Below are 144179 nucleotides of genomic sequence, written 5' to 3'. Positions count from 1 at the left end.
AGGCTTGAGCTCACCATTCCAGTTTGGAATCACAATTTCATTTCTATATCACAATTCCTTTCTAAGCTCACAATTCCTGATTCGAATCAGAATTCCTCTACTATGCCACAATTAGAGACTGAGGGCAGAATTCCAGTTTGGAACCACAATTTCATTTGATGTCACAATTCCAGTCTGAGCTCACAATTCCAGCTTGGAATCAAAATTGCAGATCAAGGTTTGAGGTCCCAATTCCAGTCTGCTGTCACAATTCCAGTTTGGAATTACAATTGCAGATCAACGCTTGAGCTCACAATTCCAGTTTGGAATCACAAGTTCATTTCTATATCACAATTCCATTCTAAGCTCACAATTCCTGATTGGAATCAGAATTCCTCTACTATGCCACAATTAGAGACTGAGGGCAGAATTCCAGTTTGGAATCACAATTCCATTTGATGTCACAATTCCAGTCTGAGCTCACAATTCCAGCTTGGAATCAAAATTGCAGATCAAGGCTTGAGGTCCCAATTCCAGTCTGCGGTGACAATTCCGGTTTGGAATCACAATTGCAGGGCAAGGCTAGAGGTCACAATTCCACTATGGAATCACAATTGCAGTTCAAAGCTCAGGGTCACAATTCTAATCTGAGGTCACAATTCCAGTTTGGAATTACAATTGCAGATCAACGCTTGAGCTCACAATTCCAGTTTGGAATCACAGTTTCATTTCTATATCACAATTCCTTTCTAAGCTCACAATTCCTGATTGGAATCACAATTCCTCTACTATGTCACAATTAGAGACTGAGGGCAGAATTGCAGTTTGGAATCACAATTCCATTTGATGTCACAGTTCCAGTCTGAGCTCACAATTCCAGTTTGGAATCAAAATTGCACATCAAGGCTTGAGGTTCCAATTACCGTCTGCCGTCACAATTCTGAATTGGAATCACAATTGCAGCGCAAGTCTTGATATCACATTTCAACTATGGAATGAGAAATGTAATTCAAAGCTCAGGGTCACAATTCCAGTCTGAGGACACAATTCCGGTTTGCAATTACAATAGCAGATCAAGGCTTGAGCTCACAATTCCAGTTTGGAATCACAATTTCATTTCTATATCACAATTCCTTACTGAGCTCACAATACATGTTTGGAATCACAATTCCACTTCTATGTCCCCATTCCAATCTGTGGTCACAATTCCGGTTTGGAATTACAATTCCATGTTATGTCATAATTTCAGTCTGAGCTCACAATTCCAGTTTGGAATCACAATTACATCTCAAGGCTTGAGGTAAAAATTCCAGTCTGAGATCACAATCCGGGTTTGGAATCACAATTGCCGTGCAAGGCTTGAGGTCACAATTCCATTATGGAATCACAATTGCAGTTCAAAGCTCAGGGTCACAATTCCAGTCTGAGGTCACAATTCCAGTTTGGATTTACAATTGCAGATCACATCTTGAGCTCACAATTCCATTTTGGAATCACAAGTTCATTTCTATATCACAATTCCTTGCTGAGCTCACTATACATGTTTGGAATCACAATTCCACTTCTATGTCCCCATTCCAATCTGAGATCACAATTCTGGTTTGGAATCACAATTGCAGTGCAAGGCTAGATATCAAAATTTCGATATGGAATCACAATTGCCGTTCAAAGCTCAGGGTCACAATTCCAGTCTGAGGTCACAATTCTAGTATGGAATTACAATTGCAGATCAAGGCTTGAGCTCACAATTCCAGTTTGGAATCACAATTTCATTTCCATATCACAATTCCTTTCTAAGCTCACAATTCCTGATTGGAATCACAATTCCTCTACTATGTCACAATTAGAGACTGAGGGCAGAATTGCAGTTTGGAATCACAATTCCATTTGATGTCACAATTCCAGTGTGAGCTCACAATTCCAGTTTTGAATCAAAATTGCACATCAAGGCTTGAGATTCCAATTACAGTCTGCGGTCACAATTCCCAACTGGAATCACAATTGCAGTGCAAGGATAGATGTCACATTTCCAGTATGGAATCAGAAATGCAGTTCAAAGCTCAGGGTCACAATTCCAGTCTGAGCTCACAATTCCAGTTTGGAATCACAATTACAGATCAAGGCTTGAGGTCCCAATCAGAGTTTGCGGTCACAATTCCGGTTTGGAATCACAATTGCAGTGCAAGGCTTGAGGTCACAATTCCAGTTTGGAATCACAATTTCATTTCTATATCACAATTCCTTTCTAAACTCACAGTTCCTGATTGGAATCACAATTCCTCTACTATGTCACAATTAGAGACTGAGGGCAGAATTGCAGTTTGGAATCACAATTCTATTTGATGTCACAATTCGAGTCTGAGCTCACAATTCCAGTTTGGAATCAAAATGGCAGATCAAGGCTTGAGGTCCCAATTCCAGTCTGCGGTCACAATTCCGGTTTGGAATCACAATTGCAGTGCAAGGCTAGAGGTCACGATTCCACTATGCAATCACAATTGCCATTCAAAGCTCAGGGTCACAATTCCAGTCTGAGGTCACAATTCCAGTTTGGAATCAAAATTGCAGATCAAGGTTTGAGGTCCCAATTCCAGTCTGTGGTCACAATTCCTGTTTGGAATCACAAATGCAGTGCAAGTTTAGAGGTCACAATTCCACTATGGAATCACAATTGCATTTCAAAGCTCATGGTCACAATTCCAGTCTGAGGTCATAATTCCGGTTTGGAATCACAATTTCATTGGAAGGCTTGAGCTCACCATTCCAGTTTGGAATTACAATTTCATTTCTATATCACAATTCCTTTCTAAGCTCACAATTCCTGATTGGAATCAGAATTCCTCTACTATGCCACAATTAGAGACTGAGGGCAGAATTCCAGTTTGGAACCACAATTTCATTTGATGTCACAATTCCAGTCTGAGCTCACAATTCCAGCTTGGAATCAAAATTGCAGATCAAGGCTTGAGGTCCCAATTCCAGTCTGCTGTCACAATTCCAGTTTGGAATTACAATTGCAGATCAACGCTTGAGCTCACAATTCCAGTTTGGAATCACAAGTTCATTTCTATATCACAATTCCATTCTAAGCTCACAATTCCTGATTGGAATCAGAATTCCTCTACTATGCCACAATTAGAGACTGAGGGCAGAATTCCAGTTTGGAATCACAATTCCATTTGATGTCACAATTCCAGTGTGAGCTCACAATTCCAGCTTGGAATCAAAATTGTACATCAAGGCTTGAGGTCCCAATTCCAGTCTGCGGTGACAATTCCGGTTTGGAATCACAATTGCAGTGCAAGGCTAGAGGTCACAATTCCACTATGGAATCACAATTGCAGTTCAAAGCTCAGGGTCACAATTCCAGTCGGAGGTCACAATTCCTGTCTGCAATTAGAATATCAGATCAAGGCTTGAGCTCACAATTCCAGTTTGGAATCACAATTCCATTTGATGTCACAATTTCAGTCTGAGCTCACAATTCCAGTTTGGAATCAAAATTGCAGATCAAGGCTTGAGGTCCCAATTCCAGTCTGCGGTCACAATTCCGGTTTGGAATCACAATTGCAGTGCACGGCTAGATGTCACAATTCCACTATGGAATCACAATAACTTTTCAAACATCAGGGTCACAATTCCAGTCCAAGGTCAGAATTCCACTTTAGAATTAACATTGCATATAACGGCTTGAGCTGACAATTCCTGTTTGGAATCACTAGTTCATTTCTACATGACAATTCCTTTCTAAGCTTACAATTCCTGATTGGAATCACAATTCCACTACTATGTCACAATTAGAGACTGAGGGCAGAATTCCAGTTTGGAATCAAAATTGCAGATCATGGCTTGGAGGTCCCAATTCCAGTCTGCGGTCACAATTCTGGATTGGAATGAGAATTGCAGTGCAAGGCTAGAGGACACAATTCCACTATGGAATCACAATTGCATTTCAAAGCTCAGGGTCACAATTCCAATCTGAGTTCACAATTCCAGTTTGGAATCAAAATTGCAGATCAAGGCTTGAGGTTCCAATTACCGCCTGTGGTCACAATTCCAGTTTGGAATCACAATTGCAGTGCAAGGCTTGAGGTCACAATTCCACTATGGAATCAGAATTGCCGTTCAAAGCTCAGGGTCACAATTCCAGTCTGAGGTCACAATTCCGGCTTGCAATTACAATAGCAGATCAAGGCTTGAGCTCACAATTCCAGTTTGGAATCACAATTTCATTTCTATATCACAATTCCTTTCTAAGCTCACAATTCCTGATTCGAATCAGAATTCCTCTACTATGCCACAATTAGAGACTGAGGGCAGAATTCCAGTTTGGAACCACAATTTCATTTGATGTCACAATTCCAGTCTGAGCTCACAATTCCAGCTTGGAATCAAAATTGCAGATCAAGGTTTGAGGTCCCAATTCCAGTCTGCTGTCACAATTCCAGTTTGGAATTACAATTGCAGATCAACGCTTGAGCTCACAATTCCAGTTTGGAATCACAAGTTCATTTCTATATCACAATTCCATTCTAAGCTCACAATTCCTGATTGGAATCAGAATTCCTCTACTATGCCACAATTAGAGACTGAGGGCAGAATTGCAGTTTGGAATCACAATTCCATTTGATGTCACAATTCCAGTCTGAGCTCACAATTCCAGCTTGGAATCAAAATTGCAGATCAAGGCTTGAGGTCCCAATTCCAGTCTGCGGTGACAATTCCGGTTTGGAATCACAATTGCAGGGCAAGGCTAGAGGTCACAATTCCACTATGGAATCACAATTGCAGTTCAAAGCTCAGGGTCACAATTCTAATCTGAGGTCACAATTCCAGTTTGGAATTACAATTGCAGATCAACGCTTGAGCTCACAATTCCAGTTTGGAATCACAGTTTCATTTCTATATCACAATTCCTTTCTAAGCTCACAATTCCTGATTGGAATCACAATTCCTCTACTATGTCACAATTAGAGACTGAGGGCAGAATTGCAGTTTGGAATCACAATTCCATTTGATGTCACAGTTCCAGTCTGAGCTCACAATTCCAGTTTGGAATCAAAATTGCACATCAAGGCTTGAGGTTCCAATTACCGTCTGCCGTCACAATTCTGAATTGGAATCACAATTGCAGCGCAAGTCTTGATATCACATTTCAACTATGGAATGAGAAATGTAATTCAAAGCTCAGGGTCACAATTCCAGTCTGAGGACACAATTCCGGTTTGCAATTACAATAGCAGATCAAGGCTTGAGCTCACAATTCCAGTTTGGAATCACAATTTCATTTCTATATCACAATTCCTTACTGAGCTCACAATACATGTTTGGAATCACAATTCCACTTCTATGTCCCCATTCCAATCTGTGGTCACAATTCCGGTTTGGAATTACAATTCCATGTTATGTCATAATTTCAGTCTGAGCTCACAATTCCAGTTTGGAATCACAATTACATCTCAAGGCTTGAGGTAAAAATTCCAGTCTGAGATCACAATCCGGGTTTGGAATCACAATTGCCGTGCAAGGCTTGAGGTCACAATTCCATTATGGAATCACAATTGCAGTTCAAAGCTCAGGGTCACAATTCCAGTCTGAGGTCACAATTCCAGTTTGGATTTACAATTGCAGATCACATCTTGAGCTCACAATTCCATTTTGGAATCACAAGTTCATTTCTATATCACAATTCCTTGCTGAGCTCACTATACATGTTTGGAATCACAATTCCACTTCTATGTCCCCATTCCAATCTGAGATCACAATTCTGGTTTGGAATCACAATTGCAGTGCAAGGCTAGATATCAAAATTTCGATATGGAATCACAATTGCAGTTCAAAGCTCAGGGTCACAATTCCAGTCTGAGGTCACAATTCTAGTATGGAATTACAATTGCAGATCAAGGCTTGAGCTCACAATTCCAGTTTGGAATCACAATTTCATTTCCATATCACAATTCCTTTCTAAGCTCACAATTCCTGATTGGAATCACAATTCCTCTACTATGTCACAATTAGAGACTGAGGGCAGAATTGCAGTTTGGAATCACAATTCCATTTGATGTCACAATTCCAGTGTGAGCTCACAATTCCAGTTTTGAATCAAAATTGCACATCAAGGCTTGAGATTCCAATTACAGTCTGCGGTCACAATTCCCAACTGGAATCACAATTGCAGTGCAAGGATAGATGTCACATTTCCAGTATGGAATCAGAAATGCAGTTCAAAGCTCAGGGTCACAATTCCAGTCTGAGCTCACAATTCCAGTTTGGAATCACAATTACAGATCAAGGCTTGAGGTCCCAATCAGAGTTTGCGGTCACAATTCCGGTTTGGAATCACAATTGCAGTGCAAGGCTTGAGGTCACAATTCCAGTTTGGAATCACAATTTCATTTCTATATCACAATTCCTTTCTAAACTCACAGTTCCTGATTGGAATCACAATTCCTCTACTATGTCACAATTAGAGACTGAGGGCAGAATTGCAGTTTGGAATCACAATTCTATTTGATGTCACAATTCCAGTCTGAGCTCACAATTCCAGTTTGGAATCAAAATGGCAGATCAAGGCTTGAGGTCCCAATTCCAGTCTGCGGTCACAATTCCGGTTTGGAATCACAATTGCAGTGCAAGGCTAGAGGTCACGATTCCACTATGCAATCACAATTGCCATTCAAAGCTCAGGGTCACAATTCCAGTCTGAGGTCACAATTCCAGTTTGGAATCAAAATTGCAGATCAAGGTTTGAGGTCCCAATTCCAGTCTGTGGTCACAATTCCTGTTTGGAATCACAAATGCAGTGCAAGTTTAGAGGTCACAATTCCACTATGGAATCACAATTGCATTTCAAAGCTCATGGTCACAATTCCAGTCTGAGGTCATAATTCCGGTTTGGAATCACAATTTCATTGGAAGGCTTGAGCTCACCATTCCAGTTTGGAATTACAATTTCATTTCTATATCACAATTCCTTTCTAAGCTCACAATTCCTGATTGGAATCAGAATTCCTCTACTATGCCACAATTAGAGACTGAGGGCAGAATTCCAGTTTGGAACCACAATTTCATTTGATGTCACAATTCCAGTCTGAGCTCACAATTCCAGCTTGGAATCAAAATTGCAGATCAAGGCTTGAGGTCCCAATTCCAGTCTGCTGTCACAATTCCAGTTTGGAATTACAATTGCAGATCAACGCTTGAGCTCACAATTCCAGTTTGGAATCACAAGTTCATTTCTATATCACAATTCCATTCTAAGCTCACAATTCCTGATTGGAATCAGAATTCCTCTACTATGCCACAATTAGAGACTGAGGGCAGAATTCCAGTTTGGAATCACAATTCCATTTGATGTCACAATTCCAGTGTGAGCTCACAATTCCAGCTTGGAATCAAAATTGTACATCAAGGCTTGAGGTCCCAATTCCAGTCTGCGGTGACAATTCCGGTTTGGAATCACAATTGCAGTGCAAGGCTAGAGGTCACAATTCCACTATGGAATCACAATTGCAGTTCAAAGCTCAGGGTCACAATTCCAGTCGGAGGTCACAATTCCTGTCTGCAATTAGAATATCAGATCAAGGCTTGAGCTCACAATTCCAGTTTGGAATCACAATTCCATTTGATGTCACAATTTCAGTCTGAGCTCACAATTCCAGTTTGGAATCAAAATTGCAGATCAAGGCTTGAGGTCCCAATTCCAGTCTGCGGTCACAATTCCGGTTTGGAATCACAATTGCAGTGCACGGCTAGATGTCACAATTCCACTATGGAATCACAATAACTTTTCAAACATCAGGGTCACAATTCCAGTCCAAGGTCAGAATTCCACTTTAGAATTAACATTGCATATAACGGCTTGAGCTGACAATTCCTGTTTGGAATCACTAGTTCATTTCTACATGACAATTCCTTTCTAAGCTTACAATTCCTGATTGGAATCACAATTCCACTACTATGTCACAATTAGAGACTGAGGGCAGAATTCCAGTTTGGAATCAAAATTGCAGATCATGGCTTGGAGGTCCCAATTCCAGTCTGCGGTCACAATTCTGGATTGGAATGAGAATTGCAGTGCAAGGCTAGAGGACACAATTCCACTATGGAATCACAATTGCATTTCAAAGCTCAGGGTCACAATTCCAATCTGAGTTCACAATTCCAGTTTGGAATCAAAATTGCAGATCAAGGCTTGAGGTTCCAATTACCGCCTGTGGTCACAATTCCAGTTTGGAATCACAATTGCAGTGCAAGGCTTGAGGTCACAATTCCACTATGGAATCAGAATTGCCGTTCAAAGCTCAGGGTCACAATTCCAGTCTGAGGTCACAATTCCGGTTTGCAATTACAATAGCAGATCAAGGCTTGAGCTCACAATTCCAGTTTGGAATCACAATTTCATTTCTATATCACAATTCCTTACTGAGCTCACAATACATGTTTGGAATCACAATTCCACTTCTATGGCCCCATTCCAATCTGTGGTCACAATTCCGGTTTGGAATCACAATTACATCTCAAGGCTTGAGGTCAATATTCCAGTCTGAGATCACAATCCCGGTTTGGAATCACAATTGCCGTGCAAGGCTAGAGGTCACAATTCCATTATGGAATCACAATTGCAGTTCAAAGCTCAGGGTCACAATTCCAGTCTGCTGTCACAATTCCAGTTTGGAATTACAATTGCAGATCAACGCTTGAGCTCACAATTCCAGTTTGGAATCACAGTTTCATTTCTATATCACAATTCCTTTCTAAGCTCACAATTCCTGATTGGAATCACAATTCCTCTACTATGTCACAATTAGAGACTGAGGGCAGAATTGCAGTTTGGAATCACAATTCCATTTGATGTCACAGTTCCAGTCTGAGCTCACAATTCCAGTTTGGAATCAAAATTGCACATCAAGGCTTGAGGTTCCAATTACCGTCTGCAGTCACAATTCCGAATAGGAATCACAATTGCAGCGCAAGTCTTGATATCACATTTCAACTATGGAATGAGAAATGTAATTCAAAGCTCAGGGTCACAATTCCAGTCTGAGGACACAATTCCGGTTTGCAATTACAATAGCAGATCAAGGCTTGAGCTCACAATTCCAGTTTGGAATCACAATTTCATTTCTATATCACAATTCCTTACTGAGCTCACAATACATGTTTGGAATCACAATTCCACTTCTATGTCCCCATTCCAATCTGTGGTCACAATTCCGGTTTGGAATCACAATTCCATGTTATGTCATAATTTCAGTCTGAGCTCACAATTCCAGTTTGGAATCACAATTACATCTCAAGGCTTGAGGTGAAAATTCCAGTCTGAGATCACAATCCCGGTTTGGAATCACAATTGCCGTGCAAGGCTTGAGGTCACAATTCCATTATGGAATCACAATTGCAGTTCAAAGCTCAGGGTCACAATTCCAGTCTGAGGTCACAATTCCAGTTTGGATTTACAATTGCAGATCACATCTTGAGCTCACAATTCCATTTTGGAATCACAAGTTCATTTCTATATCACAATTCCTTGCTGAGCTCACTATACATGTTTGGAATCACAATTCCACTTCTATGTCCCCATTCCAATCTGAGATCACAATTCTGGTTTGGAATCACAATTGCAGTGCAAGGCTAGATATCAAAATTTCGATATGGAATCACAATTGCCGTTCAAAGCTCAGGGTCACAATTCCAGTCTGAGGTCACAATTCTAGTATGGAATTACAATTGCAGATCAAGGCTTGAGCTCACAATTCCAGTTTGGAATCACAATTTCATTTCCATATCACAATTCCTTTCTAAGCTCACAATTCCTGATTGGAATCACAATTCCTCTACTATGTCACAATTAGAGACTGAGGGCAGAATTGCAGTTTGGAATCACAATTCCATTTGATGTCACAATTCCAGTGTGAGCTCACAATTCCAGTTTTGAATCAAAATTGCACATCAAGGCTTGAGATTCCAATTACAGTCTGCGGTCACAATTCCCAACTGGAATCACAATTGCAGTGCAAGGATAGATGTCACATTTCCAGTATGGAATCAGAAATGCAGTTCAAAGCTCAGGGTCACAATTCCAGTCTGAGCTCACAATTCCAGTTTGGAATCACAATTACAGATCAAGGCTTGAGGTCCCAATCAGAGTTTGCGGTCACAATTCCGGTTTGGAATCACAATTGCAGTGCAAGGCTTGAGGTCACAATTCCAGTTTGGAATCACAATTTCATTTCTATATCACAATTCCTTTCTAAACTCACAGTTCCTGATTGGAATCACAATTCCTCTACTATGTCACAATTAGAGACTGAGGGCAGAATTGCAGTTTGGAATCACAATTCTATTTGATGTCACAATTCCAGTCTGAGCTCACAATTCCAGTTTGGAATCAAAATGGCAGATCAAGGCTTGAGGTCCCAATTCCAGTCTGCGGTCACAATTCCGGTTTGGAATCACAATTGCAGTGCAAGGCTAGAGGTCACGATTCCACTATGCAATCACAATTGCCATTCAAAGCTCAGGGTCACAATTCCAGTCTGAGGTCACAATTCCAGTTTGGAATCAAAATTGCAGATCAAGGTTTGAGGTCCCAATTCCAGTCTGTGGTCACAATTCCTGTTTGGAATCACAAATGCAGTGCAAGTTTAGAGGTCACAATTCCACTATGGAATCACAATTGCATTTCAAAGCTCATGGTCACAATTCCAGTCTGAGGTCATAATTCCGGTTTGGAATCACAATTTCATTGGAAGGCTTGAGCTCACCATTCCAGTTTGGAATTACAATTTCATTTCTATATCACAATTCCTTTCTAAGCTCACAATTCCTGATTGGAATCAGAATTCCTCTACTATGCCACAATTAGAGACTGAGGGCAGAATTCCAGTTTGGAACCACAATTTCATTTGATGTCACAATTCCAGTCTGAGCTCACAATTCCAGCTTGGAATCAAAATTGCAGATCAAGGCTTGAGGTCCCAATTCCAGTCTGCTGTCACAATTCCAGTTTGGAATTACAATTGCAGATCAACGCTTGAGCTCACAATTCCAGTTTGGAATCACAAGTTCATTTCTATATCACAATTCCATTCTAAGCTCACAATTCCTGATTGGAATCAGAATTCCTCTACTATGCCACAATTAGAGACTGAGGGCAGAATTCCAGTTTGGAATCACAATTCCATTTGATGTCACAATTCCAGTGTGAGCTCACAATTCCAGCTTGGAATCAAAATTGTACATCAAGGCTTGAGGTCCCAATTCCAGTCTGCGGTGACAATTCCGGTTTGGAATCACAATTGCAGTGCAAGGCTAGAGGTCACAATTCCACTATGGAATCACAATTGCAGTTCAAAGCTCAGGGTCACAATTCCAGTCGGAGGTCACAATTCCTGTCTGCAATTAGAATATCAGATCAAGGCTTGAGCTCACAATTCCAGTTTGGAATCACAATTCCATTTGATGTCACAATTTCAGTCTGAGCTCACAATTCCAGTTTGGAATCAAAATTGCAGATCAAGGCTTGAGGTCCCAATTCCAGTCTGCGGTCACAATTCCGGTTTGGAATCACAATTGCAGTGCACGGCTAGATGTCACAATTCCACTATGGAATCACAATAACTTTTCAAACATCAGGGTCACAATTCCAGTCCAAGGTCAGAATTCCACTTTAGAATTAACATTGCATATAACGGCTTGAGCTGACAATTCCTGTTTGGAATCACTAGTTCATTTCTACATGACAATTCCTTTCTAAGCTTACAATTCCTGATTGGAATCACAATTCCACTACTATGTCACAATTAGAGACTGAGGGCAGAATTCCAGTTTGGAATCAAAATTGCAGATCATGGCTTGGAGGTCCCAATTCCAGTCTGCGGTCACAATTCTGGATTGGAATGAGAATTGCAGTGCAAGGCTAGAGGACACAATTCCACTATGGAATCACAATTGCATTTCAAAGCTCAGGGTCACAATTCCAATCTGAGTTCACAATTCCAGTTTGGAATCAAAATTGCAGATCAAGGCTTGAGGTTCCAATTACCGCCTGTGGTCACAATTCCAGTTTGGAATCACAATTGCAGTGCAAGGCTTGAGGTCACAATTCCACTATGGAATCAGAATTGCCGTTCAAAGCTCAGGGTCACAATTCCAGTCTGAGGTCACAATTCCGGTTTGCAATTACAATAGCAGATCAAGGCTTGAGCTCACAATTCCAGTTTGGAATCACAATTTCATTTCTATATCACAATTCCTTACTGAGCTCACAATACATGTTTGGAATCACAATTCCACTTCTATGGCCCCATTCCAATCTGTGGTCACAATTCCGGTTTGGAATCACAATTACATCTCAAGGCTTGAGGTCAATATTCCAGTCTGAGATCACAATCCCGGTTTGGAATCACAATTGCCGTGCAAGGCTAGAGGTCACAATTCCATTATGGAATCACAATTGCAGTTCAAAGCTCAGGGTCACAATTCCAGTCTGCTGTCACAATTCCAGTTTGGAATTACAATTGCAGATCAACGCTTGAGCTCACAATTCCAGTTTGGAATCACAGTTTCATTTCTATATCACAATTCCTTTCTAAGCTCACAATTCCTGATTGGAATCACAATTCCTCTACTATGTCACAATTAGAGACTGAGGGCAGAATTGCAGTTTGGAATCACAATTCCATTTGATGTCACAGTTCCAGTCTGAGCTCACAATTCCAGTTTGGAATCAAAATTGCACATCAAGGCTTGAGGTTCCAATTACCGTCTGCAGTCACAATTCCGAATAGGAATCACAATTGCAGCGCAAGTCTTGATATCACATTTCAACTATGGAATGAGAAATGTAATTCAAAGCTCAGGGTCACAATTCCAGTCTGAGGACACAATTCCGGTTTGCAATTACAATAGCAGATCAAGGCTTGAGCTCACAATTCCAGTTTGGAATCACAATTTCATTTCTATATCACAATTCCTTACTGAGCTCACAATACATGTTTGGAATCACAATTCCACTTCTATGTCCCCATTCCAATCTGTGGTCACAATTCCGGTTTGGAATCACAATTCCATGTTATGTCATAATTTCAGTCTGAGCTCACAATTCCAGTTTGGAATCACAATTACATCTCAAGGCTTGAGGTGAAAATTCCAGTCTGAGATCACAATCCCGGTTTGGAATCACAATTGCCGTGCAAGGCTTGAGGTCACAATTCCATTATGGAATCACAATTGCAGTTCAAAGCTCAGGGTCACAATTCCAGTCTGAGGTCACAATTCCAGTTTGGATTTACAATTGCAGATCACATCTTGAGCTCACAATTCCATTTTGGAATCACAAGTTCATTTCTATATCACAATTCCTTGCTGAGCTCACTATACATGTTTGGAATCACAATTCCACTTCTATGTCCCCATTCCAATCTGAGATCACAATTCTGGTTTGGAATCACAATTGCAGTGCAAGGCTAGATATCAAAATTTCGATATGGAATCACAATTGCAGTTCAAAGCTCAGGGTCACAATTCCAGTGTGAGGTCACAATTCTAGTATGGAATTACAATTGCAGATCAAGGCTTGAGCTCACAATTCCAGTTTGGAATCACAATTTCATTTCCATATCACAATTCTTTTCTAAGCTCACAATTCCTGATTGGAATCACAATTCCGCTGCTATGTCACAATTAGAGACTGAGGGCAGAATTCCAGTTTGGAATCACAATTCCATTTGATGTCACAATTCCAGTCTGAGCTCACAATTCCAGTTTGGAATCACAATTACAGATCAAGGCTTGAGGTCCCAATCAGAGTTTGCGGTCACAATTCCGGTTTGGAATCACAATTGCAGTGCAAGGCTTGAGGTCACAATTCCAGTTTGGAATCACAATTTCATTCCTATATCACAATTCCTTTCTAAACTCACAGTTCCTGATTGGAATCACAATTCCTCTACTATGTCACAATTAGAGACTGAGGGCAGAATTCCAGTTTGGAATCACAATTCTATTTGATGTCACAATTCCAGTCTGAGCTCACAATTCCCGTTTGGAATCAAAATTGCAGATCAAGGCTTGAGGTCCCAATTCCAGTCTGCGGTGACAATTCCGGTTTGGAATCACAATTGCAGTGCAAGGCTAGAGGTCACAATTCCACTATGGAATCAAAATTGCAGTTCAAAGCTCAGGGTCACAATTCCAGTCTGAGGTCACAATTCCAGTTTGGAATTACAATTGCAGATCAAATCTTGAGCTCACTATTCCAGTTTGGAATCACAAGTTCATTTCTATAACACAATTCCTTGCTGAGCTCACTATACATGTTTGGAATCACAATTCCACTTCTATGTCCCCATTCCAATCTGCGGTCACAATTCCGGTTTGGAATCACAATTGCAGCGCATGGCTAGAGGTTACAATTGCATTATGGAATCAAAATTGCAGTTCAAAGCTCAACGTCAGAATTCCAGTCTGAGGCCACAATTCCAGTTTGGAATTACAATTGCAGATCAAGGCTTGAGCTCACAATACCTGTTTGGAATCACAATTGCCGATCAATGATTGATGTCAAAATTCCAGTCTGTTCTCAGAATTTCAGTTTGGAATCAAAATTCCATTTGATATCACAATTCCAGTCTGAGCTCACAATTCCAGTTTGGAATCAAAATTGCAGATCAAGGCTTGAGCTCACCATTCCAGTTTGGAATCACAAGTTCATTTCTATATATGAATTTTTTTCTAAGCTCAAAATACCTGTTTGGAATCACAATTGCCGATCAATGATTGATGTCAAAATTCCAGTCTGTTCTCAGAATTTCAGTTTGGAATCAAAATTCCATTTGATATCACAATTCCAGTCTGAGCTCACAATTCCAGTTTGGAATCAAAATTGCAGATCAAGGCTTGAGCTCACCATTTCAGTCTGCGTTCACAATTCCAGTTTGGAATCACAATTGCAGTTCAAAGCTCAGGGTCACAATTCCAGTCTGAGTTCACAATTCCAGTTTGGAATCAAAATTGCAGATCAAGGCTTGAGGTTCCAATAACCGTCTGTGGTCACAATTCCCGATTGGAATTACAATTGCAGCGCAAGTCTTGATATCACATTTCAACTATGGAATGAGAAATGTAATTCAAAGCTCAGGGTCACAATTCCAATCTGAGCTCCCAATTCCAGTTTGGAATCAAAATGGCAGATCAAGGCTTGAGGTCCCAATTCAATTCTGCGTTCAAAATTCCAGTTTGGAATCACAATTGCAGTGCAAGGCTTGAGGTCACAATTCCACTATGGAATCAGAATTGCCGTTCAAAGCTCAGGGTCACAATTCCAGTCTGAGGTCACAATTCCGGTTTGCAATTACAATAGCAGATCAAGGCTTGAGCTCACAATTCCAGTTTGGAATCACAATTTCATTTCTATATCACAATTCCTTACTGAGCTCACAATACATGTTTGGAATCACAATTCCACTTCTATGTCCCCATTCCAATCTGTGGTCACAATTCCGGTTTGGAATTACAATTCCATGTTATGTCATAATTTCAGTCTGAGCTCACAATTCCAGTTTGGAATCACAATTACATCTCAAGGCTTGAGGTAAAAATTCCAGTCTGAGATCACAATCCCGGTTTGGAATCACAATTGCCGTGCAAGGCTTGAGGTCACAATTCCATTATGGAATCACAATTGCAGTTCAAAGCTCAGGGTCACAATTCCAGTCTGAGGTCACAATTCCAGTTTGGATTTACAATTGCAGATCACATCTTGAGCTCACAATTCCATTTTGGAATCACAAGTTCATTTCTATATCAGAATTCCTTGCTGAGCTCACAATACATGTTTGGAATCACAATTCCACTTCTATGTCCCCATTCCAATCTGAGATCACAATTCTGGTTTGGAATCACAATTGCAGAGCAAGGCTAGAGATCAAAATTTCGATATGGAATCACAATTGCCGTTCAAAGCTCAGGGTCACAATTCCAGTGTGAGGTCACAATTCCAGATTGGAAATACAATTGCAGATCAACGCTTGAGCTCACAATTCCAGTTTGGAATCACAATTTCATTTCTATATCACAATTCCTTTCTAAGCACACAATTCCTGATTGGAATCACAATTCCGCTGCTATGTCACAATTAGAGACTGAGGGCAGAATTCCAGTTTGGAATCACAATTCCATTTGATGTCACAATTCCAGTCTGAGCTCACAATTCCCGTTTGGAATCAAAATTGCAGATCAAGGCTTGAGGTCCCAATTCCAGTCTGCGGTCACAATTCTGGTTTGGAATCACAATTGCAGTGCAAGGCTTGCGGTCACAATTCCGATTTGGAATCACAATTTCATTTCTGTATCACAATTCCTTTCTAATCTCACAATTCCTGATTGGAATCACAATTTCACTACTATGTCACAATTAGAGACTGAGGGCAGAATTCCAGTTTGGAATCAAAATTGCAGATCAAGGCTTGGAGGTCCCAATTCCAGTCTGCGGTCACAATTCCGGATTGGAATGAGAATTGCAGTGCAAGGCTAGAGGTCACAATTCCACTATGGAATCACAATTGCAGTTCAAAGCTCAGGGTCACAATTCCAATCTGAGGTCACAATTCCAGTTTGGAATTACAATTGCAGATCAAATCTTGAGCTCACAATTCCAGTTTGGAATCACAGTTTCATTTCTATATCACAATTCCTTTCTAAGCTCACAATTCCTGATTGGAATCACAATTCCTCTACTATGTCACAATTAGAGACTGAGGGCAGAATTGCAGTTTGGAATCACAATTCCATTTGATGTCACAATTCCAGTGTGAGCTCACAATTCCAGTTTGGAATCAAAATGGCAGATCAAGGCTTGAGATTCCAATTACAGTCTGCGGTCACAATTCCCAACTGGAGTCACAATTGCAGTGCAAGAATAGATGTCACATTTCCAGTATGGAATCAGAAATGCAGTTCAAAGCTCAGGGTCACAATTCCAGTCTGAGCTCACAATTCCAGTTTGGAATCACAATTACATCTCAAGGCTTGAGGTAAAAATTCCAGTCTGAGATCACAATCCCGGTTTGGAATCACAATTGCCGTGCAAGGCTTGAGGTCACAATTCCATTATGGAATCACAATTGCAGTTCAAAGCTCAGGGTCACAATTCCAGTCTGAGGTCACAATTCCAGTTTGGATTTACAATTGCAGATCACATCTTGAGCTCACAATTCCATTTTGGAATCACAAGTTCATTTCTATATCACAATTCCTTGCTGAGCTCACAATACATGTTTGGAATCACAATTCCACTTCTATGTCCCCATTCCAATCTGAGATCACAATTCTGGTTTGGAATCACAATTGCAGAGCAAGGCTAGAGATCAAAATTTCGATATGGAATCACAATTGCCGTTCAAAGCTCAGGGTCACAATTCCAGTGTGAGGTCACAATTCCAGATTGGAAATACAATTGCAGATCAACGCTTGAGCTCACAATTCCAGTTTGGAATCACAATTTCATTTCTATATCACAATTCCTTTCTAAGCACACAATTCCTGATTGGAATCACAATTCCGCTGCTATGTCACAATTAGAGACTGAGGGCAGAATTCCAGTTTGGAATCACAATTCCATTTGATGTCACAATTCCAGTCTGAGCTCACAATTCCCGTTTGGAATCAAAATTGCAGATCAAGGCTTGAGGTCCCAATTCCAGTCTGCGGTCACAATTCCGGTTTGGAATCACAATTGCAGCGCATGGCTAGAGGTTACAATTGCATTATGGAATCAAAATTGCAGTTCAAAGCTCAACGTCAGAATTCCAGTCTGAGGCCACAATTCCAGTTTGGAATTACAATTGCAGATCAAGGCTTGAGCTCACAATACCTGTTTGGAATCACAATTGCCGATCAATGATTGATGTCAAAATTCCAGTCTGTTCTCAGAATTTCAGTTTGGAATCAAAATTCCATTTGATATCACAATTCCAGTCTGAGCTCACAATTCCAGTTTGGAATCAAAATTGCAGATCAAGGCTTGAGCTCACCATTCCAGTTTGGAATCACAAGTTCATTTCTATATATGAATTTTTTTCTAAGCTCAAAATACCTGTTTGGAATCACAATTGCCGATCAATGATTGATGTCAAAATTCCAGTCTGTTCTCAGAATTTCAGTTTGGAATCAAAATTCCATTTGATATCACAATTCCAGTCTGAGCTCACAATTCCAGTTTGGAATCAAAATTGCAGATCAAGGCTTGAGCTCACCATTTCAGTCTGCGTTCACAATTCCAGTTTGGAATCACAATTGCAGTTCAAAGCTCAGGGTCACAATTCCAGTCTGAGTTCACAATTCCAGTTTGGAATCAAAATTGCAGATCAAGGCTTGAGGTTCCAATAACCGTCTGTGGTCACAATTCCCGATTGGAATTACAATTGCAGCGCAAGTCTTGATATCACATTTCAACTATGGAATGAGAAATGTAATTCAAAGCTCAGGGTCACAATTCCAATCTGAGCTCCCAATTCCAGTTTGGAATCAAAATGGCAGATCAAGGCTTGAGGTCCCAATTCAATTCTGCGTTCAAAATTCCAGTTTGGAATCACAATTGCAGTGCAAGGCTTGAGGTCACAATTCCACTATGGAATCAGAATTGCCGTTCAAAGCTCAGGGTCACAATTCCAGTCTGAGGTCACAATTCCGGTTTGCAATTACAATAGCAGATCAAGGCTTGAGCTCACAATTCCAGTTTGGAATCACAATTTCATTTCTATATCACAATTCCTTACTGAGCTCACAATACATGTTTGGAATCACAATTCCACTTCTATGTCCCCATTCCAATCTGTGGTCACAATTCCGGTTTGGAATTACAATTCCATGTTATGTCATAATTTCAGTCTGAGCTCACAATTCCAGTTTGGAATCACAATTACATCTCAAGGCTTGAGGTAAAAATTCCAGTCTGAGATCACAATCCCGGTTTGGAATCACAATTGCCGTGCAAGGCTTGAGGTCACAATTCCATTATGGAATCACAATTGCAGTTCAAAGCTCAGGGTCACAATTCCAGTCTGAGGTCACAATTCCAGTTTGGATTTACAATTGCAGATCACATCTTGAGCTCACAATTCCATTTTGGAATCACAAGTTCATTTCTATATCAGAATTCCTTGCTGAGCTCACAATACATGTTTGGAATCACAATTCCACTTCTATGTCCCCATTCCAATCTGAGATCACAATTCTGGTTTGGAATCACAATTGCAGAGCAAGGCTAGAGATCAAAATTTCGATATGGAATCACAATTGCCGTTCAAAGCTCAGGGTCACAATTCCAGTGTGAGGTCACAATTCCAGATTGGAATTACAATTGCAGATCAACGCTTGAGCTCACAATTCCAGTTTGGAATCACAATTTCATTTCTATATCACAATTCCTTTCTAAGCACACAATTCCTGATTGGAATCACAATTCCGCTGCTATGTCACAATTAGAGACTGAGGGCAGAATTGCAGTTTGGAATCACAATTCCATTTGATGTCACAATTCCAGTCTGAGCTCACAATTCCCGTTTGGAATCAAAATTGCAGATCAAGGCTTGAGGTCCCAATTCCAGTCTGCGGTCACAATTCTGGTTTGGAATCACAATTGCAGTGCAAGGCTTGCGGTCACAATTCCGATTTGGAATCACAATTTCATTTCTGTATCACAATTCCTTTCTAATCTCACAATTCCTGATTGGAATCACAATTTCACTACTATGTCACAATTAGAGACTGAGGGCAGAATTCCAGTTTGGAATCAAAATTGCAGATCAAGGCTTGGAGGTCCCAATTCCAGTCTGCGGTCACAATTCCGGATTGGAATGAGAATTGCAGTGCAAGGCTAGAGGTCACAATTCCACTATGGAATCACAATTGCAGTTCAAAGCTCAGGGTCACAATTCCAATCTGAGGTCACAATTCCAGTTTGGAATTACAATTGCAGATCAAATCTTGAGCTCACAATTCCAGTTTGGAATCACAGTTTCATTTCTATATCACAATTCCTTTCTAAGCTCACAATTCCTGATTGGAATCACAATTCCTCTACTATGTCACAATTAGAGACTGAGGGCAGAATTGCAGTTTGGAATCACAATTCCATTTGATGTCACAATTCCAGTGTGAGCTCACAATTCCAGTTTGGAATCAAAATGGCAGATCAAGGCTTGAGATTCCAATTACAGTCTGCGGTCACAATTCCCAACTGGAGTCACAATTGCAGTGCAAGAATAGATGTCACATTTCCAGTATGGAATCAGAAATGCAGTTCAAAGCTCAGGGTCACAATTCCAGTCTGAGCTCACAATTCCAGTTTGGAATCACAATTACATCTCAAGGCTTGAGGTAAAAATTCCAGTCTGAGATCACAATCCCGGTTTGGAATCACAATTGCCGTGCAAGGCTTGAGGTCACAATTCCATTATGGAATCACAATTGCAGTTCAAAGCTCAGGGTCACAATTCCAGTCTGAGGTCACAATTCCAGTTTGGATTTACAATTGCAGATCACATCTTGAGCTCACAATTCCATTTTGGAATCACAAGTTCATTTCTATATCAGAATTCCTTGCTGAGCTCACAATACATGTTTGGAATCACAATTCCACTTCTATGTCCCCATTCCAATCTGAGATCACAATTCTGGTTTGGAATCACAATTGCAGAGCAAGGCTAGAGATCAAAATTTCGATATGGAATCACAATTGCCGTTCAAAGCTCAGGGTCACAATTCCAGTGTGAGGTCACAATTCCAGATTGGAAATACAATTGCAGATCAACGCTTGAGCTCACAATTCCAGTTTGGAATCACAATTTCATTTCTATATCACAATTCCTTTCTAAGCACACAATTCCTGATTGGAATCACAATTCCGCTGCTATGTCACAATTAGAGACTGAGGGCAGAATTCCAGTTTGGAATCACAATTCCATTTGATGTCACAATTCCAGTCTGAGCTCACAATTCCCGTTTGGAATCAAAATTGCAGATCAAGGCTTGAGGTCCCAATTCCAGTCTGCGGTCACAATTCTGGTTTGGAATCACAATTGCAGTGCAAGGCTTGCGGTCACAATTCCGATTTGGAATCACAATTTCATTTCTGTATCACAATTCCTTTCTAAGCTCACAATTCCTGATTGGAATCACAATTTCACTACTATGTCACAATTAGAGACTGAGGGCAGAATTCCAGTTTGGAATCAAAATTGCAGATCAAGGCTTGGAGGTCCCAATTCCAGTCTGCGGTCACAATTCCGGATTGGAATGGGAATTGCAGTGCAAGGCTAGAGGTCACAATTCCACTATGGAATCACAATTGCAGTTCAAAGCTCAGGGTCACAATTCCAGTCTGAGGTCACAATTCCAGTTTGGAATTACAATTGCAGATCAACGCTTGAGCTCACAATTCCAGTTTGGAATCACAGTTTCATTTCTATATCACAATTCCTTTCTAAGCTCACAATTCCTGATTGGAATCACAATTCCTCTACTATGTCACAATTAGAGACTGAGGGCAGAATTGCAGTTTGGAATCACAATTCCATTTGATGTCACAATTCCAGTGTGAGCTCACAATTCCAGTTTTGAATCAAAATTGCACATCAAGGCTTGAGATTCCAATTACAGTCTGCGGTCACAATTCCCAACTGGAGTCACAATTGCAGTGCAAGAATAGATGTCACATTTCCAGTATGGAATCAGAAATGCAGTTCAAAGCTCAGGGTCACAATTCCAGTCTGAGCTCACAATTCCAGTTTGGAATCACAATTACAGATCAAGGCTTGAGGTCCCAATCAGAGTTTGCGGTCACAATTCCGGTTTGGAATCACAATTGCAGTGCAAGGCTTGAGGTCACAATTCCAGTTTGGAATCACAATTTCATTTCTATATCACAATTCCTTTCTAAGCACACAATTCCTGATTGGAATCACAATTCCGCTGCTATGTCACAATTAGAGACTGAGGGCAGAATTCCAGTTTGGAATCACAATTCCATTTGATGTCACAATTCCAGTCTGAGCTCACAATTCCCGTTTGGAATCAAAATTGCAGATCAAGGCTTGAGGTCCCAATTCCAGTCTGCGGTCACAATTCTGGTTTGGAATCACAATTGCAGTGCAAGGCTTGCGGTCACAATTCCGATTTGGAATCACAATTTCATTTCTGTATCACAATTCCTTTCTAAGCTCACAATTCCTGATTGGAATCACAATTTCACAACTATGTCACAATTAGAGACTGAGGGCAGAATTCCAGTTTGGAATCAAAATTGCAGATCAAGGCTTGGAGGTCCCAATTCCAGTCTGCGGTCACAATTCCGGATTGGAATGGGAATTGCAGTGCAAGGCTAGAGGTCACAATTCCACTATGGAATCACAATTGCAGTTCAAAGCTCAGGGTCACAATTCCAGTCTGAGGTCACAATTCCAGTTTGGAATTACAATTGCAGATCAACGCTTGAGCTCACAATTCCAGTTTGGAATCACAGTTTCATTTCTATATCACAATTCCTTTCTAAGCTCACAATTCCTGATTGGAATCACAATTCCTCTACTATGTCACAATTAGAGACTGAGGGCAGAATTGCAGTTTGGAATCACAATTCCATTTGATGTCACAATTCCAGTGTGAGCTCACAATTCCAGTTTTGAATCAAAATTGCACATCAAGGCTTGAGATTCCAATTACAGTCTGCGGTCACAATTCCCAACTGGAGTCACAATTGCAGTGCAAGAATAGATGTCACATTTCCAGTATGGAATCAGAAATGCAGTTCAAAGCTCAGGGTCACAATTCCAGTCTGAGCTCACAATTCCAGTTTGGAATCACAATTACAGATCAAGGCTTGAGGTCCCAATCAGAGTTTGCGGTCACAATTCCGGTTTGGAATCACAATTGCAGTGCAAGGCTTGAGGTCACAATTCCAGTTTGGAATCACAATTTCATTTCTATATCACAATTCCTTTCTAAACTCACAGTTCCTGATTGGAATCACAATTCCTCTACTATGTCACAATTAGAGACTGAGGGCAGAATTCCAGTTTGGAATCACAATTCTATTTGATGTCACAATTCGAGTCTGAGCTCACAATTCCAGTTTGGAATCAAAATTGCAGATCAAGGCTTGAGGTCCCAATTCCAGTCTGCGGTCACAATTCCGGTTTGGAATCACAAGTGCATTGCACGGCTAGAGGTCACAATTCCACTATGCAATCACAATTGCCATTCAAAGCTCAGGGTCACAATTCCAGTCTGAGGTCACAATTCCAGTTTGGAATCAAAATTGCAGATCAAGGTTTGAGGTCCCAATTCCAGTCTGTGGTCACAACTCCTGTTTGGAATCACAAATGCAGTGCAAGTTTAGAGGTCACAATTCCACTATGGAATCACAATTGCATTTCAAAGCTCATGGTTACAATTCCAGTCTGAGGTCATAATTCCGGTTTGGAATCACAATTTCATTGGAAGGCTTGAGCTCACCATTCCAGTTTGGAATCACAATTTCATTTCTATATCACAATTCCTTTCTAAGCTCACAATTCCTGATTCGAATCAGAATTCCTCTACTATGCCACAATTAGAGACTGAGGGCAGAATTCCAGTTTGGAACCACAATTTCATTTGATGTCACAATTCCAGTCTGAGCTCACAATTCCAGCTTGGAATCAAAATTGCAGATCAAGGTTTGAGGTCCCAATTCCAGTCTGCTGTCACAATTCCAGTTTGGAATTACAATTGCAGATCAACGCTTGAGCTCACAATTCCAGTTTGGAATCACAAGTTCATTTCTATATCACAATTCCATTCTAAGCTCACAATTCCTGATTGGAATCAGAATTCCTCTACTATGCCACAATTAGAGACTGAGGGCAGAATTGCAGTTTGGAATCACAATTCCATTTGATGTCACAATTCCAGTCTGAGCTCACAATTCCAGCTTGGAATCAAAATTGCAGATCAAGGCTTGAGGTCCCAATTCCAGTCTGCGGTGACAATTCCGGTTTGGAATCACAATTGCAGGGCAAGGCTAGAGGTCACAATTCCACTATGGAATCACAATTGCAGTTCAAAGCTCAGGGTCACAATTCTAATCTGAGGTCACAATTCCAGTTTGGAATTACAATTGCAGATCAACGCTTGAGCTCACAATTCCAGTTTGGAATCACAGTTTCATTTCTATATCACAATTCCTTTCTAAGCTCACAATTCCTGATTGGAATCACAATTCCTCTACTATGTCACAATTAGAGACTGAGGGCAGAATTGCAGTTTGGAATCACAATTCCATTTGATGTCACAGTTCCAGTCTGAGCTCACAATTCCAGTTTGGAATCAAAATTGCACATCAAGGCTTGAGGTTCCAATTACCGTCTGCCGTCACAATTCTGAATTGGAATCACAATTGCAGCGCAAGTCTTGATATCACATTTCAACTATGGAATGAGAAATGTAATTCAAAGCTCAGGGTCACAATTCCAGTCTGAGGACACAATTCCGGTTTGCAATTACAATAGCAGATCAAGGCTTGAGCTCACAATTCCAGTTTGGAATCACAATTTCATTTCTATATCACAATTCCTTACTGAGCTCACAATACATGTTTGGAATCACAATTCCACTTCTATGTCCCCATTCCAATCTGTGGTCACAATTCCGGTTTGGAATTACAATTCCATGTTATGTCATAATTTCAGTCTGAGCTCACAATTCCAGTTTGGAATCACAATTACATCTCAAGGCTTGAGGTAAAAATTCCAGTCTGAGATCACAATCCGGGTTTGGAATCACAATTGCCGTGCAAGGCTTGAGGTCACAATTCCATTATGGAATCACAATTGCAGTTCAAAGCTCAGGGTCACAATTCCAGTCTGAGGTCACAATTCCAGTTTGGATTTACAATTGCAGATCACATCTTGAGCTCACAATTCCATTTTGGAATCACAAGTTCATTTCTATATCACAATTCCTTGCTGAGCTCACTATACATGTTTGGAATCACAATTCCACTTCTATGTCCCCATTCCAATCTGAGATCACAATTCTGGTTTGGAATCACAATTGCAGTGCAAGGCTAGATATCAAAATTTCGATATGGAATCACAATTGCCGTTCAAAGCTCAGGGTCACAATTCCAGTCTGAGGTCACAATTCTAGTATGGAATTACAATTGCAGATCAAGGCTTGAGCTCACAATTCCAGTTTGGAATCACAATTTCATTTCCATATCACAATTCCTTTCTAAGCTCACAATTCCTGATTGGAATCACAATTCCTCTACTATGTCACAATTAGAGACTGAGGGCAGAATTGCAGTTTGGAATCACAATTCCATTTGATGTCACAATTCCAGTGTGAGCTCACAATTCCAGTTTTGAATCAAAATTGCACATCAAGGCTTGAGATTCCAATTACAGTCTGCGGTCACAATTCCCAACTGGAATCACAATTGCAGTGCAAGGATAGATGTCACATTTCCAGTATGGAATCAGAAATGCAGTTCAAAGCTCAGGGTCACAATTCCAGTCTGAGCTCACAATTCCAGTTTGGAATCACAATTACAGATCAAGGCTTGAGGTCCCAATCAGAGTTTGCGGTCACAATTCCGGTTTGGAATCACAATTGCAGTGCAAGGCTTGAGGTCACAATTCCAGTTTGGAATCACAATTTCATTTCTATATCACAATTCCTTTCTAAACTCACAGTTCCTGATTGGAATCACAATTCCTCTACTATGTCACAATTAGAGACTGAGGGCAGAATTGCAGTTTGGAATCACAATTCTATTTGATGTCACAATTCCAGTCTGAGCTCACAATTCCAGTTTGGAATCAAAATGGCAGATCAAGGCTTGAGGTCCCAATTCCAGTCTGCGGTCACAATTCCGGTTTGGAATCACAATTGCAGTGCAAGGCTAGAGGTCACGATTCCACTATGCAATCACAATTGCCATTCAAAGCTCAGGGTCACAATTCCAGTCTGAGGTCACAATTCCAGTTTGGAATCAAAATTGCAGATCAAGGTTTGAGGTCCCAATTCCAGTCTGTGGTCACAATTCCTGTTTGGAATCACAAATGCAGTGCAAGTTTAGAGGTCACAATTCCACTATGGAATCACAATTGCATTTCAAAGCTCATGGTCACAATTCCAGTCTGAGGTCATAATTCCGGTTTGGAATCACAATTTCATTGGAAGGCTTGAGCTCACCATTCCAGTTTGGAATTACAATTTCATTTCTATATCACAATTCCTTTCTAAGCTCACAATTCCTGATTGGAATCAGAATTCCTCTACTATGCCACAATTAGAGACTGAGGGCAGAATTCCAGTTTGGAACCACAATTTCATTTGATGTCACAATTCCAGTCTGAGCTCACAATTCCAGCTTGGAATCAAAATTGCAGATCAAGGCTTGAGGTCCCAATTCCAGTCTGCTGTCACAATTCCAGTTTGGAATTACAATTGCAGATCAACGCTTGAGCTCACAATTCCAGTTTGGAATCACAAGTTCATTTCTATATCACAATTCCATTCTAAGCTCACAATTCCTGATTGGAATCAGAATTCCTCTACTATGCCACAATTAGAGACTGAGGGCAGAATTCCAGTTTGGAATCACAATTCCATTTGATGTCACAATTCCAGTGTGAGCTCACAATTCCAGCTTGGAATCAAAATTGTACATCAAGGCTTGAGGTCCCAATTCCAGTCTGCGGTGACAATTCCGGTTTGGAATCACAATTGCAGTGCAAGGCTAGAGGTCACAATTCCACTATGGAATCACAATTGCAGTTCAAAGCTCAGGGTCACAATTCCAGTCGGAGGTCACAATTCCTGTCTGCAATTAGAATATCAGATCAAGGCTTGAGCTCACAATTCCAGTTTGGAATCACAATTCCATTTGATGTCACAATTTCAGTCTGAGCTCACAATTCCAGTTTGGAATCAAAATTGCAGATCAAGGCTTGAGGTCCCAATTCCAGTCTGCGGTCACAATTCCGGTTTGGAATCACAATTGCAGTGCACGGCTAGATGTCACAATTCCACTATGGAATCACAATAACTTTTCAAACATCAGGGTCACAATTCCAGTCCAAGGTCAGAATTCCACTTTAGAATTAACATTGCATATAACGGCTTGAGCTGACAATTCCTGTTTGGAATCACTAGTTCATTTCTACATGACAATTCCTTTCTAAGCTTACAATTCCTGATTGGAATCACAATTCCACTACTATGTCACAATTAGAGACTGAGGGCAGAATTCCAGTTTGGAATCAAAATTGCAGATCATGGCTTGGAGGTCCCAATTCCAGTCTGCGGTCACAATTCTGGATTGGAATGAGAATTGCAGTGCAAGGCTAGAGGACACAATTCCACTATGGAATCACAATTGCATTTCAAAGCTCAGGGTCACAATTCCAATCTGAGTTCACAATTCCAGTTTGGAATCAAAATTGCAGATCAAGGCTTGAGGTTCCAATTACCGCCTGTGGTCACAATTCCAGTTTGGAATCACAATTGCAGTGCAAGGCTTGAGGTCACAATTCCACTATGGAATCAGAATTGCCGTTCAAAGCTCAGGGTCACAATTCCAGTCTGAGGTCACAATTCCGGTTTGCAATTACAATAGCAGATCAAGGCTTGAGCTCACAATTCCAGTTTGGAATCACAATTTCATTTCTATATCACAATTCCTTACTGAGCTCACAATACATGTTTGGAATCACAATTCCACTTCTATGTCCCCATTCCAATCTGTGGTCACAATTCCGGTTTGGAATCACAATTACATCTCAAGGCTTGAGGTCAATATTCCAGTCTGAGATCACAATCCCGGTTTGGAATCACAATTGCCGTGCAAGGCTAGAGGTCACAATTCCATTATGGAATCACAATTGCAGTTCAAAGCTCAGGGTCACAATTCCAGTCTGCTGTCACAATTCCAGTTTGGAATTACAATTGCAGATCAACGCTTGAGCTCACAATTCCAGTTTGGAATCACAGTTTCATTTCTATATCACAATTCCTTTCTAAGCTCACAATTCCTGATTGGAATCACAATTCCTCTACTATGTCACAATTAGAGACTGAGGGCAGAATTGCAGTTTGGAATCACAATTCCATTTGATGTCACAGTTCCAGTCTGAGCTCACAATTCCAGTTTGGAATCAAAATTGCACATCAAGGCTTGAGGTTCCAATTACCGTCTGCAGTCACAATTCCGAATAGGAATCACAATTGCAGCGCAAGTCTTGATATCACATTTCAACTATGGAATGAGAAATGTAATTCAAAGCTCAGGGTCACAATTCCAGTCTGAGGACACAATTCCGGTTTGCAATTACAATAGCAGATCAAGGCTTGAGCTCACAATTCCAGTTTGGAATCACAATTTCATTTCTATATCACAATTCCTTACTGAGCTCACAATACATGTTTGGAATCACAATTCCACTTCTATGTCCCCATTCCAATCTGTGGTCACAATTCCGGTTTGGAATCACAATTCCATGTTATGTCATAATTTCAGTCTGAGCTCACAATTCCAGTTTGGAATCACAATTACATCTCAAGGCTTGAGGTGAAAATTCCAGTCTGAGATCACAATCCCGGTTTGGAATCACAATTGCCGTGCAAGGCTTGAGGTCACAATTCCATTATGGAATCACAATTGCAGTTCAAAGCTCAGGGTCACAATTCCAGTCTGAGGTCACAATTCCAGTTTGGATTTACAATTGCAGATCACATCTTGAGCTCACAATTCCATTTTGGAATCACAAGTTCATTTCTATATCACAATTCCTTGCTGAGCTCACTATACATGTTTGGAATCACAATTCCACTTCTATGTCCCCATTCCAATCTGAGATCACAATTCTGGTTTGGAATCACAATTGCAGTGCAAGGCTAGATATCAAAATTTCGATATGGAATCACAATTGCAGTTCAAAGCTCAGGGTCACAATTCCAGTGTGAGGTCACAATTCTAGTATGGAATTACAATTGCAGATCAAGGCTTGAGCTCACAATTCCAGTTTGGAATCACAATTTCATTTCCATATCACAATTCATTTCTAAGCTCACAATTCCTGATTGGAATCACAATTCCGCTGCTATGTCACAATTAGAGACTGAGGGCAGAATTCCAGTTTGGAATCACAATTCCATTTGATGTCACAATTCCAGTCTGAGCTCACAATTCCAGTTTGGAATCACAATTACAGATCAAGGCTTGAGGTCCCAATCAGAGTTTGCGGTCACAATTCCGGTTTGGAATCACAATTGCAGTGCAAGGCTTGAGGTCACAATTCCAGTTTGGAATCACAATTTCATTCCTATATCACAATTCCTTTCTAAACTCACAGTTCCTGATTGGAATCACAATTCCTCTACTATGTCACAATTAGAGACTGAGGGCAGAATTGCAGTTTGGAATCACAATCCTATTTGATGTCACAATTCCAGTCTGAGCTCACAATTCCAGTTTGGAATCAAAATTGCAGATCAAGGCTTGAGGTCCCAATTCCAGTCTGCGGTGACAATTCCGGTTTGGAATCACAATTGCAGTGCAAGGCTAGAGGTCACAATTCCACTATGGAATCAAAATTGCAGTTCAAAGCTCAGGGTCACAATTCCAGTCTGAGGTCACAATTCCAGTTTGGAATTACAATTGCAGATCAAATCTTGAGCTCACTATTCCAGTTTGGAATCACAAGTTCATTTCTATAACACAATTCCTTGCTGAGCTCACTATACATGTTTGGAATCACAATTCCACTTCTATGTCCCCATTCCAATCTGCGGTCACAATTCCGGTTTGGAATCACAATTGCAGCGCATGGCTAGAGGTTACAATTGCATTATGGAATCAAAATTGCAGTTCAAAGCTCAACGTCAGAATTCCAGTCTGAGGCCACAATTCCAGTTTGGAATTACAATTGCAGATCAAGGCTTGAGCTCACAATACCTGTTTGGAATCACAATTGCCGATCAATGATTGATGTCAAAATTCCAGTCTGTTCTCAGAATTTCAGTTTGGAATCAAAATTCCATTTGATATCACAATTCCAGTCTGAGCTCACAATTCCAGTTTGGAATCAAAATTGCAGATCAAGGCTTGAGCTCACCATTCCAGTTTGGAATCACAAGTTCATTTCTATATATGAATTTTTTTCTAAGCTCAAAATACCTGTTTGGAATCACAATTGCCGATCAATGATTGATGTCAAAATTCCAGTCTGTTCTCAGAATTTCAGTTTGGAATCAAAATTCCATTTGATATCACAATTCCAGTCTGAGCTCACAATTCCAGTTTGGAATCAAAATTGCAGATCAAGGCTTGAGCTCACCATTTCAGTCTGCGTTCACAATTCCAGTTTGGAATCACAATTGCAGTTCAAAGCTCAGGGTCACAATTCCAGTCTGAGTTCACAATTCCAGTTTGGAATCAAAATTGCAGATCAAGGCTTGAGGTTCCAATAACCGTCTGTGGTCACAATTCCCGATTGGAATTACAATTGCAGCGCAAGTCTTGATATCACATTTCAACTATGGAATGAGAAATGTAATTCAAAGCTCAGGGTCACAATTCCAATCTGAGCTCCCAATTCCAGTTTGGAATCAAAATGGCAGATCAAGGCTTGAGGTCCCAATTCAATTCTGCGTTCAAAATTCCAGTTTGGAATCACAATTGCAGTGCAAGGCTTGAGGTCACAATTCCACTATGGAATCAGAATTGCCGTTCAAAGCTCAGGGTCACAATTCCAGTCTGAGGTCACAATTCCGGTTTGCAATTACAATAGCAGATCAAGGCTTGAGCTCACAATTCCAGTTTGGAATCACAATTTCATTTCTATATCACAATTCCTTACTGAGCTCACAATACATGTTTGGAATCACAATTCCACTTCTATGTCCCCATTCCAATCTGTGGTCACAATTCCGGTTTGGAATTACAATTCCATGTTATGTCATAATTTCAGTCTGAGCTCACAATTCCAGTTTGGAATCACAATTACATCTCAAGGCTTGAGGTAAAAATTCCAGTCTGAGATCACAATCCGGGTTTGGAATCACAATTGCCGTGCAAGGCTTGAGGTCACAATTCCATTATGGAATCACAATTGCAGTTCAAAGCTCAGGGTCACAATTCCAGTCTGAGGTCACAATTCCAGTTTGGATTTACAATTGCAGATCACATCTTGAGCTCACAATTCCATTTTGGAATCACAAGTTCATTTCTATATCAGAATTCCTTGCTGAGCTCACAATACATGTTTGGAATCACAATTCCACTTCTATGTCCCCATTCCAATCTGAGATCACAATTCTGGTTTGGAATCACAATTGCAGAGCAAGGCTAGAGATCAAAATTTCGATATGGAATCACAATTGCCGTTCAAAGCTCAGGGTCACAATTCCAGTGTGAGGTCACAATTCCAGATTGGAATTACAATTGCAGATCAACGCTTGAGCTCACAATTCCAGTTTGGAATCACAATTTCATTTCTATATCACAATTCCTTTCTAAGCACACAATTCCTGATTGGAATCACAATTCCGCTGCTATGTCACAATTAGAGACTGAGGGCAGAATTGCAGTTTGGAATCACAATTCCATTTGATGTCACAATTCCAGTCTGAGCTCACAATTCCCGTTTGGAATCAAAATTGCAGATCAAGGCTTGAGGTCCCAATTACAGTCTGCGGTCACAATTCTGGTTTGGAATCACAATTGCAGTGCAAGGCTTGCGGTCACAATTCCGATTTGGAATCACAATTTCATTTCTGTATCACAATTCCTTTCTAAGCTCACAATTCCTGATTGGAATCACAATTTCACTACTATGTCACAATTAGAGACTGAGGGCAGAATTCCAGTTTGGAATCAAAATTGCAGATCAAGGCTTGGAGGTCCCAATTCCAGTCTGCGGTCACAATTCCGGATTGGAATGAGAATTGCAGTGCAAGGCTAGAGGTCACAATTCCACTATGGAATCACAATTGCAGTTCAAAGCTCAGGGTCACAATTCCAATCTGAGGTCACAATTCCAGTTTGGAATTACAATTGCAGATCAAATCTTGAGCTCACAATTCCAGTTTGGAATCACAAGTTCATTTCTATAACACAATTCCTTGCTGAGCTCACAATACATGTTTGGAATCACAATTCCACTTCTATGTCCCCATTCCAATCTGCGGTCACAATTCCGGTTTGGAATCACAATTGCAGCGCATGGCTAGAGGTCACAATTGCATTATGGAATCAAAATTGCAGTTCAAAGCTAAGGGTCACAATTCCAGTCTGAGGCCACAATTCCAGTTTGGAATTACAATTGCAGATCAAGGCTTGAGCTCACAATACCTGTTTGGAATCACAATTGCCGATCAATGATTGATGTCAAAATTCCAGTCTGTTCTCAGAATTTCAGTTTGGAATCAAAATTCCATTTGATATCACAATTCCAGTCTGAGCTCACAATTCCAGTTTGGAATCAAAATTGCAGATCAAGGCTTGAGCTCACCATTCCAGTTTGGAATCACAAGTTCATTTCTATATATGAATTTTTTTCTAAGCTCACAATACCTGTTTGGAATCACAATTGCCGATCAATGATTGATGTCAAAATTCCAGTCTGTTCTCAGAATTTCAGTTTGGAATCAAAATTCCATTTGATGTCACAATTCCAGTCTGAGCTCACAATTCCAGTTTGGAATCAAAATTGCAGATCAAGGCTTGAGCTCACCATTTCAGTCTGCGTTCACAATTCCAGTTTGGAATCACAATTGCAGTGAAAGGCTAGAGGTATCAATTCCACTATGGAATCACAATTGCATTTCAAAACTCACAGTCACAATTCCAGTCTGAGGTCACAATTCCACTATGGAATCACAATTGCAGTTCAAAGCTCAGGGTCACAATTCCAGTCTGAGTTCACAATTCCAGTTTGGAATCAAAATTGCAGATCAAGGCTTGAGGTTCCAATTACCGTCTGTGGTCACAATTCCCGATTGGAATCACAATTGCAGCGCAAGTCTTGATATCACATTTCAACTATGGAATGAGAAATGTAATTCAAAGCTCAGGGTCACAATTCCAATCTGAGCTCCCAATTCCAGTTTGGAATCAAAATGGCAGATCAAGGCTTGAGGTCCCAATTCCAGTCTGCGTTCAAAATTCCAGTTTGGAATCACAATTGCAGTGCAAGGCTTGAGGTCACAATTCCACTATGGAATCAGAATTGCCGTTCAAAGCTCAGGGTCACAATTCCAGTCTGAGGTCACAATTCCGGTTTGCAATTACAATAGCAGATCAAGGCTTGAGCTCACAATTCCAGTTTGGAATCACAATTTCATTTCTATATCACAATTCCTTGCTGAGCTCACAATACATGATTGGAATCACAATTCCACTTCTATGTCCCCATTCCAATCTGCGGTCACAATTCCGATTTAGAATCACAACTGCAGTGCAGGCTATAATCACTATTCCACTATGGAATCACAATTGCAATTCAAAGATCAGAGTCACAATTCCAGTCTGAGGCCACAATTCCAGTTTGGAAATACAATTGCAGATTAAGGCTTGAGCTCAAAATTCCAGTTTGGGATGAAAAGTCCATTTGATGTCACAATTCCAGTCTGAGCTCACAATTCTATTTTGGAAACTAAATTGCAGATAAAGGCTTTAGTTCCCAGTTCCAGTCTGCGGTCAAAATTCCGGTTTGGAATCACAATTGCAGTGCAAGGCTAGAGGTCACAATTCCAGTCTGAGGTCACAATTCCTGTCTGCAATTAGAATATCAGATCAAGGATTGAGCTCACAATTCCAGTTTGGAATCACAATTCCATTTTATGTCACAATTCCAGTCTGAGCTCACAATTCCAGTTTGGAATAAAAATTGCACATCCAGACTTGAGGTACCAAATACAGCCTGAGGTCACAATTCCGGTTTGGAATCACAATTGCAGTGCAAGGCTAGCGGTCGTAATTCCACTATGGTATAAAAATTGCAGATAAAGGCTTGAGGTCCCAATTCCAGTCTGAGGACACAATTCCAGTTTGGAATTACAATTGCAGATCAAGGCTTGAGCTCACAATTCCAGTTTGGAATCACAAATTCATTTCTATATCACAATTTTTTTCTAAGCTCACAATACCTCTTTGGAATCACAATTGCCGATCATTGATTGATGTCAAAATTCCAATCTGATCTCAGAATTCCAGTTTGGAATGAAAAGTCCATTTGATGTCACAATTCCAGTCTGAGCTCTCAATTCCAATTTGGAATCAAAATTATATTTCAAGGCTTGAGGTCCCAATTCCAGTCTGCGGTCACAATTCCGGTTTGGAATCACAATTGCAGTGCAAGGCTAGAGGTCACAATTTGGCTATGGAATCACAATTGCAGTTCAAGGCTCAGTGTCACAATTCCAGTCTGAGGTCACAGTTCCAGTTTGGAATTAGAATTGTAGATCAACGCTTGAGCTCACAATTCCAGTTTGGAATCACAATTTCATTTCTATATCACAATTCCATTCTAAGCTCACAGTTCCTGATTGGAATCACAATTCCTCTACTATGCCACAATTAGAGACTGAGGGCAGAATTCCAGTTTGGAATCACAATTCCATTTGATGTCACAATTCCCGTCTGAGCTCACAATTCCAGTTTGGAATCAAAATTGCAGATCAAGGCTTGTGGTCCCAATTCCAGTCTGAGCTCAAAATTCCGGTTTGGAATCACAACTGCAGTGAAAGGCTAGATGTCACATTTCCACTATGCATTCAGAAATGCAATTCAAAGCTAAGGGTCACAATTCCAGTCTGAGGTCACAATTCCAGTTTGGAATTACAATTGCAGATCAACGCTTGAGCTCACAATTCCAGTTTGGAATCACAGTTTCATTTCTATATCACAATTCCTTTCTAAGCTCACAATTCCTGATTGGAATCACAATTCCTCTACTATGTCACAATTAGAGACTGAGGGCAGAATTGCAGTTTGGAATCACAATTCCATTTGATGTCACAGTTCCAGTCTGAGCTCACAATTCCAGTTTGGAATCAAAATTGCACATCAAGGCTTGAGGTTCCAATTACCGTCTGCAGTCACAATTCTGAATTGGAATCACAATTGCAGCGCAAGTCTTGATATCACATTTCAACTATGGAATGAGAAATGTAATTCAAAGCTCAGGGTCACAATTCCAGTCTGAGGACACAATTCCGGTTTGCAATTACAATAGCAGATCAAGGCTTGAGCTCACAATTCCAGTTTGGAATCACAATTTCATTTCTATATCACAATTCCTTACTGAGCTCACAATACATGTTTGGAATCACAATTCCACTTCTATGTCCCCATTCCAATCTGTGGTCACAATTCCGGTTTGGAATCACAATTCCATGTTATGTCATAATTTCAGTCTGAGCTCACAATTCCAGTTTGGAATCACAATTACATCTCAAGGCTTGAGGTAAAAATTCCAGTCTGAGATCACAATCCCGGTTTGGAATCACAATTGCCGTGCAAGGCTTGAGGTCACAATTCCATTATGGAATCACAATTGCAGTTCAAAGCTCAGGGTCACAATTCCAGTCTGAGGTCACAATTCCAGTTTGGATTTACAATTGCAGATCACATCTTGAGCTCACAATTCCATTTTCTAAGTTCATTTCTATATCACAATTCCTTGCTGAGCTCACAATACATGTTTGGAATCACAATTCCACTTCTATGTCCCCATTCCAATCTGAGATCACAATTCTGGTTTGGAATCACAATTGCAGTGCAAGGCTAGATATCAAAATTTCGATATGGAATCACAATTGCAGTTCAAAGCTCAGGGTCACAATTCCAGTCTGAGGTCACAATTCTAGTATGGAATTACAATTGCAGATCAAGGCTTGAGCTCACAATTCCAGTTTGGAATCACAATTTCATTTCCATATCACAATTCTTTTCTAAGCTCACAATTCCTGATTGGAATCACAATTCCTCTATTATGTCACAATTAGAGACTGAGGGCAGAATTCCAGTTTGGAATCACAATTCCATTTGATGTCACAATTCCAGTGTGAGCTCACAATTCCAGTTTTGAATCAAAATTGCACATCAAGGCTTGAGATTCCAATTACAGTCTGTGGTCACAATTCCCAACTGGAATCACAATTGCAGTGCAAGGATAGATGTCACATTTCCAGTATGGAATCAGAAATGCAGTTCAAAGCTCAGGGTCACAATTCCAGTCTGAGCTCACAATTCCAGTTTGGAATCACAATTACAGATCAAGGCTTGAGGTCCCAATCAGAGTTTGCGGTCACAATTCCGGTTTGGAATCACAATTGCAGTGCAAGGCTTGAGGTCACAATTCCAGTTTGGAATCACAATTTCATTTCTATATCACAATTCCTTTCTAAACTCACAGTTCCTGATTGGAATCACAATTCCTCTACTATGTCACAATTAGAGACTGAGGGCAGAATTCCAGTTTGGAATCACAATTCTATTTGATGTCACAATTCCAGTCTGAGCTCACAATTCCCGTTTGGAATCAAAATTGCAGATCAAGGCTTGAGGTCCCAATTCCAGTCTGCGGTGACAATTCCGGTTTGGAATCACAATTGCAGTGCAAGGCTAGAGGTCACAATTCCACTATGGAATCAAAATTGCAGTTCAAAGCTCAGGGTCACAATTCCAGTCTGAGGTCACAATTCCAGTTTGGAATTACAATTGCAGATCAAATCTTGAGCTCACTATTCCAGTTTGGAATCACAAGTTCATTTCTATAACACAATTCCTTGCTGAGCTCACTATACATGTTTGGAATCACAATTCCACTTCTATGTCCCCATTCCAATCTGCGGTCACAATTCCGGTTTGGAATCACAATTGCAGCGCATGGCTAGAGGTTACAATTGCATTATGGAATCAAAATTGCAGTTCAAAGCTCAACGTCAGAATTCCAGTCTGAGGCCACAATTCCAGTTTGGAATTACAATTGCAGATCAAGGCTTGAGCTCACAATACCTGTTTGGAATCACAATTGCCGATCAATGATTGATGTCAAAATTCCAGTCTGTTCTCAGAATTTCAGTTTGGAATCAAAATTCCATTTGATATCACAATTCCAGTCTGAGCTCACAATTCCAGTTTGGAATCAAAATTGCAGATCAAGGCTTGAGCTCACCATTCCAGTTTGGAATCACAAGTTCATTTCTATATATGAATTTTTTTCTAAGCTCAAAATACCTGTTTGGAATCACAATTGCCGATCAATGATTGATGTCAAAATTCCAGTCTGTTCTCAGAATTTCAGTTTGGAATCAAAATTCCATTTGATATCACAATTCCAGTCTGAGCTCACAATTCCAGTTTGGAATCAAAATTGCAGATCAAGGCTTGAGCTCACCATTTCAGTCTGCGTTCACAATTCCAGTTTGGAATCACAATTGCAGTTCAAAGCTCAGGGTCACAATTCCAGTCTGAGTTCACAATTCCAGTTTGGAATCAAAATTGCAGATCAAGGCTTGAGGTTCCAATAACCGTCTGTGGTCACAATTCCCGATTGGAATTACAATTGCAGCGCAAGTCTTGATATCACATTTCAACTATGGAATGAGAAATGTAATTCAAAGCTCAGGGTCACAATTCCAATCTGAGCTCCCAATTCCAGTTTGGAATCAAAATGGCAGATCAAGGCTTGAGGTCCCAATTCCAGTCTGCGTTCAAAATTCCAGTTTGGAATCACAATTGCAGTGCAAGGCTTGAGGTCACAATTCCACTATGGAATCAGAATTGCCGTTCAAAGCTCAGGGTCACAATTCCAGTCTGAGGTCACAATTCCGGTTTGCAATTACAATAGCAGATCAAGGCTTGAGCTCACAATTCCAGTTTGGAATCACAATTTCATTTCTATATCACAATTCCTTGCTGAGCTCACAATACATGTTTGGAATCACAATTCCACTTCTATGTCCCCATTCCAATCTGTGGTCACAATTCCGGTTTGGAATCACAATTCCATGTTATGTCATAATTTCAGTCTGAGCTCACAATTCCAGTTTGGAATCACAATTACATCTCAAGGCTTGAGGTAAAAATTCCAGTCTGAGATCACAATCCCGGTTTGGAATCACAATTGCCGTGCAAGGCTTGAGGTCACAATTCCATTATGGAATCACAATTGCAGTTCAAAGCTCAGGGTCACAATTCCAGTCTGAGGTCACAATTCCAGTTTGGATTTACAATTGCAGATCACATCTTGAGCTCACAATTCCATTTTGGAATCACAAGTTCATTTCTATATCACAATTCCTTGCTGAGCTCACAATACATGTTTGGAATCACAATTCCACTTCTATGTCCCCATTCCAATCTGAGATCACAATTCTGGTTTGGAATCACAATTGCAGAGCAAGGCTAGAGATCAAAATTTCGATATGGAATCACAATTGCCGTTCAAAGCTCAGGGTCACAATTCCAGTGTGAGGTCACAATTCCAGATTGGAATTACAATTGCAGATCAACGCTTGAGCTCACAATTCCAGTTTGGAATCACAATTTCATTTCTATATCACAATTCCTTTCTAAGCACACAATTCCTGATTGGAATCACAATTCCGCTGCTATGTCACAATTAGAGACTGAGGGCAGAATTGCAGTTTGGAATCACAATTCCATTTGATGTCACAATTCCAGTCTGAGCTCACAATTCCCGTTTGGAATCAAAATGGCAGATCAAGGCTTGAGGTCCCAATTACAGTCTGCGGTCACAATTCTGGTTTGGAATCACAATTGCAGTGCAAGGCTTGCGGTCACAATTCCGATTTGGAATCACAATTTCATTTCTGTATCACAATTCCTTTCTAATCTCACAATTCCTGATTGGAATCACAATTTCACTACTATGTCACAATTAGAGACTGAGGGCAGAATTCCAGTTTGGAATCAAAATTGCAGATCAAGGCTTGGAGGTCCCAATTCCAGTCTGCGGTCACAATTCCGGATTGGAATGAGAATTGCAGTGCAAGGCTAGAGGTCACAATTCCACTATGGAATCACAATTGCAGTTCAAAGCTCAGGGTCACAATTCCAATCTGAGGTCACAATTCCAGTTTGGAATTACAATTGCAGATCAAATCTTGAGCTCACTATTCCAGTTTGGAATCACAGTTTAATTTCTATATCACAATTCCTTTCTAAGCTCACAATTCCTGATTGGAATCACAATTCCTCTACTATGTCACAATTAGAGACTGAGGGCAGAATTGCAGTTTGGAATCACAATTCCATTTGATGTCACAATTCCAGTGTGAGCTCACAATTCCAGTTTGGAATCAAAATGGCAGATCAAGGCTTGAGATTCCAATTACAGTCTGCGGTCACAATTCCCAACTGGAGTCACAATTGCAGTGCAAGAATAGATGTCACATTTCCAGTATGGAATCAGAAATGCAGTTCAAAGCTCAGGGTCACAATTCCAGTCTGAGCTCACAATTCCAGTTTGGAATCACAATTACATCTCAAGGCTTGAGGTAAAAATTCCAGTCTGAGATCACAATCCCGGTTTGGAATCACAATTGCCGTGCAAGGCTTGAGGTCACAATTCCATTATGGAATCACAATTGCAGTTCAAAGCTCAGGGTCACAATTCCAGTGTGAGGTCACAATTCCAGTTTGGATTTACAATTGCAGATCAAGGCTTGAGCTCACAATTCCAGTTTGGAATCACAGTTTCATTTCTATATCACAATTCCTTTCTAAGCTCACAATTCCTGATTGGAATCACAATTCCTCTACTATGTCACAATTAGAGACTGAGGGCAGAATTGCAGTTTGGAATCACAATTCCATTTGATGTCACAATTCCAGTGTGAGCTCACAATTCCAGTTTTGAATCAAAATTGCACATCAAGGCTTGAGATTCCAATTACAGTCTGCGGTCACAATTCCCAACTGCAGTCACAATTGCAGTGCAAGAATAGATGTCACATTTCCAGTATGGAATCAGAAATGCAGTTCAAAGCTCAGGGTCACAATTCCAGTCTGAGCTCACAATTCCAGTTTGGAATCACAATTACAGATCAAGGCTTGAGGTCCCAATCAGAGTTTGCGGTCACAATTCCGGTTTGGAATCACAATTGCAGTGCAAGGCTTGAGGTCACAATTCCAGTTTGGAATCACAATTTCATTTCTATATCACAATTCCTTTCTAAACTCACAGTTCCTGATTGGAATCACAATTCCTCTACTATGTCACAATTAGAGACTGAGGGCAGAATTCCAGTTTGGAATCACAATTCCATTTGATGTCACAATTCGAGTCTGAGCTCACAATTCCAGTTTGGAATCAAAATTGCAGATCAAGGCTTGAGGTCCCAATTACAGTCTGCGGTCACAATTCCGGTTTGGAATCACAAGTGCATTGCACGGCTAGAGGTCACAATTCCACTATGCAATCACAATTGCCATTCAAAGCTCAGGGTCACAATTCCAGTCTGAGGTCACAATTCCAGTTTGGAATCAAAATTGCAGATCAAGGTTTGAGGTCCCAATTCCAGTCTGTGGTCACAACTCCTGTTTGGAATCACAAATGCAGTGCAAGTTTAGAGGTCACAATTCCACTATGGAATCACAATTGCATTTCAAAGCTCATGGTTACAATTCCAGTCTGAGGTCATAATTCCGGTTTGGAATCACAATTTCATTGGAAGGCTTGAGCTCACCATTCCAGTTTGGAATCACAATTTCATTTCTATATCACAATTCCTTTCTAAGCTCACAATTCCTGATTCGAATCAGAATTCCTCTACTATGCCACAATTAGAGACTGAGGGCAGAATTCCAGTTTGGAACCACAATTTCATTTGATGTCACAATTCCAGTCTGAGCTCACAATTCCAGCTTGGAATCAAAATTGCAGATCAAGGTTTGAGGTCCCAATTCCAGTCTGCTGTCACAATTCCAGTTTGGAATTACAATTGCAGATCAACGCTTGAGCTCACAATTCCAGTTTGGAATCACAAGTTCATTTCTATATCACAATTCCATTCTAAGCTCACAATTCCTGATTGGAATCAGAATTCCTCTACTATGCCACAATTAGAGACTGAGGGCAGAATTGCAGTTTGGAATCACAATTCCATTTGATGTCACAATTCCAGTGTGAGCTCACAATTCCAGCTTGGAATCAAAATTGCAGATCAAGGCTTGAGGTCCCAATTCCAGTCTGCGGTGACAATTCCGGTTTGGAATCACAATTGCAGGGCAAGGCTAGAGGTCACAATTCCACTATGGAATCACAATTGCAGTTCAAAGCTCAGGGTCACAATTCTAATCTGAGGTCACAATTCCAGTTTGGAATTACAATTGCAGATCAACGCTTGAGCTCACAATTCCAGTTTGGAATCACAGTTTCATTTCTATATCACAATTCCTTTCTAAGCTCACAATTCCTGATTGGAATCACAATTCCTCTACTATGTCACAATTAGAGACTGAGGGCAGAATTGCAGTTTGGAATCACAATTCCATTTGATGTCACAGTTCCAGTCTGAGCTCACAATTCCAGTTTGGAATCAAAATTGCACATCAAGGCTTGAGGTTCCAATTACCGTCTGCAGTCACAATTCTGAATTGGAATCACAATTGCAGCGCAAGTCTTGATACCACATTTCAACTATGGAATGAGAAATGTAATTCAAAGCTCAGGGTCACAATTCCAGTCTGAGGACACAATTCCGGTTTGCAATTACAATAGCAGATCAAGGCTTGAGCTCACAATTCCAGTTTGGAATCACAATTTCATTTCTATATCACAATTCCTTACTGAGCTCACAATACATGTTTGGAATCACAATTCCACTTCTATGTCCCCATTCCAATCTGTGGTCACAATTCCGGTTTGGAATCACAATTCCATGTTATGTCATAATTTCAGTCTGAGCTCACAATTCCAGTTTGGAATCACAATTACATCTCAAGGCTTGAGGTAAAAATTCCAGTCTGAGATCACAATCCGGGTTTGGAATCACAATTGCCGTGCAAGGCTTGAGGTCACAATTCCATTATGGAATCACAATTGCAGTTCAAAGCTCAGGGTCACAATTCCAGTCTGAGGTCACAATTCCAGTTTGGATTTACAATTGCAGATCACATCTTGAGCTCACAATTCCATTTTGGAATCACAAGTTCATTTCTATATCACAATTCCTTGCTGAGCTCACTATACATGTTTGGGATCACAATTCCACTTCTATGTCCCCATTCCAATCTGAGATCACAATTCTGGTTTGGAATCACAATTGCAGTGCAAGGCTAGATATCAAAATTTCGATATGGAATCACAATTGCCGTTCAAAGCTCAGGGTCACAATTCCAGTCTGAGGTCACAATTCTAGTATGGAATTACAATTGCAGATCAAGGCTTGAGCTCACAATTCCAGTTTGGAATCACAATTTCATTTCCATATCACAATTCCTTTCTAAGCTCACAATTCCTGATTGGAATCACAATTCCTCTACTATGTCACAATTAGAGACTGAGGGCAGAATTGCAGTTTGGAATCACAATTCCATTTGATGTCACAATTCCAGTGTGAGCTCACAATTCCAGTTTTGAATCAAAATTGCACATCAAGGCTTGAGATTCCAATTACAGTCTGCGGTCACAATTCCCAACTGGAATCACAATTGCAGTGCAAGGATAGATGTCACATTTCCAGTATGGAATCAGAAATGCAGTTCAAAGCTCAGGGTCACAATTCCAGTCTGAGCTCACAATTCCAGTTTGGAATCACAATTACAGATCAAGGCTTGAGGTCCCAATCAGAGTTTGCGGTCACAATTCCGGTTTGGAATCACAATTGCAGTGCAAGGCTTGAGGTCACAATTCCAGTTTGGAATCACAATTTCATTTCTATATCACAATTCCTTTCTAAACTCACAGTTCCTGATTGGAATCACAATTCCTCTACTATGTCACAATTAGAGACTGAGGGCAGAATTGCAGTTTGGAATCACAATTCTATTTGATGTCACAATTCGAGTCTGAGCTCACAATTCCAGTTTGGAATCAAAATGGCAGATCAAGGCTTGAGGTCCCAATTCCAGTCTGCGGTCACAATTCCGGTTTGGAATCACAATTGCAGTGCAAGGCTAGAGGTCACGATTCCACTATGCAATCACAATTGCCATTCAAAGCTCAGGGTCACAATTCCAGTCTGAGGTCACAATTCCAGTTTGGAATCAAAATTGCAGATCAAGGTTTGAGGTCCCAATTCCAGTCTGTGGTCACAATTCCTGTTTGGAATCACAAATGCAGTGCAAGTTTAGAGGTCACAATTCCACTATGGAATCACAATTGCATTTCAAAGCTCATGGTCACAATTCCAGTCTGAGGTCATAATTCCGGTTTGGAATCACAATTTCATTGGAAGGCTTGAGCTCACCATTCCAGTTTGGAATTACAATTTCATTTCTATATCACAATTCCTTTCTAAGCTCACAATTCCTGATTGGAATCAGAATTCCTCTACTATGCCACAATTAGAGACTGAGGGCAGAATTCCAGTTTGGAACCACAATTTCATTTGATGTCACAATTCCAGTCTGAGCTCACAATTCCAGCTTGGAATCAAAATTGCAGATCAAGGCTTGAGGTCCCAATTCCAGTCTGCTGTCACAATTCCAGTTTGGAATTACAATTGCAGATCAACGCTTGAGCTCACAATTCCAGTTTGGAATCACAAGTTCATTTCTATATCACAATTCCATTCTAAGCTCACAATTCCTGATTGGAATCAGAATTCCTCTACTATGCCACAATTAGAGACTGAGGGCAGAATTGCAGTTTGGAATCACAATTCCATTTGATGTCACAATTCCAGTGTGAGCTCACAATTCCAGCTTGGAATCAAAATTGTACATCAAGGCTTGAGGTCCCAATTCCAGTCTGCGGTGACAATTCCGGTTTGGAATCACAATTGCAGTGCAAGGCTAGAGGTCACAATTCCACTATGGAATCACAATTGCAGTTCAAAGCTCAGGGTCACAATTCCAGTCGGAGGTCACAATTCCTGTCTGCAATTAGAATATCAGATCAAGGCTTGAGCTCACAATTCCAGTTTGGAATCACAATTCCATTTGATGTCACAATTTCAGTCTGAGCTCACAATTCCAGTTTGGAATCAAAATTGCAGATCAAGGCTTGAGGTCCCAATTCCAGTCTGCGGTCACAATTCCGGTTTGGAATCACAATTGCAGTGCACGGCTAGATGTCACAATTCCACTATGGAATCACAATAACTTTTCAAACATCAGGGTCACAATTCCAGTCCAAGGTCAGAATTCCACTTTAGAATTAACATTGCATATAACGGCTTGAGCTGACAATTCCTGTTTGGAATCACTAGTTCATTTCTACATGACAATTCCTTTCTAAGCTTACAATTCCTGATTGGAATCACAATTCCACTACTATGTCACAATTAGAGACTGAGGGCAGAATTCCAGTTTGGAATCAAAATTGCAGATCATGGCTTGGAGGTCCCAATTCCAGTCTGCGGTCACAATTCTGGATTGGAATGAGAATTGCAGTGCAAGGCTAGAGGACACAATTCCACTATGGAATCACAATTGCATTTCAAAGCTCAGGGTCACAATTCCAATCTGAGTTCACAATTCCAGTTTGGAATCAAAATTGCAGATCAAGGCTTGAGGTTCCAATTACCGCCTGTGGTCACAATTCCAGTTTGGAATCACAATTGCAGTGCAAGGCTTGAGGTCACAATTCCACTATGGAATCAGAATTGCCGTTCAAAGCTCAGGGTCACAATTCCAGTCTGAGGTCACAATTCCGGTTTGCAATTACAATAGCAGATCAAGGCTTGAGCTCACAATTCCAGTTTGGAATCACAATTTCATTTCTATATCACAATTCCTTACTGAGCTCACAATACATGTTTGGAATCACAATTCCACTTCTATGGCCCCATTCCAATCTGTGGTCACAATTCCGGTTTGGAATCACAATTACATCTCAAGGCTTGAGGTCAATATTCCAGTCTGAGATCACAATCCCGGTTTGGAATCACAATTGCTGTGCAAGGCTAGAGGTCACAATTCCATTATGGAATCACAATTGCAGTTCAAAGCTCAGGGTCACAATTCCAGTCTGAGGTCACAATTCCAGTTTGGATTTACAATTGCAGATCACATCTTGAGCTCACAATTCCATTTTGGAATCACAAGTTCATTTCTATATCACAATTCCTTGCTGAGCTCACTATACATGTTTGGAATCACAATTCCACTTCTATGTCCCCATTCCAATCTGAGATCACAATTCTGGTTTGGAATCACAATTGCAGAGCAAGGCTAGAGATCAAAATTTCGATATGGAATCACAATTGCCGTTCAAAGCTCAGGGTCACAATTCCAGTGTGAGGTCACAATTCCAGATTGGAAATACAATTGCAGATCAACGCTTGAGCTCACAATTCCAGTTTGGAATCACAATTTCATTTCTATATCACAATTCCTTTCTAAGCACACAATTCCTGATTGGAATCACAATTCCGCTGCTATGTCACAATTAGAGACTGAGGGCAGAATTCCAGTTTGGAATCACAATTCCATTTGATGTCACAATTCCAGTCTCAGCTCACAATTCCCGTTTGGAATCAAAATTGCAGATCAAGGCTTGAGGTCCCAATTCCAGTCTGCGGTCACAATTCTGGTTTGGAATCACAATTGCAGTGCAAGGCTTGCGGTCACAATTCCGATTTGGAATCACAATTTCATTTCTGTATCACAATTCCTTTCTAAGCTCACAATTCCTGATTGGAATCACAATTTCACAACTATGTCACAATTAGAGACTGAGGGCAGAATTCCAGTTTGGAATCAAAATTGCAGATCAAGGCTTGGAGGTCCCAATTCCAGTCTGCGGTCACAATTCCGGATTGGAATGAGAATTGCAGTGCAAGGCTAGAGGTCACAATTCCACTATGGAATCACAATTGCAGTTCAAAGCTCAGGGTCACAATTCCAATCTGAGGTCACAATTCCAGTTTGGAATTACAATTGCAGATCAAGGCTTGAGCTCACAATTCCAGTTTGGGATCACAAATCCATTTTATGTTACAATTCCCGTCTGAGCTCAAAATTCCAGTTTGGAATCAAAATTGCAGATCAAGGCTTGTGGTCCCAATTCCAGTCTGAGCTCAAAATTCCGGATTGGAATCACAACTGCAGTGAAAGGCTAGATGTCACATTTCCACTATGCATTCAGAAATGCAATTCAAATCTAAGGGTCACAATTCCAGTCTGAGGTCACAATTCCAGTTTGGAATTACAATTGCAGATCAACGCTTGAGCTCACAATTCCAGTTTGGAATCACAGTTTCATTTCTATATCACAATTCCTTTCTAAGCTCACAATTCCTGATTGGAATCACAATTCCTCTACTATGTCACAATTAGAGACTGAGGGCAGAATTGCAGTTTGGAATCACAATTCCATTTGATGTCACAATTCCAGTGTGAGCTCACAATTCCAGTTTTGAATCAAAATTGCACATCAAGGCTTGAGATTCCAATTACAGTCTGCGGTCACAATTCCCAACTGGAATCACAATTGCAGTGCAAGGATAGATGTCACATTTCCAGTATGGAATCAGAAATGCAGTTCAAAGCTCAGGGTCACAATTCCAGTCTGAGCTCACAATTCCAGTTTGGAATCACAATTACAGATCAAGGCTTGAGGTCCCAATCAGAGTTTGCGGTCACAATTCCGGTTTGGAATCACAATTGCAGTGCAAGGCTTGAGGTCACAATTCCAGTTTGGAATCACAATTTCATTTCTATATCACAATTCCTTTCTAAACTCACAGTTCCTGATTGGAATCACAATTCCTCTACTATGTCACAATTAGAGACTGAGGGCAGAATTCCAGTTTGGAATCACAATTCTATTTGATGTCACAATTCCAGTCTGAGCTCACAATTCCAGTTTGGAATCAAAATTGCAGATCAAGGCTTGAGGTCCCAATTCCAGTCTGCGGTCACAATTCCGGTTTGGAATCACAAGTGCATTGCACGGCTAGAGGTCACAATTCCACTATGCAATCACAATTGCCATTCAAAGCTCAGGGTCACAATTCCAGTCTGAGGTCACAATTCCAGTTTGGAATCAAAATTGCAGATCAAGGTTTGAGGTCCCAATTCCAGTCTGTGGTCACAATTCCTGTTTGGAATCACAAATGCAGTGCAAGTTTAGAGGTCACAATTCCACTATGGAATCACAATTGCATTTCAAAGCTCATGGTCACAATTCCAGTCTGAGGTCATAATTCCGGTTTGGAATCACAATTTCATTGGAAGGCTTGAGCTCACCATTCCAGTTTGGAAATACAATTTCATTTCTATATCACAATTCCTTTCTAAGCTCACAATTCCTGATTGGAATCAGAATTCCTCTACTATGCCACAATTAGAGACTGAGGGCAGAATTCCAGTTTGGAACCACAATTTCATTTGATGTCACAATTCCAGTCTGAGCTCACAATTCCAGCTTGGAATCAAAATGGCAGATCAAGGCTTGAGGTCCCAATTCCAGTCTGCTGTCACAATTCCAGTTTGGAATTACAATTGCAGATCAACGCTTGAGCTCACAATTCCAGTTTGGAATCACAAGTTCATTTCTATATCACAATTCCATTCTAAGCTCACAATTCCTGATTGGAATCAGAATTCCTCTACTATGCCACAATTAGAGACTGAGGGCAGAATTCCAGTTTGGAATCACAATTCCATTTGATGTCACAATTCCAGTGTGAGCTCACAATTCCAGCTTGGAATCAAAATTGTACATCAAGGCTTGAGGTCCCAATTCCAGTCTGCGGTGACAATTCCGGTTTGGAATCACAATTGCAGTGCAAGGCTTGAGGTCACAATTCCACTATGGAATCACAATTGCAGTTCAAAGCTCAGGGTCACAATTCCAGTCGGAGGTCACAATTCCTGTCTGCAACTAGAATATCAGATCAAGGCTTGAGCTCACAATTCCAGTTTGGAATCACAATTCCATTTGATGTCACAATTTCAGTCTGAGCTCACAATTCCAGTTTGGAATCAAAATTGCAGATCAAGGCTTGAGGTCCCAATTCCAGTCTGCAGTCACAATTCTGGTTTGGAATCACAATTGCAGTGCACGGCTAGATGTCACAATTCCACTATGGAATCACAATAACTTTTCAAACATCAGGGTCACAATTCCAGTCCAAGGTCAGAATTCCACTTTAGAATTAACATTGCATATAACGGCTTGAGCTGACAATTCCTGTTTGGAATCACTAGTTCATTTCTACATGACAATTCCATTCTAAGCTTACAATTCCTGATTGGAATCACAATTCCACTACTATGTCACAATTAGAGACTGAGGGCAGAATTCCAGTTTGGAATCAAAATTGCAGATCATGGCTTGGAGGTCCCAATTCCAGTCTGCGGTCACAATTCTGGATTGGAATGAGAAATGCAGTGCAAGGCTAGAGGGCACAATTCCACTATGGAATCACAATTGCATTTCAAAGCTCAGGGTCACAATTCCAGTCTGAGTTCACAATTCCAGTTTGGAATCAAAATTGCAGATCCAAGGCTTGAGGTCCCAATTCAAGTCTGTGGTCACAATTCCAGTTTGGAATCACAATTGCAGTGCAAGGCTTGAGGTCAGAATTCCACTATGGAATCAGAATTGCCGTTCAAAGCTCAGGGTCACAATTCCAGTCTGAGGTCACAATTCCAGTTTGCAATTAAAATAGCAGATCAAGGCTTGAGCTCACAATTCCAGTTTGGAATCACAATTTCATTTCTATATCACAATTCCTTACTGAGCTCACAATACATGTTTGGAATCACAATTCCACTTCTATGGCCCCATTCCAATCTGTGGTCACAATTCCGGTTTGGAATCACAATTGCAGAGCAAGGCTAGAGATCAAAATTCCAGTCTGAGATCCCAATCCTGGTTTGGAATCACAATTGCCGTGCAAGCCTTGAGGTCACAATTCCAGTTTGGAATTACAATTGCAGATCAAGGCTTGAGCTCACAATTCCAGTTTGGGATCACAAATCCATTTGATGTCACAATTCCCGTCTGAGCTCAAAATTCCAGTTTGGAATCAAAATTGCAGATCAAGGCTTGTGGTCCCAATTCCAGTCTGAGCTCAAAATTCCGGTTTGGAATCACAACTGCAGTGAAAGGCTAGATGTCACATTTCCACTATGCATTCAGAAATGCAATTCAAAGCTAAGGGTCACAATTCCAGTCTGAGGTCACAATTCCAGTTTGGAATTACAATTGCAGATCAAGGCTTGAGGTAAAAATTCCAGTCTGAGATCACAATCCCGGTTTGGAATCACAATTGCCGTGCAAGGCTTGAGGTCACAATTCCATTATGGAATCACAATTGCAGTTCAAAGCTCAGGGTCACAATTCCAGTCTGAGGTCACAATTCCAGTTTGGATTTACAATTGCAGATCACATCTTGAGCTCACAATTCCATTTTGGAATCACAAGTTCATTTCTATATCACAATTCCTTGCTGAGCTCACTATACATGTTTGGAATCACAATTCCACTTCTATGTCCCCATTCCAATCTGAGATCACAATTCTGGTTTGGAATCACAATTGCAGTGCAAGGCTAGATATCAAAATTTCGATATGGAATCACAATTGCAGTTCAAAGCTCAGGGTCACAATTCCAGTCTGAGGTCACAATTCTAGTATGGAATTACAATTGCAGATCAAGGCTTGAGCTCACCATTCCAGTTTGGAATCACAATTGCAGTTCAAGTCTCGAGATCACAATTCCAGTTTGAGGCCCCAATTCCTGTTTGAAATCCAATTGTAGTCCAAGGCTCGAGGTCACAAATCCAGTCTGAGGTCACAATTCTTGTTTGGAATCAAAATTGCAGTTCAAGGCTCAAGATCACAATTGCAGTCTGAGCCCCCAATTCCGTTTTGTAATCAAAATTGCAGTTCAAGGCTCAAGATCACAATTCCAGTCTGAGGCCACAATTCCCGTTTGGAATCACAATGGCAGTTCAAGGCCCGAGATCACAATTCCAGTCTAAGCCCCCAATTCCGGTTTGATTTCAGAGCTGCAGCTTAAGGTTCAGGGTCACAATTCCAGTCTGAGGTCCCGATATCGGTTTGGTTCCACAACTGCAGCTCAAATCTCTAGGTCACAAATTCAGTGTGTGGTCACTAATCCCGTTTGGAATCACATTTACAATTCAAGGGTCGAGATCACAATTCCAGTCTGAGGCCTCAATTCCCGTTTGGAATCACAACTGAAGCTCAAGGCTCGGAGTCACAGTTCTAGTCTGAGGCCACAATTCCCGTTTGGAATTACAACTGCTATTCAAGCCTCGAGGTCACAATTCCGGTTTGGAATCACAATTGCAGTTCAAGGCTTGATTTCACAATTCCGGTTTGGAATCACAATTGCATTTCAAGGCTGGAGAACACAATTCCAGTTTCAAATCACATTTGCATTTTAAGTCATGAGGCCACAATTCCAGTATGAGGACACAATTCCTGTTTGGAATCACAACTGATCTTCAAGGCTTGAGCTCACAATTGCAGTCAGAGTTCATGGATCCTGTTTGGTATCACAAATACATTTCAAGTCTCCAGATCACAATTCCAGTCTTAGGCCCCAAATCCTGTCAGGAAACACTACTAAAGTTCAAGGCTCGAAGACACAATTGCAGTCTGAGGACCCAATACCGGTTTGGTATCAAAACCGCAGCTCAAGGCTCGGGGTCACAAATCCAGTCTGAGGTCACAATTGCGGTTTGGTATCAGAACTGCAGCTCAAATCTCTAGGTCACAAATGCAGTGTGTGGTCACAAATCCCGTTTGGAATCACATTTGCAGTTCAAGGGTCGAGATCACAATTCCAGTCTGAGCCCCCAATTCCAGTCTGAGGACCCAATTCCGGTTTGGTATCACAGATGCAGCACAAGGCTCAGGGTCACAATTCCAGTCTGAGGACCCAATTCCGCTTTGGAATCACAACTTAATTTCAAGGTTCGTAGTCACAGTTCCAGTTTGAGGTCCCAATTCTGGCTCTGAATCGCAACTGCTCTACATTGCTCGAGGTGACGATTCCAGTCTGAAGACTCAATTCCGGTATGGTATCACAACTGCAGCTCAAGCCTAGTTGTCACATTTCCAGTCTGAGGCCACGACTCCCGTTTGGAATCACAACTGCTATTCCTGTCTTGAGATCACAATTCCAGTCTGAGGCCCCAATTCCTGTTTGGAATCAGTACTGCAGTTCAAGGCTCGAGCTCACTATTACAGTTTGGAATCACAATAGGAGTTCATGGAATGAGGTCACAATTCCAGTCTGAGGCCCCAGTTCCTGTTTGAAATCCAATTGTAGTTCAAGTCTCGAGGTCACAAATCCAGTCTGCGGTCACAATTCTTGTTTGGAATCAAAATTGCAGTTCAAGGCTCGAGATCACAATTCCAGTCTGAGGCCACAATTCCCGTTTGGAATCACAACTGCTATTCAAGGCTTGAGTTCACAATTCCAATTTGGAATCACAATTGCAGTTCAAGGCTTGAGTTCACAATTCCAGTTTCAAATCACATTTGCATTTTAAGTCATGAGGCCACAATTCCAGTATGAGGACACAATTCCTGTTTGGAATCACAATTGATGTTCAAGCCTCGAGGTCACAATTCCAGTCTGAGGCCACAATACGGCTTTGGAATCACAACTAAAATTCAAGGCTCGAAGTCACAACTGCAGTCTGAGGACGCAATAGCTGTTTGGAATCAGTACTGCAGCTCAAGGCTCCGGGGTCATAGTTCCAGTCTGAGGCCACAATTCCCGTTTGGAATCACAACTGCAATTCAAGGCTCGAGGTCACAATTACAGTTCGGAATCACAACTGCTATTCAAGGCTCGAGGTCACAATTCTAGTCTGAGGTCACAATTCCGGTTTGGAATCATATTAGCAGTTCAAGGCTTGATTTCACAATTCCGGTTTGAAATAACGATTGCATTTCAAGGCTTGAGGTCACAATTCCAGTTTGAAATCACATTTGCATTTTAAGTCTTGAGGCCACAATTCCAGTATGAGGATAGAATTCATGTTGGGAATCACGATTGATGTTCAATGCTCGAGGTCACAATTCCAGTCAGAGTTCATGAATCCTGTTTGGAATCACAATTGCATTTCAACTCTCAAGATCACAATTCCAGTCTTAGGCCCCAAATCCTGTCAGGAAACACTACTAAAGTTCAAGGCTCGAAGACACGATTCTAGTCTGATGACCCTATACTGCTTTGGAATCACAAGTGCAGCTCAAGGCTCGGGGTCACAATTCCAGTCTGAGGCCACAACTCCCGTTTGGAATCACAACTGCAGTTCAAGGATCGAGGTCACAATTACAGTTTGGATTCACAATAGCAGTTCATGGAATGAAATCACAATTCCAGTCTTAGGTCAATATTCCTGTTTGGAATCACAACTGATGTTCATGTCTCGAGATCACGATTCCAGTCTGAGGACCCAATTCCGGTTTGGTATCAGAAATGCAGCACAAGGCTCAGGGTCACAATTCAAGTCTGAGGCCACAATTCCGCTCTGGAATCACAACTGCTGCTCAATGCTCGGGGTCACGATTCCAGTCTGAGGACCCAATTCCGATTTGAAATCACAATGGCAGTTCAAGGCTCGAGATCACAATTCCAGTCTGAGCCCCCAATTCCGTGTTGGAATCACAACTGATGTTCATGTCTCGAGATCACGATTCCAGTCTGAGGACCCAATTCCGGTTTGGTATCACAAATGCAGCACAAGGCTCAGGGTCACAATTCAAGTCTGAGGCCACAATTCCGCTTTGGAATCACAACTTAATTTCAAGGTTTGAAGTCACTGTTCCAGTCTGAGGTCCCAATTCCGGCTCTGAATCGTAACTGCTCTACATTGCTCGAGGTGACGATTCCAGTCTGAAGACTCAATTCCGGTATGGTATCACAACTGCAGCTCAAGCCTAGTTGTCACATTTCCAGTCTGAGGCCACGATTCCCGTTTGGAATCACAACTGCTATTCCTGTCTCGAGATCACAATTCCAGTCTGAGGCCACAATTCCCGTTTGGAATCAGTACTGCAGATCATGGCTAGGAGTCACAATTCCAGTCTGAGGCCCCAATTCCCAGTTGGACTCACAACTGCCGGTCAAGGCTCGAGGTCACAATTCCAGTCTGAGGTCACAAGTCCTGTTTGGAATCACAACTGGAGTTCAAGGCTCGAGGTCACAATTCCAGTTTGGAATCACAATAGCAGTTCATAGAATGAGGTCACAATTACTCTCTGAGGTCAAAGTTTCTGTTTGGAATCACAATTGCAGTTCAAAGTTCGAGGTCTCAATTCCAGTCTGCCGTCACAATTCCGGTTTGGAATCAGAAGTGCTGTTCAAGTCTCGGGGTCACCATTCCAGTCTGAGGCCACAATTCCCGTTTGGAATCACAACTGCTGATCCTGTCTCGAGATCACAATTCCAGTCTTAGGTCACAATTCCAGTTTGGAATCACAATTGCAGTACGAGGCTGGAGAACACAATTCCTGTCTGAGGTCCCAATATCGGTTTGGTATCACAACCGCAGCTCAAATCTCTAGGTCACAAATTCAGTGTGTGGTCACAAATCCCGTTTGGAATCACATTTGCAGTTCTAGGCTGAATATCACAATTTCAGTCTGAGCCCCCAATTCCGTTTTGTAATCACAACTGCTGTTCATGTCTCGAGGTCACAATTCCAGTCTGAAGACCCAATTCCGGTTTGGTATCACAGATGCAGCACAAGGCTCAGGGTCACAATTCAAGTCTGAGGCCACAATTCCGCTTTGGAATCACAACTTAATTTCAAGGTTCGAAGTCACTGTTCCAGTCTGAGGTCCCAATTCCGGCTCTGAATCGTAACTGCTCTACATTGCTCGAGGTGATGATTCCAGTCTGAAGACTCAATTCCGGTATGGTATCACAACTGCAGCTCAAGCCTAGTTGTCACATTTCCAGTCTGAGGCCACGATTCCCGTTTGGAATCACAACTGCTATTCCTGTCTCGAGATCACAATTCCAGTCTGAGGCCCCAATTCCTGTTTGGAATCAGTACTGCAGTTCAAGGCTCGAGCTCACTATTACAGTTTGGAATCACAATAGGAGTTCATGGAATGAGGTCACAATTCCAGTCTGAGGCCCCAGTTCCTGTTTGAAATCCAATTGTAGTTCAAGTCTCGAGGTCACAAATCCAGTCTGCGGTCACAATTCTTGTTTGGAATCAAAATTGCAGTTCAAGGCTCGAGATCACAATTCCAGTCTGAGGCCACAATTCCCGTTTGGAATCACAACTGCTATTCAAGGCTTGAGTTCACAATTCCAATTTGGAATCACAATTGCAATTCAAGGCTTGAGTTCACAATTCCAGTTTCAAATCACATTTGCATTTTAAGTCATGAGGCCACAATTCCAGTATGAGGACACAATTCCTGTTTGGAATCACAATTGATGTTCAAGCCTCGAGGTCACAATTCCAGTCTGAGGCCACAATACGGCTTTGGAATCACAACTAAAATTCAAGGCTCGAAGTCACAACTGCAGTCTGAGGACGCAATAGCTGTTTGGAATCAGTACTGCAGCTCAAGGCTCCGGGGTCATAGTTCCAGTCTGAGGCCACAATTCCCGTTTGGAATCACAACTGCAATTCAAGGCTCGAGGTCACAATTACAGTTCGGAATCACAACTGCTATTCAAGGCTCGAGGTCACAATTCTAGTCTGAGGTCACAATTCCGGTTTGGAATCATATTAGCAGTTCAAGGCCTGATTTCACAATTCCGGTTTGAAATAACAATTGCATTTCAAGGCTTGAGGTCAGAATTCCAGTTTGAAATCACATTTGCATTTTAAGTCTTGAGGCCACAATTCCAGTATGAGGATAGAATTCATGTTGGGAATCACGATTGATGTTCAATGCTCGAGGTCACAATTCCAGTCAGAGTTCATGAATCCTGTTTGGAATCACAATTGCATTTCAACTCTCAAGATCACAATTCCAGTCTTAGGCCCCAAATCCTGTCAGGAAACACTACTAAAGTTCAAGGCTCGAAGACACGATTCTAGTCTGATGACCCTATACTGGTTTGGAATCACAAGTGCAGCTCAAGGCTCGGGGTCACAATTCCAGTCTGAGGCCACAACTCCCGTTTGGAATCACAACTGCAGTTCAAGGATCGAGGTCACAATTACAGTTTGGATTCACAATAGCAGTTCATGGAATGAAATCACAATTCCAGTCTTAGGTCAATATTCCGCTTTGGAATCACAACTGATGTTCATGTCTCGAGATCACGATTCCAGTCTGAGGACCCAATTCCGGTTTGGTATCAGAAATGCAGCACAAGGCTCAGGGTCACAATTCAAGTCTGAGGCCACAATTCCGCTCTGGAATCACAACTGCTGCTCAATGCTCGGGGTCACAATTACAGTCTGAGGCCACAATTCCCGTTTGGAATCACAACTGCTGATCCTGTCTCGAGGTCACGATTCCAGTCTGAGGACCCAATTCCGATTTGAAATCACAATGGCAGTTCAAGGCTCGAGATCACAATTCCAGTCTGAGCCCCCAATTCCGTGTTGGAATCACAACTGATGTTCATGTCTCGAGATCACGATTCCAGTCTGAGGACCCAATTCCGGTTTGGTATCACAAATGCAGCACAAGGCTCAGGGTCACAATTCAAGTCTGAGGCCACAATTCCGCTTTGGAATCACAACTTAATTTCAAGGTTTGAAGTCACTGTTCCAGTCTGAGGTCCCAATTCCGGCTCTGAATCGCAACTGCTCTACATTGCTCGAGGTGACGATTCCAGTCTGAAGACTCAATTCCGGTATGGTATCACAACTGCAGCTCAAGCCTAGTTGTCACATTTCCAGTCTGAGGCCACGATTCCTGTTTGGAATCACAACTGCTATTCCTGTCTCGAGATCACAATTCCAGTCTGAGGCCACGATTCCCGTTTGGAATCAGTACTGCAGATCATGGCTAGGAGTCACAATTCCAGTCTGAGGCCCCAATTCCCAGTTGGACTCACAACTGCCGGTCAAGGCTCGAGGTCACAATTCCAGTCTGAGGTCACAAGTCCTGTTTGGAATCACAACTGGAGTTCAAAGCTCGAGGTCACAATTACAGTTTGGAATCACAATAGCAGTTCATAGAATGAGGTCACAATTACTCTCTGAGGTCAAAGTTTCTGTTTGGAATCACAATTGCAGTTCAAAGTTCGAGGTCTCAATTCCAGTCTGCCGTCACAATTCCGGTTTGGAATCAGAAGTGCTGTTCAAGTCTCGGGGTCACCATTCCAGTCTGAGGCCACAATTCCCGTTTGGAATCACAACTGCTGATCCTGTCTCGAGGTCACGATTCCAGTCTTAGGTCACAATTCCAGTTTGGAATCACAATTGCAGTACGAGGCTGGAGAACACAATTCCTGTCTGAGGTCCCAATATCGGTTTGGTATCACAACCGCAGCTCAAATCTCTAGGTCACAAATTCAGTGTGTGGTCACAAATCCCGTTTGGAATCACATTTGCAGTTCTAGGGTGAATATCACAATTTCAGTCTGAGCCCCCAATTCCGTTTTGTAATCACAACTGCTGTTCATGTCTCGAGGTCACAATTCCAGTCTGAAGACCCAATTCCGGTTTGGTATCACAGATGCAGCACAAGGCTCAGGGTCACAATTCAAGTCTGAGGCCACAATTCCGCTTTGGAATCACAACTTAATTTCAAGGTTCGAAGTCACAGTTCCAGTCTGAGGTCCCAATTCCGGCTCTGAATCGTAACTGCTCTACATTGCTCGAGGTGATGATTCCAGTCTGAAGACTCAATTCCGGTATGGTATCACAACTGCAGCTCAAGCCTAGTTGTCACATTTCCAGTCTGAGGCCACGATTCCCGTTTGGAATCACAACTGCTATTCCTGTCTCGAGATCACAATTCCAGTCTGAGGCCCCAATTCCTGTTTGGAATCAGTACTGCAGTTCAAGGCTCGAGCTCACTATTACAGTTTGGAATCACAATAGGAGTTCATGGAATGAGGTCACAATTACTCTCTGAGGTCATAATTTCTGTTTGGAATCACAATTGCAGTTCAAAGCTCGAGGTCTCAATTCCAGTCTGCGGTCACAATTCCGGTTTGGAATCACAATTGCAGTTCAAGGCTTGAGATCACAATGCCAGACTGAGGTCTCAATTCCCGTTTGGAATCACAACTGCTGCTCAATGCTCGGGGTCACAATTCCAGTCTGAGGCCACAATTCCCGTTTGGAATCACAACTGCTATTCAAGGCTTGAGTTTACAATTCCAGTTTGGAATCACAATTGCAGTTCAAGTCTCGAGATCACAATTCCAGTCTGAGGCCCCAATTCCTGTTTGAAATCCAATTGTAGTCCAAGGCTCGAGGTCACAAATCCAGTCTGAGGTCACAATTCTTGTTTGGAATCAAAATTGCAGTTCAAGGCTCAAGATCACAATTCCAGTCTGAGGCCACAATTCCCGTTTGGAATCACAATGGCAGTTCAAGGCCCGAGATCACAATTCCAGTCTAAGCCCCCAATTCCGGTTTGATTTCAGAGCTGCAGCTTAAGGTTCAGGGTCACAATTCCAGTCTGAGGTCCCGATATCGGTTTGGTTCCACAACTGCAGCTCAAATCTCTAGGTCACAAATTCAGTGTGTGGTCACTAATCCCGTTTGGAATCACATTTACAATTCAAGGGTCGAGATCACAATTCCAGTCTGAGGCCTCAATTCCCGTTTGGAATCACAACTGAAGCTCAAGGCTCGGAGTCACAGTTCTAGTCTGAGGCCACAATTCCCGTTTGGAATTACAACTGCTATTCAAGCCTCGAGGTCACAATTCCGGTTTGGAATCACAATTGCAGTTCAAGGCTTGATTTCACAATTCCGGTTTGGAATCACAATTGCATTTCAAGGCTGGAGAACACAATTCCAGTTTCAAATCACATTTGCATTTTAAGTCATGAGGCCACAATTCCAGTATGAGGACACAATTCCTGTTTGGAATCACAACTGATCTTCAAGGCTTGAGCTCACAATTGCAGTCAGAGTTCATGGATCCTGTTTGGTATCACAAATACATTTCAAGTCTCGAGATCACAATTCCAGTCTTAGGCCCCAAATCCTGTCAGGAAACACTACTAAAGTTCAAGGCTCGAAGACACAATTGCAGTCTGAGGACCCAATACCGGTTTGGTATCAAAACCGCAGCTCAAGGCTCGGGGTCACAAATCCAGTCTGAGGTCACAATTGCGGTTTGGTATCAGAACTGCAGCTCAAATCTCTAGGTCACAAATGCAGTGTGTGGTCACAAATCCCGTTTGGAATCACATTTGCAGTTCAAGGGTCGAGATCACAATTCCAGTCTGAGCCCCCAATTCCAGTCTGAGGACCCAATTCCGGTTTGGTATCACAGATGCAGCACAAGGCTCAGGGTCACAATTCCAGTCTGAGGACCCAATTCCGCTTTGGAATCACAACTTAATTTCAAGGTTCGTAGTCACAGTTCCAGTTTGAGGTCCCAATTCTGGCTCTGAATCGCAACTGCTCTACATTGCTCGAGGTGACGATTCCAGTCTGAAGACTCAATTCCGGTATGGTATCACAACTGCAGCTCAAGCCTAGTTGTCACATTTCCAGTCTGAGGCCACGACTCCCGTTTGGAATCACAACTGCTATTCCTGTCTTGAGATCACAATTCCAGTCTGAGGCCCCAATTCCTGTTTGGAATCAGTACTGCAGTTCAAGGCTCGAGCTCACTATTACAGTTTGGAATCACAATAGGAGTTCATGGAATGAGGTCACAATTCCAGTCTGAGGCCCCAGTTCCTGTTTGAAATCCAATTGTAGTTCAAGTCTCGAGGTCACAAATCCAGTCTGCGGTCACAATTCTTGTTTGGAATCAAAATTGCAGTTCAAGGCTCGAGATCACAATTCCAGTCTGAGGCCACAATTCCCGTTTGGAATCACAACTGCTATTCAAGGCTTGAGTTCACAATTCCAATTTGGAATCACAATTGCAGTTCAAGGCTTGAGTTCACAATTCCAGTTTCAAATCACATTTGCATTTTAAGTCATGAGGCCACAATTCCAGTATGAGGACACAATTCCTGTTTGGAATCACAATTGATGTTCAAGCCTCGAGGTCACAATTCCAGTCTGAGGCCACAATACGGCTTTGGAATCACAACTAAAATTCAAGGCTCGAAGTCACAACTGCAGTCTGAGGACGCAATAGCTGTTTGGAATCAGTACTGCAGCTCAAGGCTCCGGGGTCATAGTTCCAGTCTGAGGCCACAATTCCCGTTTGGAATCACAACTGCAATTCAAGGCTCGAGGTCACAATTACAGTTCGGAATCACAACTGCTATTCAAGGCTCGAGGTCACAATTCTAGTCTGAGGTCACAATTCCGGTTTGGAATCATATTAGCAGTTCAAGGCTTGATTTCACAATTCCGGTTTGAAATAACGATTGCATTTCAAGGCTTGAGGTCAGAATTCCAGTTTGAAATCACATTTGCATTTTAAGTCTTGAGGCCACAATTCCAGTATGAGGATAGAATTCATGTTGGGAATCACGATTGATGTTCAATGCTCGAGGTCACAATTCCAGTCAGAGTTCATGAATCCTGTTTGGAATCACAATTGCATTTCAACTCTCAAGATCACAATTCCAGTCTTAGGCCCCAAATCCTGTCAGGAAACACTACTAAAGTTCAAGGCTCGAAGACACGATTCTAGTCTGATGACCCTATACTGGTTTGGAATCACAAGTGCAGCTCAAGGCTCGGGGTCACAATTCCAGTCTGAGGCCACAACTCCCGTTTGGAATCACAACTGCAGTTCAAGGATCGAGGTCACAATTACAGTTTGGATTCACAATAGCAGTTCATGGAATGAAATCACAATTCCAGTCTTAGGTCAATATTCCTGTTTGGAATCACAACTGATGTTCATGTCTCGAGATCACGATTCCAGTCTGAGGACCCTATTCCGGTTTGGTATCAGAAATGCAGCACAAGGCTCAGGGTCACAATTCAAGTCTGAGGCCACAATTCCGCTCTGGAATCACAACTGCTGCTCAATGCTCGGGGTCACGATTCCAGTCTGAGGACCCAATTCCGATTTGAAATCACAATGGCAGTTCAAGGCTCGAGATCACAATTCCAGTCTGAGCCCCCAATTCCGTGTTGGAATCACAACTGATGTTCATGTCTCGAGATCACGATTCCAGTCTGAGGACCCAATTCCGGTTTGGTATCACAAATGCAGCACAAGGCTCAGGGTCACAATTCAAGTCTGAGGCCACAATTCCGCTTTGGAATCACAACTTAATTTCAAGGTTTGAAGTCACTGTTCCAGTCTGAGGTCCCAATTCCGGCTCTGAATCGTAACTGCTCTACATTGCTCGAGGTGACGATTCCAGTCTGAAGACTCAATTCCGGTATGGTATCACAACTGCAGCTCAAGCCTAGTTGTCACATTTCCAGTCTGAGGCCACGATTCCCGTTTGGAATCACAACTGCTATTCCTGTCTCGAGATCACAATTCCAGTCTGAGGCCACAATTCCCGTTTGGAATCAGTACTGCAGATCATGGCTAGGAGTCACAATTCCAGTCTGAGGCCCCAATTCCCAGTTGGACTCACAACTGCCGGTCAAGGCTCGAGGTCACAATTCCAGTCTGAGGTCACAAGTCCTGTTTGGAATCACAACTGGAGTTCAAGGCTCGAGGTCACAATTCCAGTTTGGAATCACAATAGCAGTTCATAGAATGAGGTCACAATTACTCTCTGAGGTCAAAGTTTCTGTTTGGAATCACAATTGCAGTTCAAAGTTCGAGGTCTCAATTCCAGTCTGCCGTCACAATTCCGGTTTGGAATCAGAAGTGCTGTTCAAGTCTCGGGGTCACCATTCCAGTCTGAGGCCACAATTCCCGTTTGGAATCACAACTGCTGATCCTGTCTCGAGATCACAATTCCAGTCTTAGGTCACAATTCCAGTTTGGAATCACAATTGCAGTACGAGGCTGGAGAACACAATTCCTGTCTGAGGTCCCAATATCGGTTTGGTATCACAACCGCAGCTCAAATCTCTAGGTCACAAATTCAGTGTGTGGTCACAAATCCCGTTTGGAATCACATTTGCAGTTCTAGGCTGAATATCACAATTTCAGTCTGAGCCCCCAATTCCGTTTTGTAATCACAACTGCTGTTCATGTCTCGAGGTCACAATTCCAGTCTGAAGACCCAATTCCGGTTTGGTATCACAGATGCAGCACAAGGCTCAGGGTCACAATTCAAGTCTGAGGCCACAATTCCGCTTTGGAATCACAACTTAATTTCAAGGTTCGAAGTCACAGTTCCAGTCTGAGGTCCCAATTCCGGCTCTGAATCGTAACTGCTCTACATTGCTCGAGGTGATGATTCCAGTCTGAAGACTCAATTCCGGTATGGTATCACAACTGCAGCTCAAGCCTAGTTGTCACATTTCCAGTCTGAGGCCACGATTCCCGTTTGGAATCACAACTGCTATTCCTGTCTCGAGATCACAATTCCAGTCTGAGGCCCCAATTCCTGTTTGGAATCAGTACTGCAGTTCAAGGCTCGAGCTCACTATTACAGTTTGGAATCACAATAGGAGTTCATGGAATGAGGTCACAATTCCAGTCTGAGGCCCCAGTTCCTGTTTGAAATCCAATTGTAGTTCAAGTCTCGAGGTCACAAATCCAGTCTGCGGTCACAATTCTTGTTTGGAATCAAAATTGCAGTTCAAGGCTCGAGATCACAATTCCAGTCTGAGGCCACAATTCCCGTTTGGAATCACAACTGCTATTCAAGGCTTGAGTTCACAATTCCAATTTGGAATCACAATTGCAATTCAAGGCTTGAGTTCACAATTCCAGTTTCAAATCACATTTGCATTTTAAGTCATGAGGCCACAATTCCAGTATGAGGACACAATTCCTGTTTGGAATCACAATTGATGTTCAAGCCTCGAGGTCACAATTCCAGTCTGAGGCCACAATACGGCTTTGGAATCACAACTAAAATTCAAGGCTCGAAGTCACAACTGCAGTCTGAGGACGCAATAGCTGTTTGGAATCAGTACTGCAGCTCAAGGCTCCGGGGTCATAGTTCCAGTCTGAGGCCACAATTCCCGTTTGGAATCACAACTGCAATTCAAGGCTCGAGGTCACAATTACAGTTCGGAATCACAACTGCTATTCAAGGCTCGAGGTCACAATTCTAGTCTGAGGTCACAATTCCGGTTTGGAATCATATTAGCAGTTCAAGGCCTGATTTCACAATTCCGGTTTGAAATAACAATTGCATTTCAAGGCTTGAGGTCAGAATTCCAGTTTGAAATCACATTTGCATTTTAAGTCTTGAGGCCACAATTCCAGTATGAGGATAGAATTCATGTTGGGAATCACGATTGATGTTCAATGCTCGAGGTCACAATTCCAGTCAGAGTTCATGAATCCTGTTTGGAATCACAATTGCATTTCAACTCTCAAGATCACAATTCCAGTCTTAGGCCCCAAATCCTGTCAGGAAACACTACTAAAGTTCAAGGCTCGAAGACACGATTCTAGTCTGATGACCCTATACTGGTTTGGAATCACAAGTGCAGCTCAAGGCTCGGGGTCACAATTCCAGTCTGAGGCCACAACTCCCGTTTGGAATCACAACTGCAGTTCAAGGATCGAGGTCACAATTACAGTTTGGATTCACAATAGCAGTTCATGGAATGAAATCACAATTCCAGTCTTAGGTCAATATTCCGCTTTGGAATCACAACTGATGTTCATGTCTCGAGATCACGATTCCAGTCTGAGGACCCAATTCCGGTTTGGTATCAGAAATGCAGCACAAGGCTCAGGGTCACAATTCAAGTCTGAGGCCACAATTCCGCTCTGGAATCACAACTGCTGCTCAATGCTCGGGGTCACAATTACAGTCTGAGGCCACAATTCCCGTTTGGAATCACAACTGCTGATCCTGTCTCGAGGTCACGATTCCAGTCTGAGGACCCAATTCCGATTTGAAATCACAATGGCAGTTCAAGGCTCGAGATCACAATTCCAGTCTGAGCCCCCAATTCCGTGTTGGAATCACAACTGATGTTCATGTCTCGAGATCACGATTCCAGTCTGAGGACCCAATTCCGGTTTGGTATCACAAATGCAGCACAAGGCTCAGGGTCACAATTCAAGTCTGAGGCCACAATTCCGCTTTGGAATCACAACTTAATTTCAAGGTTTGAAGTCACTGTTCCAGTCTGAGGTCCCAATTCCGGCTCTGAATCGCAACTGCTCTACATTGCTCGAGGTGACGATTCCAGTCTGAAGACTCAATTCCGGTATGGTATCACAACTGCAGCTCAAGCCTAGTTGTCACATTTCCAGTCTGAGGCCACGATTCCTGTTTGGAATCACAACTGCTATTCCTGTCTCGAGATCACAATTCCAGTCTGAGGCCACGATTCCCGTTTGGAATCAGTACTGCAGATCATGGCTAGGAGTCACAATTCCAGTCTGAGGCCCCAATTCCCAGTTGGACTCACAACTGCCGGTCAAGGCTCGAGGTCACAATTCCAGTCTGAGGTCACAAGTCCTGTTTGGAATCACAACTGGAGTTCAAAGCTCGAGGTCACAATTACAGTTTGGAATCACAATAGCAGTTCATAGAATGAGGTCACAATTACTCTCTGAGGTCAAAGTTTCTGTTTGGAATCACAATTGCAGTTCAAAGTTCGAGGTCTCAATTCCAGTCTGCCGTCACAATTCCGGTTTGGAATCAGAAGTGCTGTTCAAGTCTCGGGGTCACCATTCCAGTCTGAGGCCACAATTCCCGTTTGGAATCACAACTGCTGATCCTGTCTCGAGGTCACGATTCCAGTCTTAGGTCACAATTCCAGTTTGGAATCACAATTGCAGTACGAGGCTGGAGAACACAATTCCTGTCTGAGGTCCCAATATCGGTTTGGTATCACAACCGCAGCTCAAATCTCTAGGTCACAAATTCAGTGTGTGGTCACAAATCCCGTTTGGAATCACATTTGCAGTTCTAGGGTGAATATCACAATTTCAGTCTGAGCCCCCAATTCCGTTTTGTAATCACAACTGCTGTTCATGTCTCGAGGTCACAATTCCAGTCTGAAGACCCAATTCCGGTTTGGTATCACAGATGCAGCACAAGGCTCAGGGTCACAATTCAAGTCTGAGGCCACAATTCCGCTTTGGAATCACAACTTAATTTCAAGGTTCGAAGTCACAGTTCCAGTCTGAGGTCCCAATTCCGGCTCTGAATCGTAACTGCTCTACATTGCTCGAGGTGATGATTCCAGTCTGAAGACTCAATTCCGGTATGGTATCACAACTGCAGCTCAAGCCTAGTTGTCACATTTCCAGTCTGAGGCCACGATTCCCGTTTGGAATCACAACTGCTATTCCTGTCTCGAGATCACAATTCCAGTCTGAGGCCCCAATTCCTGTTTGGAATCAGTACTGCAGTTCAAGGCTCGAGCTCACTATTACAGTTTGGAATCACAATAGGAGTTCATGGAATGAGGTCACAATTACTCTCTGAGGTCATAATTTCTGTTTGGAATCACAATTGCAGTTCAAAGCTCGAGGTCTCAATTCCAGTCTGCGGTCACAATTCCGGTTTGGAATCACAATTGCAGTTCAAGGCTTGAGATCACAATGCCAGACTGAGGTCTCAATTCCCGTTTGGAATCACAACTGCTGCTCAATGCTCGGGGTCACAATTCCAGTCTGAGGCCACAATTCCCGTTTGGAATCACAACTGCTATTCAAGGCTTGAGTTTACAATTCCAGTTTGGAATCACAATTGCAGTTCAAGTCTCGAGATCACAATTCCAGTCTGAGGCCCCAATTCCTGTTTGAAATCCAATTGTAGTCCAAGGCTCGAGGTCACAAATCCAGTCTGAGGTCACAATTCTTGTTTGGAATCAAAATTGCAGTTCAAGGCTCAAGATCACAATTCCAGTCTGAGGCCACAATTCCCGTTTGGAATCACAATGGCAGTTCAAGGCCCGAGATCACAATTCCAGTCTAAGCCCCCAATTCCGGTTTGATTTCAGAGCTGCAGCTTAAGGTTCAGGGTCACAATTCCAGTCTGAGGTCCCGATATCGGTTTGGTTCCACAACTGCAGCTCAAATCTCTAGGTCACAAATTCAGTGTGTGGTCACTAATCCCGTTTGGAATCACATTTACAATTCAAGGGTCGAGATCACAATTCCAGTCTGAGGCCTCAATTCCCGTTTGGAATCACAACTGAAGCTCAAGGCTCGGAGTCACAGTTCTAGTCTGAGGCCACAATTCCCGTTTGGAATTACAACTGCTATTCAAGCCTCGAGGTCACAATTCCGGTTTGGAATCACAATTGCAGTTCAAGGCTTGATTTCACAATTCCGGTTTGGAATCACAATTGCATTTCAAGGCTGGAGAACACAATTCCAGTTTCAAATCACATTTGCATTTTAAGTCATGAGGCCACAATTCCAGTATGAGGACACAATTCCTGTTTGGAATCACAACTGATCTTCAAGGCTTGAGCTCACAATTGCAGTCAGAGTTCATGAATCCTGTTTGGTATCACAAATACATTTCAAGTCTCGCGATCACAATTCCAGTCTTAGGCCCCAAATCCTGTCAGGAAACACTACTAAAGTTCAAGGCTCGAAGACACAATTGCAGTCTGAGGACCCAATACCGGTTTGGTATCAAAACCGCAGCTCAAGGCTCGGGGTCACAAATCCAGTCTGAGGTCACAATTGCGGTTTGGTATCAGAACTGCAGCTCAAATCTCTAGGTCACAAATGCAGTGTGTGGTCACAAATCCCGTTTGGAATCACATTTGCAGTTCGAGGGTCGAGATCACAATTCCAGTCTGAGCCCCCAATTCCAGTCTGAGGACCCAATTCCGCTTTGGAATCACAACTTAATTTCAAGGTTCGTAGTCACAGTTCCAGTTTGAGGTCCCAATTCTGGCTCTGAATCGTAACTGCTCTACATTGCTCGAGGTGACGATTCCAGTCTGAAGACTGAATTCCGGTATGGTATCACAACTGCAGCTCAAGCCTAGTTGTCACATTTCCAGTCTGAGGCCACGACTCCCGTTTGGAATCACAACTGCTATTCCTGTCTTGAGATCACAATTCCAGTCTGAGGCCCCAATTCCTGTTTGGAATCAGTACTGCAGTTCAAGGCTCGAGCTCACTATTACAGTTTGGAATCACAATAGGAGTTCATGGAATGAGGTCACAATTCCAGTCTGAGGCCCCAGTTCCTGTTTGAAATCCAATTGTAGTTCAAGTCTCGAGGTCACAAATCCAGTCTGCGGTCACAATTCTTGTTTGGAATCAAAATTGCAGTTCAAGGCTCGAGATCACAATTCCAGTCTGAGGCCACAATTCCCGTTTGGAATCACAACTGCTATTCAAGGCTTGAGTTCACAATTCCAATTTGGAATCACAATTGCAGTTCAAGGCTTGAGTTCACAATTCCAGTTTCAAATCACATTTGCATTTTAAGTCATGAGGCCACAATTCCAGTATGAGGACACAATTCCTGTTTGGAATCACAATTGATGTTCAAGCCTCGAGGTCACAATTCCAGTCTGAGGCCACAATACGGCTTTGGAATCACAACTAAAATTCAAGGCTCGAAGTCACAACTGCAGTCTGAGGACGCAATAGCTGTTTGGAATCAGTACTGCAGCTCAAGGCTCCGGGGTCATAGTTCCAGTCTGAGGCCACAATTCCCGTTTGGAATCACAACTGCAATTCAAGGCTCGAGGTCACAATTACAGTTCGGAATCACAACTGCTATTCAAGGCTCGAGGTCACAATTCTAGTCTGAGGTCACAATTCCGGTTTGGAATCATATTAGCAGTTCAAGGCTTGATTTCACAATTCCGGTTTGAAATAACAATTGCATTTCAAGGCTTGAGGTCACAATTCCAGTTTGAAATCACATTTGCATTTTAAGTCTTGAGGCCACAATTCCAGTATGAGGATAGAATTCATGTTGGGAATCACGATTGATGTTCAATGCTCGAGGTCACAATTCCAGTCAGAGTTCATGAATCCTGTTTGGAATCACAATTGCATTACAACTCTCAAGATCACAATTCCAGTCTTAGGCCCCAAATCCTGTCAGGAAACACTACTAAAGTTCAAGGCTCGAAGACACGATTCTAGTCTGATGACCCTATACTGGTTTGGAATCACAAGTGCAGCTCAAGGCTCGGGGTCACAATTCCAGTCTGAGGCCACAACTCCCGTTTGGAATCACAACTGCAGTTCAAGGATCGAGGTCACAATTACAGTTTGGATTCACAATAGCAGTTCATGGAATGAAATCACAATTCCAGTCTTAGGTCAATATTCCTGTTTGGAATCACAACTGATGTTCATGTCTCGAGATCACGATTCCAGTCTGAGGAGCCAATTCCGGTTTGGTATCAGAAATGCAGCACAAGGCTCAGGGTCACAATTCAAGTCTGAGGCCACAATTCCGCTCTGGAATCACAACTGCTGCTCAATGCTCGGGGTCACAATTCCAGTCTGAGGCCACAATTCCCGTTTGGAATCACAACTGCTGATCCTGTCTCGAGGTCACGATTCCAGTCTGAGGACCCAATTCCGATTTGAAATCACAATGGCAGTTCAAGGCTCGAGATCACAATTCCAGTCTGAGCCCCCAATTCCGTGTTGGAATCACAACTGATGTTCATGTCTCGAGATCACGATTCCAGTCTGAGGACCCAATTCCGGTTTGGTATCACAAATGCAGCACAAGGCTCAGGGTCACAATTCAAGTCTGAGGCCACAATTCCGCTTTGGAATCACAACTTAATTTCAAGGTTTGAAGTCACTGTTCCAGTCTGAGGTCCCAATTCCGGCTCTGAATCGCAACTGCTCTACATTGCTCGAGGTGACGATTCCAGTCTGAAGACTCAATTCCGGTATGGTATCACAACTGCAGCTCAAGCCTAGTTGTCACATTTCCAGTCTGAGGCCACGATTCCTGTTTGGAATCACAACTGCTATTCCTGTCTCGAGATCACAATTCCAGTCTGAGGCCACAATTCCCGTTTGGAATCAGTACTGCAGATCATGGCTAGGAGTCACAATTCCAGTCTGAGGCCCCAATTCCCAGCTGGACTCACAACTGCCGGTCAAGGCTCGAGGTCACAATTCCAGTCTGAGGCCACAACTCCCGTTTGGAATCACAACTGCAGTTCAAGGCTCGAGCTCACTATTACAGTTTGGAATCACAATAGGAGTTCATGGAATGAGGTCACAATTACTCTCTGAGGTCACAATTCCGGTTTGGAATCACAATTGCAGTTCAAGGCTTGAGATCACAATGCCAGACTGAGGTCTCAATTCCCGTTTGGAATCACAACTGCTGCTCAATGCTCGGGGTCACAATTCCAGTCTGAGGCCACAATTCCCGTTTGGAATCACAACTGCTATTCAAGGCTTGAGTTTACAATTCCAGTTTGGAATCACAATTGCAGTTCAAGTCTCGAGATCACAATTCCAGTCTGAGGCCCCAATTCCTGTTTGAAATCCAATTGTAGTCCAAGGCTCGAGGTCACAAATCCAGTCTGAGGTCACAATTCTTGTTTGGAATCAAAATTGCAGTTCAAGGCTCTAGATCACAATTGCAGTCTGAGCCCCCAATTCCGTTTTGTAATCACAACTGCTGTTCATGTCTCGCGGTCACAATTCCAGTCTGAGGCCACAATTCCCGTTTGGAATCACAATGGCAGTTCAAGGCCCGAGATCACAATTCCAGTCTAAGCCCCCAATTCCGGTTTGATTTCAGAGCTGCAGCTTAAGGTTCAGGGTCACAATTCCAGTCTGAGGTCCCGATATCGGTTTGGTTCCACAACTGCAGCTCAAATCTCTAGGTCACAAATTCAGTGTGTGGTCACTAATCCCGTTTGGAATCACATTTACAATTCAAGGGTCGAGATCACAATTCCAGTCTGAGGCCTCAATTCCCGTTTGGAATCACAACTGAAGCTCAAGGCTCGGAGTCACAGTTCTAGTCTGAGGCCACAATTCCCGTTTGGAATTACAACTGCTATTCAAGCCTCGAGGTCACAATTCCGGTTTGGAATCACAATTGCATTTCAAGGCTGGAGAACACAATTCCAGTTTCAAATCACATTTGCATTTTAAGTCATGAGGCCACAATTCCAGTATGAGGACACAATTCCTGTTTGGAATCACAACTGGTCTTCAAGGCTTGAGCTCACAATTGCAGTCAGAGTTCATGAATCCTGTTTGGTATCACAAATACATTTCAAGTCTCGAGATCACAATTCCAGTCTTAGGCCCCAAATCCTGTCAGGAAACACTACTAAAGTTCAAGGCTCGAAGACACAATTGCAGTCTGAGGACCCAATACCGGTTTGGTATCAAAACCGCAGCTCAAGGCTCGGGGTCACAAATCCAGTCTGAGGTCACAATTGCGGTTTGGTATCAGAACTGCAGCTCAAATCTCTAGGTCACAAATGCAGTGTGTGGTCACAAATCCCGTTTGGAATCACATTTGCAGTTCAAGGGTCGAGATCACAATTCCAGTCTGAGCCCCCAATTCCAGTCTGAGGACCCAATTCCGGTTTGGTATCACAGATGCAGCACAAGGCTCAGGGTCACAATTCCAGTCTGAGGACCCAATTCCGATTTGGAATCACAACTTAATTTCAAGGTTCGTAGTCACAGTTCCAGTTTGAGGTCCCAATTCCGGCTCTGAATCGCAACTGCTCTACATTGCTCGAGGTGACGATTCCAGTCTGAAGACTCAATTCCGGTATGGTATCACAACTGCAGCTCAAGCCTAGTTGTCACATTTCCAGTCTGAGGCCACGACTCCCGTTTGGAATCACAACTGCTATTCCTGTCTTGAGATCACAATTCCAGTCTGAGGCCCCAATTCCTGTTTGGAATCAGTACTGCAGTTCAAGGCTCGAGCTCACTATTACAGTTTGGAATCACAATAGGAGTTCATGGAATGAGGTCACAATTCCAGTCTGAGGCCCCAGTTCCTGTTTGAAATCCAATTGTAGTTCAAGTCTTGAGGTCACAAATCCAGTCTGCGGTCACAATTCTTGTTTGGAATCAAAATTGCAGTTCAAGGCTCGAGATCACAATTCCAGTCTGAGGCCACAATTCCCGTTTGGAATCACAACTGCTATTCAAGGCTTGAGTTCACAATTCCAATTTGGAATCACAATTGCAGTTCAAGGCTTGAGTTCACAATTCCAGTTTCAAATCACATTTGCATTTTAAGTCATGAGGCCACAATTCCAGTATGAGGACACAATTCCTGTTTGGAATCACAATTGATGTTCAAGCCTCGAGGTCACAATTCCAGTCTGAGGCCACAATACGGCTTTGGAATCACAACTGCAATTCATGGCTCGAGGTCACAATTACAGTTCAGAATCACAACTGCTATTCAAGGCTCGAGGTCACAATTCAAGTCTGAGGTCACAATTCCGGTTTGGAATCATATTAGCAGTTCAAGGCTTGATTTCACAATTCCGGTTTGAAATAACAATTGCATTTCAAGGCTTGAGGTCACAATTCCAGTTTGAAATCACATTTGCATTTTAAGTCTTGAGGCCACAATTCCAGTATGAGGATAGAATTCATGTTGGGAATCACGATTGATGTTCAATGCTCGAGGTCACAATTCCAGTCAGAGTTCATGAATCCTGTTTGGAATCACAATTGCATTTCAACTCTCAAGATCACAATTCCAGTCTTAGGCCCCAAATCCTGTCAGGAAACACTACTAAAGTAAAGGCTCGAAGACACGATTCTAGTCTGATGACCCTATACTGGTTTGGAATCACAAGTGCAGCTCAAGGCTCGGGGTCACAATTCCAGTCTGAGGCCACAACTCCCGTTTGGAATCACAACTGCAGTTCAAGGATCGAGGTCACAATTACAGTTTGGATTCACAATAGCAGTTCATGGAATGAAATCACAATTCCAGTCTTAGGTCAATATTCCTGTTTGGAATCACAACTGATGTTCATGTCTCGAGATCACGATTCCAGTCTGAGGACCCTATTCCGGTTTGGTATCAGAAATGCAGCACAAGGCTCAGGGTCACAATTCAAGTCTGAGGCCACAATTCCGCTCTGGAATCACAACTGCTGCTCAATGCTCGGGGTCACAATTCCAGTCTGAGGCCACAATTCCCGTTTGGAATCACAACTGCTGATCCTGTCTCGAGGTCACGATTCCAGTCTGAGGACCCAATTCCGATTTGAAATCACAATGGCAGTTCAAGGCTCGAGATCACAATTCCAGTCTGAGCCCCCAATTCCGTGTTGGAATCACAACTGATGTTCATGTCTCGAGATCACGATTCCAGTCTGAGGACCCAATTCCGGTTTGGTATCAGAAATGCAGCACAAGGCTCAGGGTCACAATTCAAGTCTGAGGCCACAATTCCGCTTTGGAATCACAACTTAATTTCAAGGTTTGAAGTCACTGTTCCAGTCTGAGGTCCCAATTCCGGCTCTGAATCGTAACTGCTCTACATTGCTCGAGGTGACGATTCCAGTCTGAAGACTCAATTCCGGTATGGTATCACAACTGCAGCTCAAGCCTAGTTGTCACATTTCCAGTCTGAGGCCACGATTCCTGTTTGGAATCACAACTGCTATTCCTGTCTCGAGATCACAATTCCAGTCTGAGGCCACAATTCCCGTTTGGAATCAGTACTGCAGATCATGGCTAGGAGTCACAATTCCAGTCTGAGGCCCCAATTCCCAGCTGGACTCACAACTGCCGGTCAAGGCTCGAGGTCACAATTCCAGTCTGAGGCCCCAATTCCTGTTTGGAATCAGTACTGCAGTTCAAGGCTCGAGCTCACTATTACAGTTTGGAATCACAATAGGAGTTCATGGAATGAGGTCACAATTACTCTCTGAGGTCATAATTTCTGTTCGGAATCACAATTGCAGTTCAAAGCTCGAGGTCTCAATTCCAGTCTGCGGTCACAATTCCGGTTTGGAATCACAATTGCAGTTCAAGGCTTGAGATCACAATGCCAGACTGAGGTCTCAATTCCCGTTTGGAATCACAACTGCTGCTCAATGCTCGGGGTCACAATTCCAGTCTGAGGCCACAATTCCCGTTTGGAATCACAACTGCTATTCAAGGCTTGAGTTTACAATTCCAGTTTGGAATCACAATTGCAGTTCAAGTCTCGAGATCACAATTCCAGTCTGAGGCCCCAATTCCTGTTTGAAATCCAATTGTAGTCCAAGGCTCGAGGTCACAAATCCAGTCTGAGGTCACAATTCTTGTTTGGAATCAAAATTGCAGTTCAAGGCTCAAGATCACAATTGCAGTCTGAGGCCACAATTCCCGTTTGGAATCACAATGGCAGTTCAAGGCCCGAGATCACAATTCCAGTCTAAGCCCCCAATTCCGGTTTGATTTCAGAGCTGCAGCTTAAGGTTCAGGGTCACAATTCCAGTCTGAGGTCCCGATATCGGTTTGGTTCCACAACTGCAGCTCAAATCTCTAGGTCACAAATTCAGTGTGTGGTCACTAATCCCGTTTGGAATCACATTTACAATTCAAGGGTCGAGATCACAATTCCAGTCTGAGGCCTCAATTCCCGTTTGGAATCACAACTGAAGCTCAAGGCTCGGAGTCACAGTTCTAGTCTGAGGCCACAATTCCCGTTTGGAATTACAACTGCTATTCAAGCCTCGAGGTCACAATTCCGGTTTGGAATCACAATTGCATTTCAAGGCTGGAGAACACAATTCCAGTTTCAAATCACATTTGCATTTTAAGTCATGAGGCCACAATTCCAGTATGAGGACACAATTCCTGTTTGGAATCACAACTGGTCTTCAAGGCTTGAGCTCACAATTGCAGTCAGAGTTCATGAATCCTGTTTGGTATCACAAATACATTTCAAGTCTCGAGATCACAATTCCAGTCTTAGGCCCCAAATCCTGTCAGGAAACACTACTAAAGTTCAAGGCTCGAAGACACAATTGCAGTCTGAGGACCCAATACCGGTTTGGTATCAAAACCGCAGCTCAAGGCTCGGGGTCACAAATCCAGTCTGAGGTCACAATTGCGGTTTGGTATCAGAACTGCAGCTCAAATCTCTAGGTCACAAATGCAGTGTGTGGTCACAAATCCCGTTTGGAATCACATTTGCAGTTCAAGGGTCGAGATCACAATTCCAGTCTGAGCCCCCAATTCCAGTCTGAGGACTGTCCTGGTTTTGGGCAAATTTGGGGGAAAACCTCCAGAAGGAGCCCCCAGACAGCAAACCCCACGACTCCTCCCCCCCACCCCACCGGGTTCGGGAAGAATTTCCTCGGAGAAGAGTGGGAGAAAAAACCTGTTTATTTAACAAGCAAGACACTCCCCAGCACAGGGAAAAAAGACAACACCAGCTGACAAAAAAACTCTTTCACCGTTCTGAAGGGATGACAAACTCAGTCTCTCTGGCGAGTGGTCGCTCAGTTATCAGTCTCTGGCGCTGGGGATGACTGCTGCAGGTGACAAAGTGTAGCCTCCCGGTGTTTCTTGGGGTTCCCAGGTCCCCGTCCGTTCAGATGGTATCCAGGAGAGGGAGGGGACGGGGTGGAAGAGAAAACAGTCCAGGGAAAAAGTTGGACTGCCTAGCTGAACTAACTAATAAGCAGAAAGCAAGGGCAAAGCGAAGGAAAGAAAAAGGCAGAAGCGAGCAAGCAGGCAAGCAAGCAGGCAAGCAAGCAAGCAAGCAAGCAGGCAAGCCGAGCTAAAACCTCTCCTAAACATAGACCATGGGGGAGGTGAGCCGGCTGATAACAAGACAAAACAAAGCTTCACTCTCAGACTCAGTCCTGGAAGCACAGGACATAATACCAAACATAATCAGGACACACGATTGGAGATAGAAACACCATAACATCACCCTAGGACATTCCACCCCTTATCTCCATATCGTGAACATACTAAACAGCATGTAAAAACTTCAGCAAGTAGAAATTTCCATCTTTCACTTATTCGGACACATTTTCTTCCATCTCACTTGCTCAAACCTTCGACACTTACACATTTCCTTCTATCTCACTTGCTCAGACCTTTGACACTTACATATTTCCTTCTGTCTCATGCTGCCTCACCCCACAATCAGATCTCCCTGAGGCACACATCGTGTTGTTCCATCTCTCTGCATTACCCACCATGTACAACCTGGTCCTTGAGCAAAGACAATCCCACGAATGGGTTTGTCTGTACTCGGGGCAGAATTGATCCAAACTGCCTTCCCTAACAAACCTCTGATATGTGCCACTGGGACTTTGTCTCCATCTACTATATTCAGGGACTCAGACTGGGCAGGGCCCGCTCGGTTGGTGGAACCCCGGGTGTTAACTAACCAAGTGGCCTTTGCTAAATGCTGCTCCCAGTTTTTGAATGATCCCCCACCCAATGCTCTCAAGGTGGTTTTTAACAGTCCATTGTACCTTTCCACCTTCCCTGCAGCTGGTGCATGGTAGGGGATATGGTACACCCACTCAATGCCATGTTCCCTAGCCCAAGTGTTGATAAGGCTATTCTTGAAATGAGTCCCATTGTCTGACTCAATCCTCTCAGGGGTGCCATGCCTCCAAAGGACCTGCTTTTCCAGGCCCAGGATGGTGTTACGGGCTGTAGCGTGAGACACAGGGTAGGTCTCCAACCATCCAGTGGTGGCTTCCACCATGGTCAGTACATAGCGCTTGCCCTGGCGGGTTTGAGGCAGTGTGATGTAGTCAATCTGCCAGGCCTCTCCATACTTGTACTTGGACCACCGCCCCCCATACCAGAGGGGCTTCACCCGCTTGGCTTGCTTGATGGCAGCGCACGTCTCACAGTCATGGATAACTTGAGAAATGCTGTCCATGGTTAGATCCACCCCTCGGTCTCGTGCCCACTTATATGTGGCATCTCTGCCCTGATGACCTGAGGCATCATGGGCCCATCGAGCCAGGAACAACTCTCCCTTGTGTTCCCAATCAAGGTCTATCTTCGACACCCCTATCTTTGCAGCCTGATCTACCTGCTGATTGTTTTTCTGCTCTTCATTAGCCCTACTTCTGGGAACATGGGCATCTACATGGCGAACCTTCACAGGTAATTTCTCTAACCGGGTAGCGATATCTTTCCACTCTTCGGCAGCCCAAATTGGTTTTCCTCTACGCTGCCAGTTAGCCTCTTTCCATCTCTCCAACCATCCCCACAGAGCATTGGCTACCATCCATGAATCGGTATAAAGGTAAAGCTTTGGCCACTTCTCTCTTTCAGCAATGTCTAAGGCCAGTTGAACCGCTTTGAGTTCAGCAAGTTGACTGGATCCACCCTCTCCTTCAGTGGCCTCTGCTACCTGTCGCGTGGGGCTCCATACGGCTGCTTTCCACCTCCGATTCATCCCCACAATGCGACAGGAACCGTCGGTGAATAGAGCATAGCGTGTTTCCTCTGCTGGCAGTTGGTTATATGGTGGAGCTTCTTCAGCCCGTGTCACTGGTTCTTGTTCCTCATCTGTGACACCAAAACTTTCACCTTCAGGCCAATTTGTAATTACTTCCAAAATCCCAGGGCGATTCAGTTTTCCAATCCGGGTGCTCTGTGTAATGAGGGCAATCCACTTGCTCCATGTAGCACTGGTGGCATGGTGGGTTGAGGGAACCTTTCCTCTGAACATCCACCCCAGCACTGGTAGTCGGGGTGCCAGAAGGAGTTGTGCTTCTGTGCCAACCACCTCTGAGGCTGCTTGGACCCCTTCGTAGGCAGCCAAGATCTCCTTCTCTGTTGGGGTGTAGTTAGCTTCAGACCCTCTGTAGCTCTGACTCCAAAATCCTAATGGTCGGCCTCGAGTCTCACCAGGCACCTTCTGCCACAGGCTCCAGGACAGACCATGGTTCCCGGCTGCAGAGTAGAGCACGTTCTTCACATCTGGTCCCGTCCTGACTGGGCCAAGGGCTACTGCATGAGCAATTTCCTGCTTTATCTGGGCAAAAGCTTGTTGCTGCTCAGGGCCCCAATGGAAATCGTTCTTCTTGCGGGTGACCAGGTAAAGAGGGCTCACGATCTGACTGTACTCAGGAATGTGCATCCTCCAAAAACCTATGGCGCCTAAGAAAGCTTGTGTCTCCTTCTTGTTAGTTGGTGGGGACATAGCTGTGATTTTGTTGATGACATCAGTAGGAATCTGACGCCGTCCATCTTGCCACTTCACTCCCAGGAACTGGATCTCTCGAGCAGGTCCCTTAACTTTACTCTTCTTGATGGCGAAGCCGGCTTCCAGGAGGATTTGGATGATTCTCTCTCCTTTCTTGAACACTTCTGCTGCTGTGTTCCCCCACACAATGATATCATCAATATATTGTAAATGTTCTGGAGCCTCACCTTTTTCTAGTGTAGTCTGGATCAGTCCATGGCAGATAGTAGGACTGTGCTTCCACCCCTGGGGCAGTCGATTCCAGGTGTACTGCACTCCCCTCCATGTGAAAGCGAACTGAGGCCTGCACTCTGCTGCCAGAGGAATGGAGAAAAATGCATTGGCGATATCGATAGTGGCGTACCACTTTGCTGCCTTGGACTCCAGCTCGTACTGCAGTTCCAGCATGTCCGGCACGGCAGCGCTCAGTGGTGGAGTCACCTCATTCAATGCACGATAGTCTACGGTCAGTCTCCATTCTCCTTCAGATTTACGTACAGGCCAGATGGGGCTGTTGAAGGGTGAGTGGGTTTTGCTGACCACCCCTTGGCTCTCCAGCTCACGGATCATTTTATGGATGGGAACCACAGCATCTCGAGTTGTTCTGTATTGTCGGCGATGCACTATGGAAGTGGCGATTGGTACCTTTTGCTCTTCTCCTTTCAGAAGTCCTACAGTACTTGGATTCTCAGACAGTCCAGACAAGGTGTTCAATTGCTGGATGCCCTCTGTCACCACAGCTGCTATCCCAAATGCCCACCTGAATCCTTTTGGATCTTTAAAATACCCCCTTCGGAGGTAATCTATGCCCAAAATGCATGGGGCCTCTGGGCCAGTCACAATAGGATGTTTTTTCCATTCATGTCCAGTCAAGCTCACATCAGCTTCCACCAAGGTAAAGTCCTGTGATCCACCTGTCACACCAGCAATAGAAACAGATTCTGCCCCCACATATCTTGATGGGACTAATGTGCATTGGGCACCAGTATCAACCAAAGCTTTATACTTTTGTGGTTCCGATGTGCCAGGCCAACGAATCCACACAGTCCAGAAGACACGATTTTCCCTCGCCTCTCCCTGGCTAGAGGCAGGGCCCCTCTAAGCCTGTTTATCCTTCTTTCCTTGGGCATATGTCTTAGAGGTTCCTTCAAGGGGATCAGATATATCATCATCATCATACTTGGCAGCTTGGCTACGGGCAACTGGAGCTGCTCTCCTTTTGGTGGAACTTCCTCTTTGGGTCTTGCCTTCCTTCAATTCACGCACCCGTTGTGCCAGAGCAGCAGTAGATTTTCCATCCCATCTCCTCATGTTTTCTCCGCAATCACGTAGGAAGAACCACAGCTCAGCTCGTGGGGTGTACCTCCTCTCCCCATCAGGGGAACGTCTGCGTTGGATACCAGGGCCTCTAATTTGTACTGCTGAGATTTGGAGAAGGTCCTCTTTAATCTCCTCCCTGAGTCTTTTATGATTCTCCTCTATCTTGTCTTCTAATTTCTGCAGACGTGTTTCCACAGCTGCAATTCTGGCATGTGTTGGGCCATGCACAGCATCTGCATATGCTCGGAGCTTCTTTGCCATATCAAGCACGGTCTCATCCCTCTCGTCCCGCTTCATTATTGCTAAAGCAGAAGCGTATTCATGGGGCCCAAGTCGTACAAGTTTTCGCCACATCACAGATGTACATGGTACCAAGTCCGGATTCCTAGTTGTTATGTCATCTGAGAAGATAATCTCTGCCACTGCCATTTCTCTCAGGCGTTGGATCCCTTGTTCTATCGTCTTCCAGTGGGTCTGCTGCATATAAAGATCATCTGCACACAGGTATCTTTGTGCTACACTGTCCAGGACCCGTGCCCAGAGGCTGTGAGGGTTAGGCCCTCTCATCATTCCTTGGTCGATGACAGGATCATGTGACAGGGATCCCAAATGCCTGGCTTCAGTGCCATCCAGAATTGTAGCCTCGCCTGCAGCATCCCAAAGACGGACCAACCAACTAATTATAGACTCATCAGGTCGTCGGGTGTAATCCTTTCTTAGGCCACGGAGGTCCTTTAGGGAAAAAGACTCAATATTGGCCTCTGATCTTTTACCAGTTGCTTTGACTCCTGGTTTTATGTCAGGAGGCGTCGAGGGTCCTTCTCCTGCATCATCATCATCATCATCCACTGGTCGATCAGTCTTGTCTGTGCACTTTCCACTTCTCGTGCTGGTAGCAACAGCCATTGGTTGAGGCTTACTGACAGGTTTAGCTGCTGGCTTAGGCTCACTGTCTGGTGTAGTTGTTGGCCTCGAGCCTGGGGTGTTGGCTGCAGCCTGAGTGACTGGGATAGTGGCTGATTTATCTGCCTGTCCCCCTTCCTCTGTCTGCTGCCCTACAGTATCTAGCAGGGTACGGTAAGCATATGCCAGGGCCCAGCTCACTGCAATGATCTTCTTCTCCTTAGAATTACCATGGCACTTCTCTTTCAGGTACTTTGCCACCTCAGCTGGGTTCTGAATTTGTTCACATGGAAAATCCCAGGATGTAGGGTCAGAAAATTCCTTTAAGATTTGGCCCATATCCTCCCATTTCCCACACCATTCAGGATTCCTCACGCCTGGCTCTACTCTGGGGTCAGGGGTCTCAGCCCCTCTAGAAATCTCAGCTCTCATTCTAGAGAAACTGCAGACTGTATAGAGAAAGCTTACTATATTAAACACCAGAAAGATGGTCTCTTTAACACTCAGGGGGAACTGAACATTCTCTAATAAGGATGTAACAAATTCAGAGGAGAAGAAGGAGAACAAAGGCTGAAAAGCCTCATCCCCTGCTTCTCCTCTAACAAACTGAGTGCACAACCACAACCAAGAACCATACATTCCTGGAACAGATTCCAGCACCTTTATAAATCTCCTGCAGGCCATTAAAACCAAGCCCAGCCCGATGGATATTTTGGTCAATGCCCCTCTGCTACAGAAACTACGCATTAGGGACAATACCGGAGCTATTTCTGGATAAGCAAATAAACCCAGGGACCACAAAGGTATTAAGACTTCAAAAAACCCTAGGGACCAAAATCCCATGCAGGCCTCCACCCCAAAAGACATGAATTCCAACAACATAGCCAATAACTGCTCTATACCAACACAAAAGAATTTGAACCAAATTATTATTATTAGAACAGGGTTTTTTCCCACTTTCTCGAGCCTCGAGTTGGGCGCCAATTTATTTGTCCTGGTTTTGGGCAAATTTGGGGGAAAACCTCCAGAAGGAGCCCCCAGACAGCAAACCCCACGACTCCTCCCCCCCCACCCCACCGGGTTCGGGAAGAATTTCCTCGGAGAAGAGTGGGAGAAAAAACCTGTTTATTTAACAAGCAAGACACTCCCCAGCACAGGGAAAAAAGACAACACCAGCTGACAAAAAAACTCTTTCACCGTTCTGAAGGGATGACAAACTCAGTCTCTCTGGCGAGTGGTCGCTCAGTTATCAGTCTCTGGCGCTGGGGATGACTGCTGCAGGTGACAAAGTGTAGCCTCCCGGTGTTTCTTGGGGTTCCCAGGTCCCCGTCCGTTCAGATGGTATCCAGGAGAGGGAGGGGACGGGGTGGAAGAGAAAACAGTCCAGGGAAAAAGTTGGACTGCCTAGCTGAACTAACTAATAAGCAGAAAGCAAGGGCAAAGCGAAGGAAAGAAAAAGGCAGAAGCGAGCAAGCAGGCAAGCAAGCAGGCAAGCAAGCAAGCAAGCAAGCAGGCAAGCAAGCAAGCAAGCAAGCAGGCAAGCCGAGCTAAAACCTCTCCTAAACATAGACCATGGGGGAGGTGAGCCGGCTGATAACAAGACAAAACAAAGCTTCACTCTCAGACTCAGTCCTGGAAGCACAGGACATAATACCAAACATAATCAGGACACACGATTGGAGATAGAAACACCATAACATCACCCTAGGACAAGGACCCAATTCCGGTTTGGTATCACAGATGCAGCACAAGGCTCAGGGTCACAATTCCAGTCTGAGGACCCAATTCCGCTTTGGAATCACAACTTAATTTCAAGGTTCGTAGTCACAGTTCCAGTTTGAGGTCCCAATTCCGGCTCTGAATCGCAACTGCTCTACATTGCTCGAGGTGACGATTCCAGTCTGAAGACTCAATTCCGGTATGGTATCACAACTGCAGCTCAAGCCTAGTTGTCACATTTCCAGTCTGAGGCCACGACTCCCGTTTGGAATCACAACTGCTATTCCTGTCTTGAGATCACAATTCCAGTCTGAGGCCCCAATTCCTGTTTGGAATCAGTACTGCAGTTCAAGGCTCGAGCTCACTATTACAGTTTGGAATCACAATAGGAGTTCATGGAATGAGGTCACAATTCCAGTCTGAGGCCCCAGTTCCTGTTTGAAATCCAATTGTAGTTCAAGTCTCGAGGTCACAAATCCAGTCTGCGGTCACAATTCTTGTTTGGAATCAAAATTGCAGTTCAAGGCTCGAGATCACAATTCCAGTCTGAGGCCACAATTCCCGTTTGGAATCACAACTGCTATTCAAGGCTTGAGTTCACAATTCCAATTTGGAATCACAATTGCAGTTCAAGGCTTGAGTTCACAATTCCAGTTTCAAATCACATTTGCATTTTAAGTCATGAGGCCACAATTCCAGTATGAGGACACAATTCCTGTTTGGAATCACAATTGATGTTCAAGCCTCGAGGTCACAATTCCAGTCTGAGGCCACAATACGGCTTTGGAATCACAACTAAAATTCAAGGCTCGAAGTCACAACTGCAGTCTGAGGACGCAATAGCTGTTTGGAATCAGTACTGCAGCTCAAGGCTCCGGGGTCATAGTTCCAGTCTGAGGCCACAATTCCCGTTTGGAATCACAACTGCAATTCAAGGCTCGAGGTCACAATTACAGTTCGGAATCACAACTGCTATTCAAGGCTCGAGGTCACAATTCTAGTCTGAGGTCACAATTCCGGTTTGGAATCATATTAGCAGTTCAAGGCCTGATTTCACAATTCCGGTTTGAAATAACAATTGCATTTCAAGGCTTGAGGTCAGAATTCCAGTTTGAAATCACATTTGCATTTTAAGTCTTGAGGCCACAATTCCAGTATGAGGATAGAATTCATGTTGGGAATCACGATTGATGTTCAATGCTCGAGGTCACAATTCCAGTCAGAGTTCATGAATCCTGTTTGGAATCACAATTGCATTACAACTCTCAAGATCACAATTCCAGTCTTAGGCCCCAAATCCTGTCAGGAAACACTACTAAAGTTCAAGGCTCGAAGACACGATTCTAGTCTGATGACCCTATACTGGTTTGGAATCACAAGTGCAGCTCAAGGCTCGGGGTCACAATTCCAGTCTGAGGCCACAACTCCCGTTTGGAATCACAACTGCAGTTCAAGGATCGAGGTCACAATTACAGTTTGGATTCACAATAGCAGTTCATGGAATGAAATCACAATTCCAGTCTTAGGTCAATATTCCTGTTTGGAATCACAACTGATGTTCATGTCTCGAGATCACGATTCCAGTCTGAGGACCCTATTCCGGTTTGGTATCAGAAATGCAGCACAAGGCTCAGGGTCACAATTCAAGTCTGAGGCCACAATTCCGCTCTGGAATCACAACTGCTGCTCAATGCTCGGGGTCACAATTCCAGTCTGAGGCCACAATTCCCGTTTGGAATCACAACTGCTGATCCTGTCTCGAGGTCACGATTCCAGTCTGAGGACCCAATTCCGATTTGAAATCACAATGGCAGTTCAAGGCTTGAGATCACAATTCCAGTATGAGCCCCCAATTCCGTGTTGGAATCACAACTGATGTTCATGTCTCGAGATCACGATTCCAGTCTGAGGACCCAATTCCGCTTTGGTATCACAAATGCAGCACAAGGCTCAGGGTCACAATTCAAGTCTGAGGCCACAATTCCGCTTTGGAATCACAACTTAATTTCAAGGTTTGAAGTCACTGTTCCAGTCTGAGGTCCCAATTCCGGCTCTGAATCGCAACTGCTCTACATTGCTCGAGGTGACGATTCCAGTCTGAAGACTCAATTCCGGTATGGTATCACAACAGCAGCTCAAGCCTAGTTGTCACATTTCCAGTCTGAGGCCACGATTCCCGTTTGGAATCAGTACTGCAGATCATGGCTAGGAGTCACAATTCCAGTCTGAGGCCCCAATTCCCAGTTGGACTCACAACTGCCGGTCAAGGCTCGAGGTCTCAATTCCAGTCTGAGGTCACAACTCCTGTTTGGAATCACAACTGGAGTTCAAAGCTCGAGGTCACAATTCCAGTTTGGAATCACAATAGCAGTTCATAGAATGAGGTCACAATTACTCTCTGAGGTCAAAGTTTCTGTTTGGAATCACAATTGCAGTTCAAAGCTCGAGGTCTCAATTCCAGTCTGCCGTCACAATTCCCGTTTGGAATCAGAAGTGCTGTTCAAGTCTCGGGGTCACCATTCCAGTCTGAGGCCACAATTCCCGTTTGGAATCACAACTGCTGATCCTGTCTCGAGGTCACGATTCCAGTCTTAGGTCACAATTCCAGTTTGGAATCACAATTGCAGTACGAGGCTGGAGAACACAATTCCTGTCTGAGGTCCCAATATCGGTTTGGTATCACAACCGCAGCTCAAATCTCTAGGTCACAAATTCAGTGTGTGGTCACAAATCCCGTTTGGAATCACATTTGCAGTTCTAGGGTGAATATCACAATTTCAGTCTGAGCCCCCAATTCCGTTTTGTAATCACAACTGCTGTTCATGTCTCGAGGTCACAATTCCAGTCTGAAGACCCAATTCCGGTTTGGTATCACAGATGCAGCACAAGGCTCAGGGTCACAATTCAAGTCTGAGGCCACAATTCCGCTTTGGAATCACAACTTAATTTCAAGGTTCGAAGTCACAGTTCCAGTCTGAGGTCCCAATTCCGGCTCTGAATCGCAACTGCTCTACATTGCTCGAGGTGACGATTCCAGTCTGAAGACTCAATTCCGGTATGGTATCACAACTGCAGCTCAAGCCTAGTTGTCACATTTCCAGTCTGAGGCCACGATTCCCGTTTGGAATCACAACTGCTATTCCTGTCTCGAGATCACAATTCCAGTCTGAGGCCACAATTCCCGTTTGGAATCAGTACTGCAGATCATGGCTAGGAGTCACAATTCCAGTCTGAGGCCCCAATTCCCAGCTGGACTCACAACTGCCGGTCAAGGCTCGAGGTCACAATTCCAGTCTGAGGCCCAAATTCCTGTTTGGAATCAGTACTGCAGTTCAAGGCTCGAGCTCACTATTACAGTTTGGAATCACAATAGGAGTTCATGGAATGAGGTCACAATTACTCTCTGAGGTCATAATTTCTGTTTGGAATCACAATTGCAGTTCAAAGCTCGAGGTCTCAATTCCAGTCTGCCGTCACAATTCCAGTTTGGAATCAGAAGTGCTGTTCAAGTCTCGGGGTCACCATTCCAGTCTGAGGCCACAATTCCCGTTTGGAATCACAACTGCTGATCCTGTCTCGAGGTCACGATTCCAGTCTTAGGTCACAATTCCAGTTTGGAATCACAATTGCAGTACGAGGCTGGAGAACACAATTCCTGTCTGAGGTCCCAATATCGGTTTGGTATCACAACCGCAGCTCAAATCTCTAGGTCACAAATTCAGTGTGTGGTCACAAATCCCGTTTGGAATCACATTTGCAGTTCTAGGGTGAATATCACAATTTCAGTCTGAGCCCCCAATTCCGTTTTGTAATCACAACTGCTGTTCATGTCTCGAGGTCATAATTCCAGTCTGAAGACCCAATTCCGGTTTGGTATCACAGATGCAGCACAAGGCTCAGGGTCACAATTCAAGTCTGAGGCCACAATTCCGCTTTGGAATCACAACTTAATTTCAAGGTTCGAAGTCACAGTTCCAGTCTGAGGTCCCAATTCCGGCTCTGAATCGCAACTGCTCTACATTGCTCGAGGTGATGATTCCAGTCTGAAGACTCAATTCCGGTATGGTATCACAACTGCAGCTCAAGCCTAGTTGTCACATTTCCAGTCTGAGGCCACGATTCCCGTTTGGAATCACAACTGCTATTCCTGTCTCGAGATCACAATTCCAGTCTGAGGCCCCAATTCCTGTTTGGAATCAGTACTGCAGTTCAAGGCTCGAGCTCACTATTACAGTTTGGAATCACAATAGGAGTTCATGGAATGAGGTCACAATTACTCTCTGAGGTCATAATTTCTGTTTGGAATCACAATTGCAGTTCAAAGCTCGAGGTCTCAATTCCAGTCTGCGGTCACAATTCCGGTTTGGAATCACAATTGCAGTTCAAGGCTTGAGATCACAATGCCAGACTGAGGTCTCAATTCCCGTTTGGAATCACAACTGCTGCTCAATGCTCGGGGTCACAATTCCAGTCTGAGGCCACAATTCCCGTTTGGAATCACAACTGCTATTCAAGGCTTGAGTTTACAATTCCAGTTTGGAATCACAATTGCAGTTCAAGTCTCGAGATCACAATTCCAGTCTGAGGCCCCAATTCCTGTTTGAAATCCAATTGTAGTCCAAGGCTCGAGGTCACAAATCCAGTCTGAGGTCACAATTCTTGTTTGGAATCAAAATTGCAGTTCAAGGCTCAAGATCACAATTGCAGTCTGAGGACCCAATACCGGTTTGGTATCAAAACCGCAGCTCAAGGCTCGGGGTCACAAATCCAGTCTGAGGTCACAATTGCGGTTTGGTATCAGAACTGCAGCTCAAATCTCTAGGTCACAAATGCAGTGTGTGGTCACAAATCCCGTTTGGAATCACATTTGCAGTTCGAGGGTCGAGATCACAATTCCAGTCTGAGCCCCCAATTCCAGTCTGAGGACCCAATTCCGATTTGGAATCACAACTTAATTTCAAGGTTCGTAGTCACAGTTCCAGTCTGAGGTCCCAATTCTGGCTCTGAATCGTAACTGCTCTACATTGCTCGAGGTGACGATTCCAGTCTGAAGACTCAATTCCGGTATGGTATCACAACTGCAGCTCAAGCCTAGTTGTCACATTTCCAGTCTGAGGCCACGACTCCCGTTTGGAATCACAACTGCTATTCCTGTCTTGAGATCACAATTCCAGTCTGAGGCCCCAATTCCTGTTTGGAATCAGTACTGCAGTTCAAGGCTCGAGCTCACTATTACAGTTTGGAATCACAATAGGAGTTCATGGAATGAGGTCACAATTCCAGTCTGAGGCCCCAGTTCCTGTTTGAAATCCAATTGTAGTTCAAGTCTCGAGGTCACAAATCCAGTCTGCGGTCACAATTCTTGTTTGGAATCAAAATTGCAGTTCAAGGCTCGAGATCACAATTCCAGTCTGAGGCCACAATTCCCGTTTGGAATCACAACTGCTATTCAAGGCTTGAGTTCACAATTCCAATTTGGAATCACAATTGCAGTTCAAGGCTTGAGTTCACAATTCCAGTTTCAAATCACATTTGCATTTTAAGTCATGAGGCCACAATTCCAGTATGAGGACACAATTCCTGTTTGGAATCACAATTGATGTTCAAGCCTCGAGGTCACAATTCCAGTCTGAGGCCACAATACGGCTTTGGAATCACAACTAAAATTCAAGGCTCGAAGTCACAACTGCAGTCTGAGGACGCAATAGCTGTTTGGAATCAGTACTGCAGCTCAAGGCTCCGGGGTCATAGTTCCAGTCTGAGGCCACAATTCCCGTTTGGAATCACAACTGCAATTCAAGGCTCGAGGTCACAATTACAGTTCGGAATCACAACTGCTATTCAAGGCTCGAGGTCACAATTCTAGTCTGAGGTCACAATTCCGGTTTGGAATCATATTAGCAGTTCAAGGCCTGATTTCACAATTCCGGTTTGAAATAACAATTGCATTTCAAGGCTTGAGGTCAGAATTCCAGTTTGAAATCACATTTGCATTTTAAGTCTTGAGGCCACAATTCCAGTATGAGGATAGAATTCATGTTGGGAATCACGATTGATGTTCAATGCTCGAGGTCACAATTCCAGTCAGAGTTCATGAATCCTGTTTGGAATCACAATTGCATTACAACTCTCAAGATCACAATTCCAGTCTTAGGCCCCAAATCCTGTCAGGAAACACTACTAAAGTTCAAGGCTCGAAGACACGATTCTAGTCTGATGACCCTATACTGGTTTGGAATCACAAGTGCAGCTCAAGGCTCGGGGTCACAATTCCAGTCTGAGGCCACAACTCCCGTTTGGAATCACAACTGCAGTTCAAGGATCGAGGTCACAATTACAGTTTGGATTCACAATAGCAGTTCATGGAATGAAATCACAATTCCAGTCTTAGGTCAATATTCCTGTTTGGAATCACAACTGATGTTCATGTCTCGAGATCACGATTCCAGTCTGAGGACCCTATTCCGGTTTGGTATCAGAAATGCAGCACAAGGCTCAGGGTCACAATTCAAGTCTGAGGCCACAATTCCGCTCTGGAATCACAACTGCTGCTCAATGCTCGGGGTCACAATTCCAGTCTGAGGCCACAATTCCCGTTTGGAATCACAACTGCTGATCCTGTCTCGAGGTCACGATTCCAGTCTGAGGACCCAATTCCGATTTGAAATCACAAAGGCAGTTCAAGGCTCGAGATCACAATTCCAGTCTGAGCCCCCAATTCCGTGTTGGAATCACAACTGATGTTCATGTCTCGAGATCACGATTCCAGTCTGAGGACCCAATTCCGGTTTGGTATCACAAATGCAGCACAAGGCTCAGGGTCACAATTCGTCTGAGGCCACAATTCCGCTTTGGAATCACAACTTAATTTCAAGGTTTGAAGTCACTGTTCCAGTCTGAGGTCCCAATTCCGGCTCTGAATCGCAACTGCTCTACATTGCTCGAGGTGACGATTCCAGTCTGAAGACTCAATTCCGGTATGGTATCACAACTGCAGCTCAAGCCTAGTTGTCACATTTCCAGTCTGAGGCCACGATTCCTGTTTGGAATCACAACTGCTATTCCTGTCTCGAGATCACAATTCCAGTCTGAGGCCACAATTCCCGTTTGGAATCAGTACTGCAGATCATGGCTAGGAGTCACAATTCCAGTCTGAGGCCCCAATTCCCAGCTGGACTCACAACTGCCGGTCAAGGCTCGAGGTCACAATTCCAGTCTGAGGCCACAACTCCCGTTTGGAATCACAACTGCAGTTCAAGGCTCGAGCTCACTATTACAGTTTGGAATCACAATAGGAGTTCATGGAATGAGGTCACAATTACTCTCTGAGGTCATAATTTCTGTTTGGAATCACAATTGCAGTTCAAAGCTCGAGGTCTCAATTCCAGTCTGCGGTCACAATTCCGGTTTGGAATCACAATTGCAGTTCAAGGCTTGAGATCACAATGCCAGACTGAGGTCTCAATTCCCGTTTGGAATCACAACTGCTGCTCAATGCTCGGGGTCACAATTCCAGTCTGAGGCCACAATTCCCGTTTGGAATCACAACTGCTATTCAAGGCTTGAGTTTACAATTCCGGTTTGGAATCACAATTGCAGTTCAAGTCTCGAGATCACAATTCCAGTCTGAGGCCCCAATTCTTGTTTGAAATCCAATTGTAGTCCAAGGCTCGAGGTCACAAATCCAGTCTGAGGTCACAATTCTTGTTTGGAATCAAAATTGCAGTTCAAGGCTCAAGATCACAATTGCAGTCTGAGGCCACAATTCCCGTTTGGAATCACAATGGCAGTTCAAGGCCCGAGATCACAATTCCAGTCTAAGCCCCCAATTCCGGTTTGATTTCAGAGCTGCAGCTTAAGGTTCAGGGTCACAATTCCAGTCTGAGGTCCCGATATCGGTTTGGTTCCACAACTGCAGCTCAAATCTCTAGGTCACAAATTCAGTGTGTGGTCACTAATCCCGTTTGGAATCACATTTACAATTCAAGGGTCGAGATCACAATTCCAGTCTGAGGCCTCAATTCCCGTTTGGAATCACAACTGAAGCTCAAGGCTCGGAGTCACAGTTCTAGTCTGAGGCCACAATTCCCGTTTGGAATTACAACTGCTATTCAAGCCTCGAGGTCACAATTCCGGTTTGGAATCACAATTGCATTTCAAGGCTGGAGAACACAATTCCAGTTTCAAATCACATTTGCATTTTAAGTCATGAGGCCACAATTCCAGTATGAGGACACAATTCCTGTTTGGAATCACAACTGGTCTTCAAGGCTTGAGCTCACAATTGCAGTCAGAGTTCATGAATCCTGTTTGGTATCACAAATACATTTCAAGTCTCGAGATCACAATTCCAGTCTTAGGCCCCAAATCCTGTCAGGAAACACTACTAAAGTTCAAGGCTCGAAGACACAATTGCAGTCTGAGGACCCAATACCGGTTTGGTATCAAAACCGCAGCTCAAGGCTCGGGGTCACAAATCCAGTCTGAGGTCACAATTGCGGTTTGGTATCAGAACTGCAGCTCAAATCTCTAGGTCACAAATGCAGTGTGTGGTCACAAATCCCGTTTGGAATCACATTTGCAGTTCAAGGGTCGAGATCACAATTCCAGTCTGAGCCCCCAATTCCAGTCTGAGGACCCAATTCCGGTTTGGTATCACAGATGCAGCACAAGGCTCAGGGTCACAATTCCAGTCTGAGGACCCAATTCCGATTTGGAATCACAACTTAATTTCAAGGTTCGTAGTCACAGTTCCAGTTTGAGGTCCCAATTCCGGCTCTGAATCGCAACTGCTCTACATTGCTCGAGGTGACGATTCCAGTCTGAAGACTCAATTCCGGTATGGTATCACAACTGCAGCTCAAGCCTAGTTGTCACATTTCCAGTCTGAGGCCACGACTCCCGTTTGGAATCACAACTGCTATTCCTGTCTTGAGATCACAATTCCAGTCTGAGGCCCCAATTCCTGTTTGGAATCAGTACTGCAGTTCAAGGCTCGAGCTCACTATTACAGTTTGGAATCACAATAGGAGTTCATGGAATGAGGTCACAATTCCAGTCTGAGGCCCCAGTTCCTGTTTGAAATCCAATTGTAGTTCAAGTCTTGAGGTCACAAATCCAGTCTGCGGTCACAATTCTTGTTTGGAATCACAATTGCAGTTCAAGGCTTGAGTTCACAATTCCAGTTTCAAATCACATTTGCATTTTAAGTCATGAGGCCACAATTCCAGTATGAGGACACAATTCCTGTTTGGAATCACAACTGGTCTTCAAGGCTTGAGCTCACAATTGCAGTCAGAGTTCATGAATCCTGTTTGGTATCACAAATACATTTCAAGTCTCGAGATCACAATTCCAGTCTTAGGCCCCAAATCCTGTCAGGAAACACTACTAAAGTTCAAGGCTCGAAGACACAATTGCAGTCTGAGGACCCAATACCGGTTTGGTATCAAAACCGCAGCTCAAGGCTCGGGGTCACAAATCCAGTCTGAGGTCACAATTGCGGTTTGGTATCAGAACTGCAGCTCAAATCTCTAGGTCACAAATGCAGTGTGTGGTCACAAATCCCGTTTGGAATCACAATTGCAGTTCAAGGCTTGAGTTCACAATTCCAGTTTCAAATCACATTTGCATTTTAAGTCATGAGGCCACAATTCCAGTATGAGGACACAATTCCTGTTTGGAATCACAATTGATGTTCAAGCCTCGAGGTCACAATTCCAGTCTGAGGCCACAATACGGCTTTGGAATCACAACTAAAATTCAAGGCTCGAAGTCACAACTGCAGTCTGAGGACGCAATAGCTGTTTGGAATCAGTACTGCAGCTCAAGGCTCCGGGGTCATAGTTCCAGTCTGAGGCCACAATTCCCGTTTGGAATCACAACTGCAATTCAAGGCTCGAGGTCACAATTACAGTTCGGAATCACAACTGCTATTCAAGGCTCGAGGTCACAATTCTAGTCTGAGGTCACAATTCCGGTTTGGAATCATATTAGCAGTTCAAGGCTTGATTTCACAATTCCGGTTTGAAATAACAATTGCATTTCAAGGCTTGAGGTCACAATTCCAGTTTGAAATCACATTTGCATTTTAAGTCTTGAGGCCACAATTCCAGTATGAGGATAGAATTCATGTTGGGAATCACGATTGATGTTCAATGCTCGAGGTCACAATTCCAGTCAGAGTTCATGAATCCTGTTTGGAATCACAATTGCATTTCAACTCTCAAGATCACAATTCCAGTCTTAGGCCCCAAATCCTGTCAGGAAACACTACTAAAGTAAAGGCTCGAAGACACGATTCTAGTCTGATGACCCTATACTGGTTTGGAATCACAAGTGCAGCTCAAGGCTCGGGGTCACAATTCCAGTCTGAGGCCCCAATTCCTGTTTGGAATCAGTACTGCAGTTCAAGGCTCGAGCTCACTATTACAGTTTGGAATCACAATAGGAGTTCATGGAATGAGGTCACAATTACTCTCTGAGGTCATAATTTCTGTTTGGAATCACAATTGCAGTTCAAAGCTCGAGGTCTCAATTCCAGTCTGCGGTCACAATTCCGGTTTGGAATCACAATTGCAGTTCAAGGCTTGAGATCACAATTCCAGTCTGAGGTCTCAATTCCCGTTTGGAATCACAACTGCTGCTCAATGCTCGCGGTCACAATTCCAGTCTGAGGCCACAATTCCCGTTTGGAATCACAACTGCTATTCAAGGCTTGAGTTTACAATTCCAGTTTGGAATCACAATTGCAGTTCAAGTCTCGAGATCACAATTCCAGTCTGAGGCCCCAATTCCTGTTTGAAATCCAATTGTAGTCCAAGGCTCGAGGTCACAAATCCAGTCTGAGGTCACAATTCTTGTTTGGAATCAAAATTGCAGTTCAAGGCTCAAGATCACAATTGCAGTCTGAGGCCACAATTCCTGTTTGGAATCACAATGGCAGTTCAAGGCTCGAGATCACAATTCCAGTCTGAGGCCACAATTCCCGTTTGGAATCACAATGGCAGTTCAAGGCCCGAGATCACAATTCCAGTCTTAGCCCCCAATTCCGGTTTGATTTCAGAGCTGCAGCTTAAGGTTCCGGGTCACAATTCCAGTCTGAGGTTCCGATATCGGTTTGGTTCCACAACTGCAGCTCAAATCTCTAGGTCACAAATTCAGTGTGTGGTCACTAATCCCGTTTGGAATCACATTTACAATTCAAGGGTCGAGATCACAATTCCAGTCTGAGGCCTCAATTCCCGTTTGGAATCACAACTGAAGCTCAAGGCTCGGAGTCACAGTTCTAGTCTGAGGCCACAATTCCCGTTTGGAATTACAACTGCTATCCAAGCCTCGAGGTCACAATTCCGGTTTGGAATCACAATTGCATTTCAAGGCTGGAGAACACAATTCCAGTTTCAAATCACATTTGCATTTTAAGTCATGAGGCCACAATTCCAGTATGAGGACACAATTCCTGTTTGGAATCACAACTGATCTTCAAGTCTTGAGCTCACAATTGCAGTCAGAGTTCATGAATCCTGTTTGGTATCACAAATACATTTCAAGTCTCGAGATCACAATTCCAGTCTTAGGCCCCAAATCCTGTCAGGAAACACTACTAAAGTTCAAGACTCGAAGACACAATTGCAGTCTGAGGACCCAATACCGGTTTGGTATCAAAACCGCAGCTCAAGGCTCGGGGTCACAAATCCAGTCTGAGATCACAATTGCGGTTTGGTATCAGAACTGCAGCTCAAATCTCTAGGTCACAAATGCAGTGTGTGGTCACAAATCCCGTTTGGAATCACATTTGCAGTTCAAGGGTCGAGATCACAATTCCAGTCTGAGCCCCCAATTCCAGTCTGAGGACCCAATTCCGGTTTGGTATCACAGATGCAGCACAAGGCTCAGGGTCACAATTCCAGTCTGAGGACCCAATTCCGCTTTGGAATCACAACTTAATTTCAAGGTTCGTAGTCACAGTTCCAGTTTGAGGTCCCAATTCCGGCTCTGAATCGCAACTGCTCTACATTGCTCGAGGTGACGATTCCAGTCTGAAGACTCAATTCCGGTATGGTATCACAACTGCAGCTCAAGCCTAGTTGTCACATTTCCAGTCTGAGGCCACGATTCCCGTTTGGAATCACAACTGCTATTCCTGTCTCGAGATCACAATTCCAGTCTGAGGCCCCAATTCCTGTTTGGAATCAGTACTGCAGTTCAAGGCTCGAGCTCACTATTACAGTTTGGAATCACAATAGGAGTTCATGGAATGAGGTCACAATTCCAGTCTGAGGCCCCAGTTCCTGTTTGAAATCCAATTGTAGTTCAAGTCTCGAGGTCACAAATCCAGTCTGCGGTCACAATTCTTGTTTGGAATCAAAATTGCAGTTCAAGGCTCGAGATCACAATTCCAGTCTGAGGCCACAATTCCCGTTTGGAATCACAACTGCTATTCAAGGCTTGAGTTCACAATTCCAATTTGGAATCACAATTGCAGTTCAAGGCTTGAGTTCACAATTCCAGTTTCAAATCACATTTGCATTTTAAGTCATGAGGCCACAATTCCAGTATGAGGCCACAATTCCTGTTTGGAATCACAATTGATGTTCAAGCCTCGAGGTCACAATTCCAGTCTGAGGCCACAATACGGCTTTGGAATCACAACTAAAATTCAAGGCTCGAAGTCACAACTGCAGTCTGAGGACGCAATAGCTGTTTGGAATCAGTACTGCAGCTCAAGGCTCCGGGGTCATAGTTCCAGTCTGAGGCCACAATTCCCGTTTGGAATCACAACTGCAATTCAAGGCCCGAGGTCACAATTACAGTTCGGAATCACAACTGCTATTCAAGGCTCGAGGTCACAATTCAAGTCTGAGGCCACAATTCCGGTTTGGAATCATATTAGCAGTTCAAGGCTTGATTTCACAATTCCGGTTTGAAATAACAATTGCATTTCAAGGCTTGAGGTCACAATTCCAGTTTGAAATCACATTTGCATTTTAAGTCTTGAGGCCACAATTCCAGTATGAGGATAGAATTCATGTTGGGAATCACGATTGATGTTCAATGCTCGAGGTCACAATTCCAGTCAGAGTTCATGAATCCTGTTTGGAATCACAATTACATTTCAACTCTCAAGATCACAATTCCAGTCTTAGGCCCCAAATCCTGTCAGGAAACACTACTAAAGTTCAAGGCTCGAAGACACGATTCTAGTCTGATGACCCTATACTGGTTTGGAATCACAAGTGCAGCTCAAGGCTCGGGGTCACAATTCCAGTCTGAGGCCACAATTCCCGTTTGGAATCACAATGCAGTTCAAGGATCGAGGTCACAATTACAGTTTGGATTCACAATAGCAGTTCATGGAATGAAATCACAATTCCAGTCTTAGGTCAATATTCCTGTTTGGAATCACAACTGATGTTCATGTCTCGAGATCACGATTCCAGTCTAAGGACCCAATTCCGGTTTGGTATCAGAAATGCAGCACAAGGCTCAGGGTCACAATTCAAGTGTGAGGCCACAATTCCACTTTGGAATCCCAACTGCTGCTCAATGCTCGGGGTCACAATTCCAGTCTGAGGCCACAATTCCCGTTTGGAATCACAACTGCTGATCCTGTCTCGAGGTCACGATTCCAGTCTGAGGACCCAATTCCGATTTGAAATCACAATGGCAGTTCGAGGCTCGAGATCACAATTCCAGTCTGAGCCCCCAATTCCGTGTTGGAATCACAACTGATGTTCATGTCTCGAGATCACGATTCCAGTCTGAGGACCCAATTCCGGTTTGGTATCAGAAATGCAGCACAAGGCTCAGGGTCACAATTCAAGTCTGAGGCCACAATTCCGCTTTGGAATCACAACTTAATTTCAAGGTTCGAAGTCACAGTTCCAGTCTGAGGTCCCAATTCCGGCTCTGAATCGTAACTGCTCTACATTGCTCGAGGTGACGATTCCAGTCTGAAGACTCAATTCCGGTATGGTATCACAACTGCAGCTCAAGCCTAGTTGTCACATTTCCAGTCTGAGGCCACGATTCCTGTTTGGAATCACAACTGTTATTCCTGTCTCGAGATCACAATTCCCGTCTGAGGCCCCAATTCCCGTTTGGAATCAGTACTGCAGATCATGGCTAGGAGTCACAATTCCAGTCTGAGGCCCCAATTCCCAGTTGGACTCACAACTGCCGTTCAAGGCTCGAGGTCACAATTCCAGTCTGAGGTCACAAGTCCTGTTTGGAATCACAACTGGAGTTCAAGGCTCGAGGTCACAATTACAGTTTGGAATCACAATAGCAGTTCATAGAATGAGGTCACAATTACTCTCTGAGGTCAAAGTTTCTGTTTGGAATCACAATTGCAGTTCAAAGTTCGAGGTCTCAATTCCAGTCTGCCGTCACAATTCCGGTTTGGAATCAGAAGTGCTGTTCAAGTCTCGGGGTCACCATTCCAGTCTGAGGCCACAATTCCCGTTTGGAATCACAACTGCTGATCCTGTCTCGAGGTCACGATTCCAGTCTTAGGTCACAATTCCAGTTTGGAATCACAATTGCAGTACAAGCCTGGAGAACACAATTCCTGTCTGAGGTCCCAATATCGGTTTGGTATCACAACTGCAGCTCAAATCTCTAGGTCACAAATTCAGTGTGTGGTCACAAATCCCGTTTGGAATCACATTTGCAGTTCTAGGGTGAATATCACAATTTCAGTCTGAGCCCCCAATTCCGTTTTGTAATCACAACTGCTGTTCATGTCTCGAGGTCACAATTCCAGTCTGAAGACCCAATTCTGGTTTGGTATCACAGATGCAGCACAAGGCTCAGGGTCACAATTCAAGTCTGAGGCCACAATTCCGCTTTGGAATCACAACTTAATTTCAAGGTTTGAAGTCACAGTTCCAGTCTGAGGTCCCAATTCCGGCTCTGAATCGCAACTGCTCTACATTGCTCGAGGTGATGATTCCAGTCTGAAGACTCAATTCCGGTATGGTATCACAACTGCAGCTCAAGCCTAGTTGTCACATTTCCAGTCTGAGGCCACGATTCCCGTTTGGAATCACAACTGCTATTCCTGTCTCGAGATCACAATTCCAGTCTGAGGCCCCAATTCCTGTTTGGAATCAGTACTGCAGTTCAAGGCTCGAGCTCACTATTACAGTTTGGAATCACAATAGGAGTTCATGGAATGAGGTCACAATTACTCTCTGAGGTCATAATTTCTGTTTGGAATCACAATTGCAGTTCAAAGCTCGAGGTCTCAATTCCAGTCTGCGGTCACAATTCTTGTTTGGAATCACAATTGCAGTTCAAGGCTTGAGATCACAATGCCAGACTGAGGTCTCAATTCCCGTTTGGAATCACAACTGCTGCTCAATGCTCGGGGTCACAATTCCAGTCTGAGGCCACAATTCCCGTTTGGAATCACAACTGCTATTCAAGGCTTGAGTTTACAATTCCAGTTTGGAATCACAATTGCAGTTCAAGTCTCGAGATCACAATTCCAGTCTGAGGCCCCAATTCCTGTTTGAAATCCAATTGTAGTCCAAGGCTCGAGGTCACAAATCCAGTCTGAGGTCACAATTCTTGTTTGGAATCAAAATTGCAGTTCAAGGCTCAAGATCACAATTGCAGTCTGAGGCCACAATTCCTGTTTGGAATCACAATGGCAGTTCAAGGCTAGAGATCACAATTCCAGTCTGAGGCCACAATTCCCGTTTGGAATCACAATGGCAGTTCAAGGCCCGAGATCACAATTCCAGTCTGAGCCCCCAATTCCGGTTTGATTTCAGAGCTGCAGCTTAAGGTTCAGGGTCACAATTCCAGTCTGAGGTCCCGATATCGGTTTGGTTCCACAACTGCAGCTCAAATCTCTAGGTCACAAATTCAGTGTGTGGTCACTAATCCCGTTTGGAATCACATTTACAATTCAAGGGTCGAGATCACAATTCCAGTCTGAGGCCTCAATTCCCGTTTGGAATTACAACTGCTATTCAAGCCTCGAGGTCACAATTCCGGTTTGGAATCACAATTGCATTTCAAGGCTGGAGAACACAATTCCAGTTTCAAATCACATTTGCATTTTAAGTCATGAGGCCACAATTCCAGTATGAGGACACAATTCCTGTTTGGAATCACAACTGATCTTCAAGGCTTGAGCTCACAATTGCAGTCAGAGTTCATGAATCCTGTTTGGTATCACAAATACATTTCAAGTCTCGAGATCACAATTCCAGTCTTAGGCCCCAAATCCTGTCAGGAAACACTACTAAAGTTCAAGGCTCGAAGACACAATTGCAGTCTGAGGACCCAATACCGGTTTGGTATCAAAACCGCAGCTCAAGGCTCGGGGTCACAAATCCAGTCTGAGATCACAATTGCGGTTTGGTATCAGAACTGCAGCTCAAATCTCTAGGTCACAAATGCAGTGTGTGGTCACAAATCCCGTTTGGAATCACATTTGCAGTTCAAGGGTCGAGATCACAATTCCAGTCTGAGCCCCCAATTCCAGTCTGAGGACCCAATTCCCGTTTGGTATCACAGATGCAGCACAAGGCTCAGGGTCACAATTCCAGTCTGAGGACCCAATTCCGCTTTGGAATCACAACTTAATTTCAAGGTTCGTAGTCACAGTTCCAGTTTGAGGTCCCAATTCCTCCTCCAATTCTGAATCGCAACTGCTCTACATTGCTCGAGGTGACGATTCCAGTCTGAAGACTCAATTCCGGTATGGTATCACAACTGCAGCTCAAGCCTAGTTGTCACATTTCCAGTCTGAGGCCACGATTCCCGTTTGGAATCACAACTGCTATTCCTGTCTCGAGATCACAATTCCAGTCTGAGGCCCCAATTCCTGTTTGGAATCAGTACTGCAGTTCAAGGCTCGAGCTCACTATTACAGTTTGGAATCACAATAGGAGTTCATGGAATGAGGTCACAATTCCAGTCTGAGGCCCCAATTCCTGTTTGAAATCCAATTGTAGTTCAAGTCTCGAGGTCACAAATCCAGTCTGCAGTCACAATTCTTGTTTGGAATCAAAATTGCAGTTCAAGGCTCGAGATCACAATTCCAGTCTGAGGCCACAATTCCCGTTTGGAATCACAACTGCTATTCAAGGCTTGAGTTCACAATTCCAATTTGGAATCACAATTGCAGTTCAAGGCTTGAGTTCACAATTCCAGTTTCAAATCACATTTGCATTTTAAGTCATGAGGCCACAATTCCAGTATGAGGCCACAATTCCTGTTTGGAATCACAATTGATGTTCAAGCCTCGAGGTCACAATTCCAGTCTGAGGCCACAATACGGCTTTGGAATCACAACTAAAATTCAAGGCTCGAAGTCACAACTGCAGTCTGAGGACGCAATAGCTGTTTGGAATCAGTACTGCAGCTCAAGGCTCCGGGGTCATAGTTCCAGTCTGAGGCCACAATTCCCGTTTGGAATCACAACTGCAATTCAAGGCCCGAGGTCACAATTACAGTTCGGAATCACAACTGCTATTCAAGGCTCGAGGTCACAATTCAAGTCTGAGGCCACAATTCCGGTTTGGAATCATATTAGCAGTTCAAGGCTTGATTTCACAATTCCGGTTTGAAATAACAATTGCATTTCAAGGCTTGAGGTCACAATTCCAGTTTGAAATCACATTTGCATTTTAAGTCTTGAGGCCACAATTCCAGTATGAGGATAGAATTCATGTTGGGAATCACGATTGATGTTCAATGCTCGAGGTCACAATTCCAGTCAGAGTTCATGAATCCTGTTTGGAATCACAATTGCATTTCAACTCTCAAGATCACAATTCCAGTCTTAGGCCCCAAATCCTGTCAGGAAACACTACTAAAGTTCAAGGCTCGAAGACACGATTCTAGTCTGATGACCCTATACTGGTTTGGAATCACAAGTGCAGCTCAAGGCTCGGGGTCACAATTCCAGTCTGAGGCCACAATTCCCGTTTGGAATCACAATGCAGTTCAAGGATCGAGGTCACAATTACAGTTTGGATTCACAATAGCAGTTCATGGAATGAAATCACAATTCCAGTCTTAGGTCAATATTCCTGTTTGGAATCACAACTGCTATTCCTGTCTCGAGATCACAATTCCAGTCTGAGGACCCAATTCCGGTTTGGTATCACAAATGCAGCACAAGGCTCAGGGTCACAATTCAAGTCTGAGGCCACAATTCCGCTTTGGAATCACAACTTAATTTCAAGGTTTGAAGTCACTGTTCCAGTCTGAGGTCCCAATTCCGGCTCTGAATCGTAACTGTTCTACATTGCTCGAGGTGACGATTCCAGTCTGAAGACTCAATTCCGGTATGGTATCATGACTGCAGCTCCAAGCCTAGTTGTCACATTTCCAGTCTGAGGCCACGATTCCCGTTTGGAATCACAACTGCTATTCCTGTCTCGAGATCACAATTCCAGTCTGAGGCCCCAATTCCTGTTTGGAATCAGTACTGCAGATCATGGCTAGGAGTCACAATTCCAGTCTGAGGCCCCAATTCCCAGTTGGACTCACAACTGCCGGTCAAGGCTCGAGGTCACAATTCCAGTCTGTGGTCACAATTCCAGTTTGGAATCACAACTGGAGTTCAAGGCTCGAGGTCACAATTACAGTTTGGAATCACAAGAGCAGTTCATGGAATGAGGTCACAATTACTCTCTGAGGTCATAGTTTCTGTTTGGAATCACAATTGCAGTTCAAAGCTCGAGGTCTCAATTCCAGTCTGAGCCCCCAATTCTGTGTTGGAATCACAACGGATGTTCATGTCTCGAGATCACGATTCCAGTCTGAGGACCCAATTCCGGTTTGGTATCACAAGTGCAGCTCAAGGCTCAGGGTCACAATTCCAGTCTGAGGCCACAATTCCCGTTTGGAATCACAACTGCAGTTCAAGGATTGAGGTCACAATTACAGTTTGGATTCACAATAGCAGTTCATGGAATGAAATCACAATTCCAGTCTTAGGTCAATATTCCTGTTTGGAATCACAACTGATGTTCATGTCTCGAGATCACGATTCCAGTCTAAGGACCCAATTCCGGTTTGGTATCACAGATGCAGCACAAGGCTCAGGGTCACAATTCAAGTCTGAGGACCCAATTCCGCTTTGGAATCACAACTTAATTTCAAGGTTCGTAGTCACAGTTCCAGTTTGAGGTCCCAATTCCTCCTCCAATTCTGAATCGCAACTGCTCTACATTGCTCGAGGTGACGATTCCAGTCTGAAGACTCAATTCCGGTATGGTATCACAACTGCAGCTCAAGCCTAGTTGTCACATTTCCAGTCTGAGGCCACGATTCCCGTTTGGAATCACAACTGCTATTCCTGTCTCGAGATCACAATTCCAGTCTGAGGCCCCAATTCCTGTTTGGAATCAGTACTGCAGATCATGGCTAGGAGTCACAATTCCAGTCTGAGGCCCCAATTCCCGGTTGGACTCACAACTGCAGTTCAAGGCTCGAGGTCACAATTCCAGTCTGAGGTCACAAGTCCTGTTTGGAATCACAACTGGAGTTCAAGGCTCGAGGTCACTATTACAGTTTGGAATCACAATAGCAGTTCATAGAATGAGGTCACAATTACTCTCTGAGGTCAAAGTTTCTGTTTGGAATCACAATTGCAGTTCAAAGTTCGAGGTCTCAATTCCAGTCTGCCGTCACAATTCCGGTTTGGAATCAGAAGTGCTGTTCAAGTCTCGGGGTCACCATTCCAGTCTGAGGCCACAATTCCCGTTTGGAATCACAACTGCTGATCCTGTCTCGAGGTCACGATTCCAGTCTTAGGTCACAATTCCAGTTTGGAATCACAATTGCAGTACAAGCCTGGAGAACACAATTCCTGTCTGAGGTCCCAATATCGGTTTGGTATCACAACTGCAGCTCAAATCTCTAGGTCACAAATTCAGTGTGTGGTCACAAATCCCGTTTGGAATCACATTTGCAGTTCTAGGGTGAATATCACAATTTCAGTCTGAGCCCCCAATTCCGTTTTGTAATCACAACTGCTGTTCATGTCTCGAGGTCACAATTCCAGTCTGAAGACCCAATTCCGGTTTGGTATCACAGATGCAGCACAAGGCTCAGGGTCACAATTCAAGTCTGAGGCCACAATTCCGCTTTGGAATCACAACTTAATTTCAAGGTTTGAAGTCACAGTTCCAGTTTGAGGTCCCAATTCCGGCTCTGAATCGTAACTGCTCTACATTGCTCGAGGTGACGATTCCAGTCTGAAGACTCAATTCCGGTATGGTATCACAACTGCAGCTCAAGCCTAGTTGTCACATTTCCAGTCTGAGGCCACGATTCCTGTTTGGAATCACAACTGCTATTCCTGTCTCGAGATCACAATTCCCGTCTGAGGCCCCAATTCCCGTTTGGAATCAGTACTGCAGATCATGGCTAGGAGTCACAATTCCAGTCTGAGGCCCCAATTCCCAGTTGGACTCACAACTGCCGGTCAAGGCTCGAGGTCACAATTCCAGTCTGAGGTCACAAGTCCTGTTTGGAATCACAACTGGAGTTCAAGGCTCGAGGTCACAATTACAGTTTGGAATCACAATAGCAGTTCATAGAATGAGGTCACAATTACTCTCTGAGGTCAAAGTTTCTGTTTGGAATCACAATTGCAGTTCAAAGTTCGAGGTCTCAATTCCAATCTGCCGTCACAATTCCGGTTTGGAATCAGAAGTGCTGTTCAAGTCTCGGGGTCACCATTCCAGTCTGAGGCCACAATTCCCGTTTGGAATCACAACTGCTGATCCTGTCTCGAGGTCACGATTCCAGTCTTAGGTCACAATTCCAGTTTGGAATCACAATTGCAGTACAAGCCTGGAGAACACAATTCCTGTCTGAGGTCCCAATATCGGTTTGGTATCACAACTGCAGCTCAAATCTCTAGGTCACAAATTCAGTGTGTGGTCACAAATCCCGTTTGGAATCACATTTGCAGTTCTAGGGTGAATATCACAATTTCAGTCTGAGCCCCCAATTCCGTTTTGTAATCACAACTGCTGTTCATGTCTCGAGGTCACAATTCCAGTCTGAAGACCCAATTCCGGTTTGGTATCACAGATGCAGCACAAGGCTCAGGGTCACAATTCAAGTCTGAGGCCACAATTCCGCTTTGGAATCACAACTTAATTTCAAGGTTCGTAGTCACAGTTCCAGTTTGAGGTCCCAATTCCGGCTCTGAATCGTAACTGCTCTACATTGCTCGAGGTGATGATTCCAGTCTGAAGACTCAATTCTGGTATGGTATCACAACTGCAGCTCAAGCCTAGTTGTCACATTTCCAGTCTGAGGCCACGATTCCCGTTTGGAATCACAACTGCTATTCCTGTCTCGAGATCACAATTCCAGTCTGAGGCCCCAATTCCTGTTTGGAATCAGTACTGCAGTTCAAGGTTCGAGCTCACTATTACAGTTTGGAATCACAATAGGAGTTCATGGAATGAGGTCACAATTACTCTCTGAGGTCATAATTTCTGTTTGGAATCACAATTGCAGTTCAAAGCTCGAGGTCTTAATTCCAGTCTGCGGTCACAATTCCGGTTTGGAATCACAATTGCAGTTCAAGGCTTGAGATCACAATGCCAGACTGAGGTCTCAATTCCCGTTTGGAATCACAACTGCTGCTCAATGCTCGGGGTCACAATTCCAGTCTGAGGCCACAATTCCCGTTTGGAATCACAACTGCTATTCAAGGCTTGAGTTTACAATTCCAGTTTGGAATCACAATTGCAGTTCAAGTCTCGAGATCACAATTCCAGTCTGAGGCCCCAATTCCTGTTTGAAATCCAATTGTAGTCCAAGGCTCGAGGTCACAAATCCAGTCTGAGGTCACAATTCTTGTTTGGAATCAAAATTGCAGTTCAAGGCTCAAGATCACAATTGCAGTCTGAGGCCACAATTCCTGTTTGGAATCACAATGGCAGTTCAAGGCTCGAGATCACAATTCCAGTCTGAGGCCACAATTCCGGTTTGATTTCAGAGCTGCAGCTTAAGGTTCAGGGTCACAATTCCAGTCTGAGGTCCCGATATCGGTTTGGTTCCACAACTGCAGCTCAAATCTCTAGGTCACAAATTCAGTGTGTGGTCACTAATCCCGTTTGGAATCACATTTACAATTCAAGGGTCGAGATCACAATTCCAGTCTGAGGCCACAATTCCCGTTTGGAATTACAACTGCTATTCAAGCCTCGAGGTCACAATTCCGGTTTGGAATCACAATTGCATTTCAAGGCTGGAGAACACAATTCCAGTTTCAAATCACATTTGCATTTTAAGTCATGAGGCCACAATTCCAGTATGAGGACACAATTCCTGTTTGGAATCACAACTGATCTTCAAGTCTTGAGCTCACAATTGCAGTCAGAGTTCATGAATCCTGTTTGGTATCACAAATACATTTCAAGTCTCGAGATCACAATTCCAGTCTTAGGCCCCAAATCCTGTCAGGAAACACTACTAAAGTTCAAGACTCGAAGACACAATTGCAGTCTGAGGACCCAATACCGGTTTGGTATCAAAACCGCAGCTCAAGGCTCGGGGTCACAAATCCAGTCTGAGATCACAATTGCGGTTTGGTATCAGAACTGCAGCTCAAATCTCTAGGTCACAAATGCAGTGTGTGTGGTCACAAATCCCGTTTGGAATCACATTTGCAGTTCAAGGGTCGAGATCACAATTCCAGTCTGAGCCCCCAATTCCAGTCTGAGGACCCAATTCCGGTTTGGTATCACAGATGCAGCACAAGGCTCAGGGTCACAATTCCAGTCTGAGGACCCAATTCCGCTTTGGAATCACAACTTAATTTCAAGGTTCGTAGTCACAGTTCCAGTTTGAGGTCCCAATTCCGGCTCTGAATCGCAACTGCTCTACATTGCTCGAGGTGACGATTCCAGTCTGAAGACTCAATTCCGGTATGGTATCACAACTGCAGCTCAAGCCTAGTTGTCACATTTCCAGTCTGAGGCCACGATTCCCGTTTGGAATCACAACTGCTATTCCTGTCTCGAGATCACAATTCCAGTCTGAGGCCCCAATTCCTGTTTGGAATCAGTACTGCAGTTCAAGGCTCGAGCTCACTATTACAGTTTGGAATCACAATAGGAGTTCATGGAATGAGGTCACAATTCCAGTCTGAGGCCCCAATTCCTGTTTGAAATCCAATTGTAGTTCAAGTCTCGAGGTCACAAATCCAGTCTGCGGTCACAATTCTTGTTTGGAATCAAAATTGCAGTTCAAGGCTCGAGATCACAATTCCAGTCTGAGGCCACAATTCCCGTTTGGAATCACAACTGCTATTCAAGGCTTGAGTTCACAATTCCAATTTGGAATCACAATTGCAGTTCAAGGCTTGAGTTCACAATTCCAGTTTCAAATCACATTTGCATTTTAAGTCATGAGGCCACAATTCCAGTATGAGGCCACAATTCCTGTTTGGAATCACAATTGATGTTCAAGCCTCGAGGTCACAATTCCAGTCTGAGGCCACAATACGGCTTTGGAATCACAACTAAAATTCAAGGCTCGAAGTCACAACTGCAGTCTGAGGACGCAATAGCTGTTTGGAATCAGTACTGCAGCTCAAGGCTCCGGGGTCATAGTTCCAGTCTGAGGCCACAATTCCCGTTTGGAATCACAACTGCAATTCAAGGCCCGAGGTCACAATTACAGTTCGGAATCACAACTGCTATTCAAGGCTCGAGGTCACAATTCAAGTCTGAGGCCACAATTCCGGTTTGGAATCATATTAGCAGTTCAAGGCTTGATTTCACAATTCCGGTTTGAAATAACAATTGCATTTCAAGGCTTGAGGTCACAATTCCAGTTTGAAATCACATTTGCATTTTAAGTCTTGAGGCCACAATTCCAGTATGAGGATAGAATTCATGTTGGGAATCACGATTGATGTTCAATGCCCGAGGTCACAATTCCAGTCAGAGTTCATGAATCCTGTTTGGAATCACAATTGCATTTCAACTCTCAAGATCACAATTCCAGTCTTAGGCCCCAAATCCTGTCAGGAAACACTACTAAAGTTCAAGGCTCGAAGACACGATTCTAGTCTGATGACCCTATACTGGTTTGGAATCACAAGTGCAGCTCAAGGCTCGGGGTCACAATTCCAGTCTGAGGCCACAATTCCCGTTTGGAATCACAACTGCAGTTCAAGGATCGAGGTCACAATTACAGTTTGGATTCACAATAGCAGTTCATGGAATGAAATCACAATTCCAGTCTTAGGTCAATATTCCTGTTTGGAATCACAACTGCTATTCCTGTCTCGAGATCACAATTCCAGTCTGAGGACCCAATTCCGGTTTGGTATCACAAATGCAGCACAAGGCTCAGGGTCACAATTCAAGTGTGAGGCCACAATTCCGCTTTGGAATCACAACTTAATTTCAAGGTTTGAAGTCACTGTTCCAGTCTGAGGTCCCAATTCCGGCTCTGAATCGTAACTGTTCTACATTGCTCGAGGTGACGATTCCAGTCTGAAGACTCAATTCCGGTATGGTATCATGACTGCAGCTCCAAGCCTAGTTGTCACATTTCCAGTCTGAGGCCACGATTCCCGTTTGGAATCACAACTGCTATTCCTGTCTCGAGATCACAATTCCAGTCTGAGGCCCCAATTCCTGTTTGGAATCAGTACTGCAGATCATGGCTAGGAGTCACAATTCCAGTCTGAGGCCCCAGTTCCCAGTTGGACTCACAACTGCCGTTCAAGGCTCGAGGTCACAATTCCAGTCTGTGGTCACAATTCCAGTTTGGAATCACAACTGGAGTTCAAGGCTCGAGGTCACAATTACAGTTTGGAATCACAAGAGCAGTTCATGGAATGAGGTCACAATTACTCTCTGAGGTCATAGTTTCTGTTTGGAATCACAATTGCAGTTCAAAGCTCGAGGTCTCAATTCCAGTCTGAGCCCCCAATTCTGTGTTGGAATCACAACGGATGTTCATGTCTCGAGATCACGATTCCAGTCTGAGGACCCAATTCCGGTTTGGTATCACAAGTGCAGCTCAAGGCTCAGGGTCACAATTCCAGTCTGAGGCCACAATTCCCGTTTGGAATCACAACTGCAGTTCAAGGATTGAGGTCACAATTACAGTTTGGATTCACAATAGCAGTTCATGGAATGAAATCACAATTCCAGTCTGAGGCCCCAATTCCCGGTTGGACTCACAACTGCAGTTCAAGTCTCGAGGTCACAATTCCAGTCTGAGGTCACAATTCCCAGTTGGACTCACACCTGCCGGTCAAGGCTCGAGGTCACAATTCCAGTCTGAGGTCACAAGTCCTGTTTGGAATCACAACTGGAGTTCAAGGCTCGAGGTCACAATTACAGTTTGGAATCACAATAGCAGTTCATAGAATGAGGTCACAATTACTCTCTGAGGTCAAAGTTTCTGTTTGGAATCACAATTGCAGTTCAAAGTTCAAGGTCTCAATTCCAGTCTGCCGTCACAATTCCGGTTTGGAATCAGAAGTGCTGTTCAAGTCTCGGGGTCACCATTCCAGTCTGGGGCCACAATTCCCGTTTGGAATCACAACTGCAGCTCATGTCTCGAGGTCACGATTCCAGTCTTAGGTCACAATTCCAGTTTGGAATCACAATTGCAGTACAAGCCTGGAGAACACAATTCCTGTCTGAGGTCCCAATATCGGTTGGGTATCACAACTGCAGCTCAAATCTCTAGGTCACAAATTCAGTGTGTGGTCACAAATCCCGTTTGGAATCACATTTGCAGTTCTAGGGTGAATATCACAATTTCAGTCTGAGCCCCCAATTCCGTTTTGTAATCACAACTGCTGTTCATGTCTCGAGGTCACAATTCCAGTCTGAAGACCCAATTCCGGTTTGGTATCACAGATGCAGCACAAGGCTCAGGGTCACAATTCAAGTCTGAGGCCACAATTCCGCTTTGGAATCACAACTTAATTTCAAGGTTTGAAGTCACAGTTCCAGTCTGAGGTCCCAATTCCGGCTCTGAATCGCAACTGCTCTACATTGCTCGAGGTGATGATTCCAGTCTGAAGACTCAATTCCGGTATGGTATCACAACTGCAGCTCAAGCCTAGTTGTCACATTTCCAGTCTGAGGCCACGATTCCCGTTTGGAATCACAACTGCTATTCCTGTCTCGAGATCACAATTCCAGTCTGAGGCCCCAATTCCTGTTTGGAATCAGTACTGCAGTTCAAGGCTCGAGCTCACTATTACAGTTTGGAATCACAATAGGAGTTCATGGAATGAGGTCACAATTACTCTCTGAGGTCATAATTTCTGTTTGGAATCACAATTGCAGTTCAAAGCTCGAGGTCTCAATTCCAGTCTGTGGTCACAATTCTTGTTTGGAATCACAATTGCAGTTCAAGGCTTGAGATCACAATGCCAGACTGAGGTCTCAATTCCCGTTTGGAATCACAACTGCTGCTCAATGCTCGCGGTCACAATTCCAGTCTGAGGCCACAATTCCCGTTTGGAATCACAACTGCTATTCAAGGCTTGAGTTTACAATTCCAGTTTGGAATCACAATTGCAGTTCAAGTCTCGAGATCACAATTCCAGTCTGAGGCCCCAATTCCTTTTTGAAATCCAATTGTAGTCCAAGGCTCGAGGTCACAAATCCAGTCTGAGGTCACAATTCTTGTTTGGAATCAAAATTGCAGTTCAAGGCTCAAGATCACAATTGCAGTCTGAGGCCACAATTCCTGTTTGGAATCACAATGGCAGTTCAAGGCTCGAGATCACAATTCCAGTCTGAGCCCCCAATTCCGTTTTGTAATCACAACTGCTGTTCATGTCTCGCGGTCACAATTCCAGTCTGAGGCCACAATTCCCGTTTGGAATCACAATGGCAGTTCAAGGCCCGAGATCACAATTCCAGTCTGAGCCCCCAATTCCGGTTTGATTTGAGAGCTGCAGCTTAAGGTTCAGGGTCACAATTCCAGTCTGAGGTCCCGATATCGGTTTGGTTCCACAACTGCAGCTCAAATCTCTAGGTCACAAATTCAGTGTGTGGTCACTAATCCCGTTTGGAATCACATTTACAATTCAAGGGTCGAGATCACAATTCCAGTCTGAGGCCTCAATTCCCGTTTGGAATCACAACTGAAGCTCAAGGCTCGGAGTCACAGTTCTAGTCTGAGGCCACAATTCCCGTTTGGAATTACAACTGCTATTCAAGCCTCGAGGTCACAATTCCGGTTTGGAATCACAATTGCAGTTCAAGGCTTGATTTCACAATTCCGGTTTGGAATCACAATTGCATTTCAAGGCTGGAGAACACAATTCCAGTTTCAAATCACATTTGCATTTTAAGTCATGAGGCCACAATTCCTGTATGAGGACACAATTCCTGTTTGGAATCACAACTGATCTTCAAGTCTTGAGCTCACAATTGCAGTCAGAGTTCATGAATCCTGTTTGGTATCACAAATACATTTCAAGTCTCGAGATCACAATTCCAGTCTTAGGCCCCAAATCCTGTCAGGAAACACTACTAAAGTTCAAGGCTCGAAGACACAATTGCAGTCTGAGGACCCAATACCGGTTTGGTATCAAAACCGCAGCTCAAGGCTCGGGGTCACAAATCCAGTCTGAGATCACAATTGCGGTTTGGTATCAGAACTGCAGCTCAAATCTCTAGGTCACAAATGCAGTGTGTGTGGTCACAAATCCCGTTTGGAATCACATTTGCAGTTCAAGGGTCGAGATCACAATTCCAGTCTGAGCCCCCAATTCCAGTCTGAGGACCCAATTCCGGTTTGGTATCACAGATGCAGCACAAGGCTCAGGGTCACAATTCCAGTCTGAGGACCCAATTCCGCTTTGTAATCAGTACTGCAGTTCAAGGCTCGAGCTCACTATTACAGTTTGGAATCACAATAGGAGTTCATGGAATGAGGTCACAATTCCAGTCTGAGGTCATAATTTCTGTTTGGAATCACAATTGCAGTTCAAAGCTCGAGGTCCCAATTCCAGACTGAGGTCACAATTCCGGTTTGGAATCACAATTGCAGTTCAAGGCTTGAGATCACAATGCCAGACTGAGGTCACAATTGCGGTTTGGTATCAGAACTGCAGCTCAAATCTCTAGGTCACAAATGCAGTGTGTGGTCACAAATCCCGTTTGGAATCACATTTGCAGTTCAAGGGTCGAGATCACAATTCCAGTCTGAGCCCCCAATTCCAGTCTGAGGACCCAATTCCGGTTTGGTATCACAGATGCAGCACAAGGCTCAGGGTCACAATTCCAGTCTGAGGACCCAATTCCGCTTTGGAATCACAACTTAATTTCAAGGTTCGTAGTCACAGTTCCAGTTTGAGGTCCCAATTCCGGCTCTGAATCGTAACTGCTCTACATTGCTCGAGGTGATGATTCCAGTCTGAAGACTCAATTCTGGTATGGTATCACAACTGCAGCTCAAGCCTAGTTGTCACATTTCCAGTCTGAGGCCACGATTCCCGTTTGGAATCACAACTGCTATTCCTGTCTCGAGATCACAATTCCAGTCTGAGGCCCCAATTCCTATTTGGAATCAGTACTGCAGTTCAAGGTTCGAGCTCACTATTACAGTTTGGAATCACAATAGGAGTTCATGGAATGAGGTCACAATTACTCTCTGAGGTCATAATTTCTGTTTGGAATCACAATTGCAGTTCAAAGCTCGAGGTCTTAATTCCAGTCTGCGGTCACAATTCCGGTTTGGAATCACAATTGCAGTTCAAGGCTTGAGATCACAATGCCAGACTGAGGTCTCAATTCCCGTTTGGAATCACAACTGCTGCTCAATGCTCGGGGTCACAATTCCAGTCTGAGGCCACAATTCCCGTTTGGAATCACAACTGCTATTCAAGGCTTGAGTTTACAATTCCAGTTTGGAATCACAATTGCAGTTCAAGTCTCGAGATCACAATTCCAGTCTGAGGTCACAATTCTTGTTTGGAATCAAAATTGCAGTTCAAGGCTCAAGATCACAATTGCAGTCTGAGGCCACAATTCCTGTTTGGAATCACAATGGCAGTTCAAGGCTCGAGATCACAATTCCAGTCTGAGGCCACAATTCCGGTTTGATTTCAGAGCTGCAGCTTAAGGTTCAGGGTCACAATTCCAGTCTGAGGTCCCGATATCGGTTTGGTTCCACAACTGCAGCTCAAATCTCTAGGTCACAAATTCAGTGTGTGGTCACTAATCCCGTTTGGAATCACATTTACAATTCAAGGGTCGAGATCACAATTCCAGTCTGAGGCCACAATTCCCGTTTGGAATTACAACTGCTATTCAAGCCTCGAGGTCACAATTCCGGTTTGGAATCACAATTGCATTTCAAGGCTGGAGAACACAATTCCAGTTTCAAATCACATTTGCATTTTAAGTCATGAGGCCACAATTCCAGTATGAGGACACAATTCCTGTTTGGAATCACAACTGATCTTCAAGTCTTGAGCTCACAATTGCAGTCAGAGTTCATGAATCCTGTTTGGTATCACAAATACATTTCAAGTCTCGAGATCACAATTCCAGTCTTAGGCCCCAAATCCTGTCAGGAAACACTACTAAAGTTCAAGACTCGAAGACACAATTGCAGTCTGAGGACCCAATACCGGTTTGGTATCAAAACCGCAGCTCAAGGCTCGGGGTCACAAATCCAGTCTGAGATCACAATTGCGGTTTGGTATCAGAACTGCAGCTCAAATCTCTAGGTCACAAATGCAGTGTGTGTGGTCACAAATCCCGTTTGGAATCACATTTGCAGTTCAAGGGTCGAGATCACAATTCCAGTCTGAGCCCCCAATTCCAGTCTGAGGACCCAATTCCGGTTTGGTATCACAGATGCAGCACAAGGCTCAGGGTCACAATTCCAGTCTGAGGACCCAATTCTGCTTTGGAATCACAACTTAATTTCAAGGTTCGTAGTCACAGTTCCAGTTTGAGGTCCCAATTCCGGCTCTGAATCGCAACTGCTCTACATTGCTCGAGGTGACGATTCCAGTCTGAAGACTCAATTCCGGTATGGTATCACAACTGCAGCTCAAGCCTAGTTGTCACATTTCCAGTCTGAGGCCACAATTCCCGTTTGGAATTACAACTGCTATTCAAGCCTCGAGGTCACAATTCCGGTTTGGAATCACAATTGCATTTCAAGGCTGGAGAACACAATTCCAGTTTCAAATCACATTTGCATTTTAAGTCATGAGGCCACAATTCCAGTATGAGGACACAATTCCTGTTTGGAATCACAACTGATCTTCAAGGCTTGAGCTCACAATTGCAGTCAGAGTTCATGAATCCTGTTTGGTATCACAAATACATTTCAAGTCTCGAGATCACAATTCCAGTCTTAGGCCCCAAATCCTGTCAGGAAACACTACTAAAGTTCAAGACTCGAAGACACAATTGCAGTCTGAGGACCCAATACCGGTTTGGTATCAAAACCGCAGCTCAAGGCTCGGGGTCACAAATCCAGTCTGAGATCACAATTGCGGTTTGGTATCAGAACTGCAGCTCAAATCTCTAGGTCACAAATGCAGTGTGTGTGGTCACAAATCCCGTTTGGAATCACATTTGCAGTTCAAGGGTCGAGATCACAATTCCAGTCTGAGCCCCCAATTCCAGTCTGAGGACCCAATTCCCGTTTGGTATCACAGATGCAGCACAAGGCTCAGGGTCACAATTCCAGTCTGAGGACCCAATTCTGCTTTGGAATCACAACTTAATTTCAAGGTTCGTAGTCACAGTTCCAGTTTGAGGTCCCAATTCCGGCTCTGAATCGCAACTGCTCTACATTGCTCGAGGTGACGATTCCAGTCTGAAGACTCAATTCCGGTATGGTATCACAACTGCAGCTCAAGCCTAGTTGTCACATTTCCAGTCTGAGGCCACGATTCCCGTTTGGAATCACAACTGCTATTCCTGTCTCGAGATCACAATTCCAGTCTGAGGCCCCAATTCCTGTTTGGAATCAGTACTGCAGTTCAAGGCTCGAGCTCACTATTACAGTTTGGAATCACAATAGGAGTTCATTGAATGAGGTCACAATTCCAGTCTGAGGCCCCAATGCCTGTTTGAAATCCAATTGTAGTTCAAGTCTCGAGGTCACAAATCCAGTCTGCGGTCACAATTCTTGTTTGGAATCAAAATTGCAGTTCAAGGCTCGAGATCACAATTCCAGTCTGAGGCCACAATTCCCGTTTGGAATCACAACTGCTATTCAAGGCTTGAGTTCACAATTCCAATTTGGAATCACAATTGCAGTTCAAGGCTTGAGTTCACAATTCCAGTTTCAAATCACATTTGCATTTTAAGTCATGAGGCCACAATTCCAGTATGAGGCCACAATTCCTGTTTGGAATCACAATTGATGTTCAAGCCTCGAGGTCACAATTCCAGTCTGAGGCCACAATACGGCTTTGGAATCACAACTAAAATTCAAGGCTCGAAGTCACAACTGCAGTCTGAGGACGCAATAGCTGTTTGGAATCAGTACTGCAGCTCAAGGCTCCGGGGTCATAGTTCCAGTCTGAGGCCACAATTCCCGTTTGGAATCACAACTGCAATTCAAGGCCCGAGGTCACAATTACAGTTCGGAATCACAACTGCTATTCAAGGCTCGAGGTCACAATTCAAGTCTGAGGCCACAATTCCGGTTTGGAATCATATTAGCAGTTCAAGGCTTGATTTCACAATTCCGGTTTGAAATAACAATTGCATTTCAAGGCTTGAGGTCACAATTCCAGTTTGAAATCACATTTGCATTTTAAGTCTTGAGGCCACAATTCCAGTATGAGGATAGAATTCATGTTGGGAATCACGATTGATGTTCAATGCTCGAGGTCACAATTCCAGTCAGAGTTCATGAATCCTGTTTGGAATCACAATTGCATTTCAACTCTCAAGATCACAATTCCAGTCTTAGGCCCCAAATCCTGTCAGGAAACACTACTAAAGTTCAAGGCTCGAAGACACGATTCTAGTCTGATGACCCTATACTGGTTTGGAATCACAAGTGCAGCTCAAGGCTCGGGGTCACAATTCCAGTCTGAGGCCACAATTCCCGTTTGGAATCACAATGCAGTTCAAGGATCGAGGTCACAATTACAGTTTGGATTCACAATAGCAGTTCATGGAATGAAATCACAATTCCAGTCTTAGGTCAATATTCCTGTTTGGAATCACAACTGCTATTCCTGTCTCGAGATCACAATTCCAGTCTGAGGACCCAATTCCGGTTTGGTATCACAAATGCAGCACAAGGCTCAGGGTCACAATTCAAGTCTGAGGCCACAATTCCGCTTTGGAATCACAACTTAATTTCAAGGTTTGAAGTCACTGTTCCAGTCTGAGGTCCCAATTCCGGCTCTGAATCGTAACTGTTCTACATTGCTCGAGGTGACGATTCCAGTCTGAAGACTGAATTCCGGTATGGTATCATGACTGCAGCTCCAAGCCTAGTTGTCACATTTCCAGTCTGAGGCCACGATTCCCGTTTGGAATCACAACTGCTATTCCTGTCTCGAGATCACAATTCCAGTCTGAGGCCCCAATTCCTGTTTGGAATCAGTACTGCAGATCATGGCTAGGAGTCACAATTCCAGTCTGAGGCCCCAATTCCCAGTTGGACTCACAACTGCCGTTCAAGGCTCGAGGTCACAATTCCAGTCTGTGGTCACAATTCCAGTTTGGAATCACAACTGGAGTTCAAGGCTCGAGGTCACAATTACAGTTTGGAATCACAAGAGCAGTTCATGGAATGAGGTCACAATTACTCTCTGAGGTCATAGTTTCTGTTTGGAATCACAATTGCAGTTCAAAGCTCGAGGTCTCAATTCCAGTCTGAGCCCCCAATTCTGTGTTGGAATCACAACGGATGTTCATGTCTCGAGATCACGATTCCAGTCTGAGGACCCAATTCCGGTTTGGTATCACAAGTGCAGCTCAAGGCTCAGGGTCACAATTCCAGTCTGAGGCCACAATTCCCGTTTGGAATCACAACTGCAGTTCAAGGATTGAGGTCACAATTACAGTTTGGATTCACAATAGCAGTTCATGGAATGAAATCACAATTCCAGTCTTAGGTCAATATTCCTGTTTGGAATCACAACTGATGTTCATGTCTCGAGATCACGATTCCAGTCTGAGGACCCAATTCCGGTTTGGTATCACAGATGCAGCACAAGGCTCAGGGTCACAATTCAAGTCTGAGGACCCAATTCCACTTTGGAATCACAACTTAATTTCAAGGTTCGTAGTCACAGTTCCAGTTTGAGGTCCCAATTCCTCCTCCAATTCTGAATCGCAACTGCTCTACATTGCTCGAGGTGACGATTCCAGTCTGAAGACTCAATTCCGGTATGGTATCACAACTGCAGCTCAAGCCTAGTTGTCACATTTCCAGTCTGAGGCCACGATTCCCGTTTGGAATCACAACTGCTATTCCTGTCTCGAGATCACAATTCCAGTCTGAGGCCCCAATTCCTGTTTGGAATCAGTACTGCAGATCATGGCTAGGAGTCACAATTCCAGTCTGAGGCCCCAATTCCCAGTTGGACTCACAACTGCAGTTCAAGGCTCGAGTTCACAATTCCAGTCTGAGGTCACAAGTCCTGTTTGGAATCACAACTGGAGTTCAAGGCTCGAGGTCACAATTACAGTTTGGAATCACAATAGCAGTTCATAGAATGAGGTCACAATTACTCTCTGAGGTCAAAGTTTCTGTTTGGAATCACAATTGCAGTTCAAAGTTCGAGGTCTCAATTCCAGTCTGCGGTCACAATTCCGGTTTGGAATCAGAAGTGCTGTTCAAGTCTCGGGGTCACCATTCCAGTCTGAGGCCACAATTCCCGTTTGGAATCACAACTGCAGCTCATGTCTCGAGGTCACGATTCCAGTCTTAGGTCACAATTCCAGTTTGGAATCACAATTGCAGTACAAGCCTGGAGAACACAATTCCTGTCTGAGGTCCCAATATCGGTTTGGTATCACAACTGCAGCTCAAATCTCTAGGTCACAAATTCAGTGTGTGGTCACAAATCCCGTTTGGAATCACATTTGCAGTTCTAGGGTGAATATCACAATTTCAGTCTGAGCCCCCAATTCCGTTTTGTAATCACAACTGCTGTTCATGTCTCGAGGTCACAATTCCAGTCTGAAGACCCAATTCCGGTTTGGTATCACAGATGCAGCACAAGGCTCAGGGTCACAATTCAAGTCTGAGGCCACAATTCCGCTTTGGAATCACAACTTAATTTCAAGGTTTGAAGTCACAGTTCCAGTCTGAGGTCCCAATTCCGGCTCTGAATCGTAACTGCTCTACATTGCTCGAGGTGACGATTCCAGTCTGAAGACTCAATTCCGGTATGGTATCACAACTGCAGCTCAAGCCTAGTTGTCACATTTCCAGTCTGAGGCCACGATTCCTGTTTGGAATCACAACTGCTATTCCTGTCTCGAGATCACAATTCCCGTCTGAGGCCCCAATTCCCGTTTGGAATCAGTACTGCAGATCATGGCTAGGAGTCACAATTCCAGTCTGAGGCCCCAATTCCCAGTTGGACTCACAACTGCCGGTCAAGGCTCGAGGTCACAATTCCAGTCTGAGGTCACAAGTCCTGTTTGGAATCACAACTGGAGTTCAAGGCTCGAGGTCACAATTACAGTTTGGAATCACAATAGCAGTTCATAGAATGAGGTCACAATTACTCTCTGAGGTCAAAGTTTCTGTTTGGAATCACAATTGCAGTTCAAAGTTCGAGGTCTCAATTCCAATCTGCCGTCACAATTCCGGTTTGGAATCAGAAGTGCTGTTCAAGTCTCGGGGTCACCATTCCAGTCTGAGGCCACAATTCCCGTTTGGAATCACAACTGCTGATCCTGTCTCGAGGTCACGATTCCAGTCTTAGGTCACAATTCCAGTTTGGAATCACAATTGCAGTACAAGCCTGGAGAACACAATTCCTGTCTGAGGTCCCAATATCGGTTTGGTATCACAACTGCAGCTCAAATCTCTAGGTCACAAATTCAGTGTGTGGTCACAAATCCCGTTTGGAATCACATTTGCAGTTCTAGGGTGAATATCACAATTTCAGTCTGAGCCCCCAATTCCGTTTTGTAATCACAACTGCTGTTCATGTCTCGAGGTCACAATTCCAGTCTGAAGACCCAATTCCGGTTTGGTATCACAGATGCAGCACAAGGCTCAGGGTCACAATTCAAGTCTGAGGCCACAATTCCGCTTTGGAATCACAACTTAATTTCAAGGTTCGTAGTCACAGTTCCAGTTTGAGGTCCCAATTCCGGCTCTGAATCGTAACTGCTCTACATTGCTCGAGGTGATGATTCCAGTCTGAAGACTCAATTCTGGTATGGTATCACAACTGCAGCTCAAGCCTAGTTGTCACATTTCCAGTCTGAGGCCACGATTCCCGTTTGGAATCACAACTGCTATTCCTGTCTCGAGATCACAATTCCAGTCTGAGGCCCCAATTCCTGTTTGGAATCAGTACTGCAGTTCAAGGTTCGAGCTCACTATTACAGTTTGGAATCACAATAGGAGTTCATGGAATGAGGTCACAATTACTCTCTGAGGTCATAATTTCTGTTTGGAATCACAATTGCAGTTCAAAGCTCGAGGTCTTAATTCCAGTCTGCGGTCACAATTCCGGTTTGGAATCACAATTGCAGTTCAAGGCTTGAGATCACAATGCCAGACTGAGGTCACAATTCTTGTTTGGAATCAAAATTGCAGTTCAAGGCTCGAGATCACAATTCCAGTCTGAGGCCACAATTCCCGTTTGGAATCACAACTGCTATTCAAGGCTTGAGTTCACAATTCCGGTTTGGAATCACAATTGCAGTTCAAGTCTCGAGATCACAATTCCAGTCTGAGGCCACAATTCCTGTTTGAAATCCAATTGTAGTCCAAGGCTCGAGGTCACAAAGCCAGTCTGAGGTCACAATTCTTGTTTGGAATCAAAATTGCAGTTCAAGGCTCAAGATCACAATTGCAGTCTGAGGCCACAATTCCTGTTTGGAATCACAATGGCAGTTCAAGGCTCGAGATCACAATTCCAGTCTGAGGCCACAATTCCGGTTTGATTTCAGAGCTGCAGCTTAAGGTTCAGGGTCACAATTCCAGTCTGAGGTCCCGATATCGGTTTGGTTCCACAACTGCAGCTCAAATCTCTAGGTCACAAATTCAGTGTGTGGTCACTAATCCCGTTTGGAATCACATTTACAATTCAAGGGTCGAGATCACAATTCCAGTCTGAGGCCACAATTCCCGTTTGGAATTACAACTGCTATTCAAGCCTCGAGGTCACAATTCCGGTTTGGAATCACAATTGCATTTCAAGGCTGGAGAACACAATTCCAGTTTCAAATCACATTTGCATTTTAAGTCATGAGGCCACAATTCCAGTATGAGGACACAATTCCTGTTTGGAATCACAACTGATCTTCAAGTCTTGAGCTCACAATTGCAGTCAGAGTTCATGAATCCTGTTTGGTATCACAAATACATTTCAAGTCTCGAGATCACAATTCCAGTCTTAGGCCCCAAATCCTGTCAGGAAACACTACTAAAGTTCAAGGCTCGAAGACACAATTGCAGTCTGAGGACCCAATACCGGTTTGGTATCAAAACCGCAGCTCAAGGCTCGGGGTCACAAATCCAGTCTGAGATCACAATTGCGGTTTGGTATCAGAACTGCAGCTCAAATCTCTAGGTCACAAATGCAGTGTGTGTGGTCACAAATCCCGTTTGGAATCACATTTGCAGTTCAAGGGTCGAGATCACAATTCCAGTCTGAGCCCCCAATTCCAGTCTGAGGACCCAATTCCGGTTTGGTATCACAGATGCAGCACAAGGCTCAGGGTCACAATTCCAGTCTGAGGACCCAATTCCGCTTTGGAATCACAACTTAATTTCAAGGTTCGTAGTCACAGTTCCAGTTTGAGGTCCCAATTCCGGCTCTGAATCGCAACTGCTCTACATTGCTCGAGGTGACGATTCCAGTCTGAAGACTCAATTCCGGTATGGTATCACAACTGCAGCTCAAGCCTAGTTGTCACATTTCCAGTCTGAGGCCACGATTCCCGTTTGGAATCACAACTGCTATTCCTGTCTCGAGATCACAATTCCAGTCTGAGGCCCCAATTCCTGTTTGGAATCAGTACTGCAGTTCAAGGCTCGAGCTCACTATTACAGTTTGGAATCACAATAGGAGTTCATGGAATGAGGTCACAATTCCAGTCTGAGGCCCCAATTCCTGTTTGAAATCCAATTGTAGTTCAAGTTTCGAGGTCACAATTCCAGTCTGCGGTCACAATTCTTGTTTGGAATCAAAATTGCAGTTCAAGGCTCGAGATCACAATTCCAGTCTGAGGCCACAATTCCCGTTTGGAATCACAACTGCTATTCAAGGCTTGAGTTCACAATTCCAATTTGGAATCACAATTGCAGTTCAAGGCTTGAGTTCACAATTCCAGTTTCAAATCACATTTGCATTTTAAGTCATGAGGCCACAATTCCAGTATGAGGCCACAATTCCTGTTTGGAAACACAATTGATGTTCAAGCCTCGAGGTCACAATTCCAGTCTGAAGCCACAATACGGCTTTGGAATCACAACTAAAATTCAAGGCTCGAAGTCACAACTGCAGTCTGAGGACGCAATAGCTGTTTGGAATCAGTACTGCAGCTCAAGGCTCCGGGGTCATAGTTCCAGTCTGAGGCCACAATTCCCGTTTGGAATCACAACTGCAATTCAAGGCCCGAGGTCACAATTACAGTTCGGAATCACAACTGCTATTCAAGGCTCGAGGTCACAATTCAAGTCTGAGGCCACAATTCCGGTTTGGAATCATATTAGCAGTTCAAGGCTTGATTTCACAATTCCGGTTTGAAATAACAATTGCATTTCAAGGCTTGAGGTCACAATTCCAGTTTGAAATCACATTTGCATTTTAAGTCTTGAGGCCACAATTCCAGTATGAGGATAGAATTCATGTTGGGAATCACGATTGATGTTCAATGCCCGAGGTCACAATTCCAGTCAGAGTTCATGAATCCTGTTTGGAATCACAATTGCATTTCAACTCTCAAGATCACAATTCCAGTCTTAGGCCCCAAATCCTGTCAGGAAACACTACTAAAGTTCAAGGCTCGAAGACACGATTCTAGTCTGATGACCCTATACTGGTTTGGAATCACAAGTGCAGCTCAAGGCTCGGGGTCACAATTCCAGTCTGAGGCCACAATTCCCGTTTGGAATCACAACTGCAGTTCAAGGATCGAGGTCACAATTACAGTTTGGATTCACAATAGCAGTTCATGGAATGAAATCACAATTCCAGTCTTAGGTCAATATTCCTGTTTGGAATCACAACTGCTATTCCTGTCTCGAGATCACAATTCCAGTCTGAGGCCCCAATTCCTGTTTGGAATCAGTACTGCAGTTCAAGGCTCGAGCTCACTATTACAGTTTGGAATCACAATAGGAGTTCATGGAATGAGGTCACAATTACTCTCTGAGGTCATAATTTCTGTTTGGAATCACAATTGCAGTTCAAAGCTCGAGGTCTCAATTCCAGTCTGCGGTCACAATTCTTGTTTGGAATCACAATTGCAGTTCAAGGCTTGAGATCACAATGCCAGACTGAGGTCTCAATTCCCGTTTGGAATCACAACTGCTGCTCAATGCTCGCGGTCACAATTCCAGTCTGAGGCCACAATTCCCGTTTGGAATCACAACTGCTATTCAAGGCTTGAGTTTACAATTCCAGTTTGGAATCACAATTGCAGTTCAAGTCTCGAGATCACAATTCCAGTCTGAGGCCCCAATTCCTTTTTGAAATCCAATTGTAGTCCAAGGCTCGAGGTCACAAATCCAGTCTGAGGTCACAATTCTTGTTTGGAATCAAAATTGCAGTTCAAGGCTCAAGATCACAATTGCAGTCTGAGGCCACAATTCCTGTTTGGAATCACAATGGCAGTTCAAGGCTCGAGATCACAATTCCAGTCTGAGCCCCCAATTCCGTTTTGTAATCACAACTGCTGTTCATGTCTCGCGGTCACAATTCCAGTCTGAGGCCACAATTCCCGTTTGGAATCACAATGGCAGTTCAAGGCCCGAGATCACAATTCCAGTCTGAGCCCCCAATTCCGGTTTGATTTCAGAGCTGCAGCTTAAGGTTCAGGGTCACAATTCCAGTCTGAGGTCCCGATATCGGTTTGGTTCCACAACTGCAGCTCAAATCTCTAGGTCACAAATTCAGTGTGTGGTCACTAATCCCGTTTGGAATCACATTTACAATTCAAGGGTCGAGATCACAATTCCAGTCTGAGGCCTCAATTCCCGTTTGGAATCACAACTGAAGCTCAAGGCTCGGAGTCACAGTTCTAGTCTGAGGCCACAATTCCCGTTTGGAATTACAACTGCTATTCAAGCCTCGAGGTCACAATTCCGGTTTGGAATCACAATTGCAGTTCAAGGCTTGATTTCACAATTCCGGTTTGGAATCACAATTGCATTTCAAGGCTGGAGAACACAATTCCAGTTTCAAATCACATTTGCATTTTAAGTCATGAGGCCACAATTCCTGTATGAGGACACAATTCCTGTTTGGAATCACAACTGATCTTCAAGTCTTGAGCTCACAATTGCAGTCAGAGTTCATGAATCCTGTTTGGTATCACAAATACATTTCAAGTCTCGAGATCACAATTCCAGTCTTAGGCCCCAAATCCTGTCAGGAAACACTACTAAAGTTCAAGGCTCGAAGACACAATTGCAGTCTGAGGACCCAATACCGGTTTGGTATCAAAACCGCAGCTCAAGGCTCGGGGTCACAAATCCAGTCTGAGGTCACAATTGCGGTTTGGTATCAGAACTGCAGCTCAAATCTCTAGGTCACAAATGCAGTGTGTGGTCACAAATCCCGTTTGGAATCACATTTGCAGTTCAAGGGTCGAGATCACAATTCCAGTCTGAGCCCCCAATTCCAGTCTGAGGACCCAATTCCGGTTTGGTATCACAGATGCAGCACAAGGCTCAGGGTCACAATTCCAGTCTGAGGACCCAATTCCGCTTTGGAAGCAGTACTGCAGTTCAAGGCTCGAGCTCACTATTACAGTTTGGAATCACAATAGGAGTTCATGGAATGAGGTCACAATTACTCTCTGAGGTCATAATTTCTGTTTGGAATCACAATTGCAGTTCAAAGCTCGAGGTCCCAATTCCAGACTGAGGTCACAATTCCGGTTTGGAATCACAATTGCAGTTCAAGGCTTGAGATCACAATGCCAGACTGAGGTCACAATTGCGGTTTGGTATCACAACTGCAGCTCAAATCTCTAGGTCACAAATGCAGTGTGTGGTCACAAATCCCGTTTGGAATCACATTTGCAGTTCAAGGGTCGAGATCACAATTCCAGTCTGAGCCCCCAATTCCAGTCTGAGGACCCAATTCCCGTTTGGTATCACAGATGCAGCACAAGGCTCAGGGTCACAATTCCAGTCTGAGGACCCAATTCCGCTTTGGAATCACAACTTAATTTCAAGGTTCGTAGTCACAGTTCCAGTTTGAGGTCCCAATTCCGGCTCTGAATCGCAACTGCTCTACATTGCTCGAGGTGACGATTCCAGTCTGAAGACTCAATTCCGGTATGGTATCACAACTGCAGCTCAAGCCTACTTGTCACATTTCCAGTCTGAGGCCACGATTCCCGTTTGGAATCACAACTGCTATTCCTGTCTCGAGATCACAATTCCAGTCTGAGGCCCCAATTCCTGTTTGGAATCAGTACTGCAGATCATGGCTAGGAGTCGCAATTCCAGTCTGAGGCCCCATTTCCCAGTTGGACTCACAACTGCCGTTCAAGGCTCGAGGTCACAATTCCAGTCTGAGGCCCCAATTCCCAGTCGGACTCACAACTGCCGGTCAAGGCTCGAGATCACAATTCCAGTCTGAGGCCCCAATTCCTGTTTGAAATCCAATTGTAGTTCAAGTCTCGAGGTCACAAATCCAGTCTGCGGTCACAATTCTTGTTTGGAATCAAAATTGCAGTTCAAGGCTCGAGATCACAATTCAAGTCTGAGGCCACAATTCCCGTTTGGAATCACAACTGCTATTCAAGGCTTGAGTTCACAATTCCGGTTTGGAATCACAATTGCAGTTCAAGGCTTGAGATCACAATGCCAGACTGAGGTCACAATTGCGGTTTGGTATCAGAACTGCAGCTCAAATCTCTAGGTCACAAATGCAGTGTGTGGTCACAAATCCCGTTTGGAATCACATTTGCAGTTCAAGGGTCGAGATCACAATTCCAGTCTGAGCCCCCAATTCCAGTCTGAGGACCCAATTCCGGTTTGGTATCACAGATGCAGCACAAGGCTCAGGGTCACAATTCCAGTCTGAGGACCCAATTCCGCTTTGGAATCACAACTTAATTTCAAGGTTCGTAGTCACAGTTCCAGTTTGAGGTCCCAATTCCGGCTCTGAATCGCAACTGCTCTACATTGCTCGAGGTGACGATTCCAGTCTGAAGACTCAATTCCGGTATGGTATCACAACTGCAGCTCAAGCCTAGTTGTCACATTTCCAGTCTGAGGCCACGATTCCCGTTTGGAATCACAACTGCTATTCCTGTCTCGAGATCACAATTCCAGTCTGAGGCCCCAATTCCTGTTTGGAATCAGTACTGCAGATCATGGCTAGGAGTCGCAATTCCAGTCTGAGGCCCCATTTCCCAGTTGGACTCACAACTGCCGTTCAAGGCTCGAGGTCACAATTCCAGTCTGAGGCCCCAATTCCCAGTCGGACTCACAACTGCCGGTCAAGGCTCGAGATCACAATTCCAGTCTGAGGCCCCAATTCCTGTTTGAAATCCAATTCTAGTTCAAGTCTCGAGGTCACAAATCCAGTCTGCGGTCACAATTCTTGTTTGGAATCAAAATTGCAGTTCAAGGCTCGAGATCACAATTCCAGTCTGAGGCCACAATTCCCGTTTGGAATCACAACTGCTATTCAAGGCTTGAGTTCACAATTCCAATTTGGAATCACAATTGCAGTTCAAGGCTTGAGTTCACAATTCCAGTTTCAAATCACATTTGCATTTTAAGTCATGAGGCCACAATTCCAGTATGAGGCCACAATTCCTGTTTGGAATCACAATTGATGTTCAAGCCTCGAGGTCACAATTCCAGTCTGAGGCCACAATACGGCTTTGGAATCACAACTAAAATTCAAGGCTCGAAGTCACAACTGCAGTCTGAGGACGCAATAGCTGTTTGGAATCAGTACTGCAGCTCAAGGCTCCGGGGTCATAGTTCCAGTCTGAGGCCACAATTCCCGTTTGGAATCACAACTGCAATTCAAGGCCCGAGGTCACAATTACAGTTCGGAATCACAACTGCTATTCAAGGCTCGAGGTCACAATTCAAGTCTGAGGCCACAATTCCGGTTTGGAATCATATTAGCAGTTCAAGGCTTGATTTCACAATTCCGGTTTGAAATAACAATTGCATTTCAAGGCTTGAGGTCACAATTCCAGTTTGAAATCACATTTGCATTTTAAGTCTTGAGGCCACAATTCCAGTATGAGGATAGAATTCATGTTGGGAATCACGATTGATGTTCAATGCTCGAGGTCACAATTCCAGTCAGAGTTCATGAATCCTGTTTGGAATCACAATTGCATTTCAACTCTCAAGATCACAATTCCAGTCTTAGGCCCCAAATCCTGTCAGGAAACACTACTAAAGTTCAAGGCTCGAAGACACGATTCTAGTCTGATGACCCTATACTGGTTTGGAATCACAAGTGCAGCTCAAGGCTCGGGGTCACAATTCCAGTCTGAGGCCACAATTCCCGTTTGGAATCACAATGCAGTTCAAGGATCGAGGTCACAATTACAGTTTGGATTCACAATAGCAGTTCATGGAATGAAATCACAATTCCAGTCTTAGGTCAATATTCCTGTTTGGAATCACAACTGCTATTCCTGTCTCGAGATCACAATTCCAGTCTGAGGACCCAATTCCGGTTTGGTATCACAAATGCAGCACAAGGCTCAGGGTCACAATTCAAGTCTGAGGCCACAATTCCGCTTTGGAATCACAACTTAATTTCAAGGTTTGAAGTCACAGTTCCAGTCTGAGGTCCCAATTCCGGCTCTGAATCGTAACTGTTCTACATTGCTTGAGGTGACGATTCCAGTCTGAAGACTCAATTCCGGTATGGTATCATGACTGCAGCTCCAAGCCTAGTTGTCACATTTCCAGTCTGAGGCCACGATTCCCGTTTGGAATCACAACTGCTATTCCTGTCTCGAGATCACAATTCCAGTCTGAGGCCCCAATTCCTGTTTGGAATCAGTACTGCAGATCATGGCTAGGAGTCACAATTCCAGTCTGAGGCCCCAATTCCCAGTTGGACTCACAACTGCCGTTCAAGGCTCGAGGTCACAATTCCAGTCTGTGGTCACAATTCCAGTTTGGAATCACAACTGGAGTTCAAGGCTCGAGGTCACAATTACAGTTTGGAATCACAAGAGCAGTTCATGGAATGAGGTCACAATTACTCTCTGAGGTCATAGTTTCTGTTTGGAATCACAATTGCAGTTCAAAGCTCGAGGTCTCAATTCCAGTCTGAGCCCCCAATTCTGTGTTGGAATCACAACGGATGTTCATGTCTCGAGATCACGATTCCAGTCTGAGGACCCAATTCCGGTTTGGTATCACAAGTGCAGCTCAAGGCTCAGGGTCACAATTCCAGTCTGAGGCCACAATTCCCGTTTGGAATCACAACTGCAGTTCAAGGATTGAGGTCACAATTACAGTTTGGATTCACAATAGCAGTTCATGGAATGAAATCACAATTCCAGTCTTAGGTCAATATTCCTGTTTGGAATCACAACTGATGTTCATGTCTCGAGATCACGATTCCAGTCTGAGGACCCAATTCCGGTTTGGTATCACAGATGCAGCACAAGGCTCAGGGTCACAATTCAAGTCTGAGGACCCAATTCCACTTTGGAATCACAACTTAATTTCAAGGTTCGTAGTCACAGTTCCAGTTTGAGGTCCCAATTCCTCCTCCAATTCTGAATCGCAACTGCTCTACATTGCTCGAGGTGACGATTCCAGTCTGAAGACTCAATTCCGGTATGGTATCACAACTGCAGCTCAAGCCTAGTTGTCACATTTCCAGTCTGAGGCCACGATTCCCGTTTGGAATCACAACTGCTATTCCTGTCTCGAGATCACAATTCCAGTCTGAGGCCCCAATTCCTGTTTGGAATCAGTACTGCAGATCATGGCTAGGAGTCACAATTCCAGTCTGAAGCCCCAATTCCCGGTTGGACTCACAACTGCAGTTCAAGGCTCGAGTTCACAATTCCAGTCTGAGGCCACAAGTCCTGTTTGGAATCACAACTGCAGCTCATGTCTCGAGGTCACGATTCCAGTCTTAGGTCACAATTCCAGTTTGGAATCACAATTGCAGTACAAGCCTGGAGAACACAATTCCTGTCTGAGGTCCCAATATCGGTTTGGTATCACAACTGCAGCTCAAATCTCTAGGTCACAAATTCAGTGTGTGGTCACAAATCCCGTTTGGAATCACATTTGCAGTTCTAGGGTGAATATCACAATTTCAGTCTGAGCCCCCAATTCCGTTTTGTAATCACAACTGCTGTTCATGTCTCGAGGTCACAATTCCAGTCTGAAGACCCAATTCCGGTTTGGTATCACAGATGCAGCACAAGGCTCAGGGTCACAATTCAAGTCTGAGGCCACAATTCCGCTTTGGAATCACAACTTAATTTCAAGGTTTGAAGTCACAGTTCCAGTCTGAGGTCCCAATTCCGGCTCTGAATCGCAACTGCTCTACATTGCTCGAGGTGATGATTTCAGTCTGAAGACTCAATTCCGGTATGGTATCACAACTGCAGCTCAAGCCTAGTTGTCACATTTCCAGTCTGAGGCCACGATTCCCGTTTGGAATCACAACTGCTATTCCTGTCTCGAGATCACAATTCCAGTCTGAGGCCCCAATTCCTGTTTGGAATCAGTACTGCAGTTCAAGGCTCGAGCTCACTATTACAGTTTGGAATCACAATAGGAGTTCATGGAATGAGGTCACAATTACTCTCTGAGGTCATAATTTCTGTTTGGAATCACAATTGCAGTTCAAAGCTCGAGGTCTTAATTCCAGTCTGCGGTCACAATTCCGGTTTGGAATCACAATTGCAGTTCAAGGCTTGAGATCACAATGCCAGACTGAGGTCTCAATTCCCGTTTGGAATCACAACTGCTGCTCAATGCTCGCGGTCACAATTCCAGTCTGAGGCCACAATTCCCGTTTGGAATCACAACTGCTATTCAAGGCTTGAGTTTACAATTCCAGTTTGGAATCACAATTGCAGTTCAAGTCTCGAGATCACAATTCCAGTCTGAGGCCACAATTCCTGTTTGAAATCCAATTGTAGTCCAAGGCTCGAGGTCACAAATCCAGTCTGAGGTCACAATTCTTGTTTGGAATCAAAATTGCAGTTCAAGGCTCAAGATCACAATTGCAGTCTGAGGCCACAATTCCTGTTTGGAATCACAATGGCAGTTCAAGGCTCGAGATCACAATTCCAGTCTGAGGCCACAATTCCGGTTTGATTTCAGAGCTGCAGCTTAAGGTTCAGGGTCACAATTCCAGTCTGAGGTCCCGATATCGGTTTGGTTCCACAACTGCAGCTCAAATCTCTAGGTCACAAATTCAGTGTGTGGTCACTAATCCCGTTTGGAATCACATTTACAATTCAAGGGTCGAGATCACAATTCCAGTCTGAGGCCACAATTCCCGTTTGGAATTACAACTGCTATTCAAGCCTCGAGGTCACAATTCCGGTTTGGAATCACAATTGCATTTCAAGGCTGGAGAACACAATTCCAGTTTCAAATCACATTTGCATTTTAAGTCATGAGGCCACAATTCCAGTATGAGGACACAATTCCTGTTTGGAATCACAACTGATCTTCAAGGCTTGAGCTCACAATTGCAGTCAGAGTTCATGAATCCTGTTTGGTATCACAAATACATTTCAAGTCTCGAGATCACAATTCCAGTCTTAGGCCCCAAATCCTGTCAGGAAACACTACTAAAGTTCAAGACTCGAAGACACAATTGCAGTCTGAGGACCCAATACCGGTTTGGTATCAAAACCGCAGCTCAAGGCTCGGGGTCACAAATCCAGTCTGAGATCACAATTGCGGTTTGGTATCAGAACTGCAGCTCAAATCTCTAGGTCACAAATGCAGTGTGTGTGGTCACAAATCCCGTTTGGAATCACATTTGCAGTTCAAGGGTCGAGATCACAATTCCAGTCTGAGCCCCCAATTCCAGTCTGAGGACCCAATTCCGGTTTGGTATCACAGATGCAGCACAAGGCTCAGGGTCACAATTCCAGTCTGAGGACCCAATTCTGCTTTGGAATCACAACTTAATTTCAAGGTTCGTAGTCACAGTTCCAGTTTGAGGTCCCAATTCCGGCTCTGAATCGCAACTGCTCTACATTGCTCGAGGTGACGATTCCAGTCTGAAGACTCAATTCCGGTATGGTATCACAACTGCAGCTCAAGCCTAGTTGTCACATTTCCAGTCTGAGGCCACGATTCCCGTTTGGAATCACAACTGCTATTCCTGTCTCGAGATCACAATTCCAGTCTGAGGCCCCAATTCCTGTTTGGAATCAGTACTGCAGTTCAAGGCTCGAGCTCACTATTACAGTTTGGAATCACAATAGGAGTTCATTGAATGAGGTCACAATTCCAGTCTGAGGCCCCAATGCCTGTTTGAAATCCAATTGTAGTTCAAGTCTCGAGGTCACAAATCCAGTCTGCGGTCACAATTCTTGTTTGGAATCAAAATTGCAGTTCAAGGCTCGAGATCACAATTCCAGTCTGAGGCCACAATTCCCGTTTGGAATCACAACTGCTATTCAAGGCTTGAGTTCACAATTCCAATTTGGAATCACAATTGCAGTTCAAGGCTTGAGTTCACAATTCCAGTTTCAAATCACATTTGCATTTTAAGTCATGAGGCCACAATTCCAGTATGAGGACACAATTCCTGTTTGGAATCACAATTGATGTTCAAGCCTCGAGGTCACAATTCCAGTCTGAGGCCACAATACGGCTTTGGAATCACAACTAAAATTCAAGGCTCGAAGTCACAACTGCAGTCTGAGGACGCAATAGCTGTTTGGAATCAGTACTGCAGCTCAAGGCTCCGGGGTCATAGTTCCAGTCTGAGGCCACAATTCCCGTTTGGAATCACAACTGCAATTCAAGGCCCGAGGTCACAATTACAGTTCGGAATCACAACTGCTATTCAAGGCTCGAGGTCACAATTCAAGTCTGAGGCCACAATTCCGGTTTGGAATCATATTAGCAGTTCAAGGCTTGATTTCACAATTCCGGTTTGAAATAACAATTGCATTTCAAGGCTTGAGGTCACAATTCCAGTTTGAAATCACATTTGCATTTTAAGTCTTGAGGCCACAATTCCAGTATGAGGATAGAATTCATGTTGGGAATCACGATTGATGTTCAATGCCCGAGGTCACAATTCCAGTCAGAGTTCATGAATCCTGTTTGGAATCACAATTGCATTTCAACTCTCAAGATCACAATTCCAGTCTTAGGCCCCAAATCCTGTCAGGAAACACTACTAAAGTTCAAGGCTCGAAGACACGATTCTAGTCTGATGACCCTATACTGGTTTGGAATCACAAGTGCAGCTCAAGGCTCGGGGTCACAATTCCAGTCTGAGGCCACAATTCCCGTTTGGAATCACAACTGCAGTTCAAGGATCGAGGTCACAATTACAGTTTGGATTCACAATAGCAGTTCATGGAATGAAATCACAATTCCAGTCTTAGGTCAATATTCCTGTTTGGAATCACAACTGCTATTCCTGTCTCGAGATCACAATTCCAGTCTGAGGACCCAATTCCGGTTTGGTATCACAAATGCAGCACAAGGCTCAGGGTCACAATTCAAGTGTGAGGCCACAATTCCGCTTTGGAATCACAACTTAATTTCAAGGTTTGAAGTCACTGTTCCAGTCTGAGGTCCCAATTCCGGCTCTGAATCGTAACTGTTCTACATTGCTCGAGGTGACGATTCCAGTCTGAAGACTCAATTCCGGTATGGTATCATGACTGCAGCTCCAAGCCTAGTTGTCACATTTCCAGTCTGAGGCCACGATTCCCGTTTGGAATCACAACTGCTATTCCTGTCTCGAGATCACAATTCCAGTCTGAGGCCCCAATTCCTGTTTGGAATCAGTACTGCAGATCATGGCTAGGAGTCACAATTCCAGTCTGAGGCCCCAGTTCCCAGTTGGACTCACAACTGCCGTTCAAGGCTCGAGGTCACAATTCCAGTCTGTGGTCACAATTCCAGTTTGGAATCACAACTGGAGTTCAAGGCTCGAGGTCACAATTACAGTTTGGAATCACAAGAGCAGTTCATGGAATGAGGTCACAATTACTCTCTGAGGTCATAGTTTCTGTTTGGAATCACAATTGCAGTTCAAAGCTCGAGGTCTCAATTCCAGTCTGAGCCCCCAATTCTGTGTTGGAATCACAACGGATGTTCATGTCTCGAGATCACGATTCCAGTCTGAGGACCCAATTCCGGTTTGGTATCACAAGTGCAGCTCAAGGCTCAGGGTCACAATTCCAGTCTGAGGCCACAATTCCCGTTTGGAATCACAACTGCAGTTCAAGGATTGAGGTCACAATTACAGTTTGGATTCACAATAGCAGTTCATGGAATGAAATCACAATTCCAGTCTGAGGCCCCAATTCCCGGTTGGACTCACAACTGCAGTTCAAGGCTCGAGGTCACAATTCCAGTCTGAGGTCACAATTCCCAGTTGGACTCACACCTGCCGGTCAAGGCTCGAGGTCACAATTCCAGTCTGAGGTCACAAGTCCTGTTTGGAATCACAACTGGAGTTCAAGGCTCGAGGTCACTATTACAGTTTGGAATCACAATAGCAGTTCATAGAATGAGGTCACAATTACTCTCTGAGGTCAAAGTTTCTGTTTGGAATCACAATTGCAGTTCAAAGTTCAAGGTCTCAATTCCAGTCTGCCGTCACAATTCCGGTTTGGAATCAGAAGTGCTGTTCAAGTCTCGGGGTCACCATTCCAGTCTGGGGCCACAATTCCCGTTTGGAATCACAACTGCAGCTCATGTCTCGAGGTCACGATTCCAGTCTTAGGTCACAATTCCAGTTTGGAATCACAATTGCAGTACAAGCCTGGAGAACACAATTCCTGTCTGAGGTCCCAATATCGGTTTGGTATCACAACTGCAGCTCAAATCTCTAGGTCACAAATTCAGTGTGTGGTCACAAATCCCGTTTGGAATCACATTTGCAGTTCTAGGGTGAATATCACAATTTCAGTCTGAGCCCCCAATTCCGTTTTGTAATCACAACTGCTGTTCATGTCTCGAGGTCACAATTCCAGTCTGAAGACCCAATTCCGGTTTGGTATCACAGATGCAGCACAAGGCTCAGGGTCACAATTCAAGTCTGAGGCCACAATTCCGCTTTGGAATCACAACTTAATTTCAAGGTTTGAAGTCACAGTTCCAGTCTGAGGTCCCAATTCCGGCTCTGAATCGCAACTGCTCTACATTGCTCGAGGTGATGATTTCAGTCTGAAGACTCAATTCCGGTATGGTATCACAACTGCAGCTCAAGCCTAGTTGTCACATTTCCAGTCTGAGGCCACGATTCCCGTTTGGAATCACAACTGCTATTCCTGTCTCGAGATCACAATTCCAGTCTGAGGCCCCAATTCCTGTTTGGAATCAGTACTGCAGTTCAAGGCTCGAGCTCACTATTACAGTTTGGAATCACAATAGGAGTTCATGGAATGAGGTCACAATTACTCTCTGAGGTCATAATTTCTGTTTGGAATCACAATTGCAGTTCAAAGCTCGAGGTCTCAATTCCAGTCTGCGGTCACAATTCTTGTTTGGAATCACAATTGCAGTTCAAGGCTTGAGATCACAATGCCAGACTGAGGTCTCAATTCCCGTTTGGAATCACAACTGCTGCTCAATGCTCGCGGTCACAATTCCAGTCTGAGGCCACAATTCCCGTTTGGAATCACAACTGCTATTCAAGGCTTGAGTTTACAATTCCAGTTTGGAATCACAATTGCAGTTCAAGTCTCGAGATCACAATTCCAGTCTGAGGCCCCAATTCCTTTTTGAAATCCAATTGTAGTCCAAGGCTCGAGGTCACAAATCCAGTCTGAGGTCACAATTCTTGTTTGGAATCAAAATTGCAGTTCAAGGCTCAAGATCACAATTGCAGTCTGAGGCCACAATTCCTGTTTGGAATCACAATGGCAGTTCAAGGCTCGAGATCACAATTCCAGTCTGAGGCCACAATTCCGGTTTGATTTCAGAGCTGCAGCTTAAGGTTCAGGGTCACAATTCCTGTCTGAGGTCCCGATATCGGTTTGGTTCCACAACTGCAGCTCAAATCTCTAGGTCACAAATTCAGTGTGTGGTCACTAATCCCGTTTGGAATCACATTTACAATTCAAGGGTCGAGATCACAATTCCAGTCTGAGGCCACAATTCCCGTTTGGAATTACAACTGCTATTCAAGCCTCGAGGTCACAATTCCGGTTTGGAATCACAATTGCATTTCAAGGCTGGAGAACACAATTCCAGTTTCAAATCACATTTGCATTTTAAGTCATGAGGCCACAATTCCAGTATGAGGACACAATTCCTGTTTGGAATCACAACTGATCTTCAAGGCTTGAGCTCACAATTGCAGTCAGAGTTCATGAATCCTGTTTGGTATCACAAATACATTTCAAGTCTCGAGATCACAATTCCAGTCTTAGGCCCCAAATCCTGTCAGGAAACACTACTAAAGTTCAAGACTCGAAGACACAATTGCAGTCTGAGGACCCAATACCGGTTTGGTATCAAAACCGCAGCTCAAGGCTCGGGGTCACAAATCCAGTCTGAGATCACAATTGCGGTTTGGTATCAGAACTGCAGCTCAAATCTCTAGGTCACAAATGCAGTGTGTGTGGTCACAAATCCCGTTTGGAATCACATTTGCAGTTCAAGGGTCGAGATCACAATTCCAGTCTGAGCCCCCAATTCCAGTCTGAGGACCCAATTCCGGTTTGGTATCACAGATGCAGCACAAGGCTCAGGGTCACAATTCCAGTCTGAGGACCCAATTCTGCTTTGGAATCACAACTTAATTTCAAGGTTCGTAGTCACAGTTCCAGTTTGAGGTCCCAATTCCGGCTCTGAATCGCAACTGCTCTACATTGCTCGAGGTGACGATTCCAGTCTGAAGACTCAATTCCGGTATGGTATCACAACTGCAGCTCAAGCCTAGTTGTCACATTTCCAGTCTGAGGCCACGATTCCCGTTTGGAATCACAACTGCTATTCCTGTCTCGAGATCACAATTCCAGTCTGAGGCCCCAATTCCTGTTTGGAATCAGTACTGCAGTTCAAGGCTCGAGCTCACTATTACAGTTTGGAATCACAATAGGAGTTCATTGAATGAGGTCACAATTCCAGTCTGAGGCCCCAATGCCTGTTTGAAATCCAATTGTAGTTCAAGTCTCGAGGTCACAAATCCAGTCTGCGGTCACAATTCTTGTTTGGAATCAAAATTGCAGTTCAAGGCTCGAGATCACAATTCCAGTCTGAGGCCACAATTCCCGTTTGGAATCACAACTGCTATTCAAGGCTTGAGTTCACAATTCCAATTTGGAATCACAATTGCAGTTCAAGGCTTGAGTTCACAATTCCAGTTTCAAATCACATTTGCATTTTAAGTCATGAGGCCACAATTCCAGTATGAGGACACAATTCCTGTTTGGAATCACAATTGATGTTCAAGCCTCGAGGTCACAATTCCAGTCTGAGGCCACAATACGGCTTTGGAATCACAACTAAAATTCAAGGCTCGAAGTCACAACTGCAGTCTGAGGACGCAATAGCTGTTTGGAATCAGTACTGCAGCTCAAGGCTCCGGGGTCATAGTTCCAGTCTGAGGCCACAATTCCCGTTTGGAATCACAACTGCAATTCAAGGCCCGAGGTCACAATTACAGTTCGGAATCACAACTGCTATTCAAGGCTCGAGGTCACAATTCAAGTCTGAGGCCACAATTCCGGTTTGGAATCATATTAGCAGTTCAAGGCTTGATTTCACAATTCCGGTTTGAAATAACAATTGCATTTCAAGGCTTGAGGTCACAATTCCAGTTTGAAATCACATTTGCATTTTAAGTCTTGAGGCCACAATTCCAGTATGAGGATAGAATTCATGTTGGGAATCACGATTGATGTTCAATGCCCGAGGTCACAATTCCAGTCAGAGTTCATGAATCCTGTTTGGAATCACAATTGCATTTCAACTCTCAAGATCACAATTCCAGTCTTAGGCCCCAAATCCTGTCAGGAAACACTACTAAAGTTCAAGGCTCGAAGACACGATTCTAGTCTGATGACCCTATACTGGTTTGGAATCACAAGTGCAGCTCAAGGCTCGGGGTCACAATTCCAGTCTGAGGCCACAATTCCCATTTGGAATCACAACTGCAGTTCAAGGATCGAGGTCACAATTACAGTTTGGATTCACAATAGCAGTTCATGGAATGAAATCACAATTCCAGTCTTAGGTCAATATTCCTGTTTGGAATCACAACTGCTATTCCTGTCTCGAGATCACAATTCCAGTCTGAGGACCCAATTCCGGTTTGGTATCACAAATGCAGCACAAGGCTCAGGGTCACAATTCAAGTGTGAGGCCACAATTCCGCTTTGGAATCACAACTTAATTTCAAGGTTTGAAGTCACTGTTCCAGTCTGAGGTCCCAATTCCGGCTCTGAATCGTAACTGTTCTACATTGCTCGAGGTGACGATTCCAGTCTGAAGACTCAATTCCGGTATGGTATCATGACTGCAGCTCCAAGCCTAGTTGTCACATTTCCAGTCTGAGGCCACGATTCCCGTTTGGAATCACAACTGCTATTCCTGTCTCGAGATCACAATTCCAGTCTGAGGCCCCAATTCCTGTTTGGAATCAGTACTGCAGATCATGGCTAGGAGTCACAATTCCAGTCTGAGGCCCCAGTTCCCAGTTGGACTCACAACTGCCGTTCAAGGCTCGAGGTCACAATTCCAGTCTGTGGTCACAATTCCAGTTTGGAATCACAACTGGAGTTCAAGGCTCGAGGTCACAATTACAGTTTGGAATCACAAGAGCAGTTCATGGAATGAGGTCACAATTACTCTCTGAGGTCATAGTTTCTGTTTGGAATCACAATTGCAGTTCAAAGCTCGAGGTCTCAATTCCAGTCTGAGCCCCTAATTCTGTGTTGGAATCACAACGGATGTTCATGTCTCGAGATCACGATTCCAGTCTGAGGACCCAATTCCGGTTTGGTATCACAAGTGCAGCTCAAGGCTCAGGGTCACAATTCCAGTCTGAGGCCACAATTCCCGTTTGGAATCACAACTGCAGTTCAAGGATTGAGGTCACAATTACAGTTTGGATTCACAATAGCAGTTCATGGAATGAAATCACAATTCCAGTCTGAGGCCCCAATTCCCGGTTGGACTCACAACTGCAGTTCAAGGCTCGAGGTCACAATTCCAGTCTGAGGTCACAATTCCCAGTTGGACTCACACCTGCCGGTCAAGGCTCGAGGTCACAATTCCAGTCTGAGGTCACAAGTCCTGTTTGGAATCACAACTGGAGTTCAAGGCTCGAGGTCACAATTACAGTTTGGAATCACAATAGCAGTTCATAGAATGAGGTCACAATTACTCTCTGAGGTCAAAGTTTCTGTTTGGAATCACAATTGCAGTTCAAAGTTCAAGGTCTCAATTCGAGTCTGCCGTCACAATTCCGGTTTGGAATCAGAAGTGCTGTTCAAGTCTCGGGGTCACCATTCCAGTCTGGGGCCACAATTCCCGTTTGGAATCACAACTGCAGCTCATGTCTCGAGGTCACGATTCCAGTCTTAGGTCACAATTCCAGTTTGGAATCACAATTGCAGTACAAGCCTGGAGAACACAATTCCTGTCTGAGGTCCCAATATCGGTTTGGTATCACAACTGCAGCTCAAATCTCTAGGTCACAAATTCAGTGTGTGGTCACAAATCCCGTTTGGAATCACATTTGCAGTTCTAGGGTGAATATCACAATTTCAGTCTGAGCCCCCAATTCCGTTTTGTAATCACAACTGCTGTTCATGTCTCGAGGTCACAATTCCAGTCTGAAGACCCAATTCCGGTTTGGTATCACAGATGCAGCACAAGGCTCAGGGTCACAATTCAAGTCTGAGGCCACAATTCCGCTTTGGAATCACAACTTAATTTCAAGGTTTGAAGTCACAGTTCCAGTCTGAGGTCCCAATTCCGGCTCTGAATCGCAACTGCTCTACATTGCTCGAGGTGATGATTTCAGTCTGAAGACTCAATTCCGGTATGGTATCACAACTGCAGCTCAAGCCTAGTTGTCACATTTCCAGTCTGAGGCCACGATTCCCGTTTGGAATCACAACTGCTATTCCTGTCTCGAGATCACAATTCCAGTCTGAGGCCCCAATTCCTGTTTGGAATCAGTACTGCAGTTCAAGGCTCGAGCTCACTATTACAGTTTGGAATCACAATAGGAGTTCATGGAATGAGGTCACAATTACTCTCTGAGGTCATAATTTCTGTTTGGAATCACAATTGCAGTTCAAAGCTCGAGGTCTCAATTCCAGTCTGCGGTCACAATTCTTGTTTGGAATCACAATTGCAGTTCAAGGCTTGAGATCACAATGCCAGACTGAGGTCTCAATTCCCGTTTGGAATCACAACTGCTGCTCAATGCTCGCGGTCACAATTCCAGTCTGAGGCCACAATTCCCGTTTGGAATCACAACTGCTATTCAAGGCTTGAGTTTACAATTCCAGTTTGGAATCACAATTGCAGTTCAAGTCTCGAGATCACAATTCCAGTCTGAGGCCCCAATTCCTTTTTGAAATCCAATTGTAGTCCAAGGCTCGAGGTCACAAATCCAGTCTGAGGTCACAATTCTTGTTTGGAATCAAAATTGCAGTTCAAGGCTCAAGATCACAATTGCAGTCTGAGGCCACAATTCCTGTTTGGAATCACAATGGCAGTTCAAGGCTCGAGATCACAATTCCAGTCTGAGCCCCCAATTCCGTTTTGTAATCACAACTGCTGTTCATGTCTCGCGGTCACAATTCCAGTCTGAGGCCACAATTCCCGTTTGGAATCACAATGGCAGTTCAAGGCCCGAGATCACAATTCCAGTCTGAGCCCCCAATTCCGGTTTGATTTGAGAGCTGCAGCTTAAGGTTCAGGGTCACAATTCCAGTCTGAGGTCCCGATATCGGTTTGGTTCCACAACTGCAGCTCAAATCTCTAGGTCACAAATTCAGTGTGTGGTCACTAATCCCGTTTGGAATCACATTTACAATTCAAGGGTCGAGATCACAATTCCAGTCTGAGGCCTCAATTCCCGTTTGGAATCACAACTGAAGCTCAAGGCTCGGAGTCACAGTTCTAGTCTGAGGCCACAATTCCCGTTTGGAATTACAACTGCTATTCAAGCCTCGAGGTCACAATTCCGGTTTGGAATCACAATTGCAGTTCAAGGCTTGATTTCACAATTCCGGTTTGGAATCACAATTGCATTTCAAGGCTGGAGAACACAATTCCAGTTTCAAATCACATTTGCATTTTAAGTCATGAGGCCACAATTCCTGTATGAGGACACAATTCCTGTTTGGAATCACAACTGATCTTCAAGTCTTGAGCTCACAATTGCAGTCAGAGTTCATGAATCCTTTTTGGTATCACAAATACATTTCAAGTCTCGAGATCACAATTCCAGTCTTAGGCCCCAAATCCTGTCAGGAAACACTACTAAAGTTCAAGGCTCGAAGACACAATTGCAGTCTGAGGACCCAATACCGGTTTGGTATCAAAACCGCAGCTCAAGGCTCGGGGTCACAAATCCAGTCTGAGATCACAATTGCGGTTTGGTATCAGAACTGCAGCTCAAATCTCTAGGTCACAAATGCAGTGTGTGTGGTCACAAATCCCGTTTGGAATCACATTTGCAGTTCAAGGGTCGAGATCACAATTCCAGTCTGAGCCCCCAATTCCAGTCTGAGGACCCAATTCCGGTTTGGTATCACAGATGCAGCACAAGGCTCAGGGTCACAATTCCAGTCTGAGGACCCAATTCCGCTTTGTAATCAGTACTGCAGTTCAAGGCTCGAGCTCACTATTACAGTTTGGAATCACAATAGGAGTTCATGGAATGAGGTCACAATTCCAGTCTGAGGTCATAATTTCTGTTTGGAATCACAATTGCAGTTCAAAGCTCGAGGTCCCAATTCCAGCCTGAGGTCACAATTCCGGTTTGGAATCACAATTGCAGTTCAAGGCTTGAGATCACAATGCCAGACTGAGGTCACAATTGCGGTTTGGTATCAGAACTGCAGCTCAAATCTCTAGGTCACAAATGCAGTGTGTGGTCACAAATCCCGTTTGGAATCACATTTGCAGTTCAAGGGTCGAGATCACAATTCCAGTCTGAGCCCCCAATTCCAGTCTGAGGACCCAATTCCGGTTTGGTATCACAGATGCAGCACAAGGCTCAGGGTCACAATTCCAGTCTGAGGACCCAATTCCGCTTTGGAATCACAACTTAATTTCAAGGTTCGTAGTCACAGTTCCAGTTTGAGGTCCCAATTCCGGCTCTGAATCGTAACTGCTCTACATTGCTCGAGGTGATGATTCCAGTCTGAAGACTCAATTCTGGTATGGTATCACAACTGCAGCTCAAGCCTAGTTGTCACATTTCCAGTCTGAGGCCACGATTCCCGTTTGGAATCACAACTGCTATTCCTGTCTCGAGATCACAATTCCAGTCTGAGGCCCCAATTCCTATTTGGAATCAGTACTGCAGTTCAAGGTTCGAGCTCACTATTACAGTTTGGAATCACAATAGGAGTTCATGGAATGAGGTCACAATTACTCTCTGAGGTCATAATTTCTGTTTGGAATCACAATTGCAGTTCAAAGCTCGAGGTCTTAATTCCAGTCTGCGGTCACAATTCCGGTTTGGAATCACAATTGCAGTTCAAGGCTTGAGATCACAATGCCAGACTGAGGTCTCAATTCCCGTTTGGAATCACAACTGCTGCTCAATGCTCGGGGTCACAATTCCAGTCTGAGGCCACAATTCCCGTTTGGAATCACAACTGCTATTCAAGGCTTGAGTTTACAATTCCAGTTTGGAATCACAATTGCAGTTCAAGTCTCGAGATCACAATTCCAGTCTGAGGCCACAATTCCTGTTTGAAATCCAATTGTAGTCCAAGGCTCGAGGTCACAAATCCAGTCTGAGGTCACAATTCTTGTTTGGAATCAAAATTGCAGTTCAAGGCTCAAGATCACAATTGCAGTCTGAGGCCACAATTCCTGTTTGGAATCACAATGGCAGTTCAAGGCTCGAGATCACAATTCCAGTCTGAGGCCACAATTCCGGTTTGATTTGAGAGCTGCAGCTTAAGGTTCAGGGTCACAATTCCAGTCTGAGGTCCCGATATCGGTTTGGTTCCACAACTGCAGCTCAAATCTCTAGGTCACAAATTCAGTGTGTGGTCACTAATCCCGTTTGGAATCACATTTACAATTCAAGGGTCGAGATCACAATTCCAGTCTGAGGCCACAATTCCCGTTTGGAATTACAACTGCTATTCAAGCCTCGAGGTCACAATTCCGGTTTGGAATCACAATTGCATTTCAAGGCTGGAGAACACAATTCCAGTTTCAAATCACATTTGCATTTTAAGTCATGAGGCCACAATTCCAGTATGAGGACACAATTCCTGTTTGGAATCACAACTGATCTTCAAGTCTTGAGCTCACAATTGCAGTCAGAGTTCATGAATCCTGTTTGGTATCACAAATACATTTCAAGTCTCGAGATCACAATTCCAGTCTTAGGCCCCAAATCCTGTCAGGAAACACTACTAAAGTTCAAGACTCGAAGACACAATTGCAGTCTGAGGACCCAATACCGGTTTGGTATCAAAACCGCAGCTCAAGGCTCGGGGTCACAAATCCAGTCTGAGATCACAATTGCGGTTTGGTATCAGAACTGCAGCTCAAATCTCTAGGTCACAAATGCAGTGTGTGTGGTCACAAATCCCGTTTGGAATCACATTTGCAGTTCAAGGGTCGAGATCACAATTCCAGTCTGAGCCCCCAATTCCAGTCTGAGGACCCAATTCCGGTTTGGTATCACAGATGCAGCACAAGGCTCAGGGTCACAATTCCAGTCTGAGGACCCAATTCCGCTTTGGAATCACAACTTAATTTCAAGGTTCGTAGTCACAGTTCCAGTTTGAGGTCCCAATTCCGGCTCTGAATCGCAACTGCTCTACATTGCTCGAGGTGACGATTCCAGTCTGAAGACTCAATTCCGGTATGGTATCACAACTGCAGCTCAAGCCTAGTTGTCACATTTCCAGTCTGAGGCCACGATTCCCGTTTGGAATCACAACTGCTATTCCTGTCTCGAGATCACAATTCCAGTCTGAGGCCCCAATTCCTGTTTGGAATCAGTACTGCAGTTCAAGGCTCGAGCTCACTATTACAGTTTGGAATCACAATAGGAGTTCATTGAATGAGGTCACAATTCCAGTCTGAGGCCCCAATGCCTGTTTGAAATCCAATTGTAGTTCAAGTCTCGAGGTCACAAATCCAGTCTGCGGTCACAATTCTTGTTTGGAATCAAAATTGCAGTTCAAGGCTCGAGATCACAATTCCAGTCTGAGGCCACAATTCCCGTTTGGAATCACAACTGCTATTCAAGGCTTGAGTTCACAATTCCAATTTGGAATCACAATTGCAGTTCAAGGCTTGAGTTCACAATTCCAGTTTCAAATCACATTTGCATTTTAAGTCATGAGGCCACAATTCCAGTATGAGGACACAATTCCTGTTTGGAATCACAATTGATGTTCAAGCCTCGAGGTCACAATTCCAGTCTGAGGCCACAATACGGCTTTGGAATCACAACTAAAATTCAAGGCTCGAAGTCACAACTGCAGTCTGAGGACGCAATAGCTGTTTGGAATCAGTACTGCAGCTCAAGGCTCCGGGGTCATAGTTCCAGTCTGAGGCCACAATTCCCGTTTGGAATCACAACTGCAATTCAAGGCCCGAGGTCACAATTACAGTTCGGAATCACAACTGCTATTCAAGGCTCGAGGTCACAATTCAAGTCTGAGGCCACAATTCCGGTTTGGAATCATATTAGCAGTTCAAGGCTTGATTTCACAATTCCGGTTTGAAATAACAATTGCATTTCAAGGCTTGAGGTCACAATTCCAGTTTGAAATCACATTTGCATTTTAAGTCTTGAGGCCACAATTCCAGTATGAGGATAGAATTCATGTTGGGAATCACGATTGATGTTCAATGCCCGAGGTCACAATTCCAGTCAGAGTTCATGAATCCTGTTTGGAATCACAATTGCATTTCAACTCTCAAGATCACAATTCCAGTCTTAGGCCCCAAATCCTGTCAGGAAACACTACTAAAGTTCAAGGCTCGAAGACACGATTCTAGTCTGATGACCCTATACTGGTTTGGAATCACAAGTGCAGCTCAAGGCTCGGGGTCACAATTCCAGTCTGAGGCCACAATTCCCGTTTGGAATCACAACTGCAGTTCAAGGATCGAGGTCACAATTACAGTTTGGATTCACAATAGCAGTTCATGGAATGAAATCACAATTCCAGTCTTAGGTCAATATTCCTGTTTGGAATCACAACTGCTATTCCTGTCTCGAGATCACAATTCCAGTCTGAGGACCCAATTCCGGTTTGGTATCACAAATGCAGCACAAGGCTCAGGGTCACAATTCAAGTGTGAGGCCACAATTCCGCTTTGGAATCACAACTTAATTTCAAGGTTTGAAGTCACTGTTCCAGTCTGAGGTCCCAATTCCGGCTCTGAATCGTAACTGTTCTACATTGCTCGAGGTGACGATTCCAGTCTGAAGACTCAATTCCGGTATGGTATCATGACTGCAGCTCCAAGCCTAGTTGTCACATTTCCAGTCTGAGGCCACGATTCCCGTTTGGAATCACAACTGCTATTCCTGTCTCGAGATCACAATTCCAGTCTGAGGCCCCAATTCCTGTTTGGAATCAGTACTGCAGATCATGGCTAGGAGTCACAATTCCAGTCTGAGGCCCCAGTTCCCAGTTGGACTCACAACTGCCGTTCAAGGCTCGAGGTCACAATTCCAGTCTGTGGTCACAATTCCAGTTTGGAATCACAACTGGAGTTCAAGGCTCGAGGTCACAATTACAGTTTGGAATCACAAGAGCAGTTCATGGAATGAGGTCACAATTACTCTCTGAGGTCATAGTTTCTGTTTGGAATCACAATTGCAGTTCAAAGCTCGAGGTCTCAATTCCAGTCTGAGCCCCCAATTCTGTGTTGGAATCACAACGGATGTTCATGTCTCGAGATCACGATTCCAGTCTGAGGACCCAATTCCGGTTTGGTATCACAAGTGCAGCTCAAGGCTCAGGGTCACAATTCCAGTCTGAGGCCACAATTCCCGTTTGGAATCACAACTGCAGTTCAAGGATTGAGGTCACAATTACAGTTTGGATTCACAATAGCAGTTCATGGAATGAAATCACAATTCCAGTCTGAGGCCCCAATTCCCGGTTGGACTCACAACTGCAGTTCAAGGCTCGAGGTCACAATTCCAGTCTGAGGTCACAATTCCCAGTTGGACTCACACCTGCCGGTCAAGGCTCGAGGTCACAATTCCAGTCTGAGGTCACAAGTCCTGTTTGGAATCACAACTGGAGTTCAAGGCTCGAGGTCACTATTACAGTTTGGAATCACAATAGCAGTTCATAGAATGAGGTCACAATTACTCTCTGAGGTCAAAGTTTCTGTTTGGAATCACAATTGCAGTTCAAAGTTCAAGGTCTCAATTCCAGTCTGCCGTCACAATTCCGGTTTGGAATCAGAAGTGCTGTTCAAGTCTCGGGGTCACCATTCCAGTCTGGGGCCACAATTCCCGTTTGGAATCACAACTGCAGCTCATGTCTCGAGGTCACGATTCCAGTCTTAGGTCACAATTCCAGTTTGGAATCACAATTGCAGTACAAGCCTGGAGAACACAATTCCTGTCTGAGGTCCCAATATCGGTTTGGTATCACAACTGCAGCTCAAATCTCTAGGTCACAAATTCAGTGTGTGGTCACAAATCCCGTTTGGAATCACATTTGCAGTTCTAGGGTGAATATCACAATTTCAGTCTGAGCCCCCAATTCCGTTTTGTAATCACAACTGCTGTTCATGTCTCGAGGTCACAATTCCAGTCTGAAGACCCAATTCCGGTTTGGTATCACAGATGCAGCACAAGGCTCAGGGTCACAATTCAAGTCTGAGGCCACAATTCCGCTTTGGAATCACAACTTAATTTCAAGGTTTGAAGTCACAGTTCCAGTCTGAGGTCCCAATTCCGGCTCTGAATCGCAACTGCTCTACATTGCTCGAGGTGATGATTTCAGTCTGAAGACTCAATTCCGGTATGGTATCACAACTGCAGCTCAAGCCTAGTTGTCACATTTCCAGTCTGAGGCCACGATTCCCGTTTGGAATCACAACTGCTATTCCTGTCTCGAGATCACAATTCCAGTCTGAGGCCCCAATTCCTGTTTGGAATCAGTACTGCAGTTCAAGGCTCGAGCTCACTATTACAGTTTGGAATCACAATAGGAGTTCATGGAATGAGGTCACAATTACTCTCTGAGGTCATAATTTCTGTTTGGAATCACAATTGCAGTTCAAAGCTCGAGGTCTCAATTCCAGTCTGCGGTCACAATTCTTGTTTGGAATCACAATTGCAGTTCAAGGCTTGAGATCACAATGCCAGACTGAGGTCTCAATTCCCGTTTGGAATCACAACTGCTGCTCAATGCTCGCGGTCACAATTCCAGTCTGAGGCCACAATTCCCGTTTGGAATCACAACTGCTATTCAAGGCTTGAGTTTACAATTCCAGTTTGGAATCACAATTGCAGTTCAAGTCTCGAGATCACAATTCCAGTCTGAGGCCCCAATTCCTGTTTGAAATCCAATTGTAGTCCAAGGCTCGAGGTCACAAATCCAGTCTGAGGTCACAATTCTTGTTTGGAATCAAAATTGCAGTTCAAGGCTCAAGATCACAATTGCAGTCTGAGGCCACAATTCCTGTTTGGAATCACAATGGCAGTTCAAGGCTCGAGATCACAATTCCAGTCTGAGCCCCCAATTCCGTTTTGTAATCACAACTGCTGTTCATGTCTCGCGGTCACAATTCCAGTCTGAGGCCACAATTCCCGTTTGGAATCACAATGGCAGTTCAAGGCCCGAGATCACAATTCCAGTCTGAGCCCCCAATTCCGGTTTGATTTGAGAGCTGCAGCTTAAGGTTCAGGGTCACAATTCCAGTCTGAGGTCCCGATATCGGTTTGGTTCCACAACTGCAGCTCAAATCTCTAGGTCACAAATTCAGTGTGTGGTCACTAATCCCGTTTGGAATCACATTTACAATTCAAGGGTCGAGATCACAATTCCAGTCTGAGGCCTCAATTCCCGTTTGGAATCACAATGGCAGTTCAAGGCCCGAGATCACAATTCCAGTCTGAGCCCCCAATTCCGGTTTGATTTCAGAGCTGCAGCTTAAGGTTCAGGGTCACAATTCCAGTCTGAGGTCCCGATATCGGTTTGGTTCCACAACTGCAGCTCAAATCTCTAAGTCACAAATTCAGTGTGTGGTCACTAATCCCGTTTGGAATCACATTTACAATTCAAGGGTCGAGATCACAATTCCAGTCTGAGGCCACAATTCCCGTTTGGAATTACAACTGCTATTCAAGCCTCGAGGTCACAATTCCGGTTTGGAATCACAATTGCATTTCAAGGCTGGAGAACACAATTCCAGTTTCAAATCACATTTGCATTTTAAGTCATGAGGCCACAATTCCAGTATGAGGACACAATTCCTGTTTGGAATCACAACTGATCTTCAAGGTTTGAGCTCACAATTGCAGTCAGAGTTCATGAATCCTGTTTGGTATCACAAATACATTTCAAGTCTCGAGATCACAATTCCAGTCTTAGGCCCCAAATCCTGTCAGGAAACACTACTAAAGTTCAAGACTCGAAGACACAATTGCAGTCTGAGGACCCAATACCGGTTTGGTATCAAAACCGCAGCTCAAGGCTCGGGGTCACAAATCCAGTCTGAGATCACAATTGCGGTTTGGTATCAGAACTGCAGCTCAAATCTCTAGGTCACAAATGCAGTGTGTGGTCACAAATCCCGTTTGGAATCACATTTGCAGTTCAAGGGTCGAGATCACAATTCCAGTCTGAGCCCCCAATTCCAGTCTGAGGACCCAATTCCGGTTTGGTATCACAGATGCAGCACAAGGCTCAGGGTCACAATTCCAGTCTGAGGACCCAATTCCGCTTTGGAATCACAACTTAATTTCAAGGTTCGTAGTCACAGTTCCAGTTTGAGGTCCCAATTCCGGCTCTGAATCGTAACTGCTCTACATTGCTCGAGGTGACGATT

This window comes from Sturnus vulgaris, unplaced genomic scaffold, assembly GCF_052056855.1.
Source record: "Sturnus vulgaris isolate bStuVul1 unplaced genomic scaffold, bStuVul1.hap1 Scaffold_384, whole genome shotgun sequence".
NCBI classification, from domain to species: Eukaryota; Metazoa; Chordata; class Aves; order Passeriformes; family Sturnidae; genus Sturnus; species Sturnus vulgaris.
The sequence above is the reverse complement of the archived record's forward strand: the minus strand, read 5'-3'. Positions refer to the sequence as shown.